General features: G+C 38.4%; 1 protein-coding gene across 2 annotated transcripts; it reads left to right on the top strand.

The window, feature by feature from the left end:
* The first annotated feature begins 31,472 nt into the window (after positions 1–31,472).
* Positions 31,473–141,054, top strand: LOC149300562 (BDNF/NT-3 growth factors receptor-like). 2 transcript variants are annotated; one of them, XM_089484962.1, is made up of 17 exons: positions 31,473–31,681; positions 39,059–39,133; positions 40,163–40,234; positions 41,362–41,430; positions 43,725–43,882; positions 49,876–50,012; positions 50,108–50,240; positions 51,111–51,416; positions 53,139–53,171; positions 60,034–60,137; positions 60,834–60,933; positions 110,413–110,601; positions 122,070–122,200; positions 124,073–124,245; positions 126,607–126,841; positions 140,520–140,678; positions 140,869–141,054. In XM_089484962.1, the coding sequence occupies exons 1-17, from the start codon at positions 31,473–31,475 to the stop codon at positions 141,052–141,054; spliced, it is 2,469 nt and encodes an 822-aa protein (XP_089341088.1). The 2 variants fall into 2 exon arrangements, with proteins under 2 accessions (XP_089341088.1, XP_089341089.1); XM_089484963.1 differs by lacking the exon at positions 53,139–53,171.
* Positions 141,055–143,354: the final 2,300 nt, after the last annotated feature.

The following is a 143,354-nucleotide window of genomic DNA, read 5'->3' as shown; positions in this document are numbered from 1 at the left end:
ATCCAAACCACGTTGAAGTCCGTTCCTAGTCCTACCTAGACTGAGTCTGCACAGAGACATTAAGCAGTCAGCAAACAGGCACACCATGTCCACTAGCAAGGCATCAACATACGGGACAAGGTCACGAGCAAGCCGCTCTAGCAAGTCATCAATAAAAGAAATGGCTGCTCTCGCCCGTGCAGAAGCTGAGGCTGCAAAAGTAAGGTCTTCCTTTGCTGCACAAGAGATGCAACTAAAGAAACAGACAGCGTGTCTGCAGGCGTCACTGGAAAAACTCGCAGCGGAGAAAGAAGCGGCAGCCGCAATAGCCAAAGCAGAGTTCCTAGAAGCCACGGAGTTCGCTGAATCTGAGAAACACAGCCAAGTACTCGGGCCAGACCTAGATCAACAAGATCCAGCACAGCGCGTCTCAGAATATGTCCATCAGCATCCCAAGACAGATGACAACTATGATCCAGTACATCAACCAGCTTTTACAGAGTGCCAAAGATCCTACCTTGAACCACAGTACCTCGAGCAGGACGATATGCGACAAAGCGATGCTGACCACAACTACCACCCTAAAGAACAAAAGCTACATCCTTCGCTTCGACTTCAAGGGACACCCTTCGCGTCAGAACGGTATTATACAGACTTCCCTAAGCCAGAAATCTCTAAAAGGTATGGTGATACACCACACACTCAGCATAACAACAGCACACCGGGTAGTATTGACGCTAACCGGGCTGCCATGGACTTCGCTAAGTTCTTTGCTAAACGGGAGCTGGTTACCAAGGGACTTGTAAAGTTCACAGATCGCCCCGAGAACTACAGGGCATGGCGAGCCTCCTTCCAGAACGCCATAAGGGACTTAGATCTTTCCTGTAGTGAGGAGTTAGATCTCTTGGTAAAATGGCTTGGAAATGAGTCTGCTGAACACGCCAGAAGAATCAGAGACATTAACATAAACTATCCAAGCAAAGGCCTAAAGATGGTGTGGGAAAGACTTGATGAGTGTTATGGGTCAATAGAAGCTATAGAAAATGCTTTATATAAGAGAGTCGATAATTTTCCCAGAATAGTGGGTAAGGGTTACCAAAAGCTCAGGGAACTCAGTGACTTACTAATAGAGGTACAGGTTGCTCAAGCAGAAGGAGATCTGCCAGGGCTAGCATTCCTGGACACCGCCCGAGGTGTTAATCCGATTGTTCTAAAACTCCCTTATAACCTACAGGAGAAATGGATCACGCATGGTTCTCATTATAAACAGGTTCATAATGTACCATTTCCCCCCTTCAGGGTGTTTGTAGACTTTGTTGCTCAACAAGCAAGGATCAGAAATGATCCCAGTTTTGACTTTACATTGTCATGTCCCACTACCCCTGGTGTCAAACCTCATAAAACACCAGTGGCAGTCCACAAAACTAATGTTGCCTCCACAGGTTCTCCTTACAGGTCATTTAAATCTTCTCAAGGGAACAAACTCGAAGATCTTACCAGACAATGCCCCCTGCACAAGAAACCACATTCTCTACTAAAATGCAGAGCCTTCAGAGAGAAGTCCTTAGAGGACCGCAAAGAATTCCTCAAAGAAAACAACATCTGCTTCAGATGCTGCAGTACAACATCGCACTACGCCAGGAACTGTAAGGTCAGTGTGACATGCACAGAATGCGGTAGCACAGAACACAACACGGCTTTACACCCTGGACCACCCTCTCAAACATCATCCCAAGGAGAGGGGCATGACAGAAAGCAGATAGACACTGACATAGACACCCCAGCAGTCACTTCTCAGTGTACAGAGATCTGTAAAGGACTTGCAGGAGGGAAGTCCTGCTCAAAAATCTGCCTTGTCAGAGTTTATCCGGTCGGTCACCGAGATACGGCGATCAAGGTATATGCAATCTTAGATGATCAAAGCAATAGGTCTTTAGCTAAATCCACCTTCTTCGACACCTTCAACATCGTTGGGCCCGGTTCTCCCTACTCCTTAAAGACATGTGCAGGTACCGTTGAGACGGCGGGGAGGAAAGCAACTGGGTACAGGGTAGAGTCCATAGATGGTCATACCTGCTTGTCCCTGCCAACCATACTGGAGTGCAATCACATTCCTGACAACCGGTCTGAGATACCTACACCAGAGGTGGCAGCATACCACCCCCACCTGAGGCGTATAGCTCACTTGATACCGGAACTGGACCCAGAAGCCCCAATAGTCTTACTCCTTGGAAGAGACATATTACGAGTTCACAAGGCTAGAGGACAGATTAACGGCCCCCAAAATGCTCCATATGCCCAGAGACTTGACCTAGGTTGGGTCATCATAGGAGACGTCTGTCTAGGAGGAGCGCACAAGCCGACCTCAGTCAACAGTATGCTCACCAACACACTTGAAAATGGACGTCCTTCTCTATTCCAGCCATGTCAGAGTAGGTTCCTGATAAAAGATTTGCCACACAGCGCTCCCGTGCCTTGTCCTTTCGTGGATCCCTCCTGTGAAGACCACGCCTGCGATGGTGAGCAAGATCACTTAGGGTGCACAGTCTTCCACAGGACAAGAGAAGACAACAGGGTCGCAATGTCCATAGAAGACAGGCTGTTCTTGGATATCATGGATCGAGGAATAGTAAAAGACAAGTCGAAAAGCTGGGTCGCACCTTTACCGTTTAAACCTGAGAGACGACGCTTACCTAACAACAAAGAACTTGTCTACAGTCGATTTATCTCCCTCAAACGCAAACTTCAGAGGACACCAGAGATGAAAGAACATTTCTTTACCTTCATGGAAAGAATATTCCAGAACAACCACGCAGAGATTGCACCCACGCTCCAAGACTCAGAAGAGTGTTGGTACTTACCCATATTCGGCGTGTATCATCCTAAGAAACCAGGACAGATAAGAGTAGTATTCGACTCAAGTGCCAAATGCGAAGGCGTCTCGCTAAACGACGTCTTACTGTCTGGTCCAGACCTCAATAACAGACTTCAGGAGGTACTTTTACGCTTCCGCAGAGATTCCGTAGCATTTATGGCCGACATACAACAGATGTTCCACTGCTTCCTTGTCAAGGAAGAACACAGAAACTGCTTGAGGTTCTTCTGGCACCGCGACAACGACCCCAATGAGGACATTGTAGAATATCGAATGAGAGTGCACATTTTCGGAAACAGTCCTTCCCCTGCAGTTGCTATCTACGGTCTCAGACATTCAGCTCGAGAGGGTGAAGCAAAGTATGGGACGGATGTCAGGTCCTTTGTGGAAAAAGATTTCTATGTCGACGACTGCTTGAAATCTACACCCACGAACGAGACCGCAATCAGTCTCCTGAAAAGAGCTCAAGAAATGCTCGCTCTATCTAATTTGAGGTTGCACAAAATCGCCTCCAACAGTCTAGAGTTAATGGAGGCCTTCTCACCCCAAGACCACTCAAGTGATCTAAAAGACTTGGATCTTAGCACAGACTCCCTTCCGATGCAGCGAAGCCTCGGTTTGCTCTGAGATTTAAAGGCAGACACGTTCACCTTCCAAATCAGCAAGGAAGAAAAAGCCTTCACACGCAGAGGAGTCCTGTCTACCATAAACAGCTTATATGATCCTCTGGGATTCGTAACGCCTGTTACCATTCAAGGTAAAATGTTGTTAAGAGACTTCACCACAGAGACGGCTGATTGGGATGATCCGATTCCCATGGAGAAAAAAGACCTGTGGACAGGATGGAGGAAGTCTCTAGAAGCTTTGTCCAGCCTTCGCGTGGCACGACCGTATGCTTCTGTGCCATCAACTGAAGTCAAGATGCAAAGACTTTATATCTTCTGCGACGCTTCAGTCAAGGCGATTGCAGCCGTAGCATACTTGAAGACCATAGATGTCAAAGAACAGTGCCATGTGGGTTTTGTTATGAGCCGGACTAAACTGGCGCCACTCCGCGAGCACACGATACCCAGACTGGAACTCTGTGCTGCTGTGCTTGCAGTGGAGTTGGCCGAACTTATAACAACAGGAATGAACCTGGAAATCGGGGAAGTCGAATTTTACACGGACAGTAAGGTAGTCCTAGGATATATTTGCAACGAAACGAGACGCTTTTATGTCTATGTCAGCAATCGGGTGCTAAGGATCAGGAGATCCACTTGTCCTAAACAGTGGCACTATGTGTCCACACACCATAATCCTGCGGACCATGCGACTAGATCTGTCGCAGCAAGTCACCTTAAAGACACAACATGGTTTATGGGTCCTGCATTCCTGTACCGTTCAACATCTTGCAACGTTGAACCTGACTCGTTTGGATTGGTAGACTCAGATGCTGATGAAGAAATCCGACCTGAAGTATCTGTTCTATGTACGGTGACTTCGGATGACCAACTCAAATCTCATCGTTTCGTCAGGTTCTCCACCTGGATGTCGCTTGTTCGTGCTATAGCCTGTCTAGTTCATATCGCTCAGTCTTACAAGTCGACATTACCTGAGAGCCAGAAGCCCTGCAAAGGTTGGCACCACTGCAAACATGCCTTTACCGCTCCTAATTTGGAAAAATCCAAGAACATAATAATTTGCACTATACAACGTGAATGTTATGCTAAAGAAATAGACTGCCTCGACAAAGGCCAAACAGTCATCAAGGATAGCGCTTTGAAGAAGCTTGATCCCTTCATTGACCAAGACGGGTTGCTAAGAATAGGAGGCCGTATTCAAGAAGCCAAAGTGGGATTTGTGGAGAAACATCCTGTAATAATTCCTGGACATCATCATGTCACAACTCTGCTCGTGCGGCACCACCACGTTCTAGTGAAACATCAAGGCCGATTGTTTACCGAAGGGAATCTACGAGCTGCCGGACTATGGATAATTGGAGCTAAGAGGTGTGTGAGCAAGCTCATCTTCAACTGCGTTACCTGTCGCAAACTTCGTGGCACGTTCCAGAACCCAAAGATGGCCAATCTTCCAACTGAGAGGCTCAGTACAGATCCTCCTTTCACCAACGTTGGTCTGGATGTATTTGGTCCTTGGTCAGTAGCTACACGGCACACTAGAGGTATTCACGCCAGCTCAAAACGCTGGGCGGTCATGTTTACTTGTATGTCCAGCAGAGCTGTCCATATAGAAGTGATTGAATCCTTGGACACTTCAAGTTTCATAAACGCACTTAGACGCTTTATTGCCATCAGAGGGCCCGTGAAGCATATTCGTTCAGACAGAGGCACGAATTTCGTCGGGGCAGTGAGAGAACTTCAAATTCCTTCCAACTTGGACACTACCAATGTGGAAAGATACTTGAATGAGCAAGGATGCACCTGGACCTTTAATCCACCTCATTCTTCTCACATGGGCGGCATCTGGGAAAGGATGATAGGGATAGCAAGAAAAATCTTGGATTCTATCTTCTTGCAAGTGGGGAGTACAAGACTCACACATGAAAGTTTGACCACCTTCTTGACAGAAGTTTCAGCTATCATGAATGCAAGACCGTTGACTACTCTTTCCAGCGACCCTGAAGATTTGACCATTCTCACTCCTGCCATGTTACTCACGCAGAAGACCAGCAGTCCGAGTGCTCCTCTTGGAGAATTCAAGGATAAAGACCTCTACAGACGACAATGGAGGCAGGTGCAGAGTCTTTCTAATGCCTTCTGGGACAGGTGGAGGAAGCAGTATATCTCTACCCTACAGTCGAGAAGGAAGTGGCAAACTAACAAGCCGAACATCAGACCTGGGGATGTGGTGCTCATGAAAGACAGCCAGTCGCACCGGAATGAGTGGCCACTGGGACTCATCACCAACACATTCCCAAGCAAGGATAGGAACGTACGCAAGGCTGAGGTCAAAGTATGTAGGCTTGGCGAGTGCAAGCTATTCCTCAGGCCAGTAGCGGAACTTGTTTTATTGTTTTCACCTGAGATACCTAGTAGTGGCGTCAGTTGACGCCAGACGGGGAGTGTTCTGCCCAGCAGGGTTTGAGAATCTTTACAGTTCACCTTTTTGCCACCTTAGACTTCTTTAGTAAATTATAGCTCCATCTAGCGGTGTTAAGTTGTATTACACCTTGTTTTCTAATTAAAGAATAATGCATTGTGGGTGATTGCAAGGCATTCTGGGAGGGAGGAGCCTCCATTTTACAGTCTTCAGTCATCAGGACTCATCATCAGAGCTGTCTCTGTATGTCTCCTTCCAAAACTCCACCATCTGTGTAATAGCATATCTGGTGAGACATTTACTTCTGTTTCAGGGACATTATAGTATTCAGAGCTGTTCAGTTATTTGTATTATTACTCAGGAAAGTTAACTGTTAGACTGTTAGCTAGTCATGTCATTCTATGTATAGGCAGCCATTTTGCCACGTACTTAACTGTTATGTAATGTCATTATACATGCATTTCATGTGCCTTGTACTTATACATGTTATTTGTATCCTTATAGTTTTACCACATCACATCACATGTACGTGCTCACGCTTATGCACTACAATCCTGTTTTGCCATATATACTTAACAACCTGTTCACCAATAAACAAGTTAAACTACAAAGAACAGTCCTCTTATTTGGAAGACAGGAATGGTTTATACTGAATGTCAGACTGCACACTGTGTGAACGTGTAAGAAGACTAACTAAGAACCACTGGCTTCTTTTCATTATTTAGTGACTTTTGTACACATTTTACCACATACCACTAGAATTATATATATATATATATAATATCAATATATCACATAGCCATTATGCATGCATGATATTAGTTACCTGTGCAATCAGAAATTCAATCCTCAAAGATGACCACTGAAAAGATATTACATTCAAAGAATAAGATGATTATATAACAATGTAGACCACTTAATGTAATAAATACCGTATTGGCTCGAATATAGGCCGCACTTTTTCCCCCCACTTTAAGTCTTTAAAGTGGGGGTGCGGCCTATATTCGGGGTCTAGCGCCTGATGCCCAGGACATGCAGTCCCGGGCGCCGGGCAGGCAGCGGGGTTAGGATACAGATCCCCCGCAGCGGTGCAGGGGACCTGCATCCTACTCTCCGATACGCTCAGACAGCCTCCCCTGAGTGCCGGCACCAGAAGTTGTATATGCGTATTGCGTAGATGTCCACCGCCGGCCCCGCAAGACACCGGGAAAGATTAAATAAAACATCACTTTTATTAAAGCTTGTTGAAACGAACAAGCTACAATGGCGCAATTGCTTTGATTGCTAACTGATATTATTTAGTGCTTTGTATTACCCCCTTAAAACATATTTTCATTTTTTTCTTTAGAACTCATATTTATTTTGTTAATTAAGTTTCCATATAATGAACACAGATGCATAAAGAGGTCAACCACAGGGCAGCCTAGAATATTTGAGTATTATAGCGTTGAACCTATTCACTGAAGCCCCCTACGTGTAAGGTGCAAAGTTAGATTAGTACTTAGCAATGGTAAGGTGGCTCTTATTTTTCATTAATTAGTTAAAGAATCCATTAAATCATTTAATAATTATTAGCCATTCTCAAAGTTACAGGAGGACACTCACGCATCTTGAAGTTCACCACAGCTGAAATATAAGTAGGTGTGGTGAAAATATATATTATTCTTCGCAATGCAAACTAACACCAAAATATCTTCAACCACCACCGAACGCGGTCTTCAAATTAACCACATCCCAGATAACTTGGAACCATGCAGGATGCTTACTGACGAAGGTCACCTATTTCAAAATGCTTTTAGGATTCCTTAAGATTCATCTCCAATCTTGCATCTTTTATCTAGCTGAGTTATTTCTGCTGCATGTCTCCTTGAAGCACTGTAATAAATTAATAATTTATGCTGAACCAAGTAATTCTCACAGGACAGAAGGAATGGTGATCAGATGGAGTCTGCTGTGCTTGCTAAATGCAGTCTTGACTCCAAAGCAGCAGGAAAAACCATCTTGTTTGTGTTTGTTCCAATCGTTAGGGACAAAAAAACAATATCTATGACAATAATACAAAACCAAATTCAGGAGAGCAGTATATGGTAGAATGCAATTTTTAGACACTAAATATTTAAGCCATTTATATCTGATGCTACCTATAATTTGGAGCAATGATTCCGTAACAGATCAATCGTCTATATTTTGCTTTAGAAATATATTTGTTCTACGGCAGACGCACACTTTCTTTGTGAATTATTAAAATGAATGCCATCTGTAATGATATCAAAGTGCTGCTTATCCTTATTGAGCAAACACAAAGTAACACAACATTATTTTTAAGAAATGTATTAATAAATACAAGACCAGCACCATATATTTGTCACATTATACAAAAACATGCACAATCCTCCTAGAAAGTACGAAACGAAATGTGAACATGCACAGATATAAAACAAAAATAGATGTTTTCACCAGCCCCAAATTCTCAATCTCAGAACATTTTTTGCTTGAGTTGGATATTTTCTGTAATCAAGATACTGTGAGCTTTTAGAAAACCGATAAACACAAAAAGGGAAGCACACCCTAAAAAGCAGATAAATTGAAATTGGGTACCAATATGTACATAAAACAAAGCAAGGAATCAGCAAACAAAACACAAATATTATTAAAGAGGACCTATCCAAAGCTTAGCCAGTCCTATCCAATCCTTACCTGGCTGTATTGCCTACCATAGGGCTGAATCGGAAAACCAATACCACTTCTACAGTCAGGGAATTGTCTCCAGCTGACACCGTCTTCTCTGCAATATTCTATAGATTCCTTATTTCAAAGGACAAGCCTGCTAAGGTCCCTAGGATATCACAAAACACAGTTTCCACTTGGGTATATTCATAACATAATTTCTGACCACGGGATAAACTGCGTCTCTTAAACTGCCTTTGCTACCAATGTCTGTTCAAAAATATATGAGTAAATTATACATTTCTACGTATGAACCTTCTTACTGCACGCATTCCTGTCTCACAAATATAATATTTACTGTATTGTCTTCCACAAAGAATGTCTATTCAATACTTTTTTAAGGCTTGCTTAAGGGGTTTTGAAGGACGCCTTGTAGTATATGTGTCTGCTGCCACTGGTCAGCACATTCAACCATGGGCACAAAACTGAAAAGAACATGTGGGAATTTATATATATACTTAAAACAGACAGTGCAGAAATCCAAGAAGGCATGTTATACTAGGACAAAACCCCACCTGTAATATGAGACAAAACAGTGAAAAAAAATATACATTTCTAAAAAAAATCATGAATTTCTTTTGGAAATATACAAAATTCTTGAAATTGTAGCTCCTGTTTGTCAGAATTTGATGCGCTGCTATATCAAACCTTTACAATATAAAATAATGTGGAAAAACATAAGAGACCATGACTTATTACATGGACTGACCTGTTTGTTGGCCAGAAATGTATAAAAATGGGAAAAAATGCATAAAGTTGAAATGAAATAAACCAATATGTAAGATAGATTACCAAAATATTATACGGTAATTGTTAAATCAACCTTGATGCCCCTGCTGCTAGGGCCTTGTTATATAAAAATTGCACTGTGCCTCCTTGTTTCCAGTTATCCATCCAAATTTAAGCCTACTTTATAGCATTGTACTAAATGTTTTAACTTGATTTTCACGTTCTGATCATCTTTCCAATTTCTAATTTCAGTTTCCACAGATACTTCCAGGTTTCAGTGTTCTAACAGATGTGCCTTATTATTATTCGACATCACACGGTTAGTGGATGGAATTCTACTTCTATATATGGTACACTGGACGTAGATCATTATTTATGGTTCAGCAACGTCTACAAAAGGGAAATTTTTTTAATTTCACTGTAGATTTACTTCTCAAACTACTCTCAAAGTACAGATGAAGTCAGAAATTCATTATTTGTGTGTATTATTGATGAACACATGGGTTACATTTTCATTTATTTAGTGCTGCTAAGCTATGGGAGTAGAACACGGCATGGAGCCAGAAAGGTAGGAAGTGATCTGAAGAGTTATCAGGGTGTCAGTGGATGGGAGAAATGGGAAGGTTTCTGTTACAAAGGAAACTACTGTCCATGTTCATTCCTTTATTATGATTAGTAGACAAAGCTCCTTGCATTTGACTCTCTAGCTACATCCCTTATCATTGATACAGTTACAGTATATGCTTAGTCTACCATGGTAAATAAAATTATCACTGGGCCACTGGGACTTCCCGTCACACGGGAGGCGTGTCAGGTAATCAACAGCCTTTATAAACCAGGGGTGTACCTCGGCTCCCTTGCTGGAACATTGTACTTCCTTGACCTGCAGGTCTGTGAGTGTGGTTTAGATCTGTGAATTCTGGTTTTGACCGCTGGCCTTGGACTCTGACTACGAATCAGTTTTTTTGCACTTTGTACGTTGTGTCAGGAACTGGGTCCATACAGACGACTGTAATGACCCAGGGCGCCCAAAGATGGAGTTCAGGATGCAGTAGCGGAGTCACAGGGCAGGGCCTGGTGCAGGGCAACTGCACTCACCCTGGTGGTGAGCATCTAGGGTTGTGTAGCCACATACCAGTGCCCTGATATAGCAGCAGATGTAGTCCAGAACGAAGCAAAGATATATCCTGCAGGCACCCTGAAGCAGGCATGAGACATAGCACTAGACTCATGTGTGGGATGCTGCAGGCTGGGAGTTTGGAAGCTAAGCAGAGTAACAGCTGAAACATAGCGAGCAAATGACAGGGAGTCCAGGCAAGAAACATAACCAGACAAGACATACATATTACCGGGCACAACAGGGAACAAGACAAGGAAAACTCAAGATCCGACATGAAAAGGACAGGTCACCCCTCTACCGGGGATACAAGAGAGGACACCCCTCTACCGTGGATACATCACAAAATGACACAAATACAGGAACTATCCTAGGACTATATGATAACTATCACATCTTATGGCCATAGTATGCTTAGCCCACCACTACACCAAAGTACTCCAATATATGGTGGGCCCTAACGCTAAACCCTGCCTACAGCGGTACTAAACAAACCAAACATGAAATCTAAACGCATATCAAAGAGACATACCTTTAGACTTCAGACTGAGACAAACATAACGGGTGGGGCACACCTTATGAAAGAAACAGAGCTGAAGCAAAGAGCAGAACTAGAAGCAAGGAATGGAAGATCAGAACAGAGCATAAGGAAATCCAGGAATGGATTGAAGCAAAACAGAGAAACTGTAGCAAGACAGACATATGCAGCTCCGCAGCCAGAGCTGGCCTTAAGTGTTCTGGTGCCCTGTGTGGACTTCTCCTCTGGTGCCCCCCATCCCCCCAAAAAAGAAAGGAAAAAAATCTTGTAACAAACAACTAGCTTTCATTAAAGATGGTTTATGTGCAAGTGCAAACAAGTACAGTTATATATAACATAATATAACATAATATATAATATAATAATATTCCATTGGAAACAATGGAAACAATAATATAGATTAAATACAAGGAAAAAACAGATAATCTGCTGTAACAAAAACATTTTTTTTTAAATATTGAAAGAATTGGACCCCAGAAAGCATTTCCTTGGGCCCTGCTCCACGCTCCCTAGCATGCAATCACTCCCTCCGCTATCACACAAAAAAAAAAATTGCCACACTGACTGCAGATTAGGGGAAGACTGTGAGAGTCAGTGCAGTCTTCCCCCCTTCTCACCCTGACCATGACTTTGAGAGGTCCTCTCTCCTGAAATCATTCCCATATTTGCACACCCCAAAGCCAGCCCTGGTGTCGACATTGCCCATATAGAACCTGATCAGCACCCAGATTACACACATATTACAGCCCAGCCTGAGCCAACTTTGCCCCCTAACAGCCCAGTGTAAGACATCTTTTTCGGCAAACAGCCCGCCCTTCGTGTGCCATCTGCAACCAGGTGCATCTACATCTGGTTGCCCCGCACAGCATCCTGATCCTGAACCTGTCCCCACACAGAGACTCCCACCAGACCCGGTCCTAACGCACAAAAATACAATTTCTTCCTATGCCACCTAGTAAGAGGGATAAAGAAACAAGGGCGTATGCAATAAAACTGCATTATGTTGCTATTAAGTTTCCTTTGCAACACACAATATGGTTTCAAGATGACCTTGGCAAAGAGCAGACTGGTAGGAATGTCTAATTACCCCAGTGTTATACTTGTGCTTTTCTCAAACGTATCACATAGCTAAGACTTCAGGCACATGACTTGACCCTGTAACCCAAATATTCAATAGATATAGGAGTATGATAATGATAAATTAAACATATGTTTAAACCAAGACCATTAAACAGAAACGGTTAAACATGGATGCTTCCCATTTGAAAGAACATCTGGGGCATGATGCATTATTCAGTATTCACAGTAGTCATTTTTTAAGCAAAGTCTTTGGCTTACTGCTCAATGGAAAATTGTTTTATGGGAATGATATGTCTGATCAAAGACAAAACATGGTAAGCATTTGGGATTTTCTTCATATTGTAAAAATGGTTAAAATCAGAGAAAAAAATTGTTAGAAATAAGTTAATAAAATACACAGAGATTATAGAAATAATACCGTATTTGCTCGATTATAAGACAAGGTTTTTTTCAGAGCAAATGCTCTGAAAAATACCCCTCGTCTTCTAATCGGGGTCGTCTTATAATCAGACCTCAAATAGAGGTCTGACTATGAGACTAAGATCCAGATCCCCAGCACCGCTGCAGGGGACCTGGATCCTTCTGTCTCCCTCCCATTTAACACTCCCCACCCCACACACACTTACCGGTGCTTCCAATTTCCTGCTGTATACCGGGGCAGCGGGTTGACGTCCACGCGATCCGCGTAGAGAACTTACGCTGCAGCCGGAAGGAGGTGTGGCTAGCAGCGGGGGTTGTCTGCGTCCATTGCGCAGACCTTCCCTGGCTGTCAGAGATCAGAGTTCCCCGCACCGGCACTATTGGTCAAAGAGTATGCCTTTAGTTTGAGTTAATACTTTTTATTGGACCACCATAAAAAAAGATGTAAGCTTTCGCCACCTCAGAAGTCTATTATTCGCCTGTAACCATAAGTGACTCTGCGTCCTTTCCTGCATTGACCCAATAAAAAGTTATTACCTTTTTCACAGTGAGATCCCATCTCTTATAGATGCTTAGGGTCCCTCTTGCTCTAATAAAGCTCTTATAGTATAAAGACAAGGTACATCCATAGGTGTGATGGATTCATCATAAATTTATATCACTGCAATGACCGCTTCTTTAAAACAAATTTGTGATCAAAAGTTTTGCTTTCTTGTATGCATAATTACTTAAGTACATAGTGAGACTGAAAAAAGACATAAGACCATCGAGTTCAACTTATTCAAGATATTGAGCATCTCTTTTAACTACTTTTGCATACAATAAAGGATGAGCTGGGCTGCCTATGCCGATCGGCACTGAATAACACGGAGAGGACAGGTGTTTCTCCAATTGGTCACCCTTTCCCCTAGGACAGGGGTAGGCAACCTTCGGCTCTCCAGATGTTGTGAACTACATTTACCTTGATCCTTTGCCAGCATTATGACTGCAAATTCATTATGGGAGATGTAGTCCACAACATCAGGAGAGCCGAAGATTGCCTACCCCTGCCCTAGGATAACATGGAGAAAGTAGGCGTTTCTCCTGCTGGTTGCCTTCCTCAATCAATCACCTGAAGCCAAGATGGCTCCTATAACCATGGATGCTCATATAAGATTTTTTTATAGGCCTAAATTGTAGAAGTCTACCTATATTACTTAAATCCTGAAGACTCTTCACAAGATATAGAGAGAATACAGAAATCTCTGGAGAGACCTGTACAAATTATTGAAATCCATTCATTTTATGTTTTAGTGTTTTTTTAGTATTTACATTATTAATTTTACAGATTAGTATCCTACAAGTGTACATTAAATAAAAGGTTTGCGTACTGCACTAAGCTGGCCTGATTTAGGACATCTTTCTTGTACCATTTATTAAATATTTAGTCGATGGCCTTTATTTGCTGCCAAATGATTTCATGGGCCTAGTAAGTACGATAACAATCTTGAGTTGGCGAGTTTAGAACCAGCTTTTATTGTCATTCTGGATTGCATTAATTAACCCTGCTTTTGCCAGAGCAGCTGTCAGTCGATCAGAATTCTTCATCATTCTTTCTTGAACTGTGCAGATAAATGTACCAAGAAAAAGTTGCAAGGGCAGCATTTTTATAAATTATATATGCAAAATATACACACATTTTAGATTTATGTAAAATATTCAGACACATGACTTAATAATGTCCTAATCTTTTGCAATTCAATTGCTTAATGCAACCTATTTGTTTCTGCTCCGACAAAATGTATATTTGCACCTGACAACTGATATTTCTGCTCTGAGATAATTTAAATCAATACACTGTTTCCTTTACTCCTTAATTCTGTGTAAGTGCTGAAATAAGAAGACATATTATCCAGACAGGGAAACAGAATGTACTGGAAGGTTTAACCATTTTATCTCTAAAGACCTGGGTGATGCCATGACAAGCTGTGTATGAGGTGGCCCTGTGGTTCTTCAAGGGTTACACAGATGTTTTTTTATTAGCACATTGGGAAACTGAGATTTCAGGTTTCACGATAAATTAAATAAGGCAGAGAAAGTACTCCTATCCTACTAAGTGACATGCTTGTGAAACTGTCCTGGGGTAGGTAGATTACAAAGTTTGTTCCAATGTAACTTTCTGCCATCATTTAAAATCACGGCTGTTATCTATAGAGGTATAAAATTAAACAGAATATGTGCAACAGAGCATTGGTAACTGCTGTTTATTGCAGCCATCATGGTTTTACATCTCTGTACCCCATTTAACCACGAAGGTCAATGCAGATTTTAGTAAAATAAAATGTTTAAATGGGCTGTGGGAAAGTATCCAGTAGAGAATGAAGAAAAGCAACTTAATATACTGTAAATGTAATATATACAGTAACTAGTGGGCCACTTCCTAAAAGTCACTATGTTGGTAAATATACAAAAGTTCCAGATCTGCTAAATTATCCATATACCCCCATCTTCTACCGTTCCAAATAAGCTCACAAACAGTTGTATAGAAAGAGAAGTGTGGTAAGACACATGTGGAATGATAAACCAATTGTCATTGCAGCATACAACAGTACACCTTCCACATTAAACAAAACAACAAGAACGGTAGCGATTTTGGAGAAAATTGAGATGCCATCAAGAGAACCCTAATATTGTTAAAGTTTATGTGACTCTACATCCAATAAAGTGTATCCCCTCCAAATAAAGACTCTTAAACTAAGTCTTCTCTTGGACCATACATTATGTCCATTTTCCTTGCGAGAGGTATACCAAAAAATCTAGATAACACTTCATCCTCTACTATTTTAAACAATTATTTCTCCAAGTATCATCAGATGAAAATAGAAGTAAAATAAAATAAGTAAAATAAAATAAAATAGAAGTAAAATAAAAGAAGTAAAATAAAAGTAAAATGTGTTAGAACAGCCCCCCGGAACTCTTACTGAGCAAGCTCTGGAGTTTATCAATGTTAGAGTTTATAGCAAGAACTGTGTTTGGCCGAACACATTTCTTGCAAGCCAATAGTGGGTTTTGAATTCTCCAGAGTATATTCTGACCAGTCCTTAAAAATAAAGTCCATAATTCATAATTAAATGGAGGATAGACTGAAGATTTTTTGAATTGATTTTGCTTGTTTGGAGATAGTACACTATATGTATCTTATTTACTGCTACAGTAAATGTTCGCATATATCCATACTGTTTTAATGGGAAAGTAGTCCCAACATATTCAATCACGATGTAAAGGTCACATATGGGAGTGCAAATTACACATTTAATAAAATTTGATGTCAAGCTTGTAAAAGTAGTTTGTGGCCAATATTATTCCTATGGGAGCATTATGGAAGTAATGCATGATTTGCAAATGTTAATACTCTAGGGAAAGTATGATGGCATTGGAGGAAATAAGTGGGCTTAATAAGCAGACTGGCTACAAGGGTCTAGGCAGATGAGATGTATGCAACCTTGAGTTTAAATATGACTGGGATGAAATGGTAAATATAATGTAACTGTGTCTCTCACATGGATATATGTGCCCTAATACTGAATGTCTGCTCTGAAGAAGAAGAAGGAACACTAGGATAGTAATCAATTTCTAGTCCTTAGGTCATCTCCTTTTTCTTTGTGCATTCCTTATAAGAAATCGGCTTCCACCAAAGATGGACAGTTACTTAAGAGAAGAAGAGGAAGTTAAAATGACTGCTCCTATGGTAGACACATAAGGATTGGAATACATATGCATGTCTTATTTTAATAATATCGCTATATTTACTTAACTGGACTGTAAAAGGTAAGATTTGGAAAAGTTACAGATCTACTTTAAGCAGTTTTGGCAGGTACTTGGCTGTAGTAGCAACAGATCACACTGTTTGTAATCTTGAAGCTTAATTTTATTTGAGAACACATTCTTATTGATTGCTGCATTAATGCTTTTACTGAAATTTAATATTGAACTGTGGACACTATAGTCACGTTGAAATTTAAAAATGCAATATGTAATAAATTCTGAAAATATATTGTCAAAAAAAATATAAGTCAAATATATACATATAACTAGTATTACTTGGTCTTCTAAATTCACAGCTTTGAATGGCACTGATGGCAGCAGAATTTACTTGAATTTACGATCTTAAACAGCTTAGATGTAAAATCAAATTAAATATCTCAAACAAATCACAAAATACTATATCCAGTTTTCCTTTAGAAAAACAACAATTCAATAAGTAAATTACGATGTAGAGCTTGCGACTTCTAAATACTTATTGTTGGCTAAGAAAGACAGATTAAATGGCATGGGGAGACTTATTTAAAATATTCTAACAACATTAACTATGCACTAGACGGGCCAGCTCAGCATTTAATTCGAGGGGAATCTATCATGAGCTGGCCCTTCATGATTCGTAGTCTACAAATTTCCCACTTCTGTTGGTTGGGTAACATAGTAACATAGTTTATAAGGTTGAAAAAAGACCATCAAGTTCAACCTATATACCTATTGTGTCCCTACTGTGTTGATCCAGAGGAAGGAAAAAACCCTTATGAAGCAGATGCCAATTGCCCCATACCAGGGGGGAAATTCCTTCCCGACTCCAAATATCCAGAATAAATCCCTGGATCAACGTTCTGTCCCTATTAATCTAATATATAGATAATAGTAGCACTTCACTGGGAGAATCCAGGTCAATCCCAGCTACATTCATAGTGAAGTGAGGGGATGAAAAAGTTTACTCAGCCTGAAAACTCTATGTTGAGTCAATATACTCAACAACTAATACGACTCAATACAGTGCCTTCATATTTTGGATGTAAAATTAAGAATTAAAGCTTGTGCTCTCTTAATAGGAATTGGGTAGACCTGATGGGCCATTTGATTGTTAAGTGCCAACAAAATCTATGTATATGTAGACACAACTTTCACTAAATAAAGTGTACGCAATATTAAACAATGATGTTACTATGACTTGAGTGCACTGCCTCAATAAGCTTTAAAAAGTAAAAGGACTCTAGTAACTTTTGAACAAGGTTTTTCTCAGCAATGGAATTAATTTCTTTTGTCCAACACTGGAAGATCTGCACACACGCATTTGTTTTCCTAATAAGTGCTGCTTCCTCCTAAATTCCATTAACTAAATGTTTACACAAAACTACAAAATGAAACATAGTATTTCTTTTCTGAAACATTTCTTTTGTTCTTCTGCATTTTTCATTTAATTAAATTATCCACAGAGGAGAGAAATTGAGAATACTAACCTCGGACTGTGTTTAAACTATTTCCTGTTTAATTCCTAAATTTCTCAGATGGCTTGGAACAGCAACTTAATCTAAAGCGCCTGCATTTTGGGGTGCTCCATGCCAAATGGGTGGCAGTATGGTAAACCCAGAATAAGTCATCATCGTTAGGTTTGTGTATGTGTACTAGGGCCAGTGCCAGATAATCCATCATGCATACTGGGCATGTGTCCGGGAACCCCTATGTTTTAATGGACAGTCCAACTCTACAGTGAGTTTCTCGACATTCTAATAAAGGCAATTACCACCATGTTTGTGTGCACGTACACTTAGGGGTGCACAATGAACTGACTGGGAAAAAATGTCCTGAATTTTATAGTCAATGCTAAATAATCTTGTGAACAATTTGGCAAATTAAGTTTAACAGTATCAGTCTATTGTCATGCCTATATTTATGACTTATTCTGCAGGGAGAGAGATGCACTTTGCTCCAGTTTCTTCTATATCATCATGTAAAGTAATCCACTTATTTTACCCTATTCCCACCTTTATGACTACAGGTCCAAAAATCCATAGCAAATATCCATACCTATAGGCAAAGAAGAGGAATGATTTATCTTATTTCCCAGGTTTGGTGACCAAAAATAAAAACTTTACTTTAGAAATGATACAACTGGGTTTTCTGGGTGAAATTTCAGAGAATAAAGATGGAAACAGAAATTGGGTTGTCAGACACATACTCTTATCAAATAAATCAAGAACAGTATGCAGCATATTCTGTTTTATTTGCTTTTCATTAATAGTACGCTGACCATATTTTTTAGATGAAATATAAGGAATATTGTTTAAATTCTTTATGTGATTCCAACACATTGAATGAGCATGAAGTATACACTTTTTTAGGTGAATTGAAACAAAACTATACATAATTAAAAAAACTATAATAGAATGTAAACTTATTTTGTCTGGGACAGGCCTCAGTCAGGTTTCTTTTCCCTAAAAACATTTGGTCACCATAGTGTCATGCAACTTTCATTTTTCAGTGGGCTAAAAAAAAGAAATCTTATCAACGATATGCTCTAAAGGAGCATATACTACAAATGATTACTATGAAACATTCAGTAAAAAAAATACACCAACAACATTTTAAAATTTCCCTAAATCATTAATACCCAATATAATATTGTAACTCAATACTTCACATATCTTTAATGCTTGCCATTGAAACATTAGTACTAACTGAATCATAAATATTAAAATACTTTATCCTCTATATCTTGGAAGTGCTAATTTAAGTGCTGAATCAGCAGATATTCATTAAAGTCAGAAAAAAAGGCAAGTTGCACAATCTCTGTTGCTTTCAAATACTGAACACCTCACTTTTCTATAAAATTACCCATATATATTACAATATTTTTTTTAAAAATGACTTATAACAATAAAGAAGAGGTCCACACAACAATGTATTTATCTGTGCCGATCACTCCTTTAGATAATGGTAATGCAGAGGGATTGTGGGGTTACACAAAGATAAATAAAGTGATATGCATCAATTATAGATGTACACAAGGATTCTATATTAGCAAATTCAAAAGTGCTATGTTATAATGGAGAACACTATTAATGTGCATCTTATAATGCAACCTCTATACATAACTCTGGGTAAGTGACGTGGGTAATGCTAGTGTGCCAGAGTCATACTGTGCATGGGATTGTTATTAACCAATAACCATAGAACAGCACTGATTCCCATAAAACCAACACATTAAAACAGAATGCATAACTTGCAAATAGAAATATGTAATGTTAGACATCCGTTACATGACTCTGAGAACTAATAGTCTAGACACAATCACTTTTTTATTTGTTTTTTTTTTCTTTCATGTTGGAAAGTAGTTTTGAAACCACAACGTTTAATTTAGACCTTGTGGTGCATATTGAAAACAGAATACATTTCCGTGGATGAATAAAACGGAGTCAAAGATCTGTTTAACTGCAGATACTCCATGCATTTCCTGTGGTTGGTGTTCTAAAACATAAAATCTTGGTAAGCTCTGCATCTATGGAAACTAAGACTTGGAATAGTTTGCACATATATAGTTATCTATCTTAAGCTCTAAAAATGAGTGAGTAAACTTCTTGGGTGTTTCTGCTACTGGGAGCACAAAGCAAATTAATCTTTAGCTACTGGATTTATAGAGTGAGAAGAAATATGCTTGGTCATGTAGAGGGCAACTGAAAAACCTCAAAGTGTGAGAAGGAAACTGTCTGAAACCAGTTGGGCTTGTTAATACTATGAGAAAATGTAATGCAGAGAATGGAAAAATAGACTACAACAAAAATAACTGCAGACGTGCTCTTTAATGTCCCCTCCACCTTTGTGAGTGGCATCAGAATGCTGGGGTTATACTGGGTATGTTAACACAGATGAAGCTTCATTTATTGGTAGCCTACAGGATTCATCATTCTTAGTCGTACCTGGGAAGTTCCCAGGGAAGGCTACCCAGTGCCTTCCCTCTTCTGGAGAAGTGGTTGGGTAGTAGCCCTTCACTTTTAGTTTTTTTTATCAAGGGGGGAGCTGTTAATGACTTGTATTAAGGAATTGGGAGACGTTGAATCTAGGTGGAATTTTCTATAGGTTCATGTCAAACCGGTAAGCATTGTAACCTACAGGTGTTATATGGCAGGGAGTGACCATGTGGTCTATGATAACATTTATAATGGTTGTCTGTGGCATGGTTAAGGCCTCTCAAGTTGTCTCTCTTATTGTACTTTATTTTAATTGTACACCTTAATGTTGAATTTTAGGTTCTTAACTGCTGGCACAGGCTGTCAACTTAGACCTCAAGACTACAAATATGGCTTGCAATACTGACTGCAAGCATGCATGGGTACACCATCCATAATCATCTCTGTTATGTCACAGTGTGCATACAAATAGCATTGTGTGACAGAACAGAGAGAACTGAGAGTGTATGGTCATGAGCACACTGTCGACCCGACATCTCATCAGCAGACTACCTGTCTGGAGTTCACAATGTGTATTTCACAAGTACAGCTTGTATATAAAGTGGACTCTATTGTCCACCCCATCCAACCATTCTAAGGTTGTTGTACCGTGTTATTTCTGCATATATTGTTTTATATTTAACAAATTTTACTAATTATTCTGCATGTCCTTTCTTGCTTGAGTATAATTCATGCTTAGGTAATAAACCTTACAGCCACTTCTCCAGCAGAGAGAGGGCTCCAGGTATCCAAAGGTAGGAAGTTCAAAGGTATGCATATAAAATACTTTCTTTCCCAGTCAAAGTATATTTGTACAAATCATCAGGTGCATTACCAAATTGCTTCCCTGAAACAAGCACATCTTAAATTAAAATGTCTGGAAAACTACAGCTAAAATGCACGACACATAGGACCAAGTATCATCTGCAACTACTAGGATAATACTCAATCTCATCATGAAACGTTACTGAATAACAATGCCCAAATAGATCCACATCAAGCTTTAATGGGGTCCTAATGAGCTTATAGGGGTCCTATAACTTTCTTTATCTCCTTCTTGTCTTGGTTGATTTTACAAATACATGGGTCTATTTCCTATTTCCTATAAGGTTGTCTTCGTTCTGATGTGACCTAGCAAGGCTGTTGATACGGCACTTGGTCATATTCTTACCAACATTAGAATGACTCACATTTCTCTACCATAAAACAAGATATTCCCTCAGCAAATATAAGTAAATTACTAAGCACATTTTCGTTCCCTGAAATCAATGCAGTATGTTCCTGCATAACTATGAAAGGTTTCTTGAAATAAGTGTACACGAGGCAACGTTAGAGGCGTAATGCAATGTGATTGGCTGTCCCAGCAGTACAAGTTTCATTATGGCTGCTAACTGAAATGATTGTATCACATAATGATAACGCTGACAACCTAAAAGCCTTTCTTAGTACCTCCCTTATCCTTTTTATAAAAAACCCATTCTTTTAGCACACAGACGCACATACCTACAATATACATATATAACACATAAAGTATACACATACAAGAAATCTGCTTATCTGTCAGGCATGAGGCATCTTTGTTGCATGGTGCATGGAGCCGCATAACTAGTAGTATCCTGAATGCACGCCTGCATGGATTTGCTGTAGAGCTGGAAAATCCATTAAAACTGTGGCCTCAGTGTGCCTAATGGATAATCCAGCACTGCATCTCTTCTTCTTGCCCAATCCAGTTATGACGTTGGGTTTACAGTTTTGGCAAAAGAGGAGGGCATGGGCAGCAACAGAAATTTAAGAAAATAAAGAGTAAAGTTTCCTTCTCTCGGTTCCCCTGCAGCACTGTGACATGACGCAACATCATAATACAGCATGCCATGGCTGTAATTAGGGTTTAGAACAAGTATAGCTGTATGGGACCCAGCCCATGGAGCAACACTATACCTCCATTGGTGTATTTAATACATACAAATATTTTATACATACACATTTCTTGGTTTAACCTGGTGTCTCTGGGTAAAGAGCTACTTCCCTGGGTCTTAGGGTCACCTCGCTTTCTCCGAGCAAGGGAAGTTTGGCCACACTCACTGCCTGCCCACTTCCCCTCCTACTCCAACCATTTAAGTCTGTCTGGAGACTAATCCATGCCCCATACAATCATCTCACCTGAAATCATCACAGTTCCGAGTTCTTGGGACATGAAGACATCAATATGGTTGCACAGTTTTATGTCTAATTTTGAAAAGTTTGTTAAATATGCTGTGCACCGCACGTGGCTTCAAGTTTGCTATACAGCATAGAAAATCTATGAAATCAATACAAAATCCAACTAAGTGCACAAACATAATGTAAGCATACTTCATATTCACTGGTCAATATTTCAACTAGGTCTTTTCTTGTGGGAGAATGTTTCTGGGAGGTTTGGAATAATTTAAAGGAAATCTAATAAAATAAAATAGTCTTCCATAAAATATGCCTAGTATTAAAAGTAGATCAATTATGTGTTGATCAATTATGTTACTTTTAATATGATTTATATGCATAAGCTTATGCTCCAAAGTTGTACAATTAGGAATTAAGAACGTATTTATAAATATAGAACAATGAACATTCATTGCCTGGTATAAGAGGAGCCTTCACGAGCTTTAATAATTACAATCTACTAATGAAATTTTAATTTGTCATATACTATGGCACAATTTCTTTTCTTTCACACTTAATAAATCCACTTGTGACACGAGCTCCTGCACGTTTATATAGCTTATCAAATTTGGTACAGACTATAACAAAATAGGAGTTTCCTGGTATACACGGATCTGCAAATGTCAGGTTTTCCATGTTTTTAGGTCCATGGATCACAGCAGTGAATAGATGTAGAGTAAAGATGACAAGCCATCATGAAGGTGGGCTTTCATAAGCAAATGGGGGTCAGGATAGAAATCACAGCTTGTGGAGTAGACTTTACATGTGCCTCTATTTGAAAAAGAGTGGGGGGGGGGGTCATAATCAATCAATTTAGGTAACAATATAATATGAGCAAGTTTGTAAATTAACTTGAAGACCTCTGTTGTTTGTATCGACGTATTGGCCCAGTTAAACAATTAGTTATTTAAGATACTATTATAAAAGCCGCTATTAAATGGCATTTTTACAGCTTTGTACCTTCTACATACAGATGATGTGGACGTTGTCCTGACAAACAGAGGAACACTAGTAATCTATATCAAGTGCAGTGTGTTATGGAGCATAAAACAACACATTGCAAACTTTTCGAAATCTATACAACATTGATGCCACTTTAAACTGGGTCCTTTATTATTGAGGCAGCACAATTTATTCTCCAATAAAGTGTAGAATGTGTTCCAATAACTATGAGTTTCAAGTAGATTTGAACCCTTTCCCACATTATATCATATTCAGATGGCTCAAACCATTGCCAGAAGTTACTTTTTTAATCCCCTAACATATCTTTTACACTACAGCTCATAAATACAAAGAACTGCAATGTTTAATCTCATTATCCCTTGTCTCTTAAATGTAATTTATGTCATTGTTCTGAAGTTTAATTCCACAGCTGTTAGATATGCAGTTTTAGTTTCTGTGCAACCACGTCTAAAAAACGTCAGTTATTAGAACAAAACAGTGGGTTGTTGGAAGGGAAAAAAGCACAACCTTTGGAAACAGCCAGAGACCTACAGTTTTAATGGGTGGGGTTAAACTTCTTATAAATCTGTTTGTAAAAAGATTGTCAATATAAGCAATCATTTTGAACTTTTGTAAATCTAATTGTCTGAAAAACATTGAGTGTTTGCAGCATAAGTTCAGGATCCCTTTTGGCCCAGCAAGCCAAAATAGAACATTGACGCAATCTGGTGTTATTGCCCTACTGTTCCCTATAAAGTTACAACTTTTCTGCATTCAAGCTGATGCAGTACAAACAATTACCACAATCACCTGTATTTTTAGTAGGTTTTTTCAAACAGTATTTGTGAATAACAAATTATACAAGTGTCCCTGTATATTTGTCCAGAATTCTCTGGCTCGGTCCTGGTAGAACAGCTGATTGCAGTTTGGTTTGTGGGACCCCACATCTTTTACTTTGCCCCCTCCTGGTTTAATACCTATCAACCTTTAATGCAGCTAATACAGGGTTCAGAGTAAGGTTAGAGGACAGTTGTGAGACAAGTGGTTTGCTAATGAAGTGGGAGGCAAGAGCTCCCGGCAAAGCAACGCAGAATCCAGCCAATGCCAATGATGACTCCACATGTACTGAGCTCACAGAGGGCTCCGCCAAAGCCAGTTGTCAAATTCTACGAATAGATAGCTGTTACAGAAGTAGAACTATTATATAAGGACATTGGGGAGCAGCTTTGGGCCCCAATTGGTGTACAGGGCCCCCTTTTCAGACCATGAGGTAGAGGGGGAAACACCACTGTAATGTATCATTTCTTTAATAACCTTGTTATCGTAAATAATATGTTCCTTAATGTATGTTTTATCACTTGTAATGGAGATGGGCTCCCATATATCTTTGTGCCTAGGGCTGCAGAAACCTAAAACTACCCATGCTCTATAAATAGGGAAGCAATAACTCAGGCGGAAAGGCATCTATACTTTATTACTAAAACAAGATCCGAAAGAGAGTGTAAACAGGTAAAAAGGAAGTCGGATTCATCCTGGATATTAATGCATTTTCTAACAGCAAGATGCTGGCAACTATGGATGCTTTAAAAGGGCCATTTCCTGTAATGTAATGGTCATTACACGGAAGACTAAGCTCATTTTAATATTGCTTTAAGAGAGCCAAATGCAATATATCTCTATACTTAAAACACTTTCTGTGGATGGAAATCCTATTCTGCTATGACCAGATTTACTTGTAGCTAGTCCTTCAAAGTGTACTCAGGGGATTTATGAAAACTGATAAACAAGAAGGCTCCAGATCTCAGGAACATCCAAATGTTCACGCTACAACGGGGAATAGGTTCTAATTTCACAGGCATTCATTGTATTTGTTTAATTAGTGTAAGTGCTAAGAGTCGACTAAAATCATTTTCTTTGTTCCATGATTGACTTATAGTTAGAGGAACAATATATTAAGAAACTAAGCACTTTTAGCCAAGGATATAACATTTAAACAGAACACCTGGGAAGCATAACAATATGGTCAATGATTTCCGGAATCTGGCAGCCAAGGCGTCCCATGATTTTATGCTGTTGAAATATAGGAAGATTGCTCCACATTTAGCATTTTGTCTCCAAACACAAGTTGTAGTGATATGTATTTTCGGGAGGGAGAACTAGAGCTAAAAGAAAGTAAAAAAGCTGTGTTGATCGAGGACGTAAATGATGCAGCCAAGCTAAGGGGGAATTAAAAAAGTTAATTATGTTTGCCTGCCTAATTCTGTCAACTTTTAAAGTGGTCAGAATTGAAACAAGAAAAAAAAGTCAATTTATACGTGATGATCTATGCTATCCATAGGTTTTAACTTTAAGGGCTATTTTATGATGGCATGGGACTTCATGAAGGAGTGAAGGGGTTAAAAATACATGAACATACACATCTTGATATTGTCCAACAATAACAGTTGACATTTATCTTGCGATCACACGTATGCAAACCACACAGGAATGCACATGATTTAGCATTAAACGCATAAACGCAGAGGTTTTATATATATATTATATATATATATATATATATATATATATTATTTGTTTCTATGGAATGAATTGTGTACATAATCCCTGTCCATGTGTTTTCAACATTTTCTAACCTATGGCAAGATTTCAATTTTTAATCCAGGGAAAGCCGCCAAAAATCCAGTTTCCCATAAATAATTTGTTCCTCATTAAATATATATAGCAGAACTCATCGTATTATTATTCTATTATTATTATGTCTTCATGCATTCTCCGGAACCCATCTCCTGTTTATTTAGACAACTTGTTGCAACTGATAGGAAGGATTTTTGGGCTAGTAACTAACAGTGCTTTTTGACCTTGTCTTTGGCAGAAGATTTCAATACTGGATGTTTCATGTTGTGTGATATTGTGTTATTAAACTTACATGATTTTAGTATAGCCTATTCTTGGACATAATTGGGGTACCTTGTCCCATAATAGCATTTTCTAAGTTTAAGTCCTATCTTCCTCAATGCCATTTTTTAATGGTTAATAATAAAAGCAGATGGGACTGCACAACCTAAAAAAACATAAATGGCCTATACATTCAGATTTCTGGATTGCTGTCTAATATTGACCAATACCCCCCCCCCCCGTGCTGCTGCTTAATGGGCCAGTTACAACTATTGATTTACACCAAGGCAGCACAGTCTCCATAGCATACTATACCCAGCGCTGCATGACCTTAAGGAGCACTGGTATATGACATGGCCCATGGAGAAGGCAATAGGCAGAACCCAACATGAATACTTTGCTGGATGAAACCACTTTTAAAGCTTTCCACCACTTTTAAAGCTGTTTAAACATAACCCCTACAATCATCATTACTTTAGGCAGCAAGTATTAGAAGCACAGCTGTGACAATAACATTCAGCCTCCACAATCCACCTAACGGATCATGTTCGCTGCCTTGGTGTCACGATTGGATCTCCTCTCTCCTTTATTCCTCGCATCCAGTTACTCACCAAAACCTGTTATCTTCACCTGAAAACCATCTCTCGAATTCCCTACTAACTGGTCTCTCCTCTCCCACCTTTTAGCATACAACCATCCCTCCCAATACACTCAACCAGCATGCCAAAGAAATAATCTGCCATGTCCACCTTCTAGATCAACACAGTTCTCCATATTGCCCATAGTGCAATCAACTCATCATCACCCAAGCAGTCCTCTACTATGGTCTGTCTTGCTCCTCAACCACCAAATAGATTGTAAGCTCACAAGAGCAGGGCCTTCTTCTCCTCCTGTAACTGTATGCTTATCGTCTGTTAATGGTGTTTCTATTGTCTTAATTATTTCCATTGTACCCTATTGTAACAGTGCTACCGAATCTGCTGGCGCTATATAAATCAATCCTAGAAAGCAATGAAACCCTGATTTTTCTAAGAATAACTGAACATGGAAAAATGCTACACCTCAACCTCCATTGTATTTAAACTGTGACAAGTATACTACAGTCACACTGAGAGTTGCTGCAGGTTGCTATAGAAACAGTAGAAGAATGCTACTTTGATAGACTAGTACATCAAGATAACCATCCAACATTACTGTGTGTTGACAACTTAAGTCTTCTCTAGCCTTAGGGCCCAACTTCCCACCTCATTCACAGCAGCAGAACTGATGTGTATCAGGCTACTTTCTAATGACTACCCAGTGTATGTTTTAGCCTTTACCACTTCTGCTGGGGGGCTGTTACACTTATCTATTGCCCTCTCAGCTATAGCTAGGGAAGTAATTATTTTCCCAGCTGATAAAGATACTTCATACATAGCATAGCAAACAGACCAGAATTTCCATATCCCCAGCCTTGACACTGAGGAGTTTGTTCCATCTACCTGTTCTCAAGCAGGAACATCCAAAAATCTTACCTTGTCTGTATGTCTCTGGAGCCAATATTCCTACTGCTTTAAAATGGTACTGTCCCACATACTTTTGTAACTAAATTCCCCATTACAAACATCATTCCCAGCTATGCGTAAGTCTTAAATGTTTTACTATGCTTCATTCATATTTTTTTTATTGACAGGAACACTTAATTGTCATATGACACAAAAGCAAGCACTGATAGGCTGTTCATCAGGGCCGGACTGGCCCACCGGGATACTGGGAGATTTCCCGGTGGGCCGGCTGATCCGTGAGCTGAGCAGCTGCAAGCGGGATTGAAAGCAGCCATCGTGCGGCAGCCGGGCCACCTCCTCCGGCTGACGGCGCCTAATGAAATTAAAGGGGCCAGTGTGCACGCACCACGCCACCCGATGTCCGTGCCTCAGCACCCCCTTTTAAGACATGGGACAAAGAGGAGGGAGTGTTATATGGGGGGCATAGGGCTTTTCTGGAGGCAGAGTGCCCCATGATATGCCTTTTAAGCCCCTTTATGCCACTCTGCCTCCAGAAATGCCTTTAACCCCCTATTTGCCACTCTGTCCCATGATATGCCTTTCAACCCCCAGAGTGGCATATAGGGGTGTAAGGTATTTCTGGAGGCAGAGTGGCATATAGGGGGTATAAGGCATTTCTTGAGGCAGAGTGGAATATAGGGGGTTAAAAGGCATATCATGGGGCAGAGTGGCATATAGGAGGGTATAAGGCATATCAGGGAGGCAGAGTGGCATATAGGGGGGTATAAGGCATTTCTGGGGGCAGAGTAGCAAGCCTGGGGGCAGATGTGCATAACTGGGGGGCAGGTTGGCAAATAAAACGAAATAAAAGCAAAAAAATATATTTTTCTCAATCATAGCTTTTATTAAATATAAAAAAATTGTTTACATGAATTAATAAAGAAATAAAAGTTTCTTACAAGAATATCGTGAAGAATAATGTGATCACTGTTTTGTTCCACTTTTTCATGTGAACATTTTTGCAGTAGCAAATGCTTTGATTCCATTATGTCTAATGTATTTCATTTATTAGGGCATTTTAACACTTTTGCTTTCTGGCATTTTAATACAAATAATGTGATAAAAAGAATGTTTTATAGTTATTTGTATGGCAAATAGTGTGACTCGGGTATGTATAAACATACCTGGGAACTCTCCGGGTTTGAGCGGGGTTTGCCCACCTACGTCAGCGGTTTTTATGTGATTAAAGAATAAAATCACAGATTATATATGTATATATATACATATAATATACATATACATATATAATTTATATATATATATATATATATTATATAAAATATATATAAACATCTATCTCACTCATCTGTCTAATCTATCTACATACAGTGTGTGGGTGTATATATATATATATTTGCGAAGTGTGTAAGTAATGTAACTGGAACAATAAAACATAGAGATGATCCTATCATTTACTTACTATGTAATCTACATGCTGGTTAGTTGCAATTCTGGAGTTAACAATATAAAATAAGGATAAACCTTATGTTAACTTGCATGTTACATTTAAAAGATAAATTATTAAGAATATAACTCTGCAACTCAAGCATTACCAGGCAAAAGGCTCCACATAATCTCCAAGGCATAGTTAAAACATAGATGAACATCTTAGTGAATTTTTTTTTGTATGGAACGAAGAGACACTAAAGGGAATTCAGTTCAGATAATGCCCTTGATAAACGTTCTCCTCACCGTTGCAGTGCAGATATCGGCCACTTGGGGTCAGCAGAGCTCTCCTAGGATCTTAGAGCATCCTTGGTTGTCAATGCGGTAGATTTCTTTGCTGCTTTTAAATGACTGCGGAAAAAAATCTCCAAAACCACAAATGAAAAGACATATTCCCAGGCACACCATTTTAATACCATTCATTTACGACCGATCGTCTTTTATCACTCTTTAATACCATTATATGCAGCGCTTTTTACTGCTTACACACCCTGCAGTACATATATATAGGTGATATATACATCGCCAAGATATAGGTTTTTATAGCCCTGCTATATATGCGTGTCTATCTACACAGTACTTGCTCCTTTCTTATCTCCCAGTGCTGATAATCGTATAGAAATACTTGAATGGCTGGTCAGAAATACAAACGTTGGGATGTAAAGTGCAGGTTTATTAATTCGGATTAAGGCAGTAAGGGTAAGTACCTTAAGAAATGTTAACGTGCATTCAGTATGCAGCTCCTGATTGCATCTTAATAGAAGCAGGTATATTGCTGCTATTGGCATTCCAGTCACGTCTTCATTGAATGCCTTGCAATGCCTGCATGATCTTGGGCTACACAGAACATATTGCATATCCGTTAACATTGTTACATCTTGAGAATGAAATATATAAGGTGGAAGGAGGCTGCAGTGCCTGTATGAGCAGGACTGCATGCCTAATTGTGTCTTGATGAAGGCACTTCCCCCATGATCCCCCCTTTTTGTTGCTTTGTCTTGATGCTTTGGGCTCAAGGAGAATTATCTTGAGTTTCTGCCCCTGTTCTGCGTCACTGCTCACGTCACTTCTTCTTCCACAGCTATTGGCATGGGGATGGGGAGGGAGACGCTTCTACTTATTATTAGCACTGGAGACAGTGTGTGTGTGTGTGTGTGTAAAAAAAAAACATATTGGAGACTGAATCCCTCCAGCAACCAGTGCAGAGCTATCTATCCATCTCTCTCTATCGGGCAGGAGCTGAGACCCACTGCAGCCCTCCCAGGTAGGAGAATTCCCACTGGCAGTCACAGCTATTCTTTGCACTCTTCACATGTCTTGGTGCAGGTTCTTATGCCTTGATTGTAATCATGCAGGATTTGGCTTCGTTGCTTTGGCTTGGATTGATGTGCCCAGGATTCTGCAGCGTTTTGCAGTCAGCATCCTTAGCAGATGAAGCAGCTGTTAATGCTTAAGCATCATCTTCCATACACAACAATTTGCCCCTCGAGTACCTTGCTTCTGTGGTCAATTGGGATCTATAGCACTGCTGGTCTCTGCTTGGATACCATATATTCAGCTGCATATATATTAAAACAAGCGGATTTACTAAAAGTATTTATCATTGAGTACCAGCAGCTGAATGATGCTATATTACTGCTGGGAATGATGTGAGTGTATCATTCTGGCACATATATCGCTATGAATAATGATCCACGTGAAATGATGACTCAGGGGATAGCTTTTAATGCCCGATGAATATGTATAGTGGATACTTAGCAATATATTGTGGCTGGGTAGAGGGAGCTGGTAGATTGTCAGCTCCTAATACACCCACACGAATGAATTGGTGAAACCAACGATCAGATGTCTCTCTCTCTCCCTTTTTTTCTTGTAGAAGAAGGATCTTACCATACCTGTTCCTTCACCATCGATCATTCAGCTTGAAGAAGACCACAGCTCAGTCATTGAGTGCATCTTCTACAGTTTATTCATCTCTCACCTGTGGCTGTTTTTTTTCCTCCATTAGACTATAAATATGATCTATGCCACCTAACACCCAGAAATCTGAATTTATTTGAGGATTATGAGTCCAATTAAGCTTCATTACTATTGACTCCCAGCAATCTGCAGGAGCTGCGAATTCTCTGGAGGTTCAACTTGTGTTGGGGTCTACACAAACGTTGCTTCATTGATTTGGGGATCCAACATGGGCCTTTGGAGAAGGTTACATGGACCTGATCTGTGCCAGGTGTTATGTTCCTGCTGGATTTTTCTTATTGTATTTTGGAGGGGACTGGCCTGCCCTACTTCATGCAAGTGTAACTCGTCGAGGATCTGGTGCACCATCCAGAACCCTGGGATTGTTGCATTTCCAGTTCTGAGGAACACTGCACTGGCAGAGAACATCACTGACATGTAGGTACTGCGCCACAAGTGCCACCTACCTCTACCTTACTTCTGGGGTGGGGGTAATCACTGGGCACGGTTATTCTAGTTCTCCAGGCAGGAGCAGGTGGCACTGTTATGGTTGGGATAAATTGGGAATTCTGTCTTGGGGTGATGGCACTGTCTACACAGTAAAGGTGCAGGCAGGCAGATGAGACAGCAGCAGGTGGCACTGCTCTGGTTGGGATGAATGGGGGAATTCGGTTTTGGGGTGATGGCACTGTTTACACAGTAAAGGTGCAGGCAGGTGAGGCAGGAGCAGGTGGCACTGTTCTGGTTGAGATGAATGAGGGAATTATCTGTCGGGGTGGTGGCACTGTTTACACAGTAAAGGTGCAGGCAGACATTTGAGGCAGGAGCAGGTGGCACTGTTCAGGCAGGGATTTCTGATACCATGCAGGGCTAGTTGGTTTTATTCAGACAGGTATATGGTTCATCATTCAGGTAGATCTAGTCGCCTTTACTTAGGAAGGGATAGAGAAATTCAAACATGGGTTGTTTGATTTATTCAGGCAGGGATTAGAGTTATTGTGTATACAGGGTTAGTTGGCTTTATTGAGGCAGGTGTTTTTGCCTTCAGGCAGGGAAAACCTGCTTAATTCGGGATACTTGGCTTTATTAGGGATATGGATATTTTGTCAGGAAGGGATATGATTAATTATTAAGGCAGGGATATTTGGCTTCAAGCAGAGAAATTCAGCTTCATTCAAAGATATTTGCCTTTATTCGGGTAAGCATATGGGTATTATTCAGGAAGGGATAGGGTTTTACTTAATGGAGCCAGGAATCCGTGATCGAAATTAAGCACAGGTAGGTGGCATTTTAAGAGAAGGTTTAAATACCTGTATGTCACGATATATCATGTGACTTTCATGTAACTCTAGCCACTAAGTGCAGAAAAGGAAAATTAGAGAACAAATCCTTTTGCTTTACATTCCAGAGGACTTTGCTGGAATCCGTCCTCAAAAGAGATCTAGAGATAGGCGAATGAAGCGGTGCTAGACAGGGATCGGGGTGTGAAGGGCTGCCCTGTAATGGGAGAATGAGGCACAAGCACCGCGCACACTGCCGGTGAGAAACCTAAAAGCACGGCTGTGATTACATTTCACTTCCCACTCATATGGTTTTAGGAGCATTTACATAATAAATCTTAATTACCCGATAGTGCAATCCCCTAGCCAGAGATCGCATGACAAATACTCTCATAGACACCGTGTATGAATAACTAACCTCGCACTGTGTAATAGGTGACAGATCTGGTGTATTTCCATGTATTTTAATGCTTTTTCATTATGGGTTAACCTTATAAGTGCCAGGCAAGAATGGACAACCTCTGATGCTGCAGTCAGGATCTTTCATCAGGCTTAGATTCATTGGAGTCGTAGTCATCAAGCAGCTGGAATGCCAGAGCTTTGCTATCTATCTATCTATCTATCTATCTATCTATCTATCTATCTATCTATCTATCTATCTATCTATACATCATTAACCGTTTCATGTCAAGAGGGTAAACCTTCAGTTTACCTGAACAAATTAGATATCAGTTTAGGCTAATGTAGACTAATTAAACCCAAACAATGTAACCAACGGTCATTAAATCCTTAGTGGGAGGGGGTCCCCATAGATTAATTTAATATATTTCCCACTGATAGATCAATTACTGGTGCTTTACAGTATATCCTCCTGATCTGTAATGCTGTTAATAGTATTATCATGCTGAAGGCCAGTGCTCCAGGAAATCAATAGGATGCAGACAGAATATGGGCAAATCCAGGCAAGCAGTGCAGGTCTGGAGAGCTGATCACTGTGCTTTCTATAATGCCCCAATACACCACTGTGCAATATGTACTATTATTCTTCAGGGTATATATATATATATATATATATATTTTACATTATATATATTTTCACATGTAGCTGTCTCTATAGAATAGAAACCCGTTATTGGCCAAATGTATCATATACCATCCCTGCAACATTATCAAGATACAAAATAACAATAGTATTTGTATTCATCACAACATGACCAGTCCTATTGGTGTTTTGTTCCTCGACAATTGTAATTACAATTAATTATGGATTGATATATCAACTATGCAGTGAATCCTTAAAACTGTACATATCAGGGAATTCCTTGTTGGTTCATCACCATGGTTTTTGTATAATTGTGTCTACATTTTGATATACCTTTTATACAGCATAAAATAATTTAAAGTTTTGTAATTGACCAGTAGGTTTGTATTTGTTATATTCTTGAAGTTAGATATTCAGTATAGCTGAGTTTATGGTTCTTATTGCTATAATAGTTCCTGAAAAAAATATCAGTTGAATAACACCTTTAGTTTGTGTTACAAACAGTGGAACAGGTCTAGAACTGCAGGTCTGGAATCACTATGGAAGCTCTAAACTATAAGGAATCACCTTATAAACCAATGCAAAATCCCTACTTATTGTTCAATATCTACTAGAATTGCAATACACATACTATCTGACAAGTGTTAAGTTTGCTGTAGTGTGTTGTAAAAAAATCCATTAATTAATTTATTAATTGAGCCAAGAACATCATTAGGAACCATCACTGCTTACTGTTTCCCCTGATGAAGATAATGAATTCTTGTGCTGTAGCCAGCTATATACAAATATCACAGAACCTTAAAATACGAGAAATAAGGAACCTTAAAATGTTGTTTGTTTTATCACTAAAAACGGGACAAGACATATGAAAAAAGAATTAACAATATTTCGTAAATTGTTCCAGCATTAGTTTGGACATAATATAGACTAAACAGATACTGCTGATTTTGAATTACATAGGCCTCTTTCTAATATGGAGTGATATATATAGCTTTATTAAATATATATATATATATATATATATATATTTTTTTTAAATATAGCTATTATGGAATATTCCATCTAGCTGAAGGTGGTGGGTGATGTTATCCAGAATAGCGACAGTTGGTGTCTATGATTTGTATGGAAAAACTAATCCTTTATGGCAGAACCAGTTAGTTGTATTTGGTGACAGCCTTTGTAGTAGACCAACCTAACATCTCTTAGATTAATCACACAACTCCAGGTTCCCCACCCTTTTTATTATCACAGGAACACTAGTAGAACGATCTATAATGTTATTTCAATTTACCAATGTTGCAAACACCATGTTGGATTTCTTTTTTCTTCCTGGTGTGCTGGGCATTTTAAATAGTGTGTGTGTATGTGTGAATATATATATATATATATATATATATATATATATATATATATGCATGTGTGTGTGTATGTTTGAATTTTTTCTTATAGAAATACAGTGTATAAACTTTCAGAAAAAAAATCTTAATGTATTTCCATGTGCATATTTCCATATGATTTTTACATTTTCAAAAAAATTGTAAAAATACAAAATTCCCTTTAGTGGAAATGATTAGCGCAACCATATAGAGCCATATAAGTCATGTATTACTCCTTCTGGTCTGTTAATGTGCTGTTCACCCCAGACTGATTGCACTTTATTGCCTTTAGGAATTAATTATAGTAAAGCCTAATAGGTATATAATACCTAGAACTAGTATGCAATAATTACATATTAGTAATATAAAAAATGAGATGTAGATTTATGAAATAGCTCAGTATGATAAGCTGGAGGGAAGTTTATTTCTGAGAAGAAGCTCTAGAACAAGAGGCCATAGTCTACAACTAGAGGATCAAAGGTTTAGTTGTAATGTAAGGAAGTTTTACTGAGGGTGATGGATACATGGAACAGCCTCCCATAGAAGGGGTAAAGACTAATACAGTAAGTGAATTTAAACATACATGGGGTAGGCACATAGCTATCCTGAATCTAAGACAAGACCGAGGACTGATTAAGGACTGAGTTTTTAGATCAAGAATAACGGGCAGACTTGATGGTCCAAATGGTTCTTATCTGCCATCATATTCTATGTTTTTCTAGATTTGATCAAAATGTAACTTGAGGAGTTAATGATGTACTCCTGGAGATCGATATCTATCTATATATCTATCTATCTATCTATCTATAAAAGTATATTTGAATTAGAGGTTTATCAATATAAAAGTATAGCTATATTAATTACAGTCAAAATTAGTGAATGTGACAAGATGTTCAATTTAAAAAGCTTAAAAGAGGCTCACATTTGCATTGTGCTCAACGCTGTACAATAAATGACAAAACCTATGTAATGTAAAATAAAAACTAAAACACTTAAATAAATATATAAATATATTAAATCTTTGACATGTTATGTATGTCTCACACCAAGGGCAAGACATGCAGGTAGATGCCTGGCAGTAGATGCTTAGCTATTGTTAGATGACCAGGTTTCTTAAATTATATCTGGGGACTATTTGATGTTTTAGATTTTTTTTTGTTTCTTTATTCCAGCAAGTTCAGTAAGTATACACTGTGTTTGGTGGGTTGAAAAAAAAAATAGAAATAAAGAAACAGAATTTGATGGCAGATAAGAATCATTCAGCCCATCTAGTCTACCCATTGTTACCTGCTTTAAAGACTCAAACAGTCTAGGCGAGTCTTCTTGCTATTAATGTATACAACTCAACTCAATGTATGGGTATCCACAATAAAGGAAGTGTAAGTAGAATAGCAACCTGTGGTTTAATAGGTCTGCCTCTAACAGAGTGCAAAGTTAATTCAAAATAACAGAAAAATAAGAAAAATATGGTACACCAAGTTTAAAGAATACAAAAACATTACGCCATATTGGTGATGCTGTTAACCTTTAAAATATCCGTGTTTAGCAGATAGCTCATTAGTATGGGATTTTTGCAAGAAGACAAAGTTGCTTTCTGATTTTTAGAATATCTGTTCTAAAAATGTCTGTCCCTTTAAGCATCTCAACTTGCATCCCACATTTAGAAGGGTATGGCTGTTCAACACTGATTTTTACAAGTGACCTAAAATGTCCTTATCAAAATAGTATTACATAATTAGAATACCAATTCATACAACTTTTCAAATAGCAAAAATGTTATATAATTGATGTATACTGCATTAGATACGTTTTTCCAATATAAATATATTATATTTTCTAATTTTAATATTTCCATTAAATGGCAAGTTTTTTTTTTAATATTTCCATTTAATGGCAAGTTTTCAATGATTTAGCTTATAAACAGCTTATAAGACCATTGGATCCTGTGATGACCAGTTGATTGGTGACTGAAACTTGCTGCATAAATAGAACCAAGCCAATGACTCAATAGGATTTATGGGAGTTGAATATCAAGAACAGAGCTTTGTAACAAAGAGCAATGTCCTAAAGTAGGGTTCATCAACCTTACTCCTCTACCATCAGCCCTCAGCTCCACAACCTCTGGAGTAATAAAAAAACAAACAAATAATACAATCTTAACTAGAATTGTGTATATCACACATGTCTTATTCCAACCTAGAGTTGCAATAAAATTGACTTAGATGTCATATGGTTTTGTCCATGTGGGCAATATTTACCCATGCTGTTAGTGTCCTAAAACAGGGAATATTAAGTGGGATTTTACAGTAAATTAAACCCTGTTTCATTACATGGCTTATAAATGTTTCATGCTTACTGGATATATCTGTATATATCTGAACAGTAATACAAATATTGACTACATTTTAACAGTGTAGTTAAGTAATTTAAACTTCATTAAAACAATAACCTTTTATTTGCTTAACATTAAAATTGATATCCACTGAAAAGAACGTTATACCCTTGAGACTTTTTATTCACCAAAAACAAAGGATGACCCTAAATGTGTCTATCAATGCCCCCTTTCCCCCATTATATTTTTACACTAAAATAATAAATAATACAATAAATGCACATCCTGACCCTGCAATGTTCATTTATTATAATGACAAAAATCAACAGTGCATGTATTCTTTTTTCTGTGTAAGACACATAATATGAGTAGTTCATTTTTGGTTTTCTTTTTGGAAAAGGGCAATAACTCTAGTAGAAATATACTGCCTTGGGATTTTCTGTGGCTGTCACACATGAAGATGTATCCATTAATGTTTTAACATTGCATTTATACTATTTGAAAGTACTTGCTGGAAAATAGTAGGACCTTTGCTTACCATATTAACCGCCTTCAATATGGTTGTAAACACACATTATTTCTGCAACAAGTTCTCATGGTATACCAAATCATTTTTAATATATCACCCAAATATCTCTAATAAATAATAGAACTGGTGACATGGACCATATTTATAGCAGAGAAGAACTCAACTATGACTCTGGTATGTGGTTAGGTAAATAAAACCACACATTATCATGTTCACAGAGAAAATTCACAAAGATTATCTTTAATAGGTTAATTGGCTTCACTAAATCATTTCTAATCATAGTTCTAATACATCTGGCTCCTTTCATTTTCATAAATTAAAGCACCAATCTAACCTTCTAATTAGTACATTATTAATTTAGCGAACTTCTGGGAACGGAACAGTCTACGTTATGTCTTTGTCTGTAGATGTTAGACTTCTGAGGCTCTCCATTTCATCTTATTTGAGAAGAACTGAAATTCCTTCTGTTTGAGATCCACTCCCACGTGCCTGTCACATATTCCGATTTCTTCATAGTTCAAAATGGCAGAAAATAGAATGTAACTGTTCTTAACGGCACATGTGGCAGATCTTTAGAATGCTGCGAATTCCCAAGAACAAAATGTAGCCAGCTGCTTCTGTACTCTACAACTTAATGCAATATAACGTAACATTGACCTATGTCTTCCTCATGCTATGCTGTTACAGCGCTGTAACTAGTTTACAGAAAAAGGTTCAAAAAAGGATGCAGGATTTCATCTCTTATAAAACCATACAATAAACAATAAATAAAACCTACAATATCTGTCGGTGCCATATGTCCTTAATAAAAGAATACCCTAATGATAAGTGCCATCTATGGGACGAAGTAGTTAAACCATTGGGCATCTCTACCTCATATGAAATAAGTCAATAATTTCTATTTTTAATTATTTCTATTTTCTTTATTATCTTTCATGTTTATTTGATGTGTGGTCACTTTGTATAATAATAGCAGCTTTTGTATAGTCCTCTTTAACAGTTTTATTGATGTTCGTATATTTTGCTAATCAATCATCGGGTTTTTTCTCAGGCACATTAAAATGTTTTACTAGCATTTACTCATATTAGGCCTCAGACAGTATACATGGTCTCAGACGGTATACTAGTTATAACGCAGTCATATACAACTTTAGGGCCTTAATATTTGAGGATAGGAATATGATGTGAGTGTATATTGTAATGCATTCATTTTTCCATAAAATTACATTTATAGGTATATTCTTTTATCTTTTTAGTTACATTGCAAACCAACAAAACCTTGCGTCTATAAATTATGATGATATCAAGATTTACACTGGACTGAGAAACCTGTGAGTACTTTTCATTTTGTTATCTTGAATTAGTTTTCAGGATTAGTTTGTGTTAGTTATTATTATTATTATTATTATTATTATTATTATTATACCTGTGGTGCCCTATGTGTGGTGTTACCAGCTATTAATACACATAGTCCTACTGGAGTTTTAAAAAAATCTTAATAATTTGCAGTAGAAATACCCAATGGAACACGTTACACAGGGATAAAAATGTGAAAAAAACCCATAAACTTTATTTAGACCTTATTAGGTAAACTTGCTTATAAAAATTCAGTAATTATTCTGTGTAGTTTTTTACATTATCAAGCAACTTGTGTGTTTCTACTGTGTTTTAAGGCTCCTAAGACCTGTCTGTGCCTTTAAGACTTCAGATATTTTAAAGATAGCTCTTCTGTATGTTACATCTGTACAATGCTACTTAAAATGTTGTTAATTATTAGCAGAATGACTAAATAATTCTGGTTTTCAGTTAAGATCGCCATATGTTTAATCACAGCAAGCCACATTTTGCTTTCATTCTGTCCACGTGTTTTTGGAATAAATTGAGGTTAAGATATGGTATATATTTTCATAAGTCATATTTGTCCAATGAAATATTCTGGAGAGATGTTTAACACATTAGTAATTTATTGTACCTGTTTAATGGACTTGCAGATTATGTAATTCAGCAAGGTATGACTTTTCCTGTGCCAGAAAAGGGCCTTGTGCCAGATTGGCTTAACCATATAAGTGCCAGTGACGTATAATAAGCCACATTAGTCACATTCTCTACCATAGGGAAACCCATTTTTTTAAAAGTTAATTCATTTTTTATATTTTTTATATTTGATATTGTATTTGTTTGTTAGCTCCTCAAAATATAATTTATTGACATTAATAACAGCCAAGTAAGGTAGTCAAATGACTACAGAGTTCTACAGAGTTGAAATATTATTGTCAGGAGATTTTTTTTTGTCAATCAGACCTTTACAGTGGGATGTGGTGTTTGTGTAGACATTGCTAATCAGTGTGTTTCCTTTTTAGGACTGTGGTTGACTCTGGACTAAAAGTTGTGTCTCGCCTGGCATTCCGGAACAACCTCAAACTAACTTATGTGTGAGTAATGATTGTGGTCATTTGTTATAATTCTCATTTGTCTTCCTGGCTGTCTGTCTCAGTGCACTTTTAAAATGGATGGCTTGTCCTATGCCGAAGATGTCTAAAACGCAGAGTAAGAGTTTCCAAATCATAAAGACAAAGTATTCTTTGATTTACACACATGGGCCAAACAATAAATGACACTAAAACTATTAATAAAAATGGTGGCAGGTGTTGAATATCTTTCCCTGTTATGTTTCCTGGCAAGGCTTCCAAAAGTGACAGACAATTAGCCTGTTGTGAGACCTTTTGTCTTGGCACCATGGAAGACATTATGTATTTACAGAATTGATCACGCCTTTTATCCCGTCCATGCAATCCTCCACATACAGTAAATTTCAAAGACAACTTTGAAGGTGTTGGGGAGCACTGGTGGACTATGGACAACCTCCATAAGGAGACTTTTTATTTAATGTTTCTTTCTGCCTGAGGACTGTCCAACAGCATCAGTAAAAAAACCAAAACATTCTGTTCTCCTCCCTGTAATAGTGTAATATCATGCAGTACATCTGTTTTCTACACAAGAATCAGATGCTGTTGGCAGGACAGACTTTACAAAGGCAGACAACTTGTGGACAGTTCAGACCAGAAGAGTCATGGCTACTAAAATGAACCACAATTCCCATAATCCTAATCCATAATTTGCCCAGGCATAAATAGACAGGGAATCATAGTATTTATCATTCAGCAATAGCGGGCAAGCGTGTTGGTTGTGTTGCTCTAGAAAATATTTTACATTGTTCATATTACCAAGGCTGAAGTATACTTATCAACACTTACAAAGCTCACGCATGTTGGGACCTTTACTATAGTAGCACAAGAGTATATGTATGGTATGTTATTTCATAGCCGTGTTACGTGATGAGATGTTACTTCCAAGTTCTATGTTTTTCCCTCTTGAATACAGCAGTTTAATTCATTTATCATAATGAAATATTTTGGCCATTAATAGACTCAACGCTGAGATCATTTCTATTACACAAATTAAACACAATTCAATATATTGTTGTTTTACTGCTTTTTGTTGCCAAATTCACGATGACTCCATAACCACAACATAGAATTGTTGGTTTTTTTTTTTGCAGAAACCTTTCTCGAAACACACTGCCAACTCTAACCAGGAAGAATTTCCGCCATCTTCCGCTGTCTGAACTGTAAGCTATGGTCATAATTTTTTATTTGCTATTTTTTAAACAAAGTCGATTATTTATTGTATATAAAGGTCATTAATATGGTACAGTGAGCTGCATGTACCTATTCTAGAGAAAAATAGGACAGGAAGCCTGTAGACAATGAACCATTTTGGAAAGGCTTTCTTATAGGAGCTTCTGACCGCAATATGCTAACAGTAAGCCTAGACGGCCAATGCCACCAGCGTAAACATGTGTAAAGCAACTCTAGATATATTTGTGTAGTTCCGGAATAGCAAAAACACTTGTTCTACAGGCTCTCTATGGGAGTGTAGTGAGTCTCTGGTAGGAGCAGCTGCATGCTGGCGTTCTAATATCTTAGGCAACATCTCCACTGTTTGATATTCTTGAGCAATAATGTATTGCTTTAACCTAGCACAATGAGTATTGGAGGTCCCACAGCAAAATAAACAGTACGATACGCCAATTTCCATGCTGTGTTTTATTCCCTGAACTCACTGAACTGAAAACATTGTTTCATGAAAAATTAGAACATATAGTTCCTGAATTTAGATTCCTTAAGGACAATATCAGTGGTGGAAAAGGCTAATTTAATACACTACGTTAAAGGGGTTAATACACAAATGGCGTTTTAATGTAGATAGAAACATAAAAAAACATACATTAAATCACTGCTGGAAAAGATCATTAATCTTCACGAAACAATCAATAAAATGTATGAATACAGATACACTGTATCAGCTGTTCTTAAAGTGAGACAGCACACCTCCCTCCGCTAACCCTTTTACATGTAATTGCTATGAAGCATTATGATTTAAAGGGCCCATGTCAATGTTGTTAGTTTTAGTAATTCATCATCACCACTCACATGTCTAGATTACTTTACATAAAGGAATGTTAATATAATTCACCAGGGAATGAGAAACGTTTTTTAAGGGGGTATTGTAAACCCATTTATCTAACACCCCACAGGATAACAATTAGCTAATCTCTAAAGCCGAGAGCTGTGGGAAAGGTGAAAAGAGATCGCCGGAGCATCAAGCATCGAAGGCATTTTGCTTGGACCCTTAACTCAGGCCTTGTACTGTAACGGATCAATTATATAATTTCATGTCCCCAAGATTGTAAGATTCGAATTGAGCTATTGCCGACCCATGCGTTATGCATAGTTTTACCATTAAAAAATGTTCAAGAATTATACTCTGCAGAATTAACCCTTTTGCTGTCTGCTCACTAAACTTTTAGTAACTTTTTCTATACTTTTTCTTTTACTGTCATCCTGCATGTTTCTAATGTCTTTGTTCAGTCTGTCATAGCCAGTTGTGGTGAAATGAACTTTTGTTATTCCCCTTGAATGTATTAGCCTGGTAAATAGACGTTTTGCCAAGAAAGATCCCCTTTGGTAGGCCATTTGATAAAACAGTTTTGTGAACTGTTCCAAAATGCAGATTCAAGTTGGTTATATTCTTTATTTCTAAAATAAAAATAAGATGCCTCTTCATAATTATATTTATGATCACGGCGAGGGAAGAACACTTACCACGTACTTTTGTTTGTCTTTCAATTCAATTATGCTCTAGTTTAGCGAGGCTATGTATGTATATATATATATATATTTATATATCTTCAACAATGGATTACTCTTTTCAGAGGGTATGGCAAAATTAGAATTGGCGGACTGAGACATACCGATATAATTAGGTTTACGTATGGAATTTTCACTAAGGTCAAAATGAATATCAGTGTTAAATATAATACAAAGAAATGTCAAAACGTACGAAACCTGATGAATTAAAGTAAAGAGCTAATACATTGGCGTTAAATAGAAAATGAAAAAACATAACATTGCCATTAAGGCTTGATTTTGATTAAATACTTAGGTGACAGTTGATTTACGACTAGGGTGACTACATCAGCCAGATCGCACATACATTTCACTGTTGTTAACAGTACCTGTAAAATAATGCCCTGTAGGATGTAGAACATATAAACTCATAGATGGAATCCCTTGCTGTACATCCTGAATTCCATAGAGCAGCAATTTAAATGTGTTGGTCAGCATCATGTGAAATGAATGTGTGTGTCCTATTTAAAAATTGCCCGCTTGTAAATATTTACAATAACTTTAGAATCTATGAACATTTTTATTAGATTAAAAGTATCTATACTAGAATATTTAAATTATTTTAAAAAAATCTAAATCTGGTATATTTGATACTATTGTATAAAAATATATATATTCTATTGCTATTTTATTTTTCTTCAAAAATTAAGCACATCTTTCTCCTTTTTTCTAGAATCATAAATGGCAATCCATTCAAGTGTTCGTGTGACTTAATGTGGATTAAGGTATTTCAGGAGGCTAAATCCCTTGGTTTGGAGAACCAAAATATATACTGCCTCACAGATAATGAGAAGAAAATTGACCTTTCCAGCATGCAGATCCCCAACTGTGGTAAGAAGTTTTGATTAGACATTTCCAGTGTAGAATGATAGTTAAAGTATTATTCATCCTAAATCTGCTTGTTTATAGATAACTCAATGTCCTTTTTGTTTTCTTGTTGGACTCACATCAGAAACATACAGAGTTCCCCATCAAATTAGATATCTGTTTCGTTCCAATTATATACTATAGGCCCTTGGCCGGAGCGTCACGTTTCAATATTCATACATTCATCTTGGTTTCTCTTTGTAGTGTTTTACCCTTTAATACTACATTGAGCAATTTTATGGTGTCCTATCTTATTAGAATCAAGTGCGTTGATATGTGACTCTTATATTTGAATAAACTATAATAAGAATTTTGTATTACTATATATCACAAGGGTGGGTACATTTCAACTTGCAAATGCAACCAATTATCACTTTACACAACAGTGGTATAAAGTCTGATGTTGGTGACGTTACAAGGGTATCTTGGTGGAGATGGGTCTAAGGACAACAACAAAATACCATTTGTAACTGTAAACACACAAATGGATCCAATCCAAAGCCCCGAGTTGGTAGGGGTAGCAGCCACCAGCTTCTCTGCTATGTATGCATGAATAACCAAAATACAGCTCACTGTACTGAGTTTTGAGAAACTTTGAGGCTAATTATATAATCTTTAATGATGGGGAAACAGCTTATTGATCCAAGGAGAACTCTGACTGCCATTTTGGGGTCAAGAAGGAATTTTTTCCCTGGTTAGTGCACAATTGGAAAGAGCCAAACTGGGGTTTTTTGCCTTCTTTTGGATCAACAGCAAAGATATAGATATAGGAAAGGCTGAACTTGATGGACGCATTTCTTTTTTCAGCCTATATAACTATGTAACTATGTAAGAATCTACATTGCAGTCTGCTTCCGAAACACCTTAACAGAAGGCATCAGATGTGTTACACTTGCCTAAATTCCTAGAAAACCACTAATATGCTGCAAACTAAACATTATGAAGGCAGAAAAAGTGTTTTGAATGTTGAATGGAAACTCTTGTATACTCGTATTACTTTCTATAATCTCATATCATTTCTTGACAATGACATATTATAGGAGTGGGCAGGAAAACACTACTGGTCAATGATAATTGTATCTAATTAAATATACATTAATAATGCATTAGGGCATACTTATGAAATAACACAATTGAAAGAGAATGGCCATCACTGTTAAGATGTCAGGTAGTAGGATTTCATGGTTACATCCGCTCCTGAGAATACGTCCTGTGGCCATGAAGTCACTAAGTGCTGAATAATCTCTTACCAGGTCTCAGCAAGAACACTCTGACAAATAATGCTTCTATTCCTATTAATTTACCTTTCTGCGGAATATTGCAATGGAATCATTGAAATCTCCCTACATTGAGTGATTTATTTACTTTAAGTAAAGTATCGTTAACATTTGAATTTTTTTTTAATTCCTTCACTGTTTGACCTCTATCACTCCTGCAGGAAGGCCATTTATACCATGGCTTTTTGTCTTATCATTTCTCCCTCCCCTAGGTTAGTCCCCCTAAAGTATTTATTATTAACACATTCCTCTCTTTCATACAAGTATATATAGAATTTTGATGGCTGATAAGATCCATTAGGCTATCTAGTCTGTCTGGTTTTTTTATATCTTAAGCAGTGCTTGATCTCAGATTCAGGATAGTTATATGCCTTCCCCACCATGTTGAAATGCCCTTACTATGAAATGCAGTCTGCAAAGGGAAGACAATATAAATACAGGACAACATTATAGTTGTAAATTAATTTTCCATTATATTATCAGTTAGAAAACGTATTCCATTTCTCTTTTGTGAGAGCTGTAAAACATTATTAAATCTGAATTCAACAGAGACATCTGCTCTTGCTTGCTGACCTCCAGCACACAACACTTAACCGAGGAGAGAAACTCTGAGGTACAAGAGAAACCTTTAAATGCTTTATGTCATGGAGAAAGACTTAGCCAACAGAGAGAATCCCATAAGATTTCAGTGCATTAGATTCGTAGAGCAACATAAGAGTTGGAGTGCCTACTATTGCACGATTAACGAGGATCTCCTTATTATACATTGCTTACTCTCTGGAGTGAGAGTAGAGGTTTTTTTTAATACAAAGATGATGCATTATTAGCTTGCTCTAGAGCCCTGGGATGAGCTGGAGGTTTTTATTGCTATCTGGTGTCCTAATCACAGTGAGAAGTATGTTAGTCCATGTGTGATAATAGCTAGCTTTATCTGAGATCCTCACAGAACGGTTTCCCCAGCCAAGAGCTCACATCCCAGATTGTTTGGAGTGGAAAGTCTGGCTGCAGTCCAGGCACCGGAAAAAAAGGACATGGTGATAGAAATTTATCTTGCAGGTGAACAAATAAAATAAGACACTATGTGGAAGTGTCTTCCTAAGGGGCAGTAAGGAATTTATGTGTCTCACATGTCGAACCGCAGGAAAATAAACCCCAAAGGAAGTGAATACGACCTGTATTGTGTTGTATTCTTTATGCATAGTTTATAATGAATTATTAATAATGACACTTAAGAGTGTTTAAGTAAAAGATTGGGGGCCACAATAGTTTTGTAATATTGGTTGGGTGACCTCAAGCTTTCTAAATTTTATATAAATGCAGTAACAAAACCAAGTATGGGGATATTGCTTTAATATACTAATACTTACAATAGATTGTATTATTATTATTTTTTAAATAGATGCTTTTTTCAAGATGCAGGACTTCTTAAGACTTAGAAATAACGATGAGACAAAAGCATTAACCTTATATTTAGAAGAAAGAGGTCTTTCATCTGGGCTTTTTCTGGACCCTGGCCTTGACATTGTCCACTCCTCTAGTGGTTTCTAATATGCTTTTAGGTTCTTCAGAAAGTGTAATACTTCAGGATCTAACCTCCACCAAGGCAAAGGGAACACACTCATATCAAATGCCTCGTGATAGAATTGGAAACACAGAGCACAGAAATGTGGAGCCAGTTATTTAAGCAGTTAAAACAGCTCTGCTAGATTAAAATATCTTAAAATAGCAGTCATGCCCACATTTATTTTTGAATTTTCAGAGATAGGACAAGTGCATTTGACCCCCGAGTCTGGGTTGACCAAAACCCAGTCCTGTCTTTGCCATCAGCGTTATAGCTAGGGAAACAGATTAGGCTGAAGGTATCAGCAAGGCAGAGGATTCCTAGTGTTTCACAAATAAATAAATAAAATTATATATATATATATATATATATATATATATACTGTTCAGTACTGAATTATTTATTATTTTATTTAAAACACTCCTCTCTATCCCTTTATGTTTAAATCCTGTGTTTGTACACTGATGTTTAAGATTACTTTATACTGATTTTTATCATTAATAATAATAATAATAAATTTACATTGTTACAAGAAAGCTTTTTTGTAATATAAATTAAATAACTTGTCAACATGCATTCATAAAAATGGAAACATTTGTTGAAATACAAAATCTGTCACATGAGTTTTCTGTAGTTCTGTGTCAGATATTAATTAGACAGTTCCTGGCTCTGCTGGCAGCTCATATGTTACCAAGAGTGACATAGCTGTCATTAACATGCAGGACATATGAATGAGGCAGATGGCTATACATTTTGAGATGTACATTTGGCGAATTCATTGAATGCAAAGGTCACAATGTTAGCCAAGGAACATGGTCCACTGAACAAAAAATACAAATAATAATAATAAAAAAATAGTAATCATAGTATCGACTCTATAAAGTAGTGCTGAAGAGCAGTTGTTCATAATGAATAAATGTTCAGCTGCCTCATACTACCAAACACCAACTGCTCAACACATAGTAACAGATAAAAGGAAGACCCTACCAGCAGAAGTGATAGAGATTTATACTGTAAGGCATACGCTATCCTGAATATAAGACGAGACCAAGGACTCATTAAGGTTTCAGTCTTTACATCAGGAAATACGGGTAGGCTAGAAGGGTCAATGTTCACCTAGAGAAGGCAGCACAGAAAAACATGGTGTACTTACAATGTTTCAATACACTGTATGATGAAATTTCTTTAAAAAAGGTAATGAAACATCCTAACATGGGATACATATTTGGGACTAAACGTTATACAATTATGGCTGAACGGACTCAGTTATGCATCAGACGAGGTGTCACCTTTTCACACATTCAATAGAATTTTTTTTTTGCATCTTGATAAATAGCCGCCCTTGTCTCTTCTTCTCTGAATACACAGCTCCCTGTTCTTTCTGTGATTTATTCCTCCATTTGAGGCCTTATTGCTCACTACTGATTCTCTCTGTATTCCCCCCACCCGTCACTGCGGAGATGAAGAGCCACTTTGCTAAGGAAAATGTAATTCTAGTTCTCACTTGTTTCCATGGCAACAGCATACAGAAATGAATAAACTAGTCATGTGGTAAAGTGTTCTCGATCATATCCTTGTTCTTTTCTGCAAATCTTAGAATTCCACCCCATACCCATCCATGCTCCTGTTTAATTACAATATGGTGCCTACTGACATCATGTTAAAAAATGTCATACTTAATTATACACTTTAAATCGTATTCTGATGAAATGCATTAAATTCCCACATAACTGGTATAGGAGCATAACACAGACTTTTGATAATTATTGGAATTTATCCTTTTAACCCCCTCCTTTTTTTCATCCATTTTATGCCAACGTCTTTTATTTTTTTTTTTACATAAAACTGAAATGGCTGCTCGGAAATTTGTGCATTTACATCAGTTTCTTGGTGTATTTTACAGATATCGCAATATCTCATAGCTCATAATGGTATGTTAAATTGGATTATTCAAATTATGTCTCAAAATTCTATAGGCCACAGTAATTCTAGGCAATCTAAAATATTTCAGAGCCATGAAGGAATATATATGGATAGACAAAAATACACGGGGTCATATTTGTTCTTATGTTTATTATTATTTTTTGTACATTCTCAAGGGAAGGATACCATTGGTGCGATAAATATAGTATAAAAATCTTTAGTAGCCACATATGCCTCAATATGGTTTCTGTGGGCACATGCCTTGGGCTCCACACCACTATATCCATTGACTCCAAGGGCCTACGTTATGCCATTCTTTACATGTTGACTGGAGAAATCGTAAAACTATGGCAGCGTTTGAACTGATTCCTGTACCGAAGCAGCCTCTCCCTAAGAATCAGTGGTTAACTCCATGTTTTGTGGGATTAAATACCAAAGATGTCCAAAAGATCACATCACACATTTACAAATATAATCTTTGCTATGTTATTAACCTCCTCTCATAATTAGTAATTGATTTTTAAATTAATCATTAAACATTATGCTTTCATATTGTTTATTATTTGTACTATTATAGTAGCAGTTGACTGTGGACTTTACCGTGTAATGTACTTAGATGTGTACAAGGTCAAGTGTTTACAGGGAAACTACCACATCAGTTATAACCGTAAATGTATCTGTCACTGAAAGCCCTTCTATCATGTCTGTTATTCTTTTTCTTTAGTGTTATTTGTCAGATCTGCCCCTATTTAATCCATAGCCAGGGTGTTTTATGATTTTTTTTCTTGCTTCCCAAGCACTGTGTGAGCGCAGGTGCATCTTGCAAGGCTAAATCATACCTTTTTGTTAGATAGTCTTACCAGGGTTGGCCCTACATAATGAATAGGTAGATTTGAAATGTGTTCTCAGAGTAAAGGAGCTCCTCCAGGGAAAAGGATCTCCCAAAGAACCGTACCACCAGTATGGAGCTGTTGTACCTCACATCCCTGAACCTCTGACTGCCACTGGGGAAGGGGTACTGACACCTTGCGTCCCTTTATTTTTGACTATTGTGGTTTAGAGGAACAGGGGACATTTTTAAACACATTTTCTGGTGGTTACTTAAGAAGTTTAAGTTTATAATAATATTTAATTTGAAAGCACTAATGAATTTAATGTTAAATGCTGGACTTGATTTTGTATTTGTCACTCCTCAGGCTTTCCGGTAATAAACGTGAGTTCAACAAACATTACGGTCCTAGAAGGGAATGATGTAACCCTTTATTGTGATGCCACTGGACTTCCGGTTCCAAATATCTCCTGGGACGTTTCTCAGATTAACACAACGCATACTGTAAGAAGCAACCCTGTTAAACTGTGGATTATGATTTGTGTGCAATGAGATGGGATATTTAAATAACACCACAATTATCTTATTGTAATCTTCAGGTAGAGACCAACAAGCGTCCAGCAATCCTTAAATTAAAGAATGTGACTTCGTTTGACAACAAGAAGATCATTTTCTGTGCAGCAGAAAACAGCGTGGGTGATGATAAGGTTTCCATGGAACTGAATGTACACTGTACGTATATATGAATTAAGTACTTTACAAGGTTCCCATTATAGCTTAGTAAACTGGCTGATCAAGAGTGGAAGAATGTGAGTCAGAGCTGAACTATCTCTAATGTTTCAAACTGTTTAGGACATTTTCCCATCATATTGTTTGGCAACAAGTCCACCTTGGCTTGCAGTCTGACTTGACTTGTGCTCAGGGATGGACTGGTGGTTAAAATCAGCCATGGCTTTTTAAAGCCAAGGGATGATAATGTACGCTCGGTTGCCAGCACCTCTGCATGTATTGAGCTAGTGGGGGTACACTAAATGCCAGGATTTGCTGCACAAGCAACAATAAAGGTGCATGGAAGGTGTCCGCTGGACATTTCCCTGTGGAAATCAATGAGATGCCTTTTTGATTGCTCCACATTTTGCACCTTTGCCCAGAATTCATCTATAACTATGGTTTACTAAGATTGCTTAGCAGCTGAAAGGAAATTGGCAGACTTCTTTTTTATAGAGTACTACGTCAAAATTGTGTTAGGTTACTGAGGAGGATATAATAGCAGCTGCTATACTCTGAGTTCATTGACAGGCTAATTTTTCACATAGTTTTTAGTGTTTAGCGGTACAGAGATTTAAATGGCACCACAATGATGAGTTGTGCATTTAACATTTAAATTGCGTGTGATACACAATCAAAAATTGTCTTGATACAATGCTGTGTCCCAAAGGGTAGTTTAAATTTAATTCAAGGAAATAATATTAGAATTAAATTATTTTTCTTAGTGGTTACTGAAATAAATTGCGTGGCTCATCAGTCCACAAGAACAAATGGGAACATGTTTTAATGAGACAGTATGCATATATCTTGAAACCTTTCCCTTTTTCATTTCAGTTCCACCGACAATCACATTTATGGACATTCCAACTTTGGATCATCACTGGTGCATCCCATTCAGTGTGAGGGGTAATCCAAGACCTAAACTGCAGTGGTTTCATGAGGGAGCCATCCTCAGTGAAACTGAGTTCATTTGGAGCAAGATCCATGAAACAACGGATAATCTGAGCGAGCATCATGGCTGTCTGCAGTTGGACAGCCCAACGCATTTCAACAATGGTTTATATACGTTACGGGCAGAAAATGAATATGGAAAACATGAACGCACAGTCATGGCTCAGTTCATGAAAACTCCAGATTATGGTAAGAGCATCTTTCATTTTCTATGTAAACACAATATATATATTTTTTATATTTGTGATATTTCTGTAAACAAAATGCTATGTCAGACAAAGAGCATCAAAGAAAAGGGGCATCGTGTACCAGGATATTTACAGAATAAAAATTTGGTGCATCTTCCTTTTACTTTTATATGTATATCAAAAAATGTCTCTTTTGTATTTTGTTGGTTGTCTTTTGGGCATTGCCAAACGGAAGGACATTAGAAAAATAAATTAAAAGGGCTTTATAAGGGAGGTATAGCGATAAAATGGTACAATTCTGGCTTGCTCAGCATCTGGACCTTCATAGTTTCTTTCTATCTATACTATTCGTTTTTTAATGGTGGTTTAATTTCTCTTGACTTTGTTATGTTTCCCAGTCTATATGACGAAAATGTATTTAGCTGTATTGGCCAAGAGAAAATGGAATCTTTAGTCAAAGTTAATAAATTTTATTGAGCCAACAGAGAAAAAGCTGTAGAGTCACTTACGTTTTCCGGACCTCGGAGGTCTCTTTAGATGTAGTCTTTCTTTGTGAAACTGACCTGTTTCAGTGATCTGCTTTCTTACTTGTGCTCCAGCATTTCTTGTCAACAGCAATTGCTTTTGTGCAGTTGTCCACAGCTTTCTTTTGTGCCATGTGTCCAGTTTTCATTGTCTGTACTTTTTATTTTTTTTATTGTCTTTTTATTGAAATTCTCAGTAACGGGAACTGTTAAATGATTATCCCTAATCCTAATTGTTACACATATATTATTATCTTTTATTTATATCACGCCAGCAATTTACGCAGCGCTTATTACAGTACATACATTCACAGGGTACGAAAGAACTAGAATTGACTAAGATAAATCAATACATTTGGTAAAGAAGGCCCTGCTCCCAAGCTTACAATCTAGAGGTCCAACATATCATTTGCTTTCCTTTTTCACTTAATATAATCAGCGGGGTGTTCCTAGGATAGGAGCCCATGTACCGCATTAACAGGTACCATGGTGTGCTGCTTACGCAGTGGGCTGGTTGGTGAGATCTTGCCATTGCCTCAGGAACGTCTTGTGTCTTCATCTGATTGGATTAGAATAGGCCAGTTTTATACATTAGAATATTGTGGTCAACCAATGGGAAAAAACAATGCAGCGATTGTATATCAAAGTGGCATTAATAGCAGCAAAGGAAAGAAAGAGGAGTATTCCAGTCAGTGGAGACAATTGTAAATTTCCTGGGAAAATCCAGAGAGCTCCCACGACTAAAAATTGTGTCTAAAAGTATTTTCGGTTTTGTGTCATAGTTTTTTGGTCACCCTACTCAAAGTATATTTTGCATAACATATTCATTTGCATGCATACCATGTTATGGAATAAATATAATACAGAACACATTATTATTCTACAAGCACATCTAGGTATCTATATTGTATACTCTATTTTCAAACTATCAATCTTCATTCTAATGTAAAAAAATAAATCTAAATTTAGCCTAAAATGTAAATAGAAAATCTGTGAAAGCAGTAAGCAAATGTTACACTTATTGCTTAAAAAATTACACTCTGTGGGTTTATTTGCAGGAGCTCTCTGGGTTATCACTATATTTTTCACTATTATTTTGTATATTTCTAAGCAGCAACATATAATACATATGACAAAAATACACAACATATGAATATACTTACATATTTTGTCTTTTTTTGTTTTTTGTTTTTTTTTAGGTAGTGATCCAATTACTGACCCTGGATTTTATGGTACATTTAAATTTTTTAAGGGGTTGAGTGGGGATGGGCACATAAAAAAAACAATGTAATTGAGCCATAATATATAATAACTTATTGGCTAGTTGTGAGCATAATACATGGGGTTTTACAGTAAACCATTAGTTAAAAATTATTAATTTGGTAATCTAAGTGTTTGAGAGTATGAGTGAGGAATTGACGGCATTTTATGCTTTAAGAAAAAATATGCATAATCCCAAGAAAGGGTTAATTTGATTCTGCAGCAAGACAAAGGGGAAATAAATCAAGGAGACTCCTAGAGTGCTTTGCAAATTCTGGTAAAGGCTTTATTTGTAAATCCTTACAGAGTGAAACATATGTACTTCAAAACAAGCAAAATCGCTTGACGCATTTTGCACTTTAGTCCCTAATCATAAAATTAATTTGATTCTGCAGCTTTACCTGTTGGTGACATTATTAGTTTACACCATATGTAAATGATATAAAGTCCTGGATATGCATTTGTATGTAAAGTTTTGTTAATCATATAGCGGTGAAAGGGCTATTAAGGGGTGACCAACTCCACTGAGTGGTTGGGTTGCCTGACTATACCTAATCTATATGTTGAATATGCACATGCTTTCACACACTGTAATCCAGTATGATCGAATAATTGCATGGTACATTTTATTTTTGAATTAGATTGGGAGCACAGGTAATTTGTAACATGCATACAGTGAGACATATAGAATTTAAATTTTCTCTCCCATGCCTCCTAGCACTTACTGAAACCTGGATCCCCTCCCATGATACTACCACCTCTGCTGCACTCTCCTTCGGAGGATTACACTTTAGCCACACTCCTAGGCCTGATGGCAAAAAGCATGGTTGTGTACAGGGGAGGGCTGGCAGCCTAAGGCCTGGGGGGCAAGTCTAGTCAAGTGGCCCATTGCGCCACCAAAGCGGCTGCGAGCGACATTGATAGCAGTCACTCCACCGGCGCCTAATGAAATTAAAGTGGCCGGCGTGTACGCACCGCGCCGCCCAATAGCCGTGCCTCAGCTCTTTATCCCACCCCTTTTAAGACGTGGGACGAAGAGCTGAGGCACAGCCATTGGGTCTGACTGCTGCAAGATGCAGGGGCGTACCGAGAGTATTTGGCACCTGTGACATATACTGTATGTGGCACCCCCCCCCCCACACACACACACACACTTGAAAACTGCATAGTTTCTATGGTTAGGCAAACATTGACAGGGGTACAGCAAAATTGTTATCATTATATACTGAGGCACACATTGACGGTGGTACAGCATAACTGTTATTATATACTTAGGAATTACGCTGTACCACTGTCAATGTGTGCCTATACATTGAGCCAGACACTGACAATACTGCAGTACAACCCCTATCACTATATACTAAGCCAAACATTGATGTGGTGTAGGCCTACCACTTCAGTGACTGGCTTGGTATATAGTAGGGATGCACCGAAATTAAAATTCTGGACCTAAACTGAAAATTCAGCATTAATTTGGCCAAAACCGAAAAAAAACGTTTAAAATACTTTATTAAAAGTAACACACCAAAATTAGACAAAAAAAAAATCAATAACAATATTAATATATATATATATATATACATATATACATATAATTAACAGCAATCACAATCCTATCATGCCCAGGTTCTAGCATGTACTGGCTGACTGGCTGATTGCTGTTTGCAACCATATATATCTATTAATACTGTTATTGAATTATAGGACGAAAAAAATTAAATAATTGATAACAGCAATAACACTCCTATCATGCTTAGACAGCATCGTTTTCGGAGGCGTGCCGGCACCCCACGGCGGCCAGTCCCGATGGCAGCCGCTTAGTTTTTAACTTTGCGGCTGCCAAGAATGGTCGTCTGCCGGCTGCCCTGCCAGCCTGCCGGCCCGGATTCAGGGCGGCCTGGGGGGCAATTGGCCCCCGGCCCAGCCCGCCCCTGGTTGTGTAGGCATCCTTCTCTCACCTCACTGCACCTTCCAGCATATACCAAGCCCTCTCTTCCTCTCATTCTGTTCCTTTGAGGTTCACACAGTGCATCTTTTCTGTCCATGCTCTCTTCAAATTGCAGTAATATATCGCCCTCCGGGTCCTACCTCACAGTTCTTTGACCAATTTTCTGCCTGGCTCCCTTTCTTCCTCTCTCCTAATATCCCCTGTCTTTTTATGGGTGATTTTAACATTCCTTTAGATATATCTAACAACTCTGTTAGCTCCAAACTCCTCTCCCTGACATCCTCTTCTGGTCTTTCTCAATGGACTAATTCCTCTACACACACTGAGGGACACTCACTTAATCTGGTTTTCTCCAGATCATGCTCCCTCTCTCCCATCTCTCCCATCCCTCTGTCTGACCACCATCTTCTATCTAACATTTTCTCCACTGCTAACCCCTAACGAAACAAAGTTACAGCGCTCACCTCATATTTGTAGGCCATTACCAGATAATACCATTACCCAACTGTCAGCCTCATTATAACCTCTCTTACCTTCCATTTTAACCCTTTCCTGCCCAGACGCAGCAGCCTCTTTTTATAACACACTTGCCTCATCTCTCAACAGCATAGCTCCAATTACTAAATATTACCCCCGACAATTGTAACGTCAACCGGGGCATACCAAAACCACACAGTTTCTTCAGAAGTGCTGCCTACAACTCTGCCCTCTCTGTCGCCAAACAGCTCTACTTCGCCAATCTCATATCCTCTCTTTCTTCCAACCCGCAATGTCTTTTATCTACCTTCAACTCTCTTCTCTGTCCCTCCATACCCACACCTCAAACCTCTCTCACTGTCCAAGATCTTGCTGCCCACTTCAAAGACAAGATCAATATTATTAGACAAGACATCTCTTCTTTACAACTCCCTCCTATACCACCCACCACCACTCTCTCCACTCATCCCATACTAACTGCCTTTTCCCCTACAACTGAAGAAGAGACAGCCAATCTTATTTCTTCCTCTCACCCAACAACCTGTCCGCTTGACCCCATCCCATCACACCTCACAAAGTCTCTATGTCCATCCCTTGGTCCAGCACTTACCTACCTATTTAATCTTTCTCTATCATCTGGAACTGTACCAACAGCCTTCAAGCATGCACTTATCACACCCATTCTAAAAAATCCTTCCTCAGATCCTATCTGTCTGACTAACTACCGCCCTATCTCTCTGCTTCCTTTTACCTCTAAGTTGCTTGAACGGATTGTGTACAATCGCCTTACTAACTTCCTCTCCTCTAATTCCCTCCTTGACCCTCTACAGTCTTGTTTCAAACCCTTTCACTCTACTGAAACGGCTCTAACAAAAGTCTCCAATGACTCTGCCAAAGCAAAAGGCCACTTCTCCATTCTAATACTATTGGATCTCTCTGCAGCTTTTGATACTGTTGATTACCACCTTCTTCTTGACTCACTTGCTTCTACAGGGATTTGAGATACAGCTCTCTCCTGGATCTCCAAATATCTGTCTAACCAATCCTTCTCTGTCAGCTTCTCTGGCAAGACATCATCACCCCTTCCACTTTCGGTTGGCATCCCCCAGGGTTCAGTCCTTGGCCCTCTACTGTTCTCTCGTTATACTTCATCTCTTGGCAAGCTAATCAACTTATTTGGCCTCCAGTATCATCTATATGCAGATGATACCCAACTCTACCTGTCTTCTCCCGATCCCTCTCCATCTCTCATGTCGCATATTACCATTTGCTTGTCTGCCATTTTTTCATGGATGTCACAACGCTATTATAAGATGACCCTGATTATAAAACGACCCCCCAAATCTGAATATTAATTTAGGAAAAAAAAGAAAAAGCCTGAATGTAAGACGACCCTATAGGAAAAAAGTTTTACAAGTAAATGTTAATTCATGTAAACTATTTTTTTAATAAAAGCTATGATTGAGAAAAATAAAATGGTTTTATTTCCTTCTATTTTCCAACCTTCCCCCCCCGTTATGCACATCTGCCCCAGAAATGCCTTATACCCCCTATATGCCACTGTGCCCCATGATATGCCTTTTAACCCTCTAAATGCCACTGTGCCCCATGATTTGCCTTTTAACCCTATATGCCACTGTGCCCCATGATATGCCTTTTGACCCCCTATGTGCCACTCTGCCTCCAGAAATGCCTTATACCCCGATATGCCACTCTGGCACTAAGGGGGTTAAAAGGCATATTATGGGGCAGAGTGGCATATAGGGAGGCTTAAGGCATTTCAGGAGGCAGAGTGGCGTATAGAGAGTTAAAAAGGCATTTCTGGAGGCAAAGTGGCATTAAGGGGGTTAAAAGGCATTTCGTAGAGCACTCTGCCTGCAGAAATCTGAATCTTAGTCGTCTCATAGTCAGACCCCGATTATAAGACGAGGGGTATTTTTCAGAGCGTTTGCTCTGAAAAAAACCTCGTCTTATAATCCACAAAAACTCTGGTTCATTCACTTATCATTTCCCATCTTGACTACTGCAACACTCTTCTGGTTGGCATTCCACTGTCCCGACTCTCTCCTCTGCAGTCGTGAATGCTGCTGCTAGGCTTATCTTCCTTGCACACCGCTCCTCTTCTGCTTTCCCACTCTGTGAAACCCTCCACTGGCTCCCTATTACCTTTAGAATTTAATTTAAAATCCTGGTACTAACATATAAGGCCCTCTATAACACTGCTCCTCCATACATTTCTGCCCTCATAAGCAAATACTCTCCTACTCGATCCTTACGTTCTTCTCATGGGCTAAGGCTCTCCTCTTCACTTATCACGTCTTCCTTTTCCCGTCTACAAGATTTCACTCGGGCTGCCCCATATCTCTGGAATCTACTTCCACCAAACCTTCAGCATTCACCCTCCCTCCCAACATTCAAAAAACATCTCAAAAGAAGCCGTACCATCTTAGCTGCTAGAACTTCCTTGCCACTGATACAACCACCACACTACCTCTTACCCTTTCTCTGTGCCTTATGTTTGTCTCCCCATTCCCTCAAGATTCTAAGCTTGTGAGCAGAGCTCTCTCCACCTAATGTATCGGTCTGTCAATTCTCATCTTGTCATACCCCTTGAATTTATGTATTGTATTAAGCTCTGCGTAAATTGTTGGCGCTATATAAATAAAAGATAATAATAATAGTAATAAATGAATCTGCTCTGCATGTGTTCACTAAAAGCACTTGTTGAATTAGTCACAATATACTTCATAATTAGTTGTCTTTTCATAAAGGTAGCTTATATGACTAGTCTGCAGCTTAATCATCAAAACAATTATTTCTGAGATCTATTATTACTTTATAGAGAACAAATGTCTTCACACACTAGTATTGCTACATTTCAAAAAGCATACAAACTCCCAACATTTCAGATGGCCAAAAAAAGGCACTTTTGTTTTGGAGAGTGAGGTTAGAGACATGCCTAGGGACAGGGCTTTATCAAGGCTTTTATGTGACCTATTGATAGCTATGTAGGAATATTGAAGAATAATTTCTTTTAATTAAACAACTGAATGTATAAAAACACGGTATATACACTCTAGTGTTCTTTTAAGGACTGTACAGTAATGTGATACACCCATGCCAAGCAAACATTCTGAGCTCCTAGAAAATGAGTGACGTTCACAGTGTCACATTAATCTTCAGTGCTGCCCTAGGCGTAAGTCAGACTGGTCCTGTCTGTTTTGCCCTTGGTTCAACCAGCCTCTGAATACTGTGCAGTCCATTATAAATCTGGCCACTTGGCAACCCTAGTAGGGTGACAGTAGTAAGAGAGAACTGTTGGTTTTTTGTATACAGGCCCTGTACAAATGGCCCCTGTACTGTATAATTTGACCACTCACTGAACTTTTTGATGGGGTTATGACATCATTTCTTATGCTTGTGAGAATTAATTTCTTATGGTCCAATTAGTATCCTTGTTGGATAATACCAAAGCAAGAATGCAGCAGTGTAAACAAGAAGCCACCTTAGCCATTTGTAAATAGGAAATCTGAAAATAAATGTACAAAATGTTCTGATTGGCCGATGCTATACTTATTGATTTTGAGGTCAGCTTCTATCAGCTGCAGTAGGAACCCTACAGCGCATGTGCCAGAAGTGCTTTCTGTTTTCAGTAGAGGCAGCCAAGAGGTGGAGGAAAATGAGACATAAGTATCACTTTCTAATTCTGATACTTTAACAATGCCTGTACCAATTTGTATGCAATAAAATACACTGAGGTCTAAGCAAAATGGACTTTAATATGTATAAAAAAAATAAATAAAAATTTTGAGGTCTAGACTGACATTTTAATTTTATTTATAAATTGAAAAAATTATTTTATTTAATTATAACTTCCAAGAAACAAAACAGACTTGCCTGTGCATTTTCTGGCATAAAAAGGTAATGAATACATAATGAAGGGAAAAATAAATTGATTTACGGGTTTCTGTGTTGTAAGATGTCAAACTGATTATTTGGTTTCAATTCCTCCCTTTTTATGTTTTGTTCAGACATGACCTAAAATTACATGAGAAACACGTAACCAGAACTTTACCTAATACTAGATCAGGTGTCACTATAAACATGCAATTAGTATTATAGTCTATTAAACCAGAGTAGCAAGCTTAATAATCTTGATGACAGAATGGATATTATAAAATGCAGGCATGTAAGGGTTAATTAGCTGGGTGAGCTAAAACGTAGTGACCAGCCAATTTGGTAGACTATGTGTAAATAATGGAGGGATCATTACATTTATTCACTGATGGCATGGACCATTGTCTTTGATATGTTGTTACAAAATGTCATTTAACTGTTTATTCAATTAGAACATCTGCACAGTTTCATATTTATTCACTCCAAAGCCCTCTTTTATTTATTTTTTTAAGATTACGAGACCACTTCAAATGATATCGGAGATACCAGTACAGATAATGGAAGTGGCGTCACATCTACGGATGTTTCCAATGAAGGGAATGAAGACAGCGTCACCGTAAGTGAATATACTATGTTTTCCTGGGTTTAAGTACTTACAGTAGAGTCGAATCACACCGACAATGATCACCCTATATAAGAGGAAGCTGAAATAGCTATGTGCAAACATGCTTAAGGGGGGATTAGCGTGGATAAAATAGTCCACACTTACTACAGTATATACACAATATGTCAAATAACACAAATAATCATGTGAAGCAGTCCCCAGACAGTGGGAGAAGTTATTCTTAATTGCATGAGAACAGGTGGATAAGGAACATGTTTTAGACCATTGAGAGATTGACGAAAATTATTATCAAGTTTAAAGGTCCTGTTCCACCAGATTTCCAGATTTCTTCAGTCAACCCCCTTTTTTCTCTAAATAGAGCATTAGAAACATGGATTCTTAATACTGTTGACCAACCAAACTCTTCTCAGTTGCATAAGATGATAGGGAGCACAATTAATGTTTTGTCATAGATTTAGCTATGGCCTTGGCGCCATGTATCTCCTGGATGTCATATTAGGAATGCGGCACTTATCAAAAATACCTAAATCGGTGCAACAAATGTCAGTAGTAAAATGTGACTTTTGCTTTTACATTGTTAATTATTGAGGGAGCCTTACATTTTAGCATGTGCTACCATCCACTCTAGCATTTCGTTATTCCTAATTATTTGTAACCAGTTATTTATTAATATGATGTTTGCTACAGGTATATGTCGTTGTGGGCATTGCAGCTTTAGCATGTACTGTTCTGGTGATAATGCTGGTCATCTTAAAGTTTGGAAGGCACTCAAAGTTTGGACTGAAAGGTAAGATATACCGTTCTTTAAATACTTCTACTTCTACAAGCTGGTTTCTTTTGCTCTTTTTCCTGACAACTTTAATGTTTTTTCTGTCTCTCTCTCTGCTGTTATCTTTTTTTTTTTTTTTTTTAAAGAAGCCATAATAAAATTCACAGTCCTACCTTCTCAAAATTCTATATGGTCTACCATGACTGATGGCATCTCTTGCACCTGGAACTCAAGTATGAAACTTGGTCTTTGAGGGCCTCATGTTGGCTGTAGATTTAGAATTTGCAAGGCAAATGTGTTTCTGGACTGTGAGGACCTGAGTTGGGGACCAAGTCCTGTGACTGGGTTCTTTCTTTATGAGGACAGTTGTCGACTCTTGGTTTTGAAGTTTTGGTTTTTTTTAGAGCATAATTGTCTCTTGTGTTCTATGTTTTGGATAAGTTATTTTCCAATTTTAGATTATTGCTTGTTTATAGCATATAAAGCAGTGCTTAAACTAACACAGACCCCTGAGCTGTTTATCAAACACTATTAACCTATTCATAGTGTATTAACTGCTTAGCATAGTATACTGCTGGGTTTTTTTGTTTCTATTTTAGAGATCTCGGAGATTATAAACATAGAGCTTGTTGTATATTAGCAACCTATGGAATGTTTTTGTGTTGAATATGGTTTACCAGTGTTTTTTAATTTCAGTGTTATCAATGTGCAGGGGTGTCTAGTAAGTGGTATACAACCACACAATCAGAAGGGTTGGAAGATCAGACAGAAACTGGTCCCCTGGGAACTTAACTTGGAGTAGATAAGGTAGTACTTGAAATTCATACACTTAATAATAGCTTAATAATGGAAGCCCTGAAGACGAATAGTTAAAAGGGCTGCATGACTGGGGCAGTACAGCCTGACCAAGGCAGGGTTAAACTTTAAGCAGCAGGTGATAATCAGGATGGCAGGGGGTGAATGAAAGGTCACTGGTTTTTTTTTGTGGTGTTGCTAAGGGTATAAATGGGCAAGACCTTAGTGGATCAGCCTCTTTCTCTCACTAAACTGCCGAATTTGTGTCAGACGCGGTCACGGGCTTTGCTGCACTGGATTGGAGTCCGTGGTATGGTGTGGTTTGGCGTTCTGTCTGAGGTGATGCGGAGGTCCCGCTGGGACGGTCATCCTGGCATTCTTTTGGTTCACGTGGGGGGTAACGACTTGGGTTTGGTTCCGATTCGGTGTTTAATCAAGGATATGAAGTCGGATTTGTTGCGGTTGTTGTCACGTTTTCCAGGTTTAATCATTATTTGGTCCGACATAGTTCAGCGTGCGTCTTGGCGGATGGCTAGGTACCCGGCGGCCTTGAACAAGGCTCGCGTGAAGGTGAATAAGGCAATGTCTCGGTTCATAGCCCGTAATGGGGGTGTGGTGGTTCGTCATCACTCCCTCGAGGGTGATACTTCGGGTTTGTTGAGGGAAGATGGGGTTCATCTTACTGATATCGGGTTGGATATTCTGTGCGCGGATTTTCAGGATGGTATTGAGAAGGCCTTACTGGTTTGGGGGAGTCGGTCAGTTTGAGGTTTCGCAACTGTCCTCCTTGGCGGTGAAGGGGTGGATAAATAAAGGGGGGGGGGACTCGGGCCTGGTTAATATTTGGTTGCGTTGGTAATGGGGTCACTTCAACGGCTATCCAGCAGGTGTTGGTACTTAAGTGGTTTGTACAGGGGGCCCTCTGAGCTGGTGATCGGCGGCTAGGGGGTTAAAGGAACATGTGTTTTAGGGCTGGTTTGGCCGTGAGTGATAGGTTTGCCAGAGTCTTTCCCTCCATTTATGGTGTACGGTTATTTATCCACTTATGTTAACTTATTTCATAATTCATGTTAATAAAAGCTGTGGCCTTCTCAATCCAAATTAAATTGTCCTGTGTCGTTCTTTACTGTTAATAATGATAAGGGAAGGATACTTGGACTTGCCTAAGTCATGGAAGCCCTGAAGACGAATAGTTAAAAGGGCTGCATGACTGGGGCAGTACAGCCTGACCAAGGCAGGGTTAAACTTTAAGCAGCAGGTGATAATCAGGATGGCAGGGGGTGAATGAAAGGTCACTGGTTTTTTTTTTTGGTGTTGCTAAGGGTATAAATGGGCAAGACCTTAGTGGATCAGCCTCTTTCTCTCACTAAACTGCCGAATTTGTGTCAGACGCGCCCGCCCGCCCTGTTACTTGGTGGGGTTTTTTGGGGGATCCTGTCACAGCTGTGTTCTGGCGGTGAAGGGGTGGATAAATAAAGGGGGGGGGACTCGGGCCTGGTTAATATTTGGTTGCGTTGGTAATGGGGTCACTTCAACGGCTATCCAGCAGGTGTTGGTACTTAAGTGGTTTGTACAGGGGGCCCTCTGAGCTGGTGATCGGCGGCTAGGGGGTTAAAGGAACATGTGTTTTAGGGCTGGTTTGGCCGTGAGTGATAGGTTTGCCAGAGTCTTTCCCTCCATTTATGGTGTACGGTTATTTATCCACTTATGTTAACTTATTTCATAATTCATGTTAATAAAAGCTGTGGCCTTCTCCAATCCAAATTAAATTGTCCTGTGTCGTTCTTTACTGTTAATAATGATAAGGGAAGGATACTTGGACTTGCCTAAGTCATGGCAGATTATGTATATATACTGCCAAGCAGCCCTTCTCAAAAACCAGCATACAATATGTGGAGTGCATGGGTGTTTAACTGGCCAATCGGGCGATCCTGTTCACCTGTGTTTGTCATCCATTCAGATGTGAAATTGATGTAATTAATTAATAAGATAAATAATAATATGATTTGTTCTACATCTCAACAGATGACAGCTAAATCTTTATTTTTCATGGAATTCAGTGACATTATAAGTGTATTGTTGCCCAATCTATTGTGCAATGGTTTTGTTTAATATATATTGTCCAGAATAACATCTGTGTTAATTGTCCCTTAATTTCTGGATTGGTACCAAATTTGTGTTGGGGCTGAAAGAAATTCTGAAGATGACATTTCATATATGTAACAGGAAGGGCAAATCAGAATTGTTTATGTTAAAATGTTTTTATTTGGCTGTTTTAATGGTTATTTAGGGGCATTTAGGTTCATGCTCTGGTTTAAAGCTCAATAGTTATTTTTGTAGCAATTAAAAACTATTTCTGCAACATATTGACTGCAATCCTTCCTGGTGCCACTGGCTATGCCGTACATGTCTGCAGGATGCTGCACCTTCATTATAATTATTGTTTCATATAGTGCCATCATATTCCGTAGCACTGTACAATGCAAACACAATGGGTGTGGGTTGTGCCAATAAAATCTCATCTAGGGTTGAGCATCAAAGCCACCGACAGCTGTCCATACCAAAGGCACTATGTTAAACATGTCAACATGCCACTATAGTAAAATAAAATATGGAAATACTCTGCAGAGCTGGAGGAACTTAATATATATTTTATTAAAAGAGTAGTTATGGAAAAAAATGCAATGAAAGTTCCTTTATTTCTTGAATATATTTATGTGCAATAGTTTTAGGACTGTAGAACAATGATGAGTTGCAGGAGAGTTGTGTTTGAACGCCTTGACGTCATCAACTATTATGGCAGGGGTGTCCAAGTTTTTTCTGCAGTGGGCCACTTAATCAGAATTGTATACGTGCGAGGGCCGCACTCATTTTTCACTGTGAGAAAATATGGCCTTTAATAAGATATGCAGATTAAAATAAAGTAAATGACACAAAGCCTTTACTTTTCCTCTCACTGATTTCTGGGCCTACAAAGTTTTGTGACTACAGATTCAGGATTCTGGATAAATAAAAATGAAATAGTTCTATTTATTTTAGGGATGCACTAAAATGAAAATTCTGGCCCAAAACTGAAAATTCAGGGTTCACTTAGCCGAAAATGACCCCCCCCCCCCCCACCTTTAAAAATAATAAAAAAAATCCCACACTTTTAATAAAAGTAAGTTACACACCAAAACTGTACAAAAAAATTATATATTATGATTGTTAACAGCAATACCCAGATTCCAGCATGTACTGGTTGGCTGGGCATGATAGGAGTGCTGTCAACAATCATATATAAATTAATAGTTATTGTATTTTTTGTCCAATTTTAGTGCGTTAACACACCACAATTGGAAAAAAAAAATCAACAATATGACTTGGCATGATAGGAGTGTGATTGCTAACAGCAAACACACTCTTTTTATACCCAGGCAACCAGTAAATGCTGGAACCTAGGCATGGTGGGACTGTGACTGCTGTTAGCAGATTGCTGTTAGCTGTTAGCAATCACACTCCTATCATCCCAAGTCAGCCAGTACATGCTGGTAAAGGGTGGCTGTAAGTGCTGGCAGCATCAATACACAAGGGGGGCAGCTAGCCAGGTTTCAGCATGTACTGGCTGACTTGGCATGATAGGAGTGTGATTGCTAACAGCAAACACACTCTTTTTATACCCAGACAACCAGTAAATGCTGGAACCTAGGCATGATGGGACTGTGATTGCTGTTAGCAATCACACTCCTATCATCCCAAGTCAGCCAGTACATGCTGGTACAGGGTGGCTGTAAGTGCAGACCCCATACTGCTGGCAGCATCAATACACAAGGGGGCAGCTAGCCAGGTTTCAGCATGTACTGGCTGACTTGGCATGATAGGACTGTGATTGCTAACAGCAATCAAAGTCCCATCATGCCTAGGTTCCAGCACTTACACATCCATGCTATCACACACACAAATTCATTTATTCACAGATTCATTCCCTCAATCACGCATACTCATTCAAACACCCTCCCCCACCCCCTGCACTACAGCTCTCGATGCCGCTCACAGACTTCAGCAGGGGGCGTGGCCTCCCGCTTCCTCTGTACAGGACAATAGACCCTCCCACAAGTAAGCAGCAGGGCTCTTGTGATCCTGGCTGCCGATCTCACGCGGGCCGCACCTCGAGGGCCGCATGTTGGACGGCCCTGTGTTATGGGCTTCTTCTGCAGGAAGAGAGTGACCTTCCCTGGATAATGTATAGTTTAATTGGTGAGATTTCTTTAAAATCTCCTCACACATTGAATCATGCATTATACAGAGCCATCATGGCCCTTCTATTTGTAGAGCCTTGTTATTGTTTTAAACCCACAACACCTTCTTAATTTTGAGGGTAAGGAAAGAGAGGCATGGGATTTTGATCCCAGTGGAGCAATCTACTACCCCTAGAGCTGCCACCACCTTTTCGCCTGGAAGAATACACCGCTGCCCTGTGTCCCCAACTGAGTTGAGTTCACACAGTTTGAATGTATATTTTAGCAGGTGAAGCACTGTATATTTTTGAAGGGTTTCAGAGCATACATAATTCTGCATTAGATCACTCTTTTGTTGTGTGAAGCATGTCAGCACTGGATATATTGTGTTTGTTCAGGGCGTTCGGCACTGAACATTGTTTCCAGTTGCTATTAACACATACAAAACTAAATTTTAGAACCTAAACCATACGCCAAGTTTGAAGTGAAGCAAATCACATTGGAACATAGCTATTTACCGGAATATTGAGATTAATGGCAGTGGGGTTATATTTTTTCCAAACAATTATTGAGTTTATAATATTTTAACCCACAGCTATGTTTTTCCAGTAAATTAATATAATTAGATGACGTATGTTCATCATTTAGAAGCATAGTGGGGGGTCAGGTCAAGGCTAAAAACATTGAGCAGTCTTTTTAATTTAGTTGGACTAACAGGATTCTCCGCTAACCCTGAACTTTATCAGCCTTGTCTTGTCTGTGTTTAAATTCTCTCACTGTATTGACCCTACCACATCTGCTGGGAAGTTGTTGCATTTATCTACCACCCTCTCAGTAAAGAAAAAATTCTTTACAGTGTATCTAAGTCTCTGGCCGTCTAGTTTTTTATTATGACCTCGTATTCTAACATTTCTTCTCATTTCAAATAAAATTCTCTCCTTTGTTAAATTAAAACCCTCTCTCACTTCTCCATGCTACGCATATTGAGATATTAAACTAACTGAAATGATAACTTAGAACAGACCACATCATCATTAACTATATTAACCCCTTTGTACAATATGTCTTCATGGTATGTTTTTTTAGCTGTAGCTGATAATCCTGCTTGAAATCAGATTCCTAGATACAATTCAAGTAAAAATATAAAACATGTTGATAGCCAAACCCTGAGTGATTGACATACATAAGACCTACCCAGTATTTTAAGGATACAGAACATGGAATTTAATTACGGTGCAGAGTAACTATGATACCAGCTGATGGGGGAAGAGGTATTTCTTCTGGCTAGTATCCAGATTTCAAAAGAGTATATCTAGATTACCGGTAATTTTCTGTTTGAGATTGGAGTTCAGGAAACATGCAGAATTTTAACAAGATAAAAGTCAGAATATTACCGTATTTACTCGATTATAAAACGACCCTGATTATAAGACGACCCCCCAAATCTGAATATTAATTTAGGAAAAAAAAGAAAAAGCCTGAATATAAGACGACCCTATAGGAAAAAAGTTTTACCAGTAAATGTTAATTCATCTAAACTATTTTTTTTTAATAAAAGCTATGGTTGAGAAAAATATTTTGGTTTTATTTCCTTCTATTTTCCAATCTACACCCCAGTTATGCATATCTGCCCCAGAAATGCCTTATACCCCCTATATGCCACTGTGCCCCATGATATGCCTTTTAACCCTCTAAATGCCACTGTGCCCCATGATATGCCTTTTGACCACCTATGTCCCACTGCCTCCAGAAATCCCTTATACCCCTATATGCCACTCTGGCATTTAGAGGGTTAAAAGGCATATTATGGGGAAGAGTGGCATATAGGGAGGTTTAAGGCATTCAGGAGGCAGAGTGGCGTATAGAGGTTTAAAAAGGCATTTCTGGAGGCAGAATGGCATTAAGGGGGTTAAAAGGCATTTCACACAGCACTCTGCCTCCAGAAATGCCTTATGCCCCCCATTTAACACTCCCCCGCCCCCCCCCAACTTACCGGTGCTTCTGACTTCCCACGTCATGTAGCCGGGGCAGCGTGTAGATCCCACGCACTTACGCTGCAGCCGGAAGGAGGTGTGGCTAGCAGCGGGGGTTGTCTGCGTCCACCGCGCAGACCTTCCCCGACTGGGGGTACCGGAAGTACCGGTAGGTGGGGCGGGGGGGGGGGGAAGACAGGAGGATCCAGGTCCCCTGCAGGTGCGGGGAATCTGGATCTTAGTCGCCTCATAGTCAGACCTATTTGAGGTCTGATTATAAGACGACCCGGATTATAAAACGAGGGATATTTTTCAGAGCATTTGCTCTGAAAAAAACCTCGTCTTATAATCGAGCAAATACAGTAACTTATTTTCAAGATATCTCCTTAAATCAGACTTTCAACACTTTTACAAGTGTGTATTTCTAGGGCAGAGAAAAAAAGGGCTTTTTTTGTTTAATTTTTTACCATCCGCTTTAATTATTAGGTCTGTTCTACAAACATTTGACTATAATACATTATTATTATTGCTATATAGTGTCAGCAGATATTGCAGTGAAAATCAGACTTTTAAACAGAGACACCAGGTGTGAAGGGCCCTGACCTTAAATTAGTCATCTATACAGGGCCGGCCCGACAATGGAGCCAAGTGGGGCAACCGCTCCAGGCGGCACTTTTGAAGCCCTTTTTTTTTTTTTTTTTTTTTAAAGCGAAAGAGAGAGAAAGGGGCGCCGAGCTTACCAAGCTGTCAGTACCCGCTCGGCGCCCCTCTCTCTCTCCTCTGCGGCGAGTCTTCCTGTTCGGTCTCGGTGCCGGCTTGTAATGCTGAGTGCCGGAAGATTTCCGGCGCTCAGCATTACAAGCCGGCACCGAGACCGAACAGGGAGACTCGCCGCAGGACTGCTGAAAGGTAAGTACAAGGGGGGGGGGGCGGCAGGGACGGAGGGAGAGGAAGGGTAGATAAGGGGGGGGCGGCATTTTAAAATTCGCCCCAGGCGGCATTTTGCCTTGGGCCGGCCCTGCATCTATATAAAATATATAAGGCATTACTTATCAACTGCATCTTTTTGGATATGTTGTTGACTACAGTACACTATTTATTTATTCTCAATTCTCAGTTTATTGCACGTATGGTAACAAATACATGGTACATAATACCGGGTACATAGGTAAACAGCAGAGCATATACACACACAGCATAAGAGGAGACAGCACACGTACCGGAGTGGCCGAGAAAACATGAGACATCGAGAGCATATACTGGAACAAATCGGGTACAGAAAATAGTAAAGCTACCCCTATAGAGGGGGCCAACACCAGGCTGGCAAGCAGTGGGGTACCCAATAGTACAGTGCGGTTAAACAAGAAATAAAACAAAAAGAAACAGAAAACAATGTAGAACATGTCTGTCCCAGGGTCCAATGGGTAGCTCCGACACAGAGCCATTACAACCTACAGTACATACTAAGTAAAAACAAACAAGAAGAGGCGCGAAAAGAAGGCGTACACCCAAAAGAAGAACAGCAGCGGTCCCCTAGAGGGAGCCAGGTAAGGGGCGATGTTCCAGAGACGTAATAAACGACCTCCAATGAAACCATTTAAGTTCAACTTTATGACCCGCACCCCTAGCTGACCACACCAGAACTTCCATCTGATAAATGAATTCGACCTGGTTAACCCAAGCCATGAAGGAGGGAGGAGTGGCTGACTTCCAGTGGCGGGGGAGGACTGCATTGGCTGCGTTAATCAAGTGAAACCTGATGTAGCAGAATGGCTTCAGGAGAAGCCTGGAAATCAGGGTCAGCAACATCACGGATCACCGTCACGACGGAATCCCAAAAGGGCCTAATATCAGGACAGGACCACCAAATATGCAACAGGGAACCAGGGTGGGTACCACACCTCCAGCAGGTCGGAAGTACCTGAGGGGCGAACCTATGAATGTCCAGGGGAACTCTGTACCATCTGGTTAGAATCTTGAAAGACGTCTCCTGCATTCGACTAGACACCGACCCCTTGTGGACGATAGAGAGGATCTTAGACCAATCCTCCGGTTCAAACGAGCACGCCAGGTCCCTCTCCCAGAGGCTAAAATAATATGGCTTGGCGACCGGCTCAGGGGAAAGCAACAGCGCATATAATTTAGACAAGAGATGGGGCGGCTCCTGCAGTTCAAGGCATAACATCTCCACTTGTGAAAGCGGTCGTTCCATATGCGGCAAGACCGCTAAAGAAGATGCAAAATGCCGAAGTTGATGGTAGAGGAACTGGAGGGAAAAGGGGCAGGTTCCCGGGCCAAACAAGGCCTCCAAGGGCTTCAGAGCTGTCCCAGAAACCACATGGCATAGGCGTAAGGTGCGTACTCCCGGCGGGAGGAAAGCCTGCAAGCCACTACCTGAGCGACCCGGAGGGAAGTCCGGGTTCCCCACCAAGGGAGTCAGTGGGCCGGGGACCCTTGCAACCGAACCTTCGCGCAACAATCTACGAAAGACCCGCAAGGTAGGGATAAGGAAAGGGTGGGCAGAGAGAGTGACACTCACGGGGTCACGAGTCCACGGTAGCGAGGAAACCGGGCACGTCAGGAAGGACCCCTCCACGGACACCCATTGCTTAGTCGAGTCCACGGACCATTCGATAACACGACGTAAGTGAGACGCCTGCCAATAAAGCTCCAAACTCGGGAGACCAACCCCCCCCTGCAATCGCGGCCGAATCAGATAGGAGAACGCTAAGCGCGATGGCCTGCCTCTCCAGACATATCGCAAAAAGGCCCTCCGACACCTCTGGAAAAAAGACCGCGGGAGAGCTATGGGCAGCGTCTGGAAGAGGTAGAGGAATCTGGGAAGAAGGTTCATCTTAATGACCCCCACCCTCCCAAACCAGGAAATATGAGGATACGCCCATTTACGTAGGTCTGATTCCAAAGTAGTTAACAAGGGCTCAAAGTTAAGAGAACGCAACATCGAGAGATCCGTGGGGATAAGTAAACCCAAATACTTGATATAGTCATCCCTCCATTTGAAAGGGAACCCAGACCGAATGTATTCACGAAGGTGCTCCGGGATGTGAAACCCCAGGATCTCCGATTTGGATAAGTTAATTTTATAATTGGACAACACCTGAAACCTGGCTAGCTCCGACAGGACGGTCGAGAGAGACCGAACAGGGTCAGTAAGAGTCAAAAGAATGTCGTCCGCGAACAACGAGAGGGCGTAAGAACGGGGACCAATCCGGACCCCCGCGATATCCGGGTGGGCCCGGAGTGCATTCGCAAAGGGTTCGAGAACCAAAAGAAACAAAAGGGGGGAAAGAGGGCAGCCCTGTCGCGTACCATTCGCCAGCGTGAAAGGATCCGACAAAAGACCATTAACAGCCACCCGCGCGGTCGGAGATTCGTACAAAGCCTTGACACAGGACATGAAGCGAAGGCCAACACCAATTCTCGAGAGCACCCCAAATAGGAAAGACCAGGACACGCGGTCAAACGCCTTCTCGGCGTCCATTGAGGCCACGATCAACGGAAGGCGACAAGACTGGGCATGTGCGATTATGTTGACTACCTTGATAGTGTTGTCCCTAGCCTCGCGCCCGGGGACGAACCCCACCTGATCCGAATGTATGAGATGGGGCAAAAAGGGCAACAAACGATTTGCTAAAATTTTTGAGAAAAGCTTCAAATCGACATTGATCAGAGAGATCGGACGAAAACTACTACATAAATCCAAGTTTTTATCTGGTTTAGGGATGACTGCGATGTGCGCAGACAGGGCCTGCGGGGAAAAGGGGGCACCTTGGGCGATGGCATTAAAAAACGTGACCATGTGAGGGCCAAGGACGGAGAGGAATTTCTTATAATAGGCGATGGTGAAGCCATCCGGGCCGGGACTCTTGCCGGCCGGGGAGGATTTCACGGCCTCAGCCACCTCAGCCAAGGAGATCGGCTGGTCGAGGAGAGCCCTGGCGTCGGGAGGCAAGGTTTTAGTGAGAAATTCCGAGAAATAAGCTGAAAGAGCCTCATCCGACTCAGAGGGGAGAGTACCCGGGCGCGGCAAATTGTACAAGGAAGTATAATACTTTCGGAAACATTCGGCAACCTCCTCTGAACGAAAGCAAAGCCGACCCGCCTGGTCCCGAATACGAGGAATATACGTTTGTGCTCTCTTCGCCCTCAACGCCCGTGCCAGGAGCCTGCCAGGTTTGTCCCCGAATTCGTAGAACTGACGCCGAACCAAAAGGTAGTTACGCTTAGTCCTCTCATCCAGGAGGGCCGCCAGCCGTGTACGTAGGGCCGAAAGCTCCACCTGGGTGGAGGGATGGAGGGTCAATTTATGGCGGGCCTCCAGACGTGCTATTTGCCGTGTAAGATCCAAGAGAGCGGCTGCGCGGTTCCGTTTAACGGAAGCGCCTAACTTTATCAGGTGTCCCCGCATGACCGCCTTGTGAGCTTCCCAAATCGTTGGACACGAGACATCAGGGGTGACATTATCCACAAAATAGTGGTTAACGTGAGAGGACAATTGGGAAACATGGTGGGGATCGCTCAGTAGATTCTCGTTGAGACGCCAATGCCAATTGGTCCTGGGGAGGCCCGAGAGAGCAAGCTTCAGGAAAACCGGGGCGTGATCGCTAATCGTAGCCACACCGATGCTAGCCGAACGCAGGAGCGACAAATGGAAGTGGGACATGAAAAAGGCGTCTATACGCGAATATTTACAGTGACTAGGGGAAAAATAGGTATAATCCCTCACAGTAGGGTGGAGGGCTCTCCAGACATCCACCATCTGGTTCAGACGCAAATGGTGGAGAACCTTACGAATCATGGAAAAGGGGATATGGGAGCTTCCCGAGGAAGTATCAATCTTAGGGTCCAACACCATATTAAAGTCTCCCCCCAAGATGGTAAGGCCCTCCTGGAAATCAGCCAATTTGGAGAGGATCGAGGTAACGAAACGGGCCTGGTTACAATTAGGGGCATAAATATTCGCCACAGTGACCCTATGGGAGCCCACAAAACCCTTAACAAAAATAGCTCGCCCCTCAGCATCCCTCCACGTCTCGGACGGCCTGAATCGAATACACTTATGGAGGAGGATAGCCACCCCCTTGGTTTTGGAGGAGGGGGAGCTGGACAGAAATGATTGAGTGAAGTGGCGATTTAAGAGAGGGAATTCCCTGGTAGCAGCATAATGCGTTTCTTGTACAAAAGCGATGTGTATCTTGAAGGAATGGAGAAACGCCAATAGTTTAGAACGCTGCTGCGGTTTATTAAGGCCACGTATATTCAACGAGACTAAGTTAAGGGACTGAGGAGCCATACAGAAGAATGAGAGAGCTCTGAGAAGAGCACAACTGGTACCTTGGACCCCTGGGACACGTAAACAAAACAATAAAACATAACATAAACCAAACCATATGTAGTGTATGTAACGTGAGGTGCGGTGCAAGGGACAACTTCCCTAGTAACATTGCTGTAGCAATAAGTTGGGTGAGCACGGGGACTGCAAGCAGGCCCAAGTCAACCGTCCACATAGGGACAGGAAGGCTCCGGGGGGGGGTAGCCGAGGAGGGCAAGGGAGAAGAGGACCAGAACGGCCCTAAAAATCAAGGGTGACAGGGAGAAAGCAAACGTCCCCGTCAGCGGGACATAAACAAAGAAAAATTACCGCCATGGGGAGGAGAACCAGGGAGCCGTATCAGCAGCCTCAGAGCGCTAGACGCCCCGGAGGCCGAAAACGAAGCATAGGAAAAAAGAAAAAAGAAACTGCCCAGACGCAGCAGGGCGCTGGCGAAAATGTAGTGTAGTGTAGTGCACGAACGACGACGCATGTATAACGGGAGACCGAGACGAACGAACGAGCGAGTAACAAAAAATACAAATAAAAATAAAGAGAAAAGTGCCGAAGTCCGATAAGTCAATAGACCGAAGTCCAGAGCGCCTCATGCATGAGGTGTTATGGAACACAGGCGCGGGTACAGAGGACGACACCGACTCACCACCCGGACCGGCATGTAGCCACAGATGAAGAAGGTCAGTCGGCCTGGAACCAGGAGCACCACGGCAGATGAAATTCCGGAAACACAATCAGGCCGTCAAGGGTCTCCATCGGTCGGCGCCGCTGTAGAGGTGACCCGTCGGGACCGCTTCCTACGGTGCACTGGAGTCGCCCAGGACCTCGACGGCTCGGTGAGCTGCTGCGGAACCTCAGAGGTAAGTTCCCAATCCGGAAGACGAACCACTGGGAGAACCAGGCGAGTGAAAAAAGACTCCAGGTCGCTGTGATGACGGAGGGCAATGACTTCCTTATCCTTGCGGGCAATTAGGGCGAAAGGAAAGCCCCACTGGTAAGGAATATCCGCCGCTCGAAGCGCTGCTGTGACAGGCTTAAGGGCTCTTCGTTTCTGCAGGGTGATCGGAGAGAGGTCTTGGAAGATCCTGATGTGGTCTCCCTCGAAGTCTAAGTCGCCCGAGAGGCGACAAGCCGCCAGCACGGCCTCCTTGACGGAGTAGTCATGCAAGCAGCACACCACATCCCTCGGTGGAGCTGAAGGGGGTCCCCGCGGACGGAGTGCCCGGTGGGCCCTGTTGAAAATTATCGGAGTGTCCTCAGGCTGCTGAAGGAGCCGATTGAATAAAATTTGCAGGGTCTTGCGGACGTCAGCAGCCAGGACCGATTCAGGCAGGCCTCGAACGCGAAGGTTGTTGCGCCGTCCCCGGTTGTCCAGGTCTTCAAGCTGCCTGCGTAGGGCCGCAAAGAGGTCCGAGTGGTCCCGGTGCACAGCAGACAAGGCATCAACCGCCTCGCAGGTCTTGATGTGGTCTTCCTCTAACACAGCAACACGGTCTCCGATATGCTGGACATCCTGCTTGATCGCGGTGAGATCCGCCCGAACGCCTTGTAAGGCCTGGTCCAAAGCGGTATCTATGACCGAGACCAGATCCGCCTTCGTGGGAAGCTACTTCAGGGCGTCCTGCCAGGTAAGCGACTCCGCCGGTGGGACTGGGAGCCCGGCATCCTGGTCTAGCGAGGCGTCGTCGGAGCAATCGCTCGCTCGGCTCGAGGGAGAGGGCGCCATCTTGGCCGCATGGCCCCGATGTTCGGAGTCTTGGGAACCCCGGAAAAAGTGCCTCATCGAAGGCGCAACCGGTCTCTCCCGAGCACTGGGGGCTTTAGGGGTGCCCGCCGAGCGGTTTGACTTCCCCATGATCGCGGCAGCGTAAAATAAATGCGGAAAGTCCCGAGACGGTGGACGGAGCTGCGATCTTATGCAGCCATCTTGGATCGGCGCTGGCCCCGCCCCCCGTACACTATTTATTTAATGGGGATTTTATCTAATGCATTTTCTTATATACCGCTAATAGAAAAGTGCTATGCAATATCTGCTTAGCACCTAAACTATCAAATTCAACGTCCACATACAACTAAAATCAACGCCGTGTCTTTGCTCAAACCAAAACCTGTAACCCTAGAATAACTTAGCACAAACTCAGCTTTTCTGTACGATGCAGAGCAGGTGACTACATTTAAGATCCAGTCTTTGATGAGAAGAGCTCTATCACTGTGAGATCAGTAGCAACTTAAGAAGAATATGTGGATACAAACAGGTGAGTCATTTTCAGAGAAACCCTTCTCTTCTTTTTGCTCGATCAGCTCATTGTACGCATCTGCAGACAATGTAATATATATAATAACAATTATGAAGTAATAGTATTACACTACAATTCATGTATAAAGTACTAGCCGATTCCATAACGCTATTACTCATGATTAACAATAACGTTAAAATTAACGATAACATGAAGACACATAAGACATACAGGTACAGAATGAAAAGATGGCCCTGATCTTGGGAGCTTACAACTTATTAGGAGGAATGAAACAGAAGGGACTGCTTGGATGAGGATGGCTTGATTGTGGTGAAATACACTTGCAAAAAGCAGTGGCCAGGATTTCTTAAAGGTGGCAGGAACAGCTATTTTTTTATTGGAGTGAAGTTGTGAGGAGAGAAAGGAGTAGCGAGATAACAAAAAAGAGAAGAGAAGGAGAAAAACCATTATAGAAAGGTAGAGCTTGTGAGAATAAATAAGTATCAAACAGAATACTTGATGCCAAATGGAGATGGTGTTGTAATTATCCTTTGGCTTAACTCCAGTGTAACTACATCTGTTCTTTTGTGATGAGTTCACTTTGGATGAGTGAATGAATGACATTAATCAAATAATAAAAATAACACAATGCTATACCCAAGTACACATATATTTTTAAAAAAACCAGTGACTTCATTTCATTACATACCCTAAGCCAGACTCAATTCTTCCTTATTCCACTCTAGAGTTATGTCAAGTTTTCAAGATGTAATTTTCCTTTGATATTTTTTCCATCCCAGTGACTTGGATAGCTTTGTAAATTACATTATAACAATCCTTTGGTATGCACCGGTTCTTTTTTGTGCGTGAAAATATCTTAACATTTTTTTCTGGATCAGGGTTCATTATATGTTTTCCTCTCATGTGTTATATTCTACAAGCCTTTAACTCCCCCATCCCAGGTTTGCACTTTACATCAGTTATGACACAACCCTGATTCCTTGGATTTATCTTTCCCTATAGATTGCAGGAGGAAGAAAAAAATGTGGCAGAATCCTCGTAACATTTATTTTATGTTTAAGAACTGCGATTTTTTTTTTACTACGCTGAAAAAAAACTAATCACAAAATTTTGAACATGATCATAGGAAGGGAAATTTAAGGCACACCCTTGAGAATTGCAGCCTGGACGCAGGTTCGTATTAAAATATCATATTCCCGACACCAGATGTGCATTGATACCTATAATACATGAGAAAATTAGATATCTACCCATGGATGAAAACAGTTAAAGAAAGAAGTGATTAAGGGAGAGAAGCAGAGTGGTAGTCCATAGCAGAAGCTGACCGAGAATCATTGAAGGCTACAGCAGCTGGAATGGTATAGGTTTCAACTGATATGACAGATTTTTGGGGGAATTGTAGACCCGATCCTTGAAATCATGGCCTAGATTAAAGGTTACTTCTTTTCAGCTGGCAAAGTACATCCAAGCTGGAAAGATCTCGAAGCCTTTATTTTCATTTGAACTTTTTATGAGGTTCACACAGAGCATTTTTAAATATTTAAGTACTCCCCAAAGGACTGCAGTAAATGTGGTCAGAGCTAGGTCGAGGTTTAATCTTCTCCACTGGAATTAAGAAACACTTTGCAAACGATCCCGATCAGGTTCTAAAGGAGGACAGTGATTTGCCACTGTTAATGTTTTCGCTGTATTCGGTGGATGTCATGGCACTTGGTATAAATTTGTCAGTATTTTTTTTTTTTAAAGCAGTATATTCTCTCCAGTTTGTTCAAGTATCAGTAGAGCGTTCAAAACGATTGTTTTTATATTTATTTTTGCGTGGAAATAACATAAATAAAAATCAAAAAAGTTAATTGATTCCTTAAGGACAATGGGCGGTCCCTAAACCCATTGAAAACAATGCATTTTGAGCCCGTATGGGCTTTGTCATTAAGGGTTTAAAATTGGTTTTCAATATTTTAATGCCTATAATAGCTGTTACTTTTAAATTAACACTTTTCTCTACATGCAAATGTTTTGAGGAACTTCATCAGAATCCCTACTATTCATTTTCAGTGCCCCCCCACCCCAGGTCCTTTGCCTTCAGGAGATGCACTCAGTCAACAAGTGCACATATATGTGATATACTCACCACCTTACCAAACATGGCCCAAATAGCAGAGCACCGTGGGGATGTTCTACTTAAGCTTTGAAGCTGAAGCTTTCAAACTGGAGCTTTAAAAAAGCTAACTGTGTTTTTGCCCCCCTTATGTGTAAAGAAGACAAGAAGTAGATTAAAGTATTTGAATAATCAAGTAGATCAAGTATGCGTTGTTCCCACTGCTAATTAAGCGTACTGGGTTATGTCATATCCCAGCATGCTGGAGGAATTGTTAGTGGAGTGTTCATTGCTGATAGCTGCACAAACCTCCACTCAAATACAGTTGAGTTTGAGTGGATCCCACTGGGGAATTTGCTTTGGACCTCCTTATGTTTAAAGACGCCCTGATATCAACGAGATGAAAGATTCAACTCTTCTTCAATGGTAGATCGACTTAGGAGAGCACATGTTGACAGATGTTTGCCTTCAGCTTAACTGATTAATCCTCCATAAATGTGGTCTGGATGTTTTGTTGTTGTTGTTGTTTTTTAAACACCGTTGAAATATTTGATGTGTTGTCAAATTTCTTTTATCTTGCTGTTTTTCATGATATAAATATAAATAAGAGAGGGACAAGCTAGGTATATATATATATATATTGGAACATAACACTAGGTTCATAAGCTGACACTTCACTTCGAGAGACTGACTGGTGGTCTGAGAAACAGTTACATTTTTAGATTTCTCTTAAGTAGCTCATATTTTAGCTATCTTTACATGTGTGGAATGGGGGTGACATGTTTTATTCAGCAGGCACGGAGCAGGAAATATAGTTGCTATGGCAACCTTCCTGACACAGACACATACGCTTTCGGAATACAAATAACTGTATAGAAACCTTTTTCAGAAATAAAAGGAGATTAGCATGATGTATCCAGGTGCCTTATGGGGGAGAATCACTGAGGCAGAATAGGAAGACATTTCACAGAAATATAGAACCCCATGCATTGTTGGAAATACATAATAACTTAATTGCCCAATCTGCGTTTTCATAGTCTTCTTGGTATACAAATCCACACTTTTAACAGAATCACCCTACAGCAATACACCCCTCATTGGTACACAAAGAGCTACAAACTGTGGTTAATTGAGCAAAGCCCCAAAAAAGTGATTCTGGTGCAAAGTTTGAAGAGTAGTCTTATCACCATAGCAACCACTGTTATCTTCTTGCTGACTGGCCAAATACAGTCTGTCAGGGGTCATGCAGATAGAGGTGCGCTAGGGGCCCAATTAGCACTAAGTAGGGCCCAGTTGAGAGCCAGTAAACCATTTAAATTGAGGCCCAGTAGCTGTGGGTTTTTCAGAAATATCAGATTTGACATAATATGATGAACCCATATGTGGCATATGAGCCGTTTCTCAAAACATAAGTATTATCCCGTTTAATCTCTTCTAAGAGTGAATAAAAAAGGCAAATTTTGCTATGAGAGTAAACATGGGATTACAGATACCTATCTGGGTATGAAAACTGCCTTTAACTGCAGTCTCAAGAGCAAAAGCAGTCATCGTGTTCAGGAAAAAGCTTAATTAAACATGAATAATTTCTTCTTATTAAAATATATTTCTTAGCTAGTGCTCTGCCAATAATGTAATGTAACATTTTAAGCTTTATAACCACTTAAACTGCACTAAGGCGGCCTAAATTAAATTTGCTATGTACCAGACTCAATTGATGGTTAATGTTTAATTAACAGTACATTTTGAAAATGAGATGTAGTTAGTTGAGGTTTAATGGCTTCCTTGTGATTGTTTGCATTACATTTCGGGCAAACAATCACAAGGATCCTAAAATAGCTGCGTCTAAAAAAACAATGAGATTTAAATTACTCCTCACAGAATACAATTGTAATGGAAGCGGCTCTTCTGTTTAAGGACCACAGATATGCGAACCTATGACATCACAGTTTCCCTAAACTATGACCTACATCGTTCTTAGGCAAGCTGCAACAGTCTGAGAAGAATGAGATTTATAGTTTACAATAATAATTTCCCCATTTATCAGGTAGTCTTGTATGGTTGTTAAATATAGTGGTATGTATACTTTTGACATTTAACCCTTTTAATGCCCCGCAACAGCTGTTGGTTGTCACTGGTTAAGAGACAATCAACCAGCTTTTAGTGAACATCATTATCATATAATGTTACAGGGGAGAGTCTGTTGGATGTATAATTTTGTGCAGATTACTCTCGGACTATGTGTTATGACGCACATACCTGAATTTCTGCTTGTATATACCGTATTTGCTCGATTATAAGACGACCCTGATTATAAGACGACCCCCCAAAATCTGAATATTAACTTAGGAAACAAAGGAAAAGCCTGAATATAAGACGACCCCAAAGGAAAAAAGTTTTACCAGTAAATGTTAATTCATGTAAACTATTTTTTTTAATAAAAGCTATGATTGAGAAAAAGATTTTTTTTGTTTTTATTTCTTGTATTTTCCAACCTGTCCCCCAGTTACGCACATCTGCCCCCAGGCTTGCCACTCCAATATGGCACTGTGGCCCATGATATGCCTTTTAACCCTCTATATGCCACTGTGCCCCATGGTATGCCTTTTGACCCCCTATGTGCCACTCTGCGTCCAGAAATGCCTTATACCCCTATATCCCATTCTGGCATTTAGGGGGTTAAAATGCATATTATGGGGCAGAGTGGCATATAGGGAGGTATAAGGCATTTCAGGAGGCAGAGTGGCATTAAGGGAGTTAAAAGGCATTGTACAGAGCACTCTGCCTCCAGAAATGCCTTATACCACTATATGCCACTCTGCCATTTAGGGAGTTAAAAGGCATATTATGGGGCAGAGTGGCATATAGGGAGGTATAAGGCATTTCAGGAGGCAGAGTGCTCTATTAAATGCCCCCTTAACGCCACTCCAGAAATGCCCTATGCCCCCATTTAACACACACACACACCCTATACCCCCATTTAACTAACTAACACACACACACACACACACACACTCTCTCCCCCCCCTTCCCCCGCTCTCCCCCATCTCTTACCGGTGCTTCCAGCCGGGGCAGCGGGTTGACGTCGCCTTCTGCTGCAGCCAGAAGGAGGTGTGGCTAGCAGCGGGGGGTTGTCTGCGTCCGTCGCGTATACTTTCCCCGGCTGTCAGAGATCAGAGTTCCCCGCACCGGTGCGGGGAACTCTGATCTCTGACAGTCGGGGAAGGTCTATGCGACGGACGCAGACAACCCCCGCTGCTAGCCACACCTCCTTCCGGCTGCAGCGGACGTTGTCTACGCGGATCGCGTAGACGTCAACCCGCTGCCCCGGCAACACAGCAGGAAGCACCGGTAAGTGTGTGTATGATGATGGGGGGGGGGGGGGAGTCGGGTGAGACAGGAGGATCCAGGTCCCCTGCAGCGGTGCGGGGGATCTGGATCTTAGTCTCCTAATCAGACCTCTATTTGAGGTCTGATTAGAAGACGACCCCGATTAGAAGACGAGGGGTATTTTTCAGAGTATTTGCTCTGAAAAAAACCTCGTCTTATAATCGAGCAAATACGGTAATCAATAGTTTGTCAATCATAACCACTAATATTAATCATATAAAATATAGTATGCAATATGTCAAATAAGAGTCATGCAATGGGAGGTGCCATAGTTATTAAAGATTTAAAAAGGTCTGGTGACCTTGCTTTCTTTTTGGCCAGCACATACAGTGATCAAGGTTGCTGCTAATGTTTGCTTTTTACTTAAAAAAAGAAAAAAAACTTGCTGTTCCTGTTCTGATTTAGAATCAGATGCTTAGAATAAATAAAATGTTTGGAAGGCAGTCTATAAATTATTCATTTATAAAAGAGTATGTGATTATTCTCATCAATTTTTTTACGTAATCCACCTACTTTTCGTCAAATCAATTGAGTTGAATTGATAAAGGTTCCTTAATTTGAAACCTGTTCTTTTTCCGCCTTCTAGCATTTTTTTACTGTCTAGTAACGGTACTACAACAACATAGACAAAAAATAACTTCCAGTTACACAACTGTAATTGAAACATTATAAGAAAATGTTGAATTTATTCTGGTAGGCCCATGTGAACGTAAAACAGGTTTATCCTTTGTATGGTTGTTGTTTAAATATTGTCTGGGCAACAGATCATAAAAAATGAGTAGTTACTACAAACAGTAAAAGGTGAACCAGTGTAACATCTGAAAAACATTCTTCAAAAAGGACTGTAATATTCCCATAGGCAAAACATAGACATCTATGTAACAGTTGCTTGATCAATTCTCTATATATTTAAAGGAATAAAGACCTAAATGTATCAGTGTATTTGGAGTAAAAATGCTTATTCTTAATGGAAAATTTTAAGAATTATGCAATGTTGTAATCCATGTTAACTTTAAATTAATCATCTGATGCAGATCTGATCTAAATCGGTCTGATGTCTTGATTCTAAGATCTGCTTCTATCAAATCCACAGCGAAGCTTTGAATGGTCTTAGATCAAGAAAGTGAAATCTCTTAATTTGGTTTTATTCAGAAAGTAAAAGATTTTTGTCTCATTTAAAGAAAAATCTATAGAAAAATGTTTTTTACCTTTTATTTATCAGCGTTTCATTTCTCCCCCATTCTTCCATTGTCCTGAAGTAATAAAAACTGTGAGCAGTATAGAAATGTTTTTCCAGAACATGGGGTAGACATTGAACTAGAACCAAAGGTCTCCCACAGTGTCATCATTTTAGATTTATCAAACATATTAATGGGTATTTTGACATTTCATTAACCTTGGGAGAACAGTGAGTTACTTTCTAAGGATTAAGTACACTAGGTTCTCAAACCAAATAAGAGTAGTATGGTATTTTTCAGTGGCTAAAAGAAGTCCTAGGGTGTAGGACTTGTTGAGTTTAACAAGTATTTGTATATGAGATGGAAATTATGTATGTTGTATATGATGTCACCATTATAAATATTCTACACCTGTTCAATCTGATCAGTCTGAGCAATTGTGTCATGTATAGGTGAATATATGTGCTTGTGGGTAATTGTATAGAAACATGAAATACTAAAACACACATGTTGTGTGCCTGGTTCCACTTCCTTGCTAGTTTGTTTTGCCCCTGAGTTCCTATCTTTAGTATACTGAGGTATTAAATTGGAATGGTGACAGGTGCCAAACCTTTTGGTACCCCCTGATTACTATATACTAAGTATACTAAGGCTGGTTAGTCGAGCCATTTACTTAAACCTTCTATTCTTGAGGACTAAGTAATTCTGGTATAAAGTTTGAAAAGTGGTCTTATAACCATAGTAACCAAGCTTTTACAGCTATCTTTATTACTTTTTATATATAAATCCTGCGTTCTTGTTTTTTGTAACTGTAGATTAACACATAAGTATCAGAAAGATATTTGAGCAAAATACTACGTGGCGAGGGAGGCCCTATATGAAGCATACGGTAGAGATTAACAAGGAGGACATAATTTATGCTGCTTTATGTATTTCATTTGAAGTTGATGGTTACAGCAGGTAACCAAGCTACAGATGTATGACTATTTGTGTAAATTCAAAGCAGGATCTTACAGAGACATTTGTTGCTTCTTAGATGGTGGCCAACATTTGAGGGTCTCTGGATTCACTCTGCTGTTGCCATATTTTGCAAATATTTTGTCATATCATGTAAGGGGCTTGTTAATTTTATAATATTTTACATTTAATAAATAAAATGACAAGAGCGTTTTAGAAAATTTGGTCATTTGTTTCAGTAATGATAAATTTATAAGTGGACTAAGTTACATGTTATATGTTTGCCTGTAACTATAACTACTAAAACAGAGTTGGATTACCATAGCTTTTCTTTTGAGAAAGATAGACAATGAATTGTAAAAATGTTTGGAACTCACAGGTATCCTTATAATTACTGACTTAGCTTAGACCATCCTATAGTAAAACATGGAAAATTAATATTGCTTATGTCCTAATTTTCTAACACTTGTCACATGGCTTTACTATCCCTCAATCACTACTGAACATTTAATGCAAACAAACAAAGGAGTTATAGCCTCTAATTCTTTATACCTACTAGACCTGTGCATTCAGATTTGTACGAATTTTAACAAAACTTGCCAAGTTTGCTAATTCATACCATTGTCTGAAAATGAGGAGGGGCCCCAACGAAATAAATGAAAACAGAGCAGAGAGCTCGGAAATGTTGCTCTCTGGAGACAGGGTCACAGAAGCAGTCGGTGGAGAAGTAGGGAGACATTTAGAGTGAGTGAATGAGAGTGTGAAAGAGTGTGAATGAGGGTGAGTTAACCACTTACAATCTTCATTTGTGAATTAATTATATATTTCATCATGTTTATAAGTGTTGTGCATCATTTAGTAAATTGTTTATCTTTTCCCACAAGAAATTAACTAAATTGCGAGAAGAGACTCTGAGACCATAATTTAGATGCAATTAACCTGATACTTTTTTTTTTGGTTGGCATTCACTGTAGAACAATACAACACGCACTCCCAGTACATAGCTGACAGCACATAACTGTTTGCAGACTCTTAAAGATAATATAATTTAATTTTATTTTGTTTAGAGCTTTAAGTTAATGGGTCATCACCTCAGAGTTTTGAGGAACCATATTGTTTACAATGACTGAATTGATTTTCACATATGTTATTTTGGCAAATGTACTGTTACAAATATATTTTTGGTGTGGGTCATAGCTACCTCTTCAGATTTTCTGATAATATTGTAATGTGTGGGCTGCTAAGTTGTCCTAAATTGGCTTAACCCGCATTTACCAAAAGCTAAACTTGAACTTCTTCAAACTAACAAAACACGAGAGATCAATGAACTCTCCAGCTGCAAAAAAACTCCTGACTTTTGTGATTCGCCACAAGTTCATTCAGCATTGAGCTCAGTGGGGAATGAACTTAAGAGTTGTGTTTCCCGAAAGTCCAGCAACATTGCATTTCCATCAACTTGCCAGGGTCTAAGGTAACAAGGAGATCCAGGTCAGCTTCCTTTCCTTTGGTGAATGGATATCTCGGGCATATTTATGACATGAATGCATGTTGGTAAATCATAAATAATAGCAATAACTGCAATATATGGTCCCCATTCAATAACAAAAGAGTTATGGATATTCTTCTTCATGATTGCTTATATAGTGAATTAGCAGTAGAAGATATAATGCAATATACCGAGACTAAGTCAAGCAAGAGCCCCCTGTTGTTGCTAAAAGGAAACAAACCATGTGTTTAAAATGAAATCTTATTTTAATATGTTAACAATTGATTTTCTTAAGTATTGTCTGATTTGACTTAATGCTTATATAGATTATGCATCAAGATTATTCTGTCAAAATGGCATAATGTGATGTGCAAATCCTTTAAAAGATACTGATTCAACCAAAAAATGCAGTTATGGTTTTGATCACTATAATTATAATTTAATCCTTTGTGGATTAGAGTATTTAAAGTTCAACAAATGCCCGCAAAACTGTACAATATAAATTGGGTATGGCCATAAAATCAAACTCTTTTCTATACTGTTGCTTCATGTTGTAGTGCTTGGGTATTCAATGTTTTAAACGGTTTACTCTTTTATCTGGAGACAAATAAGCAGAACACCCCTGTGTGACATCAACAATGCAGACATAGTACATTTTCAGAAATAATATTAATAATATATTACAAAGTTTCTGGATAACAGCCATGTTCAGAGTAACATGCCATTAAAATATTAGTTCCTTGTAGATGACTTAACTTTTTAAAGTGCCCATAAGTCAATGGAGGATTAGCCATAGATACTCAAGGACTCGGAAGATGAATGAAGAGGTGACTCACATAGTAATATTTGTATTGTCTATTTTATTTTTTATTTCTAACAGCAGCAAAGTATTGAAGATACATGGTCTACGTATCTTTACACACCTAAAAGGAGAAATATAGAAATATACCTATTCCTACCCATCTGCCATATTTATTGCCACTTATTCCCTAGTGTTGTCATGATATTGAGAACCCTGACCCTGCTGAGTTCTGAGGCCACCAAGTCATGCGCTAGTAACTGTAGAATGAGAAATAAAAGGATTTCTAAAAATCAGAATGGATGCCTACAAATCAGATCAATAAAACCTGTTTAAAAAATCCATGGCCCTTATACCCTGTACAACAATGAACTACATGACCCTGCCACATGTACATTCTGCATATAAATGTAACTGATAGCTTCTTGTTAACTTATTTGTGTATGGCTGATACGATAATCAGTTTGTTCAATGATTTACGGATTATTCCAGCCTAATAAGCAATATAGCATTAACACTAACATCAAATGTCATAGAAAAGTCATGAAAACAAAAAATAATGTTAAAAAACCCCACAATTCGTATTTTCCATGTGTTAAGAAAAATATAATAAAAATCAATAGTTGTTACTGGAACTTTTTCTTTTTTCATCCAGAAACAGTGGTTACAAATACGTTTATTGCACAACACATAAAAGATGAGTACGTTATTACACCATAACTACATCATATACATCAATAAGGACAATAAGGGTATCTTATAGTCCAGCATTGGCCATTTGGAGACCTGTGGTCATATATATCCCTTAACATCTCTAAGAACTCTAAAGACTTTATTTTATAACATTACTAGGTAAGACCACGTGAGCACATTTAACAGATTCGTCCTGAAGCATATTTGAACATATTGATGCTCGCACCAGGAGTTAAATGTGTTTTTTAAAGTTAAGGTAGTTTGATGTTTCATGGGTCCCTTTGTGAACTTCATGTCACGCACGGAGACCCATGAACGGAGACAAAGCAATGGACATGGGTTCCGATTTTAAGGAAGTAAGGACCAAGGACGCAATTTGGTTGAAGACCAAGGCCAGTCCTTAACGAAATTGCGACCATTGGCAAGAGGCCTCCTTATGTCTTTTTGTATACTTGATTAAGAATAGACATTGGTATCTATATGCTTTGTTGTTTGCGGATTCTGAGTGCCGCTTACCTTTATGGATTGTGTGCTTTCTGGGGAAGGGGTTCGAATCCCACCTGGTGGTTTGCTCAGCACTTGCCTCTTTTTCGGTGGAGTTGTACTTTTTATCTGGATCGAAGAAGCCTGGTGATTGCAAGTGTTTCATTACTGCTACTTGGAACATGTTGTCTGTTTGTACTTTTGCTGTTTAAAAAACCTATTAATATCTTTACTGATATAAAATAGAATTAAAAGAATAGCATTTCTATATTACATTTTTAATGCATATTTATTTTGGGGGGCAAAGTAATGATTCCTAGATATTCTTCAGGGCAGAGCCGGCCTTAGGCGTTGTGGCGCCCTGTGCGGACTACTCCTCTGGCGCCCCCCCTCACTACCCCCCCCTCTCTGAACCGTCAAACTACCCCCCTCTGCCCCTTCAGACTACCCCCCTCAAACTACCTCTGCCCCTTCAAACTACCCCCCCTCAAACTACCCCCTCTGCCCCTTCAAACTACCCCCACTCTGCCCCTTCAAACTACACCCCCCCAAACTACCCCCCTCTGCCCCTTCAAACAACCCCCCACTGCCCCTTCAAACTACACCCCCCCAAACTACCCCCCTCTGCTCCTTCAAACTACCCCCCCTCTGCCCCTTCAAACTACACCCCCCCAAACTACCCCCCTTTGCCCCTTGAAACTACACCCCCCCTCTGCCCCTTGAAACTACACCCCCCCTGCCCCTTTAAACTACACCCCCCCTCACTTACCTTGTTGCCGGAGTCCTGCGGTGAGAGCGGGAGGCATCCGTCTTCTCGCTCTGCCGTGCTGCCGGCATTTCATGTTGAGCGTCGGAATAGTCCGGCGCTCAACGTGAGAGGCCGGCACTGCGATGGAGTCACGGAGAGTAAGGGGCGCCGAGCAGTTGCTGAGAACTTCACGAGCAACCGCTTGGCGCCCCTGCCAGGGACTTAGATTAAAGCATCGGGTTTTTTTTGTTTTTTTTTTAAACTTTATTTAACATGAATGATGTTAAATAGAGTTTAAAAAAAAACAAAAAAAACCCAAAAACCCGATGCTTTAATATAAGTCCCGGGCAGGCGCCCCTGCTACCATGGCGCCCTGTGCGGCCGCACAGGTCGCACACCCCTAAGGCCGGCCCTGCATCAGAGTTTTAGCATTCTTCTCATTAGCATCTATTTAATTAGCTAACATGTCTGCATGTACCTTTAAATTGAAATTGGAACGTGCTAAATAAGGCTTCCAGAAATGTAGGGTACTGCAGCAATTACACTGGATCAGCACATTCTTCTATACTATGCCACCTATTTCCTATGCATTATGACTTGTGCTAAACAGGCCCGCAGCTCCGACTCCTCAGAGAAGGTCTCTGCTTCAGCTTTTTTTAAATGTCCTTGATATGTACTGATCAATAGAGAAGAGTACAAGTGCCGCAGCTCAAGCAGCTGTAGAAAAAAGGGCCCTGTAAAATCTAATGGCCATCACGCACTGAGACAGAGGACCCGATAGTAACTCTCATTCACAAATCTGTTTTATACGCTATAAAAACAATATATGCTACGCTTTCATACCATGTATATGTAAGGTGAGATCTGCTTTGTGTCGAGTAGAAAGAAATGAAATGCTCATGCTGTGGTAGGGGTTTAGAGCGTGGATACTCCAGCACAGGCCCAGCTAAGGTCATTAGAGTCTCATATGACAGCTCTGTTTAACTTAAATGCAATTCTTTCATCTTCAAAAATGCTGACGTGACAGGCTAGGCTGTAAAATATGATTAATTATACGTCAAGATAACTTTACGGGGTGTTTGGAACAAAAGATAAGTCATTTTTCCTGACCTCTTCCAAGTTTTATGAACTGGGTTAATTAGTGGTCCAAACGGCTAAATAACTGAATCCTCAATGAGACAGCGCGTATAAATGTTAAAATGTCACTTTAAGTGGAGTTGTTATCTCCATATATACATTCTACATTGATAACTGTACTGTCTAGTCTCTATTGTATGTTTTTTGCAGGCTTGTAATCTGTTTAGTAGGAATATACTAGAAATACACTAAAATAAACTTTTATTAATATATATACCGATATATATATATATACACACTAGGGACGTATCTATATTATCTTTATAAATAAATTTGCTGTCAATACATTTACTGTAAGAACGATATTTTTAAAGTTATATTAAATCAAGGATTGCCTACTTTTCATTATTTTTTAAATTTTTTTTTTTTTTTTTACTTTCATTCCTAAAACAGATGTGAAAATCACCCCATTTTAGTGTTCCCATGCTGGATGATACTGTTTCAAAAATAAACCTAAGATAGTTTTGTATAATTCTCTTTCCATTTTTGTCAATTATCTTAGCAAGCATTGCACGTACAGAAGGCGAATTATGCAGGGGTTAATAAGTCTTTAGGGCAGAGCAAAAAAACATTCTTTCGGTCCCGGTGTTATACGTAGTGTTACAAACCTTTACAATCAAAATCAAAGTAAGGGCAATTGCCTGCCAGAAACAGGATTAAGTTTTTTTTTCCTGGAAATGTCTGAGAATGACCTGCATCATTTAAATACAAATTGCAGACAGATTTCGTTGCATTGATTTTAAATACGGTAGAACCACGGCAGCCTTATCAGGCAGATATAGGACAGTATAAATGTGAGAATATAGCGTATCCGCTTTTGAAATAAATCCTTTAAAAAATATAAAGGCTTCTTTCTTTGTCTTATTAATCTCAGTAGTGCACTGAGTATGGGTGTTGCCTTTTAACTATACAAATCGTAATATCTTAAAAATATCACATTGAATGAATAAAAGCATCCTCGCTCTGGAAAACTGTGAAGGTTGTAAAACAACTAAAAGAAAATGTACAAGACATTGTTAGCATACATGGGAGCTGGTCCTGAGACTCTTTAAATATTAACCCTATAATAGCCCCTAGCCAGAATTGTATGTAGTGTCTCGACAAATTTGTAAACATATAGTGGTCCTCATTTTTTTTCCGCCTGCGTTGAAGGATGGATTTGATCTATGACATGCTGGTAGAAAAAACACTAGTTGGGAGGCTCGGGTATCATCCTTGTAGAATATGGAGTCATCTCTAGACTGCGACCCTGAGACTCTGGTCCCTCACCCTGATCTTAGAGTTCCCAGGCATGATAAAGATGGCGTTAAAGGAGAGTTGCAGGAGGAAGGATTGAAGGATTAATCCCAGTGAGCTTCTCTCCAATGCAGAGTTAGTTTGGGGAGTTGAAACTACAACTCTCCTTCAGTCCTCACTATTATACAAGTTGTTAAGAAGGAAATTCAATAGGGAAACTCACATACTACAAGTATGCCGCTAGTGTAACTATAACAGATAATAGCCAGTTTTATCTTGGTTGTTATCACCAGCAGGGTGTTATTCACAGCCAGTAAATATTGTTTTTTCAAAGGCACTGTATATACTTTCTAGTACAGAAATAATGTGAAATATTGTGTGCTCTTTTATTGTATCTCTAAGTCTTTAGGTACTGTTTTTATGTTGAATTCAATCAGATTAAAACGGCATGGGGTATTTAGCGATTGCCTATATTTCAATCTCCAAGTCCTTTTGATGCAAAAATTATTATACATCAAAAATATTAAGGCAGACAGAACAAGGGTGAACCTGGACGGTGCAAATGTTCTACTGGATGAATGGGGACAAAATTCCCACAGAAACACTCCAAAATCCTGTGGAAAGTCTTCCCAGAAGAGTGGAAACTGTTATAGCTGCAAAGGAGAGGGTTTTTTTTATATCAATTCGTATATCTTACAGAAAGATAACGTTTGTTAAATAATCAATACATTGAGATTTTTGTCTGGGATCAGGTACACGATGGCACTATTTCATAATTAGCAAACAAAACTCAGCAAAAAAGGTTATATCTTTATTGGCTCAAACCATAAAGATAAAAAGTTCTTCTCCACTTGTGTTTACTGTTTATCAGTAGCTAAATTCTCTTTCCTATGTAATTGTGCAGGCCTGCTACATAAAGGGGCAGTGAAAGCAATTGAACACTGAACATGTAATTAGACATCCATAGAAAAAATAGGTGCACTCGCAGGACTTCATATTAAAGTGCAAAAATATTTATTAGTTTAGGTCATATATCTACTATTTGTTCTATATATATATATATATATATATATATATATATATATATATATATATACACAGTATATGTATTTTAAGTGTATTGGTATGCCATTTGAACACACATATGCACCGGTGTTTTTCTTTCGTTTAAGGCGACTATTCAGCCATCCTATACTCTTTAATGCGTACGATAGATGAGTGTCACTGAGATTCTTTACTTCCTCTATAAGTGCGCATGGAGGGATTCCTCAGAATGCTTTCCCAACCCTCAGCTCCTTGGCTTGAAGGAGATGTATTCCGCCAACCACATCACCAGCCAGCTCAAGTGGTTCCAGGGGGTCTAACAAGAAGCCCTCTTGGATGTGCACAAAGCACTCCCTTTGATTTCTCCTAAAGCTACTCAGTTAAAGAATGTGTATTAAAGTACTTACAATGTACTTTATAATGCACTGTTCTTTGCTGGGGGTGTATAGGACACTAGGCTGTCTCTACAAAGTTGAGTTCTGCGTTGATGTCTTTAATTGCTATGTCTATGAGAGTTTAATGATACCTCTAATTTATTTCAAGTATGGCATACCTAAGTATACCTTAAATCTTTTGCCCCCTCTGAGACTGTTTGGCAATTCTGAACTTGCAACATAAACAGTTGATGTGGAATGCAATTTCTATCCACTTTGATTAGTTAAGACAACTTTGTTTTTCTTGGCTTATCATTATAAGCTACAATGATTGTTTAAGAGTAAAGGAATTTTGTATCCACCCTCTTGAGATCTTTCACGTACGACATGCATTTGGTTGAGATTCATAGGTGCAACAGTGCCTTAGGTAGTAAGAGAAATGTCAATTATATAAAAAACATTGAACATTCTGTAAAATCTTATGGGTTAGGCACAGAGATTACATTAGGCTTATTTAAATCCTTTCTGCCAAATGGTAATACGTCAGATCCAGTGTGGTCATACAGCTTTCCTTATTGTTCATTGCATTAACATCAACATTTGATGTTAATGAGAATTTGAAGTACTCAAAGTATTGTTTGCCCAATATGACTGCTGTCTTTGATTATTGTTTTTCTATGTGCTATAAAGGGTATGATCTTGATTCTGCGGAAAATTTGCATATGGAGGGTTTAGTCTTTACTGATATAATCGATGAAGGATAAGCCCTTTGCCTTAAAGCTACCCTGTAAGTAAATAAAGAAATAAAAAATAAAAACTTTAAAAAACCGACAGTGATTATGTGAAATTAACCTTTTCCCTATTTGAAGGGCCTGGAATGCAGCAGGCATATTGATAGTAACAAGTAACTAAGGGATTTAGTTAACGACGTACTGACAGCAGAAAAACAGTCTCTTAGTCAATGCAGGTGGGGTTCCCTGGAAAATCCCCCATGGGGTTATGTCGGAAGATCGGTAAACTTATTCCAAGGAATTCATTATCAGCAAATGCCAGTATTCTATAAGTATACTGTTTTACTTATTAAAGTTGAGTTCTGTGTGTTTTGTATAAATAGGCACATTTTTTAATATGATCCAAAATCATATTCATAACCCCCCCCCCAAAAAAAAATCTTCTTCTTTAAAACCTGTCTTTCATTGAACTACTTAAGGACTAGTTTATGCCGTTCAAATACCCAATGGCAATATGGCACTTTGGGGTTTACGCGTACAGGGTGCTTCTGCTTCAAAGTTGGAGAATCTGCAAAAACATTCGGGTGATTGCATTGCTTTTTTCACTTGGCACAAAAACAGTCTTTATACATAGCCTGCTTTTTTATTTGCAGGGTAACATTTGTGATGCTAAATAAACAAGAAGTTCTGTAGTAGGATGGTCTTCAAGGGGCAGATAGGTATTACAACATAGACAATCAATGGTCACCAAAGACTCATTGGCTGTAGGTAATACAAAATCACTCTTATTTCATGGAACAATACATCTGTTTTATTTACATTTTAGTGTTGTTCACTTTCAATGTAAGACAGCCGTGTAGAACATATCATTGGGTTCCGAGCTTGTTGCATATATATATCCTTTCTTACCAGTTTGGCTCCAGGAAGGAGGCAATCTAGAAGCATTTACATGGCAGTAAGGTATAAGGAAGCATGAAGAATACCATAATATATTTGGTGAGAGATGAATAACAGGCTTTCCACTGCTATTGAAGGCCATAAATTCATAGTGACTTTTTCCCAGGAATAATACAGTCCATTTAGTTTTGACATACAGAAATATTTGTATGTAGCACATGTTCATTCTTTATCAATGCATTCATTCTCAATGAGTGACTGCAACATTCCTTGTTTTGTTTATGGTTCTCTCCTTATTATTATATGAAATGTTTTTTTTTTCCTCGTTTTCTGTTCCGCTTCCTTATCTGCTTTGTTTTTACATATTCATTTTGTTTGCTTTGTTTTACTCATGTTTTTTCAACTGTTATTTTGTGTTTCTTTTAGGTTTTGTTTTGTTTCATTCAGTGCCCCTGGATGGGTAGGTGGCATGTGCAGGAGAGGGACTTTTGCTTGGAGCAGTTGCTTAATGACTAGTGCATCCCCGAAGTGGATCACAATATTTTCTATTATTTGTGAACAATAAAGCCTCTGCCTCTGATACCTCTCATGGCCCGAGGTAGTATTTGGTACAGTAAATGTACATAAGTTACATACATTGTGACTAACCCCTAGTTGTGCTTTGAATGAATACTAAACTGACCAAATAACCATAATGTAGTCTAACATACTACATAATAATGACACAATTAATTATTGGGTTTTTGTGGATGGGGGTGATTCTCATTCCATTGTGTTTTCAGGGTTATTATTTATTACTATGATGTATTTTAATAAAATATACATTGTACTTACAAAATCTCATCTTGTGTAATTAGTATATTTGAGGTTCATTAGAGGAAAACTATCATTTCCCCCCAATGCTTTTGGTAGTGTTGTGTGAATTAGTACAATGCTGTTTACTCTCTTTAAGAAATGCTACCAGCTCCACAACAGAAAATGGGTGTAGTTTATAAAGAGCAGGTCTAATGCAAAACTGCATAGAGATCAATGGAATGGTCTAATCAAGAGTGAAGACACAGATTACTATGGTGAAAAGACCAGTTTAAAACTTTGCATCAGAATTGCCCTTTATAAATAGCCCTCTATACATATATCCACCTCTAATTAAGGTCAATGGCATGCTGTTCTGCAGAATTGGTAGTATGTTGTTAAAAATGAAGAAATAATTATGTATAAAAGATAAAGTAAAAATCTGGGCGTTTAATCCACTGAAAACCGTAAAATGTTGTGGGACTTCGCATTGGTTAAAATAAAATCTACACAACGCTATTTTTACTGCCTTCAGGGATACAGAGGGTTAGAGGGTTTCAGTTATGTTCAATGATAGTTTCCCTCTGACTAACAACCCAATTCCATCCATACACACACACATAATACAAGGTTTGTATCGCATATTTTACCCTTATTTTTCATAACATGATTTTAGGAGACTGTTGCCATTCACCTGTGGATTGTGATTTTGATCTGTCTATGACGTGTGATCTTTATTATTATTTCTGTAAACTTACAGTAAAAACATTTTTCATACAAACTCAGATCCTTGTTTCGTCAAAGTATAGAGATTATCTTCCAAAGTCTAAAGAGACAGATAACAATATTATATTATAGTTATTAACCTAGTAATTAGAAGCTATACACATACATTTGGACATTTGTTAATGTGCCAACGATCAAGTTGGTTGGTTCAATCACCTTGCCTTCACTAATCTAACTTGTCTAATGGCATATTTGCTATAACTTTATTATAAATAAAATAAACAATTTGTATGTTTTGGTATAAGTCTCTGGCTATCCTTTCCAATATTTAAAGTGCAGTTTTTCCTGTGCAAGAATAAATTGTTCACATAAAAAAAACCACATTTCTTAAGTTTTCTTGGATGTAAATGCCTGTAGTAAGTATGCTTTCCCTTACAAAACAATTAATGATCTCAAATTGGTGTTTTTCTCAGTTTTAATTGAGCTGTGTCAGAAAGATTCCCAAGTATGATACACATTTTAATCAAACAATAACTCTTTATAATTCCCTTGGATGGTGCGTTTAAGACACAGACCCGCAGTAAAGAGGTTACTACTGATGTATTTGTCTGGCATTGACAGATAAACATATTGGTTAAATGGGAGCAAAGAGCTAAGAACAACTGTCAAGGAAGTGTTTTTTAAGCTATAAGGAATCCTTAGGGCTGAAAACTTGGGTTTTGTTTTTGTTCTTGTGTATTTACATTTCAAGCTCAACAAATATTGTGATGGTTTCAGAAGGGTCATAAACCACAGTGAACATCCCTCAATTGGAATACAAAATTATCAGGATGGAAAAGTTTTTTCAATATGCTATTACTATCCCCCATTCAAAATAGTTATAATTAGCAAGACCAACCAACAATGATATTTAAAAGAAAATAAAGTTACAATGTAGTTTTGTTGCCCACATTTCAAATTTATTCACTACAGCTTTTTTTATTATTTTGGAGGTAAACGCTGGGCAAAAACCTAATCTCCTAGAACGCAAAATGTCTCTTCCCGCCAACACAAGTTTATAGCAAAAGACGCTAGAGATTAGATCTTTCAAAAGGGTGGTTATGTCCATCTGTTTGTCAGGAACAAGTGTAAAGGAACGCAATGTTCTAGAGTCTCCTGAAAACAGCACATTTTGTCCCAAATAAATTATCTTTTGTCACATAGTTGCATAGTTAATTAGAGTGAAAAAAGTAACACAAATCTATTGAATTACATTGTTCCAGGTTTGGTAACATGGCAAGAGCCCAAATGAAAACAAAAAATATTGATAGCATGTCTTTTGCAGTTTTGCCTTAGAATAGAAGAAGTCTTTCTTGGCCATAGAGACATTTTTGTTCTGGAAGAACATGCCACCTTGTTTTAATTTCATCATTAGAATTGTTCATACTTTTGTTGGGAAAACTAACAATTTTGGAAGTTCATGAATATGTCAGCTAGTTTAATTTAGTACTTCTTAAGTACCCTTACTGTTGTAAAAACATATACCACATTAAGCATGTAAACAAGTTACCTCTTTTTTAAAGGATATGATTAATTATAGACTTTGATGGCAGATAAGAATCATTTAGACCATCTCATCTGCCCACTTTTACCTACTGTAAAAACGTAAAACCTTATTTGAACCCGGACCTTTTCCTATATTCAAGATAGCCTATTCCAGACATGTTTAAATTCCCCCACTGTACTAAGTTTTATTAATTCTGCTGGAAGGTTACTCAATTTATCTACTAGCCTCTAGTTTTAGGCTATGACCTCTTGTCATACCAATTCCCCTTTTAAATTACACTTTGTTGGACCCTTTTATTTACCTAAATGTTTCTATCACATCTCTCTCCCTTCTCTCCACCAAGATTATTTTTTGCATATGCTTCCCATGAAAAACCTGAATTTCATGTGTGTGATTTGACTTTCCAAATGCATAACCTTAGTTTTATGTATCTAACGTTGTGTACTTCTTGTCTACCAGTTGTGATCATATATGTCATAGTAGTGCCTCCTCCTCACTCCCCATCCCATACAAGGTGGGATGGGGATACAATAATTAATAAACCCCTGTCCATTAGGGGAGAAGAAATTACGATGCTCAGTAACAGGCAGGTGCTGCTAATCAAATGCCCTTGATTAATTAATCATCAGCAAGTGTGACCACCTCAGAGTTTTAGCTGTTTGCTGATCTGGAGCATTCAGGTGTGTGTTAACACACCACCAAAGTTAGTGGTGTGGCCTTATAACCCATCTAAGAAAACACATCTCAGATGGGTTATAAGGCCACTTCCAAAAAAATAAAAGTCCAACATCCTACAGTGAGAAAGATTATTCAAGTGCCTTTATACAAAATTGCCCGAATCTGGGCTGTCCACATTCAGACCTTAAGGGCAGAAGAGATACTAGTATTTCAGAGTAATAATTACACCATTGCTTGGTGATACACAAAGTTAATTACATATAGAATAAAGCTAAAACTGTGGTAGGATTACAACCCTCAAGGAATGGTTTGGAGATCACTGACCTAAGTCAAGTGATTACTGTGTAGAATCTCAAAGAAACTATATCTGTGAAATTATTAAGATACGTAGCAAATATCGCCCCTTACTACCTCCTCCATTTACTCAGTCGGTAGATACTCTGATCCCTGATGTAAATAGAGCTAATACAAATCTCAAGAGTTCTTGTTGAACTAGAACTGCCTTATTCACAGGTGGAATTTGGCTCAGCAAAGTGAGCATCATTGCAACAGCAGGAGAAAAAAAAAGTCACATTCCGCAGTAAAATCTGTGTTTTATGTAAATAATGACAAAATCTTTGCAAAACAATATATTATTATGATTTAAAAACCCTAAATTAGTTGGCCCCAACTTGCAACGTCCCTAGCACGTACACTACCGTTCAAAAGTTTGGGTTCAAAACAAGGAAATCTCTTGCTGTGTTAACATAGTTGTAAAAGGATTTTCTAATGATCAATTAGTCTTTTGGATTTAAGCTTGGATTAGCGACACAACGTGCCATTGGAGCACAAAAGTGACGTTGCTGATAAAGGGCCTCTGTGAAGATATTCCATAAAAAATCTGCCATTTCCAACTACAATAGTCATTTACAATATTAACAATATATACGCTGTGTTTCATGTTATTTTAATAGATGAAATTTGCTTTTCTTTCAAAAACAAAGGCATTCCTAAATGACCACAAACTTTTGGACAGTTGTGTATATTGAAGTGACCTTTTTCTTACCTTACTCTCACTTGGGTGTGAGTTCATCATAAGTTTGTATAAAAAAAACCTTTAATATTTAATTTACAATCATTTCTAATCACTGTGTTGACATTGGTGTATTCCTTAATTGCATCATCCTTTTTTCATACTTCAAATTGATTTAAAGAAAAAAAAAACACATTGCTATTTACTTTTAAAACATATCATGAGTTTAAGAAGTTTGTTTTTTTCCAGTTTTGAAGGTAAGTTGTGCCTAGGCTGTAATGCCACTAAATGGCTTTTAGGAGTTGAAAACCACAGTCTCCAAAATGATCCGTCTTGCATCTTATGGTTGTGTATAATTGTCTTAGTGTGCAATTTGTGTCTCTTGTATGATGTCATAAAAGAAGCGGGTTTCACACTTACAGGGCTGACACATTACTGAGAATAAGACAATACTCTTTGTCCTTAACATAAAGAGGCCAATGTAACCTATTCACCTTTAGCCCAGGGGTCACCTTTCACTCACCAAACCATGTTTCAACAGGGATCAGTTTCTTTCTTGTGTCCATTATGTGCATTCTCCATTAGGCAAGGATTATAAAATGACAGACAGTCCTCTAATTAGTTGACCTAAAATCTGGACTTACATGTAGTGGATATCCTTAAATAAATGACTGAAGTTTATGTCTTTAAGAGCGTTTCGCTGAGTTAACCTACACAAAAAAGAGGTTTTAACATAATTCATCACTAATCTTTAAACACAGACTATGCACTTAGTGAGCCACCGCAAGTGCCGTAACAACGTATCCAGAAGGAGGCAGAGATCCAAAAGATTTGCAATTAATAAAGTGTAGAAGCTACATTGTCAGTGTGTGAGGTAGACAGTAATTACTTTTTTGGCAAGGCATGATATAGCACATTTGTGAAGAGTGACTGTAATTTCTTTACCTACAAAGCAAGGCTTTGTAATATTCATGCCATGTCTCTAACATGCTTTGGACGCATGGACGTTATAGCTTTTAATCTAGCGTTTATTTAATTGTTTGCAGAATCCATTGACTTCAAATGTTACTTTTATAACCACCAGAAAAGATGGTTAGTATTAACTTTAAAACATTTATTCAAATGTTACTTTGTTTTACTAAGAATTTAATTGATGGAAAGATGAAAGCACCCTTATGCAAATTCAGAATTTGCAGAAAGATATTTTCATTGGCAAGGATATTAATTATCGGCACATACCATATATAAAGATCCATAGACAATTATTTTGAACATAATATGCCACAACATATGTCATCTAATGCAATACATTTCGATAAATATTAATATGGACTATAGGTTATATTGTTCCAAATAAAAATCAAGTTCAACCAATTGGAGAGAAACAGCCCTTGGATTCTATACTTAGTTCTAATTAGCTTCTACAATCCTGTTTTGGGATGTGAACATACAGTGGTATCTTTACACATTAGCACTTTGCACAGAGTGAATATGAATGAATTAAAGTCAGAAGAGATATAGCATTTTGCTAAATACAATAAATAGTACTGTTTTGCTTGTACAAATTAAAGAATAAGAAGAACATGGACACTGGGAAAATTCTCATTCTAGGTGCCGTCTGCAACCATGTGTGAAAATGCAATTGTACAAAATAAAATTGCCAGAGGTAGATTTGATTCCACAAATTAGAAAAGCTCAGAAGGTAACTTTTGTTTTTTTCCCCCCTCCTGGTAACAGTACTTGTGTTTTCATGGAATCAAACTGTGCTCATGATGTGAAGGCACTGAGAATACTGTTATAGTGTCGTAATAACACGTTGTGTGTATGGTGTTCTGCTTACTTTCTGACATTACAAAAGTGAAATTTTATACCTTTTGAGTCCTGCGCAGACTAGTATTCAAGAGTGATCTTTTATACATGGATGTATAAAAGTAATGGTAATTCTCCCCAATCTTAAACACATGACTCTCATGTGGTAAATAGATCACATGTGAGCTCCAGAACGCGTGAAGAGACATCAAACAACTAATAGGAAGCTGTCAAACAATGTGGGTATGCCTTAAATTCACACCACTGCAGGATCTGTGAGGGGATATTACACTTTCATCAAATATGAAGTCAGGTTTCTGTTGGACTGCTTTGCATGAGTAAGGTTGTTTTCCATGAGACAGTAGTATGTGAGATCAGGTTGTGTTTTTTGAAGTCATATATTAAAAAGGAGTAGGGGTTGGCATGCTGGCCATTGTTGGGTACAAGCCACACCAGACCCAGTGAGACCCCAATGCCTGGCTCAGTGAGCTGTGAACAAGCAAGTATGGACACAAATGATACAGAAGGAAACAAGAGGAAAGTTGAAAGCCATGCAGATGTTGGCAAGGATCAAAACCCTAACAAGAAGAAGGGGTTAAGCCCAGGCTTATATTTCTCTCTTCACAAGCCAGAAAATATGTTCGGCTCAAGCCAGCATTGGCTCGCCAAACTATGGTATAGTGATGTTTCTTATTTAAAATGGATAAAATCTGATTTTTTTGGGTTTCATGCTTGTCTAGGTGGATATAAACACTAGTTGTATTAAGATAAAATTGTTTCCACACAGTGTTTCCAAGAAGTCCCATTTGTTATAGGGTATGTAGCAAACAAACCTTTTTGTAGACATTTTTATATACAGACTATATAGTCAGATAAACAATGCTTTACAATATCCACCCACATTAGAGAATAAGCCTTGGGTAAGGAGGATTCCATAGCTCACAATGGAACACACATGCTGACTAAAAGCTGGTGTATATGCTCTTTTATTACCCCATAAATTGTAACCAGTTAACAAGTGATACAGGGATTTGAAAGCACACTTCCAGTTGCCCTGTTATTAAACTTTCACCGCCACCTAATGACCAGAATAAAGAAATGTTTGATGAATTCCAAGTATGCAGTACCAATTGTTCTGATTTCATTAATGAACAAACAAATCTAATTATATATCACACATGTATACATGCATTTTATCAAGCAGAAATATATATATATATATATATATATATATATGTTCTTCCAATAATTGTGCACTCAACCTCCAAACAGTTCTCAATATATGTTCACAATTTATTTGTAATTCATGTACAGATAGATGTTTCAGTCCACTTGATAAAAGTGGAGTGACACTTCAATTTGTACATGAACTGAAAATAATCTGTGCCTCTTTTTGTGAAGTATAAATGATATAGGCAATATACGGTATAGATATATATATATGTATATATATATGTCCTGATGAAAGTCTGTAATAAACAAGACTGAAACGTTGACTTGAAAACCGAAGTTGTGCCGGTAACTATTTTTGGACTTTATATTATTTACTGCTACAGCTATTTGGCACTGGGCATAAACTTGGCATTTGGAGTGCAATTGTTAATTTTGGACTTCATATATATATATATATATATATATATATATATATATATATGAAGTCATTGTTCGGTAGATTGACAGGCAAAGAAATGCACATATAAAAATATAAAGGGAAATGTAGACGTGAAGGAGTTAGGCTTCAATAGTCAATTAAATGGTTTTATCAACAAAAGGGTGTAACAGTAAACACAGCTGTGTTTGGGAATGAAGGCCTGAGAAATAAATTTGAGGGTAAATTTAAAAGGTGTGATAGGTTGTAAAACACAAGACATTTCTTAAAACTCTTTGCAAAAGGACCTTGTTGCATCATCTGAAGGTGTGACAATAATGGATGGCCACAAAATTAGGTAAACCTGTTCAATTGCTCGTTAACACAAATAGCTAATCAAGACAAGTTGCTGAAGTTCAAACCGAGCATCAGAATGGGGAACAAAGGGGATTTAAGTGACTTTTAACATGGCATGGTTGTTGGTTCCGAGACTGGGTGGTGTGAGAATTTTTAGAAACTGCTGACCTACTGGGATTTTCACGCACAACCATTTCTAGGGTTTACAGAGAATGGTCCAAAAAAAAGAAAATATCCAGTGAGCGGCAGTTATGTGGACAAAAATACCTTGTTGGTGTCAGAGGTCAGAGGAAAATGGGCAGACTGGTTCGAGATGACAGAAAGGCAACAGTAACTCAAATAACCACTAATTACAACCAAGGTATGCAGAATACCATCTCTGAACACACAACACGTCAAACCTTGAAGCAGATGGGCTACAGCAGCAGAAGACCACAGAAACTGAGGCTACAATTCGCACAGGCTCACCAAAATTGGACAATGGAAGACTGGAAGAAGTCTCGGTTCCAGCTGTGACATTCAGATGGCAGGGTCAGACTTTGGCGTAAACAACGTAAAACCATGGATCCATCCTGCGTTGTATCAACGGTTCAGGCTGGTGGTGGTGGTGTAATGGTGTGGGGGAAATTTTCTTGGCACACTTTGGGCCCCTTAGTACCAATTAAACATTGTTTAAAAGCAACAGCCTACCTGAGTATTGTTGTTGACCATGCCCATCTCTTAATGACCACATCTTCTGATGCCTACTTCCACCAGGATAATGCACCATGTCATAAAGCACACGTCATCTCAAACTGGTTTCATGAACATAACAATGAGCTCACTGTACTCCAATGGCCTCCAAAATCACGAGATCTCAATCTAATAGAGCACCTTCGGGATGTGGCGGAACGGGAGATTTGCGTCATGAATGTGCAGCCGAAAATGTTTCCAGTGCCACAAAGAATGACGGCAGTTCTGAAGGCAAAAGAGGGTCAAAGTAAGGTGTACCTAATAAAGTGGCCAGTGAGTGTATATATATATATATATTTATATATACATATATATATATACATATATATATATATATATATATATATATATATATATATATATATATATATAGTGGATACAACTGATTTTGCAGTGTGATCTCCCAGAACAGACTGAATAAAGTATGAAGAGATTAATAATATTGATTAGACAGGCAGTTAGTGTCTGAAGGTGCTATAAGAAATAGATTGGTACATGAAGAAACATGTAAAAGCTGCATATTTTGGTTATAAATTTGGTATATAAATGGCCATACAAGATGAAGATTATGTAATTGAGAAGGGGAATGAAATGAAGGCAAACATGCAAAGTAATGGAAATATAGGGTATAATGTAAAGGTCAAAAAGAACTAGGTTAAATTAAGCAACCTACATAAAGGTCAATGACACTGTTACTTTCTAGGGTTACTTTTGTTAGAGTAACAATAGAAAGACATGATTCTCATTAAACAAGCATTGTTCCTAAGTGTACATACATCATCAGTGATGTCATACATACAACATGATAGAACAGGGCACAAAGGAACAGAATCCTCTGCAGCATTGATAATTCAGGCCCAAGACATCATCTTATGCGAACCGCGTCTCTTGGTCAGGTATATTTTTTATTGCAGGAACACAAACAATTGTAGATGTTATTAATGTTAATGAGCAACACAAGCATTCTTATTTTTACATCGGTACAATCATTACTCAGAATTTATTCAATTTCTACTCACAGTCCTGTTTTTTTTCTTAATCCAACCTTTCCTAAATACTTCATCTTCCATTCATAGCTGCCTTAGTTTGATTTAAGATTAAAATCAGAAACATATATATCAGATATCTGGTTTGGCAGAAACTGTTTAATGTATCTTATCTTTCATTTACCTGTGAGTGCTTCTACTTACTTAGTGTTGACAGAGTTAACTTAACTAGGATGCAAATTCCATTCTGGGATTGATCTGAGACAATCCCATGTTGTGAGTACACAAAACACAAGATGGATGTGCTTACACAATGTATATACAGCTATTTCCTGAGAATACTTTAAACACATATGCCAGCACAGCGTTATTTTTTTATTTTTGAAAAATAGGTTAGCTGTGCTCTGTCACCCAGCTGTTGGACTACAAGTGACATCATCCATCAACAGTACCTTCAATCTTCAATCATACTAAACATCAGTGTTTGAGGGCTGTTCCGTGAAAGAAAAACTTTCTGGACCTTGTCACTTGTTCACAATTTGTCACATTTTCGATTAACTTACTTTACAGAAAAGTCACATACATCATAATTATGACCTTTCGACAATCCTGGGAGACTCCGATTAGGAACGTGTTACCAAAAACGTCTTCAGAATAAAATATGCCAGTTATGCACTTAAAGAAATGTTCACATCTTTTTGAACATACCAGTATCTCCAAATAGACTCTATAAATGGTGATCTAGCAGCCTTTTAGTTTTGATATGTACTTCCTGATGCTATGTCAATCATGTATTATACTGACTTCTTACCAAATTATTTATTAAAGTATCTCACAAATTTTACAACCACAGTACCGTCAATACACAAGTACCTAAATCATGCAAGGAATTCCCTTTGGTTAACATTTGTTTTCAACATTTGTTTGTTTTTTCGGAATTTTAAGCATAATTCCAGAAACGTATTTTTTGTAGATGCTTTAAACATTCTCCTATGTCTATGTGTTAGTGTATATGATGAAATGTTTTGGAAGGTTGCATATCATTTTTGAAACATGTAAACATGTAAATTTAAATATATATTATTTATATAAATATAAATTACACATACATATGTATAAATATATAGGAGGTACCATATCAGTGGTGCATTTAGGCTGTGGTTTGTCCTGGACCTGAATTAGCTTACCAGACACCCTGTAACTTATTTCTGCACCACCATCTTCTCTGCTGTGTGCTCGTATATGATGTCACGTACTGGTTCTCTACTACTTAAGGACCTGTCACTCAGATACCTCATGCTATGGAGGCTGCATTGGCTATACATAGGCCTATTTAGTGTAAATTGCCCTGTAACAAGAGAATTTCTGATCTCCCCAACATGCCCATTAGGGCAATCAGTCCCCAATCTTGTGCCAGAGGGGCTACTGCCCCCAGATCTACTACCCTAGTCCAGAAAATGCCACTAGGCGCATTTTCACAGGTATGAGTGATGAAAAAGGTAAACATCTAAACTAAGTCACCTAACACTTATTTACTAACCTTTTTAGGTGCAGCTGAAGGTTTAATCTGCGTACATGGTAGCACCATCATGAGAAATAGTCCATATGACATATGATTTGGTAGCAGATTTAATTAGAATTCTCTTTTAGTCATGCATTTACTGTTATACAAATGGCGAGCAAATCAATGTGTTATATTGTAGTAGACCACACAGTGCAAGCACCCCTGGCATTAGACATCATGGTGGATCCCTTGTGGCAGCACTTGAATGGTGTCAAACAATAGTTACTCAGATCATCGTAACAAGTGATTAGGTGACCCATTTAATCAGGATAAAAGAGAGCTAAATCTCTATTTGCAACATTTAGCAGTGATTCAGATTCTGCCTACATGACTCATGAGGGCATGTTGTGGCATCTTTTTTTTCAGTTCAGGTTATTGTTTTCGCATTTGTGATTCCTGCATGTTGTGCTCCACAACAAGTTTGTGGCTGTAATATGATTTAGTCATTAAGAGAATGGGATTTAGATTTCATGTAAACCAGCTCATTTGTCAAATAAACAAGCATTTAGCTGTGTGTCATGATTTGTCACATTTATCTATAGGTTTGTTGAAAGCTGATGTGTTTACTGGCTGCATAGTATGTAGGTAGGCGGCAATGTGTTTCCATAGTAACTCAAAGTGTTTTTCTAACTACTAAAATATAGGGGACATCTTTTTACTTCTGGAAGAAGAGACCTCTGAGCAGAGCCGGCCTTAGGTGTTCTGGCGCCCTGTGCGGACTACTCCTCTGGCCCCCCCCATCCCAAAAAAAGAAAGGAATAAAAACTTGTAACAAAACTTGTAACAAAACCCCAATCACTATATACTACGCCAAACATTGATGTGGTCTAGGCCTACCACTTAATTGTCTGGCTTAGTAGTAGGGATGCACCGAAACGAATTCTGGACTGAAACCGAAAGTGCAGCATTTACCTGGCCAAATATATTATATATATATAAAGTCCAAAAATAGTTACCGGCACTCCAGGGACTTTCCAAATAACCACACAAACAACTTCGGTTTTCAAGTCTATATATATCATATATATATATGATTAACAGCAATCACATTCCTATCATGCCCAGGCATACCCAGATTCCAGGATTTACTCGCAGACTTGGCATGATAGAAGTATGATTGCCCTATCTACCCCTTCTCACTCTCTTCTGCTGTATCTACCCCTTCTCACTCCCTTCTCCCTATCTACCCCCTTTCCCCTGTCTCACTCCCTTCTCCCTATATACGCCCTCCTAACTATCTACCCTTTCCCTCTTTGAAGTTCACTTACCTTTCAGGAGTCCTGCGGTGGGGGTGCAAGGCCTCTGCCTCCCAGCTCTGCCACTGTATGGAACAGTATAGAATGATGTTAGTTATGATGTACTTTTAGAGCATAATTAGATCATGAAAAAAGACATTGGAAATGGTACAGCATAACACCCATCACTCTCACACATTTACCAATCCACACGCATACCAATCTACACGTATACCAATCCACACGTATACCAATCCACACGTATACCAATCTACACGTATACCAATCCACACGTATACCAATCCACACGTATACCAATCCACACGTATATACCAATCCACACATATACACTAATCCACACATATATACCAATCCACACGTATACACTAATCCACACATATATACCAATCCACATTTACCAATCCACACACATACTAATCCACACATATATACCAATCCACACACATACCAACCCACACACATACCAATCCACACGTATACCAATCCACACGTATACCAATCCACACGTATACCAATCCACACGTATACCAATCCACACATATACCAATCCACACATATATACCAATCCACACATATACCAATCCACACATATATACCAATCCACACATATATACCAATCCACACATATACACTAATCCACACATATATACCAATCCACACACATACCAATCCACACATATACCAATCCACTCTCACTGAATGCTTTCCTACCTTTCCTCTTTTCTCCTTACAGCTCCTTTTCCTCCTCTTCGTTCTTCTTCTTCAGTTCTTCTGTCTTCTTCTTGGTCAGAGGGCACGGACAGCGGTGGGCGCGGCTTCAGTGTTGTGCGCCGGGATCTGACAACAAACCCCGGCGCACAGCAGCTGTTGCCGCGCGGGTCACAAAGCAGCGGTATCGGAGGTCTTTAACAGACCTCCGGCTCCCTTGAGTGATGTTAAGCCGGGTTCAAGGGAGATCCTTGAACCGGCTTAAAATCACTCAAGGGAGCCGGAGGTCTGTTAAAGACCTCCGATACCGCTTCCTTGCGAGCCTGCTCCTCCAGCGGCGGACATAGCTGTCCGTCTCTGGAGGGGTGCCGCTCGCCCCCCCCGCTAGGTACGCTGCTGGCGGCAGCGGTACGCTACGGTGGCGGCGGCGCCCCCTGGAGTGTGGCGCCCTGTGCGGTTGCACAAGTCGCACACCCCAAAGGCCGGCCCTGCCTCTGAGGGCCTAAAAGCTTATGAAACTCTCTCCAATGCAGTCTGTCCTAAATACTGCTGCTAGGCTTATCTTCCTTGCACAACACTCTTCTTCTGCTTCCCCACTCTGTTAAATCCTCCACTGGCTCCCTATTACCTTAAGTTACATTAAGAATTACATTTAAAATCCTTGTACTAACAAACAAGGCCCTCAAAAACACTGCTCCTCCATACTTTTTTTTTTCCACTACAAGATTTCACTCAGGCCCCATATCTCTGGAACCTACTTCCACCGAAACTTCAGCTTTCACCCTCCCTCCCAGCATTTAAGAGGTCAGAGCTCTGTGCAGGCCGGTCAAGTTCTTCCACACCAAGCTCATCCAACCATGTCTTTATGGAATTTGCTATTATAGCAGCAAAGAGGAGACCAACTACATATTAACGTCTATGTATTTAGAATGTGATGTCATCAATGTCTCTGTTGGTATAATGGTCAGGTGTCCCAATACGTTTGTCTGTATAGTGTATATTGGTGTATATGTAAATATGTAGTGATACATACATTGTATACCTAAAAGTTAAATATAAGTCTGTAAAATATATCTCCCCTGACTGGTAAAGGCTGCACTTCAATATATACAGGCGCTGCAGTCCTTATAGTAAAATACCTCCAGACACTATTTAGGGAGTTAATTTTACAGCAAAACAAACTACCCTTAACGGTCATGTCAAGAAAATAATAATTACTTTAGAGAGGTAATGTCTAAAAGAGAAATGTATCTCTGAGTATAATACTTGACATTGTTTATTTAGATACAACCCATTAAACAGAAATAGAACCTTTGAGAGCACTTACAATTCGTAAGAGAAATGCCTTTAAATACATTTTATAACGTCAGGAAGTGATTTTTACTCTTAGGGATGTATGACCCACAAGTGCTGGGCCTCACCAAACATATTTCCAATAATTACAAATGCAAAAATGGCTGGCAAACATTCAGACCCGAAAAAGAACTGTTTGCCGCTAATGTATTATAATATATAGATACATTTTAGGGTATAACATTGCACATACAAAAGATAATAGTGTTGTGATCAATATTTGACAGCTGCCAACGTAGACTAAAAGTAGATGTGAACAACAAAATGCCAAGTTTGTCCTGTCCTTGTTGCCGTAAGCCATGTACCCACTCACATACCTAATTTTTATCTAAAAGCAAATTAAAATTATATATATATATATATATATATATATATACACTATTTGACCAAAAGCATGAGGACAGCCTACTATCACACCTATCAGTTTGCTTGATGTCCCATTCCAAAACCATGGGCATTAATATGGAGTTGTCCCACACTTTGAGGCAATAACAGCCTCCACTATTCTAGGAATTCTTTACATAAGATTTTGGAGTGTGTCTCCGTTCAGCCAAGAGAGCATTTTTTAAGGCCAGGCACTTATATTGTAAAAGGTCTGGCTCACAATCAGCATTTTTTTAATTAATCTTAAAGGTGTTCAATGAGTGACAGAGGTCTCCCGCTCCCACTGCAGGACTTCTACAAGGTAAGTGAACTACAAAGGGGGGAGATGCTAGATAGTGAGAAGGGGGTAAAAGGGGGTAGATAGTGAGAAGGGGGAGAGGGGGTAGATAGTGAGAAAATGGGGGAAAGGGGGGAGATAGTGAGAAAAGGGGAGAGAGGTGGTAGATAGTATGAAAAGGGGGGGAAGGGGTAGATAGTGAGAAAAGGGGGGTACAAAGTGAGAAGACGGGGAGAGGGGATAGATAGTGAGAAAAGAGGGTAATAAAAATATTGAAATAAAGAGTCCGAATGAGTGAGAGAATTAATGAATTAATGTGTGGATGCATTGTGTTAATAAGTGGGAGAATAAATTACTTAATGTGTGGATGAATCGTGTGAATGAGTGAGAGTATGAATTCATATGTAGATGTGGCAGATGCAGGGTTTTATGGGACAAAGATGGCACATGTAGCGTGTTTACGGGACAAAGATGGGCAGGCTGTTTGGGGACAAAGATGTCGTGCGCTGGGCTGTTTGGGGACAAAGATGGCACGTCCTACATTTGTAATTTGGGTGGTGGTCAGGTTTTATGTGGGCAGTGTAAATGCCAGAACTGGCCTTTGAGGTGTGCAGCCTGTGATCTATGCCTGTGATTTAGGGGGTTTATATACCGTTAATGCTGAGTTTTTATGTGAATTCCAATTGATCTATACCTCAAAAGCTGGGTTTTTGTGTTATTCTGTTGGTCTATATCTGCTATGCTGTTTCCATACATTAATTATGTATACCTGCAAATACAGAGTTTTTATGTCTTATTCAGTTGATCTATATCTGCATTGCTGTTTAAATGTGTTGTTTATTTGATCTACACCCAAACTACAGGAAGTAAGTAAAAGAGAGATATGGCTTAGTGAATGAGGGGTCAAGGGGACTCTGGGGATGATATAATTACGGGTGAGAAGACCTCTCAATGTCACGATAGGGTCAGAAGGAGGGAAGACTGTAAGAGTCAGCACAGTCTACAGTCAGTGTGGCAAATATTTTGTTTTTATGGTGTGGTAGTGGTAGGAGTGATTGCATGCTAGGAGGCTTGGAGCGGGGCCCAAGGAAATGCTTTCCTGGGGTCCAATTTTTTTTCAATATAATATATATTGGCAGCAGGGTCTTATATTTATATATATTGGCAGCATGGGGCAAATATTAAAATATATTTGCAGCAGCATCTGATATTAATATATATTGGCAGCAGGGGCTGATATTAATATATATATTGGCAGCGGGGGCTAATATTAATATATATTGGCAGCAGGGGCTAATATTTATACATATTGGCAGCAGGGGCTAATAATATATATATCGTCAGCAGGGGCTAATATTAAAGAATGAAAACTAACTGCCAGTTCAGCTGTTATTTTGAAATCATATTTCAATCACAGTCTTTACTTCAAAGAGATAAGTACATATTATGTAGTTAAAAAAAAATAAAAATAAAAAAAAATAAAACATATATATTGTATATGTAGTGTTTTATAATTACACCCCCCCCCCTATTTTGGTATATGTTAATAGCTGTAATCATGGATTCACTTTTGAGACACGCAAAAAAATCAAGTATTTGGAAATACGAATAATCCTAAATGTTCCTTATGTAAAAGCATTCTAAAGCATTACATGTGTTTTACTTTTTTAAGGGATCTGTATAAAAAACCTAATTCTGGACTTTGGTTTTAATTGAGTGCACTGATCCTTTCTCTTACCCATTGATGTAATATGTACAATAAGGATATGGACTGTGTTTAGAGACTGTGTCTGAAGACCTCATTGAGGCATCACCTGTTATAATTCAAGGGAAAAAAGTGTCAAAGATGAGGGCAAATTTAATGTTCTTCAAATGTTTTTCTAATTTCCAGGACCTTCTTCAGTGATTAGCAATGATGATGACTCAGCCAGCCCTCTCCATCATATATCTAATGGAAGTAACACACCGTCTTCTTCAGAAGGTGGACCTGATGCAGTAATTATTGGCATGACAAAAATCCCTGTTATTGAAAACCCTCAGTATTTTGGAATAACCAACAGCCACCTTAAACCAGATACCTGTAAGTATTTGGCAGTATTTGCCTTGCTTCGTTCCTTAATAATTAATAAAAAAATATTAATTTGTATATATAATCATTTGTATATATAATCATTTCACCATTTTATGCCCTGCAAGATAAATTGTATGTTTATCACAGATTTACTCAAAGGTGGTACATAATTTTTTTAGAACATGATCATTGAATGCTAATAGAAAATTGTTGATGATAGGAAAATGTAATGGGTTTACATTAGACAGAGTCGCTCGTACAGACTTTTTAAAACCCCAATGCTGCAACTTACCCTGCAGATCCCACTGGTCTCCCTGTTCTATCAGTTAAATGTCCGTACGAGCGACTTTCTTGGTCGTTCGTATGGACATTTAACTGATAGAACAGGGAGACCAGTGGGATCTGCAGGGTAAGTTACAGCACCAGGAGCCTAAAAGTCTGTACGGGCGACCCTATTGGTCGCCAGCAGGGGGCTCGTCTGCCATCAACCATTGGCAGACGAGCCCCCTGCTGACGACCAATAGAGTTGCTCATACGGACATTTAAACTCCTGGCGCCAGAGCTGCTGCGGTACGCGTTAACCCTGTATTAACCCCTTAACCGGAAAAAACAAAGAAAAACCGAACACGAAGAATGTCCACGAATATTCCCCCGAAGAGAAGACAGGAACAGGCGAATATTCGCGGAATACGAAGATTTTTTTTCCCCCCAAAGACGACCACGAAGACAAACACGAAGAGCCCCCTGGTGCCCAGGTCTAGTTTAAATACTTAAAATTTGGCACCACAACTGCTTTTTATAAACACGTTTTTGTTAAGTATAAGTTTTTGTCAACGGTTAAACTAATTTAGATTTTCATTGTATTTATTTATATATAAAATTGTACCCTGGTGTGATTTGTGAGTGTTGCTTTTATGCGGTTATATTTTGACTCATGACTTATTAGTAATATTTCAGTAGCAAAAATGGCACATAGATCATTTTATATGCTTTGATCTTGGTGATACCCGTAAACCGGAAACACATTAGTCAGGTGTAAGATTGATTTTGTTAATAAAGCTATAGAGACAGGGTTAATGGGTTTTGGCAACATAAGGCTAAATTATTATTAAAGTTTTCTTCCATAGTATAAAACCTTTTAAGGTGTCCCAATACATGCCCAAAGTAAATTTATTTGTGCATAAAGTACAGCGAGGACAGATTTACTGCTCCAGGGACCTCCAACTATTAGGAGACAGATGCAGTGACAATGTAATATATTTCAATAGTTTAATGATTGGACCATTTGTACATTTTAGATGACAGACCTCTATTTGTAACAGTCAATCAATGGTTTCCATTAGAGAGAGATATCCAAGACCTGGTTACAACTAATAAGTATTATTTATTAGACATTTGCATTGGGTATTTTGCTTACGTGCCATAGAAAATGATATATATAATGTATTGCACCTGAACAAAAGACCCTAATATTAAAGTAGAACCATGAATGGAACCATAAAATATATTAAACAACAAATATAGTGTTAAATTACCAATTGAAACCATGTTTTAATAATTAGAATAACCTAACGCTACAAGGCATTTCTAATTCTTACAAAGGACACATAAAATTAGATGTGTTAAAAATTATTCTGTAACTTTAATACAACTGCCATCACAAAGTGATTTGAGTTAACTAATTATGTATTTTATATAATTGCACGGAATGTACCTGTTCTGTATCTAATAATGGCCAAAGAAGGGTACTTGTTAGATGTGGGCTAGGGATAGGGCTTAACTGAAACTTCTTATGTTAAGTGTAACCTATAGATTACAATGTATGTAATAAATTAATTAATCCATTCATTCATTAAAGAAGGAACCTCTGGAGCTTACTTACACATTATTGTGACTTTTAAGGCTGTAGAACACTAATATTCATGCTTTGAATCCAACTGTGCCCTAAAATTAGGGGAAGCATTTTGCATTCCTACTTTGAAGTTTATTTAATAATCCCTCAGTGGCTCAGAAATACTACTATTTATGGGTGATTGTTTTTTTTATTATAGCCTTCCTAAGTATGTATTGCCTTTAGTATAAAGAACTGTCTCCACAATTGTCCATTGTCCATTTGTAATACATGGAAAGCATTGTGTTCCAGAAACCCCATCAACCCATTTTCGTTTAAATGTGGATGTTCCTGTGCCTTTTTGGATGAATGATGTAACCTTTTCAATTTACTGTGATTACTTTGTACAGCAATTTAAAGTTGACCAGTTGGCATAAATCATGCTATTAGTATCTGAACCAATAAAATACACATTTCAGGAATAATTTACCATCATTGTAAGCAAAGCTAGGTAAATTAAGCAATTCAACCAGACATCAGTTTTATTGATCATCAGCCAAACTTAAATGCTTTCATGGCTAGAACTTTTTAAAAGAATAATGACCCTGAAACTCTTGAAATATTAACTCTTTGATAGCCCTCTTGAAAATTATATGTAGTGACTTGCCAGATGTGTTAATCTAATGGCTGGGATGCTGGTCTTCTTGGAAACTTAACCTGTCATTATTTAAATATGCACTTAATTAAGTCACCTGCATTTAAGCAAGGATATTAACCATAACATACTTGAAGCAGAAGTGCCAATTGGCAACCTCATTGATGATTACAGCAGTGTTGTATAGTAAGGCGTCAGCTCCAGACTATGTGACCATGAGAATCTGCTCCTTCACCCAGATACCCTGAGATGGGGCAATACCCCTGGGACTCAGAGGCAAACTCTGGTATGGTAGTGAGATATGAGAAAAACATAAAGAGGTACAGAATATTGAGGGGCTTTTTTAGAACCAGAGACTTTGGAAAAGAAAACAAGGAGTAGACTGTGAAATATAATACATATAATAATGTAACTAGTAACATACCACCCTCCTCAAAAATAATCTTTAGATAATTATTCTTGTTCTACTGTGGACCTCTTATGGTTATTACAATTACTGGCAGACATATTATCATTGTACAAGAGGACTGCACAGAATAAATGAGTACAAAAGTACAGATTATATTCAGAAACATCTTTGCTTTTTGGATGACATTGCTGCAGCAGCTAAAACATAAGCATTATGGACGTGAAATACATCCCTATTACTGAACGAGAAAGGTCTGGCCAATGGCTGTAATCCCAGTTCTTGAGGTATCCATAACAATCTAGGATGAGTTCAAGGCATATTAAAACACATGCATAACCTTTGCTTCAATATGGAAATATCTATTAAAAAAATAGATGTCTGCTGCATTTAAATCTTGGCATTCACATCTTTCACTGAATTGTCAATGCAATTCATTTTCAGAATATATTTGTTGATTATAATTGCACATGATGGCTAGATATTCAGCTAATTTCATTTTCCGATGTCACGAGCATCTTTAGGATTATGAAAAAGTCTCAACATGTGCTCATAAATTACCGGAAGAAAGCCTAGCTCTCTACAGAGTGACATCATGTACGTGTCATCACCCCGGATCAAAATACAAGAACTACTAGTGAGATATCAGGTGTGATGCCATAAGCTACCATGCTAAAACATGCCATCTGCTTCCAATGGTGACAATATTATTACTGACATGCATCCAGCTGGAGTGTCAGAAACTGAAAAGAGAGCAAAAGGAAACCGAAAAACTACACATGATTTTCGTGGGGCTTCATCATGGTGGAGGAACTAGCTACTTGTTATCAATGTTATTTACATTGACTAAAGCAACTTAAAAATTCTACATTTTCAAGCATTCTAACTGACCCACAGATAGATTTTAAAATGACAGTGGAATACTGGAGCATTCAAGATGAGATTTTAAACATAGTACAAAAAGAAATGGAGAGTAACAGATGGCTTATATGACCAGAAAAGTATAAGCCTTCTGGCACATAAAGATTAAAGTCTGTTAAAACAAATCATATTAAGAAAACTTACTGAGGCTATATTTGTAATTAAGTAATCAACTTTATAACAGTTAATTATCTGATATAATAAATGTAAAATTGTATTTTTGTATTTTTTTCTTTTGGGAAGCTATTAATTTTAAGGCATATTACTGAGCACTTTGGCATCATCATCTTTCTTTTTACAGCAAAAGCATATGATTAAAGATGTTTCAAATTGCTTTTTGCTAAGACAATTTGCTCATCATAACCTTCCCTTTCGCTTCTACTGGATTTAATCCTGACAGCCACATAATCGAATGTGCTTTGCTGGATTTGAAGGGGATTCTAACCGCAATTTGACTAAGAAAGATCTCTGGACAGAATTAAGGGAATTGCAGGTCAGAATTGCGGGATACTGAGTGTGGCTGGCAACTTTTGTCATCTTCTTAAAACACTTGTTTAGCTTTTAAAATATATTTATTGTTTCCATAAAAGTTAACATGGGAAGTCCTATTGAACTGTGATGGGATCCAATTACAGATTCCAAAAACAAAAGGGCTTAATCACCCTGGGCCAATATCTGTTTATTAAAACTACTAAAAGACTCCCATTAGTAAGTAGACCCAGTGATAGTCTCACAGCCACAAGTGGTATAAAGCTATCAGTGGGATAAATGCTTATTCCAGGTCTTCTGAGTTGACTAAAGGACAAAATTGCAACTATGGCACACACTGTGCTCACCCAGTGCTAAAAACCATGTTCTGGTGGCCATGTTACCTTAATAAATTGACTCTTTACTTGAAAGAGTAAGATTTTAAATGTATTCCACTCTAGTGCTTTTCATGCCCATGCACTCATGTGGATACACTACTCCAAAGTGTATATCCTCCAACGACCACAGCTCGTAGTGAGGAAAACCTTTCCTCCCATTCCTGTATCTCTTAAAACATTTGGCCAGACCATCCCCATTCCATTAAGTCCACATCTATCATCCAGAGATGGTTGGTCTTTTCAAAGTGTACACTGTGCTATCCAGAATCGCTACTGAATGTATAGAGCAAAAGCATACTTTGAGCTAATGTACTTTAGTGATTAGCATGGAGACTAGTACACATGTAGCCAAAATTCACCTCATCCTTTGTCTTCTGTAGCATAATGTACAGCGAGCGAGTGAGCATTATTCACTAAAGCAGGAGATCTGCATTTTTAATCACCTGACTTCATTATGTATTATAAAGGGCCAATTCAGTTAAAGTTCTACCACTAGAAGGACTGAGCGGGCCATACAGAATACATAATGCAAATGGCGAGGTGCCTTACAATAAATCAGTTATCTAAAATTTTAAATAGCCAAGGTATTTTAATGTAACATGTTGAAGGTTTTTCACACAAATTACCATAAATGTATAAAATCACAACTACAAAACAACAGTGATACATTGGAAAATATTATGACCTATTTTAAACATTTGAAGAATGTTACAATAAGCTTGGCTTAGTCATAACACATTTTAAATAAGTCTAAGTAGTGCTGTACTGCAATAATGAGCTTTGGTGCTTCACTGGCACAGCTAACTTTGATTTTAATTGTTTTAACATCTATAATACAAAACTCTTATATCACATTTTGTTTAGAAAACAGAATGGTTTATCACCTTAAATAAAATAAAAAAGACTTAAGCAACATAAACCATTTTGTTGACATTTCCTTACCTCTTTCTAAATCAATTTGTTATGATAAAAAAACAATTTGTGCCCCCGTTAAAAAATGTTTAGCTAGAAGCCATGCACATACTTGATTGTTAGGAAAGGGAGTAAGTTCGTACCCTGTAAGTATCATGTCTATGGAGACCCTCGAGGGACATTTCTGTTGAGTTGCAAGTTCAGCATAGATTCAAGTTCAACATTGTTCTACAGCCAAAAGTATGTAGGAAAGTATGGTTAACATGATTTACTGTGACATCTATTAAGCTTTTATAGAACATAATAGGTATGTTTCCACCATCACCATAAAATTAATAGTTAATAATTAGTCAGCTCTGCCAGCTTCCCAACTTCTCTTCTTATGAAAATCTATTGGCCAGACTGCATTTATCTGAACACTAACAGGGATTTAGTTGTTTTAATAGTTGAGTTAATTGTACTGGCACTTAGGCTGCAACAGTCGTAGAACTTGATTGTGCTTCATAAATCCTAATGCACGGTCACAGCAGAAGTATGCTGTAGATGTATTTGAGAACTACATGAGAATGTGGATTTATGATTTAATATTAAATTTAACTAGGGACAGTTGAAATTTTACGCAAAATCATACACTTGCACTGAGCTTTCTGATAAAACGACAGAATTTTGTTGTTTGGCAATTTTTTTAATGGACGTTAAAAGTCCTTGTAAAAACAACCAAATGTAAATTTGCTTATGAACATTTCTGTGGGAATTTGCATCCAAAAAAGGAAACATATATATATAAATATATATGCAGAAATTATTTAAGTAAAAACAAGAAATCTCACTATGCTTCTATCTCTTTCCAGTGATTGGCATTCTAGTGATCATGCTAGGAAAGTACAGTATGATGCACAGTCAACATTAATTTGGCACCCTGTGCAATGTATAGCAGAGACTTTTTAGCATTCGAGTGGAAACTCTCAAGTTCAAAGGCTAAAGGCATTATCCGATCCACAGGAAGCTTGGACAGGAAGTTTAATAAGACAGATATATCACTTAAGGCAAAAGGCTGTATATAAATGTGTGGCCTTGCTAGTTTTGAAATGTAAGCTCTTGTATTCTTACTTCCATTAATGTGACCTCACACTAGTGAATACCTATGGTACAATAACCATTAAAGCATACTACTTTTTAAAATACATTATTTTATATTATAATGATGCTAGCCTAGGCTGTGGTAGAACCTAGAACCATGTGGCAGAACACTCAGTAGGTGTGACCCACATGTTTTAAATACAGATCAAGCTTCCCTCCTCTCATAATCTAATATACCTGTCTGTGAGCAATCAAGTAGATCTGACTTGCATATGACACTACATTTCAAATGGCCAATCTTATCCCTGACACGTTAACACTATATGCTGACACACTAACACACACACATCAATATGCTCACATCAAATACTAAAACACACTGTTTACGGTACACAGTACACATGCTAGCAGAATACCCTCACAGATGCCACACATGCTACCACAGTACACTTACACACAAAAGCTAACAGCTCATATACCACTGCAACTAACACATTCATTCTAAAACCACTACACATACATACATACATACATACATACACCCACCCACAATACACATACATACACACACTATCACCATACACATACAATACTGTGCAAACATTTTAGGCATAGTTTATTTTTATTATTTAACAAAATGCAAAGTGGGTGACAAAAGAAAAACCTAAATCAAATCAATATTTGGTCTGACCACCAAATACGTTACATCCATACACACATAGTCACTCTATCCCTCCATCTGCTATAATCCATGCAGCTGACACATTCCCTGTTACTGCCCTTTACTCCTACCTTGTGCAGACCCCGACTTAAAGAACAAAAGTATCTACCTACGCACTCTCCTGGCACCGACCACCAACCCAACCAATACAAAAAGGAACATTACGTGGACAGACGGCACAAAGCCGTCAAGGATCACTGCTCCAACTGACGGACTAAGTGTTCGCTGAATTCCAATGCCCCCTTTTTTCTGTATTTCTTCTTCGACACCATATGAAAAGGTTTTGGCTGTATCCATCCCCCTCGATGTGAAATTATGTGAACTGAGGTTGGCTATGGGTAATGGTACAAATACACATTAATACTGCCAGCCAGTGTTAATAGGCACCTTCAACATTTAGGCCCCACATGTATTAATCTTTATTCCACGCTACGGTATTAAGCTATTATTGAAGAAAAAACTGAATTATACTATGTCTTTATTTTACATTGTTAAAGTAATCACTTTCCTTTTGCAATTAGTGTGATTATTTTAGAATGTTTCTAAATTAAAAATATTAATTTCAAATTGTGATAACAAAGAATGTATTCATATGGTTTTCACCAACATATTGGACTTGTAGCAGTAACATTGTTCAAAGGAATGACGTTTGCTTTTGTGTATTTGTGTGTATGATTTTTTTTACTATTGATTTAAAGCATGCTTGTAAATCAAAATGCCACATTCATGGTTATCAGAGCAAAGGAAGCAAATGCTAATTAATTTTAACATCCAGACATGCAATCATTGGTCTTAAAGCAAACTGCATTGAATAAAACAAATTTATGATCGCTTTCACTCAAGGAAGCTTTAAGAAAACAAGGTTTACAGCCCAGCTATGGCCACTGAGTATGGAAATTCTGCTATGGCTTTTTTTTTGTTTTAAATAGTATTTATAGTGATACAGGTAAGAAGTGAAAGGAGAATGGTCAGAAATGCATACAATAACCAAATATGGAAGGGACTTGGTCATGAATTGGGATCTACTGTTAAGCCGTCCACACTTGCCCCCTGTGTCACCTTAGATAAATGCCTAGGGATATATTCAATAAGGTTCAGAAGTTCATGGAATCAGGTCTTGCTCCGGAAACTAACCAAGCCCCTCAGACTCCAATGAGTTGCATGTGTGATTTCAGAAGAAGTGGTACTCAGTGAATGCTAATTTTTTCAATTACTCCTTTTGGCACCCACACGGTACTGAACATTTAACATGAGTTACCCAGAGTTTAGCACACACTAAACTTGAGGGTTCCAGAACTCATTGTCTAGTTTTATGGAGATTTTGCCCAGAATGAGGAAAAACAGAGTAAAGAATGAGAAATTAATGAATAAAACAGTGACATTTGCCTGCAGGAAACCTATGCATTGTAAACATTTAAAAGATAAAAGTTCACTTAACAATGGTCAGCCACATCACAACATATCATAGAGCCTGTAGAACAGATTTAGAAATGCAGAGACACATTATAAATTATTACGTCATAGCTGCCAGCAATGGAAAAAAGGTAGAAATTCCACCTAGGGAGTTCATCTACCTACCACAGAACATCCTGAAGCATCAATGTTGCATGAGGACCACATCCTGTTTGAGACAGTTTAACCCCTTCATTCCCCTATAGACGTACCGGGACGTCCGAAAAACGCCCACAAAGAAACCCCTATGGACGTCCCGGTACGTCCAGCCCTTCGTGCAGCGTCAGGGACACATCCCTGCCGCTGCACGGGAGACCAGGCTGTCAAACGACAGGACTCCCCCCTGGCAGCAGAAGCCGGCATCGCCGGCTTTCTGCTTCCCGATCTCCCGTAACAGCTTCCGGCATGAAAGCCGGTAAGCTGTTACAGTTGAAAGTGCCCGATCGCGCAGTTGCAAACGCGCGATCGGGCATTCCCTGCGGGGATATCCTGCCCTCCGATGAGGCACAGAGACGCTGCGATCTCTATGCAGGTCTGTGAGGACCTGCATAGAGATCACAGTGTGATCGGTGCAGGGGGATCGCGGGGAGGGGAGTGAGAAACCATCTCTCTCACTCCCCCTCCCGTCCTGAAACAGAAAAGCAGAAAGAAAAAAAAAAGTTAATTCATTTAAAAAATAATATTAAATAAATCATTAAAATAATAATATATATAATACAAAAAAAAATTATAATGTGAGCTGTGATGTCATTGTATATATAAAAAAAGATAATAAAAAAATTATTAAAACACCTTACTTCCCATTGCCCTAGCATAACATCTAGCCAGTATAACCCTTCTGCCCCCGTTCACAACCCCCAAACCCGTTAAGCCATAGGCATAAAAATTATACAAAATTGTACACCTTATAGTATGCTCCCTGGTGCTGGGAAAGTCTGGAAAATCGATATAAATTAGGTATTTCTGAAATCAGTACACCTGAATTAATAAACTTGGAGGGGACTTTCCATCACTTTACCTAATTTTGTGAGGATTCAGAGGGAAAATGTAAAAAAAAAATTAGTTTATTTTTCTAATTCGCTAGTTTTTACTACATTTCTCATTCTAAATTTATAGCTAATCATCCAACTATGGTATCAAACGAAAGCTCTATCTCTCCTTGAAAAAACAATATATAGTTTATATGGGTACACTATTCACAGTAAAAAGAGAATCATCGCTAAACCGACATACCCCAAAAATGGCAAAAGTGCTCTGGGCTTTAAGGTACCAAAAACCCCTGGGATTGAAGGGGTTAAGCCATAAATGACAGTTCTACTTTATTTCTTTAGTTATACATGTTTCAGGCAAATGTCAGTATCCAAACTATTACTTTTTTCTTAAGTAGTATTTATCTTTTGTGTTGTTATTCCATGCCTGCCAGAATCTCTGTCATATGTTATCCAAACCAAATAAACAATCTCACATTATGATATAGTGTATGCTTTTTAGATTTGATATTCGATAAAGAATGGTACTGATTGGGACTTCAGATGGCTGGGCTATTTTTAGAAGCAATTAATAATGATTGATGAGAACATTTGTTGTCACAGATGTTATGAAACTTTTTTTAAAATAATACTTTACAATGATCCTTAAAATACATTTAGTTTAATTCATCAACATATTTCTAAATCTGGTTCTTTGATAGCTAAGCAGGAATTTGCAACTTTTCCCTGAGCTTAGATTAACTTTCTATATTTATATTGCAATCTGGCTGATTTTAGAACTGAATGTCAGTCTCTTTCAAGATTGGTGCAGATGCTTGGCTTTACTTCCGAATCACAGCAGAACTTGTTCAGTTAGCAACATACTACATAAATGAACAAGTGGATATTTATTTAATTTGTAATTGTGAGCAATATGAGAATAATAATGTGTTCATTGAAACACCCTATTCTTCCACTCCATAACAATCACTTGTCCTCTGCTAAAGCCTTGCTATTAACATCCCCTGCCATTAACTGATCTTTTTGTCTGTGCTCATGCATAAAAAATATTAACAAAATATTTTTTTGTAATTAATCTTTTACCATGGACAAGATCTTTCTATAGATGACTATTTCTGTAATAGAAAATGTAACTTGTGTTTTACAATCTGATTAACTCAAATTAACTAAAATAAGGTGACAAGAACTGGAACCTCTTATTTTTATTAGGTTATTTTTTACTAAGGTTGAAAGATAAAAGTGAGTGTAATTTTGTGTGTGAACGTTATCTAGATTTTTTTTATTCTACCAGACCTAAAACAAAAGGACCCTGCAACCATATCTGAGTCAGACCTGCAGAGTTTCTTTTATGTTAGTTGCCAATTTAATAATGACGACTTCTAGTGAATTAAGAAACTTTTCTCCAAGGATCACTCAAATAGGATCTTTTTTCTAGATGCATTTACTTGAATGTTAGCAAATATTTAAGACTGTTAATTAGTTTTAAATGTTAATATGATGCCTGTGCAAATGTTATTCCAAAAAACCTACATTTGGAGGGTTATGATGACTGATTTGGAAGGACATTTTGTTTCCAGGGAGTAGCTGATTTCTTATTGTATCGGTAATTTATTGAACGTTAATTTGTATTTACATTTTTTATAGTTGTTCAGCATATAAAGAGGCACAACATTGTTCTGAAGAGAGAACTTGGGGAAGGGGCATTTGGAAAAGTGTTTCTGGCAGAGTGCTACAACCTTAGCCCTGAACAAGATAAAATCCTAGTTGCAGTAAAGGTAAGGTTTATTCTTTTTTTCTGTCAATAGAATTCTAAAGGCAACAAACAATATAATTTGATGGCACATTAAAACACATTCAGACCCATCTAGTCTGCCTATTCTTCCTGCTGGAAAATAACCCACATTTTTCTAGTCCTTGGGTTTTTGTCAACATCGTTTAGCCAACCTATATTTGCAAAATGCAAAACATTATTGTTGTCTTAAAATGGGTACCCTATATTCTTTGCTGAAAAAAGTTTTTCAACATCATAAAGTTTATCATCCATTCTTCGTATTTTACCTTTAGTTCCCCTTACTTGCTTTATCTAGCCCAATTTTCTTATTTTACTTTTTACCATGTGTATGCCATTCACTTATTCTCACTTCATGTAACCGTTCCCTGCCATTGTCTGTCAATCTGCTTTTTATGCCACTCAGTGGTAAGACGGGGCGACAATACATGTAGTTGTCACTAGAGACTTGTTAGCACTGCACCCTATATGTGCTATCACCTAATACATTCATTGGAGAAGGCTGATCAGCAACTCCACTAGGGATTACATAAGCACTCCCCCAAACTACAAATTGTAGCAAGAAAAGTAGCGCCTCTAAAATACACTATCTGCACATCTGAGATGATTTGTTTCTTTAATGTTTTTGTTTTCATAATAATTTGTGGCCAGATTTTATTTGGAATAAAATCCATAATGGAATTTGGTATTAAAAGTGAGGGACATGGCAGTCCACAGGTTTGGTGGAGGATTTGGGGAAGAAGGGCAGTAAGGATACAAACTAATAGAAGTGGAGCATGGATTTAGTTCTAGGACTAAAGAACTGGAATAATAAAGAAATATGAACAACTATTTTGCTGAATAAATATAAAATGTAGATGACTGTATCCACTTAGTGAACTAAGTGGAAAATGCGTCAGTTGGGCCCAGCTGATGCAGAAGGTGCATCATATAACTTTAATATTTCATTTGCATTGTATGAGAAATTAACTTAGTAATCACTTAACCACACAATTAGTTAATGAGCCCTGCTCCACAGCTACAACTTGTGCTTTTGTTCTGCGTACATACACTACCCAAAACAGCCTACAGTAGCGCAGTTAGGTACTCATACCCTGTATTAGCCACCCAAGTAGCTGGATAAGTGAATATGCTTTCAGCGCAGGTTACATTGGATTACAAACCATTACATGGATTAAGGTTTTGGGTTTAAGGAAGGCTTGAGTATTAATGGGCAGAAAGGAGAAATGGGCAAACTAGATGGACCAAATAGTTCTTATCTGCTATCATGTTCTATGTGTCTATGTTACAGCAGGCCTTACTTGTTGATATTGCGCTATAGGTGCTCTTTTATTGTTTTTACCATAAATCTTTAACTCTTTCATCAAATAGCACACAGTTATTTGCTGATAAAGCAGCATAATTATTCTGTTCAGACATTTTCTCTCTGGATAGGTATATATATATATATATATATATATAAAAATATATACTCTTATACTATTAATATATACTATTATACAATGTTCCATGTGAAATTATCAGCACAGGCATCATGCTCTTCTTTGGCCTCTGTTACTTGCCATTTACCGGTTGCTTAGCAACACTAACCGCTTTGATGTGCGCTTACAAACTAGGATGCATAGTTGCTTTTGTAATGCTTTTTTTTTCTAATGACTAAGTGGAATATATTACCGTTTCAAAACACAGAAATCTCCACTCCATCACCATTGCGCCTAAATAAATAAAAATATATATATAATTTTCTATAGCTCTGCAGTAATTGTGTATCATATATATAATACTATATAATGATCAGGAAATATTTTACTTTTTACTTACAAAGTTACATGTGGGTACCCTAAATTATGTTTTACAGACGCTAAAAGATGCCAGTGACAATGCGCGAAAAGACTTTCATCGGGAGGCTGAGTTGCTAACAAACTTACAGCATGAGCATATTGTGACTTTTTATGGTGTTTGTGTGGAAGGAGATCCACTCATCATGGTCTTTGAGTATATGAAGCATGGCGATCTGAACAAGTTCCTGAGGTGAGTTACCAACAAAAGAAAAATAAATAAATGTATTACATTTTGTGGAACCTACGATAAGCCATGTTGTTCTGCTGCCCTTGTGCTGATTCACAAACTTGCCAGTGTTGGTCCTTCAAATGACTAGTGAAGTGGGGTTCCAATATTGTCCACTGTGTTTTGGCCTGCAAGTGACCTTACCACCTGCTACAATCACGGATTAGCATTAATCAGTGATGTAATTTTGTTATGAATACTAAACTCAATCCTTCATGAGAGATTTAGTTGCAAAAAGTACTTGTGTGCAAAACACTGTATGTCCTGCCCCTTATACTCCAACACAATGGACACAATAATGTTTTTCCTATAATTTTGCTTGTTTTGGGGGGAATCTTGACAGCAGCTGGGTCTCGTGTTCTGAATTATTATTCCGTTTGCATTTACAACTTATGATGAAACTCACCAGTGGTTAAAAAAAGAGAAATAGTAGAATTCATGTATTTTTTTTGACATTTGCCAATGTTTTTAGTATCTCTTTTCAATGACTGAATCAGCCTTGTATGTATACATTTATAAATACACATGTATGTTTGTGCCATTATTTAGGTTGTTTCCTAATTTTTATTTAGCTCTGTATATACTTCACACACCAAAAGCATTAAAATTACAAATGCAATTATGTTATTGTATGTAATTGTATCTGAAATTATGCAGATTATTTTGCCACATTAACAATGTAATAGTAAAATAAACACATTATGTTTTTCAATTCCATGTTGAGTTACAAGGTTCAATAATGTAATATCACTGTCAATTGACAATTAAGGATACAAAAACAGTAGAGCAGAAACAGATGTGTAACAGATGTGTAAGAATCAAAATGGGAATGATACATTGTATTGCTCTAGCTAAGCCATAGCAAGTATTAATACCTTCTATGGCCTACTCTTGGAGCCACAATACCTAATGCCAAACAAATGACTGGGTGGAGTCATGTCTACTTTTGGTTCACCATCATTTTTGTCTATGTCATCTTATGCTAAAACACCCACATATGCCATGTGAGGTCTATGATCAAACATTTGAATATCAAGCTCCTGAAGAGTGCACTAGGAGAGCTGGTGGCTCTGAAATTCTAAATAATTGAATGAGCTAGAAATGTATATGATTAACACTATAGCAAACCTGGCACCATGACTACTTACAAATATTAACAAAGCTTTACAAAGAGATTTTCCAGATTGTATATCCATTGTTTCATAATTTATGTACAAGACAAACTACAAAAAGAACAGATCAGGACAATAAAGAATGGGTTAAACTTAAGTCTGTCATTTCTACTTTTCTCATAGCTTTTGACATACATATGTACTGTAAGAAACGCTGCGTAAATTGAGAGGTGTACAGTATATGTATCAAATAGTGATTAACTTGACTATATATTTGGTGCCTCCAAGTTTAACAGTACTATATTCTCAAATTAATTATATTGAACTCAGTCAGTGTAGTTTTCACAAGTCTCCCTACTTTCAAATCATTCATGCTCTGTAATACAATAAAGCAAATTGTTTAGGCAGACATCCTATTCCTTACCCTGCAGCACCACCAAAGGCTATCAAGGGGAAAGCATTGGAGACCTTACTAAATCTAGAGATGAGATAGATGCAGAGGTTTCCTGCTGCATAGATTCATGTTTCAAAAACCAGACCACATGTTGAAGGTCAAAAGCAATGTCTGTGCATAGAGTTCATGGTAGGGAGAATTATTCGGGGGAGTGCAGGAAGCAAAGTGAAAATTGTTGTGGCTTTCTCCAGCTGCACACTGTGGGAGACTAGGATTACAGGACTCCAAAGGAAAAATGCAAAGATAAGGAATTTAGGTTGAACATTGCAAATATGTGAAATTAAAAGCTCAGTTATCAGGCAACACTATCCCCTGGAATACAGAAAAAGAAGCCGTCTGCATAATTTTATTTTAAGAGTCAAGTATACATTTTTTTTTCTGCAATACCCTTTTTCGTGTACTATGTGTACATATTTTTTAGTTAACTAAATATGGTGATGAGTGTAGCTCATTTACAACTGGTCGGACAGATTTTGGGGTACCTCTAATTTAATTTTATTCCATTTAAATGCGTTTTTAAGAAAAGAGAATCCGCTGAATGGAAAAAAATAACAAAGCCATTGAAAATAACATTGCATATAAGCTTTTAATTTCTAGTCCAAAAAAAGAAGAAAGATGGAGCATTTGCCTGTGTTGAACATATGCTAGTGATCACTGACCATTACATAATAAGTACATAGTCACTGTATGCATTTGTTCTTTGACATTTAATATCTTTTTAAATCTATTTAAATTGATTGATTTGTGTGTTGTATTCAGAGCCCATGGACCAGATGCAGTCCTCATGGCAGAAGGAAACCGTCCAGCAGAACTCACTCAATCCCAGATGCTTTACATAGCTCAGCAGATTGCAGCAGGTATGGTCTACCTGGCTTCCCAGCACTTTGTTCACCGAGATCTCGCCACAAGGAACTGTCTGGTTGGAGAAAATCTTCTGGTGAAGATTGGAGACTTTGGCATGTCAAGAGATGTGTACAGCACTGACTATTACAGAGTAAGTAGATCATCACTCTAATTATAATGGCGATGAGGCAATGTCTTTTATGTCCACATTAATTGCTTCATGAAGATGCATTTAATGAGATACATATAGTAAAAGGAACAGCGCTGAGATCAAGATGTATTTTGTCTTGAAATTATTTTTCCCTGAAGAAACAGTTGCGCTTTATATAACATTAACTGCTTTGTAATGTAGATATTCCTTAGATGACCATATATTTTTTATTTTTATTTTCAAGCAACTGGTGTTGCTGTAAAAAGTGCATGTTTTACTGAACAGTATGTGGAGTACTATACCTTTGAACTATTTAGTACCCTTCTCCAATGTTGAAAGTGACACGACACATAGCCGGCTTCACTGGTCATCTAGGATGAATTAACATTGTATGTGCTTCTAGGTATTGAATCCCTTGTGTTTCTTTGTTCTACCCAAAGCTGATATATTTGTATAGGTCTGTAGAGCCCAATTATCTAACAAAAATTGTATGAGGCCATGAAAGCTTTGTGGCGTGCCTCCTTCTCCATGTGCATATCCAGTTTTGGATCTAAACAACTGAAAATCTCTTAGCATTTTGGAGGATGTGCGAAAATGCTACTTAATTATGTCCATTTGTATTATGGGGCAGCTAAATGCAAGGTGGCAGGTTTGCATAATGATAAGCCATTGGTATAACAATAAACACCTTGTGAATGCCCAGTAATTAGAGAAGTAGTTACTAACAAATGATAATAGTACCAGCTTCAGAGAAGCTTTGTGTTTCACCAAAAAGTAGGACATTAGGCATAAATCAGCTATGTGCATTAACCTAGAAGCAGATTCAGATATTGAACAGATGTTGTACCTTTTTTAAACAAAGCTGAAATCTATTACTTTTTTTATTATTATCTGTACAAGTGAATTACAATTTAGGCACGATCATGTTTAGAGAAGGACCGGCACTGCTACGACTGTGTGTTACTAAGCACCCTGCAGAGGAAAATACATGGGTGCCACCTCCACTTCACTACAGCTGTGATAATAATACCCTCACAATAAGATAACATTTGCATTGAAGGCAGCAGGAAATGGCAGGTCACTGCAGCTTGTATCTATTCAGTTGGGGTTCTAGTTCTTAGAAGAACAGATTATTATTAGATAACATGGAGCATTATCAGAAGGAAGCATTTAAAATGGATGGCAAAGACACAAAGTCTGTCACAAAAAAAAAGAATAAATACTTAAATATTGCTTTCAAGATAAAGGAGTACTCTTAATAATTAACTGTATATCATATTCTATTTTTTCCAAAGTTTTCCTTTTGGAAACATTATTTCTAATAATATCAAAGGCTCTGAAGACATGACAATACACATATACTTTGTTTTTGCAGGGATACATATTTTTTGTACCTTTACATGGAGAAACTGTGTATTCGTAAAGGTTACTAGTACGTTTTTTATTGTTTATTAGAATAATAATATTTGTTTGTTGGGTAAGCAGGATTACAAAAAGTTTTCTTATTGTATATACCCTAAAAACACTCCATTGAAAAGAATTGGATGAATGGAAAATGCACATGTTTGGGTGTATATCTATCTATCTATATCTATATCTATGTTAAAGGTAGTTAACTTTAAAAAATGCATGACAATGGAGGAAAATGAGCTACAGATCCAATGACTATTAGTGTCTGGAAAATGGCAAATCTAATCCACAACATAATTTTAAATATGAACTTTTAGCTAAAAAAAAAAAGTAAAGTTAAAGTTATAATTAAGAATATCATTATTACATTATTTTATGTTTATTAGTTTTGACCTTATATATTTTATTTTCTCATAAAACAAAATGAAAGTAATGAAATGCATCAGCTGTATAGCACACCCAGTTTGTCTAGCTATCCAGAATGATATGCATTTGTGTTTAGTAATTCCAATATATATAAATTTAAGCCATAGATGACCCAAAAAATCCATATGCAAAAAAAATTGCCTTTTAAATGTTCTTTATATAAATTGCACTTTTGTACTTTATTCAGGGTTTATTACCGGCTCATCAGTACCTTTCAGAAAAATCATACTATTGTTTTCCGAAGGTTTTAAAATCCATCATACTAAAAACGAACAAATGCTTAGCCAAATCTAAATTACTAAAATATAAAAATCATGATCTTCAATAATATTAATTAGATTTTTTTTTAAATAACCTCACTATACTACTGATCAAAGTTCCCTAAAATGTGTTGAAGGATTTATGGGTCATCATAGAGTTGACGTCATCGCAAGCGCCACCATATTGCCCTCAGTTAGTATTTTCTGTGAAGTCCTCTTCCCCAATTGGAGAATCGGGAGGAGGGGGGGATCATTGCCATTTTGGCGGAAGTTGCCGGGGTATGTTGTGGACATGCGGACAAAGAAAGATGATACCAGATTAAAGATTCAAGATTCAAGATCGAATTAAGAGAAATAGGGTAGAACAAAGAAGATGCAGAAAAAGAAGATGCAAAAGAAGATGCAGAATAAGACGCGGAAGAGGTTTGTAGAAGCTCTCATTCAAAGAGCATAAAAGACAGAGATTAATAAGAATGCGAGCTTGAGACCGTGAGTGAATGTGGACCCACAAATTTCAGATGCAAATTCTGAGATTGTTGCCTCATTTTCGTCTGATTCCTGGGGGGGGGGGGGGGTTGGCCTCATTTTCGTGGGCTTTGTACAAATTGACAAATTTACCAAAATTCGAGTTTCAATCAAACTAGTTTTTAAAAGAACAAGCATGTTTGTAAAACATGTATGAATGCTGCCAATGCAATGTTATTTTATCAGCATGATAAAATAAAACTAGTTTTTAAGCAAAATATATAAATAGCATATTTAGTTGTTGAGTATGTAGTGCATGTGCTAGGAGACGAAAGTAAAGCATTTACAAGTAGCAAATTATACCAAGCATTCATTCTGAGTTCCTAGTGGGAAAGTGGGGCATAGGGAACCCAATGAGACACTGTCTCATGAGGGACACTTGGGAGATATGCTAAAAATTGTTCTTGACCGATAACAAACAAAAGCAGAGACATCAATTCTAATGATAAATGAAACGTACAATCTTTGCAAAGGGATCTTTTTCTGCTAGTTATCTTTTGTAGAGTGTTAGTGTTATGTTCTATATCAGCTATAAGACAGAATTGTAAGCTTTCTGTTTTTGACCATTTATTTCCTGCATATTATGGAATGCGTATTAGGGCTAGGTTGCCTGGTAGCTGCTGAATTCATACCTTGAGCATCTCTAAATCACTCCACACAAGAGAGACACAATTTAGTGGTTGCTAGGAAACCATGTTCCATCACAGCAAAACATAAATGTGAGCCTCAGAGGGTTAATCACACTAAAATAAGACAATAGGGATTGTGTGTTTTTCTAACAAAACAAAGATTCTTAAAAAGCTTAAATGGGCGGTTCTTGTAGTACTAAAATAAATTAATCACAGAGGTTTTCCCTTTGAGCATCTATTTAATGTAATTATGTTGCCATTATTAGCTAGGGAGAAAAAAAATCAAACCATAATTCCCATATAAGCTTACAATTAACATAGCAGAGGTATATTATGAAAACCATTGCTTGAAAACATGAGGGGCCAAACAAAGGTACTAACACATTTTATCAACATTTTCAATAACATTGTTTTATGAATTAGCAGAAATATACCTATTTTCTTCAAGAATTATAATAATTATTATGGTAGCATTATTATATTTAATAAGCAGCTGCTCAGGGCCCCAGTGAGTCTAATATTCCTCATAAATTAACCTTATAATGCATTGTGTAACAAACTTGTGTTTTTAGATTGTCTAATTATTGATTTCACCATATGAATTAGTGATGCCCCCCCCCCTAAATCCTACATGTTTGTAGTCAGAACAGGTATTATCAAAGGCATTACACACTGATGCATCTTCTAATCCAACAGCCACCCAGACAAGGCCTGCAGCTGAGCAAGAAGGTAATAAAGCATCAACAGCCAAGGATTGGTGCAGGGTGGAAAAAAGAGAAGCTGGACTTCCGATCAGTAGCTTCAGTAACAAAAATGATAAAAAATAAAAATACAATCCCTTCCATTAGGCAGAGATTGGTCCCTGGAGCAAGCAGTTTAATATGGCTGCTTGCTGCCATGCAAAGTACTGTAATAAAAGTAAAGGTGCTAGTATGTGCCACACCTAATCTTCTGACATTGCCACAGTTTATACAGAATAAAGTTACTTTCACTTTTTCATGGCTATCTTGGCAATCTCAGTATATAGATTTAAAGTTCCATAAAATAAATGACTGTATTTCTAGGTCTTCAAATTAATGTAATAGTGTGTCTAGGTTTATTCATTTTTGCTTTCATCAGTAATGTTAACACGGATAAGAAAGTGGGGAATTTTTCAGAAATTACACAGGACAGTTGTGATCACAGGGTTCTGTGCAATGAAACAATTATCTGAAGAAGATAAGACAAGGTGAGTTTACCTGCAGGACGACTTGGGCACGGAGGAGTGGAGGCTGAAGATGTTAGGGGAGAGTGTATTTGTAACTATAAGGTTCTGCTTGTGGTGAAAAAAGTATGTGTGATATGGAGACAGACAGTCATGTATTCATTATATGTGGTGTCCTAGACCTTGCCCACAGCAGCATCCCAGCCGCCCTGGACATACCGGTTCCCTTGCACTGTGTGTCCTCTTTGGACAGAGTTCCAAGATATGATGTCAGAATCTTGCGCACCACCTCAGAAGGTAGAGCAACACTAGCTAAGCAAAGGCTTCCACAATATACATCTACAGTATGAATTCATGATGAATTCTGCAGTATGAAAGGTGACATGGAAGTTTCCCAAAATAAAAAGAAAACATAAAGGGGGAAAATCATACTTCACATCTAATAATCATGTACAGAACATCTAATGTCTGCTCAGGCTGGTACTGCTGCTTAGGGTCCAAAAGGAGACACACAACTTTCTTGAACACTGGATGTACTGCATATACACCACACTAGGATAAACAGGAACTAAGGAACACTCATGCAAATCTTTAAAGTTTTTTTCAGCTCATCTACCATCCTCTCCCACATATACCTTACAAATGTCATGACATATAAGCTCTGTGACTACTAATGATGTAATAACAAATGTGATGTCAGTGGGTGGAAACTGATGTGTTTGGTATTTGTATGTACTTTTTTCTAGGTATCATAAATACTGGACACGGAATCCAGGGTTTCTATTATTTAATTGTGTTTTATAAAAAGCAGTATTTTTTAATAGTCGCAGACTTGCAGTGTACCATGCTTGCATTGTTATTGCAATTATTATTTGACCATCATAATTGTACAAGGGGATTGATAACTAATTGATATAACTGACATAAAGCAAAAACAAACGCATCCTTGAAAACCTTAATTTGGATGATTCAATGATTCAAGACTCAATGATTTTCTGTAAATCATGACTTGGAGTCAGTCTGATTGATTTTAACATTACCAATCCAGTATTCATCACTAACACAGTAAGTGCTGTACTACATAGATTAAATTTAGCTCTCCTGGCGGTCCCAGCGACCAGGGATCTGTAGGAGGCTCCCTCTCCGAACCACCCCCATACCTTACCCCCCGTGGGTTAACTCCATGAAACTCTGGTGGGGTTGAGGGTGTCCAGGCTATACAGGGTTAAAGTCTGTGGCAGGGCATGTGGAATATGGACAGGGCAGTACATGAGGGGAACAAAAAGCACAATATACTGAGACATACAAAAATCACACAATAACAACTACAGATGGCACTTATTAACCCTGGGTCATCACACTTTCTCGTTCTCTCTCTCTCCTTTCTCTTTATCTATCCTCCTCATTTTCTCTCTCATTTCTCTTTGACTTCCCCCTTTCTCCCCATCTCTCACTGGTCTCCATTTTCTTTTTTTTCTTGTTTAAGTCCTGTGGTGGGTTTGGGAGGTTTGTTTCTTCACGGTGTGTGTGGCTTTTGTTCTTCAGTGGCATTAATTGTAGACACATGTTTGAGAGAGCACTTAGGCAGAGGAATGAACATACCTTATGCTTCCTTAATTTTGGGCCTGTTAGAGTCAGGTTCATGATCTCCCCAACTGGCCCTGCACCTAACACCCAAAACTGCTGATTTCCCAGAAACCCGGAACCGCCACTGGAAAAATTGGAAAGTTGGCAACCATGCATCCTGCAGTTTCTCTGCCTCTAATCACACTCACCTACAGGAGTCTGCCAGAACATTGAAAGCCAAATATTGGGGAAGGGGGCAACTGTGAATAAACCTCCAAGGCCCTGGATAGCTTCCCCTTTTCCCTGCTAATATACAGTACATGCTCCTTGGTTCCCTGTCTGCCATGTCGATGTAACAAGATCTTTATAAATATCATGAATATATTCGTACAATACTAAAGGAGGGCAAATTTATTTGGTTTGGCTTTCTGATGTCAGAGATTAATTTTATTTAACAGACACATAGAAGTGTTGCAATCTGAAGAGTCAAGGGGTCTTTTCCTATCCTGTAACAGCAACAAAGTGAACATAATACAGAAGGTTGCCTGCCTTTTGAGATTCAGATCATCCTTGCAGCAAACTGCTTTGAAAAAAATCATATTTTTATTATTTGCCAAGTAATTTGTGTTAAAATGTTTGTATACGTATATAACAGGACAGCAAGACATGTCTGACTGGCTGTCTATTGCAATTCAGCATAGGCATGCCAAACGTGGGTAGGACTACAGCATGATGGGAGTGCGACATGATATGATTTCAAGAAGAAGCAGTGTAATGCCAACTAACATTACAATGTTGCATTCCTACTATATCACTGCATTTTCAATCATGTGCAAAAGAAAAATATTAAGCAGACCACTAGAGGAATTTCACAAATGAACCAAAAAAATCTAAACATGTTTAATAGTTATTTCATCACCATAGTGTTCAACATATTTAATGCAGCAGATTTACTTTTTATATGCAGTGTAACTTCGGTTATGAAAATTCCTCTCTCTTACTTAAAGAGCATACGATATATTGATGGATGCATTGTCAATATGCTCATTAAATTACATATATTAAAATAAAGGTGCAGACATAAAGGCGTGATGACACTGTGACAATTTATTGTAAGGCAAACAAGCTGTAATAAAATATATGAATCAACTAATTAAACTTGTTTGCTTAAACGTGCTGATAACATAGGCATAGCCACCAGCGTAACATCCGCTGCATGATGGACACACTGCATGCCACTCACCAGAGACGCAACCCATTATGCATTCTGCACTTAGCTACTTGATTTAGTGCCACCCAAATTAGCCATACCTTAGACAAAATCGACACTGATGCCAACCCTGAGGGACCCTCCCTGCCAACACTGAAACAAACAGGAGGAAGGGAAACAAATCAATGTGACAGATTTATCAAAAGAGGTCTGAAGTCACTGAAATTCTACATTTTATACATGATTCCTGCTCACAAGCCCATCCCATTCCTAGGTCTAGTTTCTGTTGCCCAATCCACACTGGCCTGAACCCAGGGCACTGTGTATGTTAATGATATTTCATGCCCAATCAAGCAGCCCCTTATTAATGCTGAATCATGACATGCTTTCTGGCATGCTAACTCTAGAGCCCAAACACCCCTATCCTGAACCTATGACTCTTTAGCTATATGGATTCCCATGCATTTAACCAGACCTATTAATGACTCCTGGGCTGTTAAACACAATACCCAGCAAACTCTACAAGAGCTGGACTGGGAATTAAAACGAGCCCTGGAAATAATTAAAAGCCTCATATTTTATGGTGCCATTTTTGAGCACATTGCACATGTCGGATTCTGGCCCTAATATTATTTGTTCGGAATAGGGACAAACCCTGAATTTTAAAGTGTATTTGAAGAACACATTAGTCATAAGTAAGATACACATGAATACACATAGTTCCTAATACCACTGTGGCCAATGACATCATGTAATGGGCTGGGACCAAATGATGAGAGAACACCAGTATATTTCATAATGTTTTTAAATATGGAAAAGAAAAAATGTCGGTGCGCTAAGCTAGTCACAGGCTCAAATAATACAAATGTATAATACAAGGCCTACCAAACAGGTGTAAGCATGCTGCAAAAACAGTGTATTGGCTGTACAATGTATACAAAAAACAAAAACTGTCTGCGCTTCTTACCCTAATAAAGTTGGCAACAAATATATAAACATAATATAAATGAGAGGTTTTGGTTATATGAATTGGCCAAAGCATAATTAAGCTCACCCGCCACGTCAAGGCACACTCTCAATAGGGTGAGAACCTACTCTCACCTCCTACATAGTGGGCACACAATGCAGTTTATACTGCTACCAAAACCTTATTAATGTGTTGGGGGAGGTGCAATTAAACCTCCTCCCTATTAACCCCTGGACAGCAAGCTGCAACCAGACTGATGAGGAGCCAACAACCTCAAATATGTGCAAACAGGGAAAAGAAAAAATGGCGGTGCGCTAAGCTAGTCACAGGCTCAAATAATACAAATGTATAATACGAGGCCTACCAAACATAGTTGTTTGGTAGCAGTATAAACTGCTTTGTGTGCCCACTATGTAGGAGGTGAGAGTAGGTTCTCACCCTATTGAGAGTGTGCCTTGACGTGGCGGGTGAGCTTAATTATGCTTTGGCCAATTCATATAACCAAAACCTCTCATTTATATTATGTTTATATATTTGCTGCCAACTTTATTAGGGTAAGAAGCGCAGACAGTTTTTGTTTTTTGTATACAATGTTTTAAAATATGTTTAAATAACTGAAATTACTTTCACGGTAGATAAATTGGAGCTAAACATGTAAGAGGCTAAGGGAGGGGGATGTTTGTCAGCTGCATGCACCATCAGAGAGAGTGAATGTGTGCATGTATATATGTGTAAGTGTATATTGTTAGAATGGCTGTGCGTGTATGTAAGTGTATAGTATTAGATTATGTGTGCATGTACTTTAGGTGTATGGTGTTAGAGTGTGGGTGCATGCATGGCTGTATGCATACATGTTTATATGTGTAAGAGTATGGTGAGTGGCTTTGTTTTAGTGGATGAAGTTGGAGGGGCTGTGTGTATGGATGTATAAGTGTTTGATGTTAGAGTGGTGTGTGTATATGTAAGTGTGTGGGTGCTATGATGTCATATGCGGTGTGGCGCTCACAGGGATACGCACAGTGGGAGTGTGCTTCTGGTAGGAGTTCTAGTATTAAAATACATCTGGCCATCTCAACAAAAAATGTTCATCAAACTACGATTCCAATAATTTATCGGTTATTTACGTTGGTCGGGGTTATTTACCATTAACACCAATGCATTATTAAACTAGTAATTTAATCCATTTTTGCTTGTACGTTCACCTGTCTGCAAGTTACTTTGCAAAACAGAACTAGATTAAGGGAAAGGATGGGACCCTTGCTCAGTTTGTTAACCCTCTGAAGCTTAGATTAAACCAAACCTTTCTCGCTGCTTGTTGTATCACCCGTTTACTGCACTAAAGATTCCAGCAAAGGGGTTAATGTCTGCTCGCAATCACTCTGCAGTTGTCGATTCCATGGGTCCTGAGCTATCTGGGCCCCAGTTTCCATGGCAGCCAACCTGCTCTACTTATAATAGTGCGGCATCAGGGAGGTGGAGATGGGAAAAAGTCATTAGATTTGCAATTAATATGCAGTGCCACTATTACAGTGTCCCTATGTATTCAATATTTATTGTTGTAGGCATGCTGGAACAGGTTGTTTATATAAGCTGCATGTGTATCGGCAAGGTTCTAGTGACTATTCAGATAGGTTGTGTTGCGGTAATAAATATCAGTGTGACAAACCTGCATAAATGTCATATAGCACAAAATCAACTGGATTTATCTACATGCAGAGTTAGGGGGCACAATTTTAACTTTTCACCACACACACTCACAGTGGGAATTTAACGTACAGGAAAGCAGGGAGAGGCAATTATAAACGGGAAGTTGAATACTTTGGGTTCGCTTTAAAACAGGAAGGACTGAGGGTAAAATTAAATAAGAGATGACGTTAATGTGGAGCAATGAAACATCTCAACACTTTCATCTGGGCTTTGCCATGCTCAATGCTGGCTAGACAGCTACCACTAATGAGGCTTGTACTATGGCTTGCGTCAGCCCAAAGCTCAGTGGCCTGTATTCTTATACCATTGAGCTTTGAAAGCCTGGGCAAAAATAATTTTTTTTGGTTTCTCTCTTTTTTAGTCTGTGTGTGTGTGTGCATTATAACTGTTATGATAACTGATCAGATCAAGGTCAGGTGGGGTTTGTACATATTAGTTTGATGAGTGTGCTATCTCCTTGAGGGAGAGCACTCTGGATGACTGAATACCAAGTTAGCTAATGATAAATTGGTACAGGGTCACAAAATTTATATTAATATTGCATAGATGAACATATAGAGTCCGAAAGTTGCAAATCGACCAGACAATAACAGAGGTTTAAGATTTATTGCAGTAAAACACACAGCCATTACCCACAATAAGTTGAATCGTTTTATTGAAATTCCTACATCAATTTCTTCTCAGTTTACTGTGCTGTAGTTGGTTACACATGCATCTTAGATATGCCTACATACATCTCTGATTGTAAACTCAAACTTTTAAAATAATTTAACTATGGCTCCCCCTAGTGGCTTTACCATCATAGTCTACATTTTTTTTACCAATTCACTACTGCAAATACCTTGAAATTGTTAAAACTTTTTAGAAACATTTTATCAGGCTTCTTACTAAGGGCCTTGTGACCCTAGATAATAAAATGAAAGTTGCTAAAATGTTTACAATGTGTCATTATGAACAGCAAAAAATTATTTACACAATTACCGTTATACAATTGTGAATCTAGCCCAGAAACAAGGAATCAGACCCATATTTTGCATAGATGTGAACAAGCATGTCCATAGAGTGACTCTTTTTAAGGGATACTGCAAGAGAGAATAAGGGTCAGCAATGCCCTAGTCCATTCCAACATGTTCCACATTGCATGTTCTTCATTGTATGGCTCCAATTCCACCAATAGTATATGTTTAACTGTTCTTTTTAGACTGTGGGCAGGGTTCACATAGTTTGTCTAGATACAACTGTTATTTATGTATAGCAAGCTTGTGGGTAAAATGTCATGGGACTCCTTACTATATCTTTGTTATGTTAGCTATAGTTTAATAGAAGATTTTGCGTCTCATGGATAGTGAGGCTGTAGCTAAATCCTATAGACTAAACAGTGAGAACACCCATACGTGATAATCCATTTGGCCAAAAAAAAAAAAGACTATTATTACCTACTAAAAACCAGAGAGCTAACAAAAAAAGTAAGTGGAGGCAGTCCATCCAAATAGGCAAGCACTCTGATTGTATTGTTATTTATTCATTAGTATTGTGGTCATACAATTGCCCCATTGTTGCTTTGGATTTTGAGGTTAGTTCCAGATGCTCTTATGAGATTATTCTAATAACTCCCCTAACCACAAACCGAAGCCCATGATAAAAATGTGAGTGTTGGCTCAAGAGAGGCTGTTATTGTTTAAAAGTGCCCCTTATTCATTTTCCAGACTCTTAAAGATGTGGTTATATCAGTAACATGGTCTGTGCGGTTTTCTGTAAATTTCCTTGTCATAATATGCACTAAAGTGAGTTAATCTTTATTGAACAGATTAAGTGGACATAGCAGGAAGCAGCATTAATAAAAAAAAAAAAAAAGCTTGTGATAGATGAGCAACATTGTTTATATTGAGTGTGTCACGTGTTTAGGGGCTTTACACAACTTTGATTGATTTTACATTAAAATGTTTTTACATACATAATAGGAATATTTGATATTCATTGTTTGCAATTTATCCTCTGTTTGTAGTAAAACAGTGCAATTCCTGTTGTTGGAAAGCCATCATTATGCAGTCTGTGAGCACCAAGGCCTTAGTGCCAGGTGAGTCAAGCAGCTGCCTGGGGTGACTGGACAGGTCAGGGGCAACGGAAGCTTACCAGGCTGCCTGGAGCTCTCCTCTGAGGGAGTGGCTTTGTGAGGAGGCAGGGCTTTGCAGACTAAAGAGTCATGATGGGGTTTGGTTAGCCACATGGGGCAGAGCGAGCTGCAGTAGCGCTTTACATCAGTTGGGAGTGGTTGGGGAGCGTGAGTGTGTGTGGCTCGAGGATCCGAGGAAACAGCATTTCACCTGGAGACTTTGCGTCATATGCAGAAAATCTCCAGGTCTGGCCACCAGTAGTTATGGTGTGGTGCAGAAGTGTAGCAGAAGCCTCCACAATGTTTGAGATACTTGCACAAGTGATCTTACATGGCACAAATGGTATAAATACATGGCATGTTTGTGTAGGGGTGCCTGGATTGTTATTTGGTTCATAGCCAGTCCAGCTGAGCACAATCTTGAAATGTTTTTTTCCTATTGTCACAGTCAATGCTTCTTCCCAATATGTTACATATTCAAAGCCATTAGGAAAATATGTTTACTTGTCTGTGGGGAAATTTTAATTTCATTACCATGCATTCCCTATCTTTCAAACGCAACTTTTTGAACAGTATTTTAGTTCAGGGTTTTATTTAGAAGTTATTAATGTTTATTGATTGGTTATGCTTGCACATTTCAATTTGAATATTTGCATATGACAAAAAAAGTTTATGAAAGTACTGCCTGTGTACAATAAATAATATAATTTTATCATAATTTTCCATGGCTTACTTTATGTGTGCGTTCTTGTTTTGACTTCGAGAACTTTTTTCCTGTAGAGTATCTCATGTATCAGGGTGTTGACAGCTTCATGATCTTAAAAATAAATGTGCCTAATTCTGAGGGATTGACTAGTGAAGTCAGAGGAATATTAGTTTTCAATTTATACAAAATTTGACAGCCTTTGAAAGGTTCCTAACATGCAATAGTATCAAATAGCCAGTCTCTATTTGCTTGTACTATCCAAACCATTACATCACTGTTACAAAAACATCAAGCACTGAGATAATGCATTAAGTCAGATTTTTCTAAGGACGCACTTCTATTTTCAAAGCAGCTACCAGTTCAAAGCGTTCATTAAATTTTAAAGAAGGCAATTTACAAATAAAACAAGCATAGACAAGTTTCAGATGAATAAGGATAAAATCTCTTATTAATATTTTATGAATAATAAAACTTAAGATAATTAATCATCGCTTAATGGCTTTTGCTCTTTGGTTCTGTTTGTGAATGAAAATTCCTGGCTGTTCCGAAATATTGGCACTCAGTATGTAGACACCTCAAGTTACCTGGCTATTAAAAGAACCTAAAATGTTCTCAAGAAATATGACTTGCTTTGTAAATTAAATGACATTAGATTTATTTATATTGCGACAGCATATTTGGTAGAGCTGTTACAATAGAGTACAGTGAAAATAATTAAGACTATTTATATATCATTAACATACATTAAACATACTTTTACAGAAGGAGAAGAGGGCCCTGCTCTTGTGAGTTTACAATCTGTTTGGACGCACATTGTTGATTTTTTTGCAGTCAATGTCTTTAAATTACAGTAAAAAAACCAACTAATATTTGTATATAAAGTATTTACAACTTCACTTTTATAGCAGATTGCTCTGCTGTACAGTAATACATTTTTTCTCATTATTTCTTTTAGGTTGGAGGGCATACGATGTTACCCATTCGCTGGATGCCCCCTGAGAGTATCATGTACAGGAAGTTCACCACAGAAAGCGATGTTTGGAGTTTAGGGGTGGTTTTATGGGAAATTTTTACTTATGGAAAACAACCCTGGTATCAGCTATCAAACAACGAGGTTTGTATATTCATATATTAAAAAAGGATAGTTAAGATGCAGATTGATAACATGTAATTTAACGTATTAAAATACTATCAAATGAATAGCTATTAATTAAAATGCTATCTAATGTTTACAAATCTTAATTTATGATGTAGGGATGTTGTTTGGCTCTATTCTTAAATAAACATGACTCTCTAAATTTTAGGTAATCGAATGTATTACTCAAGGACGAGTCTTACAGAGACCCCGAACTTGCCCAAAGGAAATCTATGACTTAATGCTTGGTTGTTGGCAGAGGGAGCCTCATATGAGGCTAAACATCAAGGAAATACACATCCTCCTTCAGAACTTGTCCAAGGCATCTCCAGTATACCTTGATATTCTTGGCTAAAAACTCAAGACGTTACCCATATGAGCTTAGTGTAAGAACGTGGTGAACGCCTGCTGAACTCCATAAGATGTGTTATAAACTCTTAACAGTATTACCGACGAAGATGCTGAGAAACTTTCAAAGGGCAAGCAACACTAATTTCTCCATCTGTACAATACACAGTACTGAATATTTGCCATTACTAAATTCTATCTGATTCTTTTCATTTTTTCTGCTGAGCTAATATCTTTTTACCTTCTTGCTTTTCTTCTTCAGTTTCTCCTCTCCCACTTTCTTTATGCTTCTGCCTTAAAACCTTCTGTATTAATCAGCAGACATACAAGTCTGCCTACAGCATCTAACAATGCCTTCTTGTATTCCTGCCTTTAATGTGGATGAAAAAAGGGAAAAAATAAAAAAAGTGACACAAACGTTGGGCTCCTGCTGTACATACCTATAGTGTTTGTACTGACTCTGCGCACTAAAGATGACCAATTTCTGGACTATGATGATGTATGGGACTTCTGGAAAAAGTGGACCAGAAAGAGAAGTACTGTGTTGAGGAGACAAGTCAATGGAGCTGTCTGCCTAAATATAAATCAACACAAACACAAGAAATCATTTCAGTTCATAATACTCAGAAACAAACAAATCATCCTAATGTAGGTTGTTCTTTATTGTTATGGTAACATAAGGTAGAAAGGTCTGCTATAATTTATGTTCACCTTCCTACTAAATGTAGTAAATACAGTATTATAATTATGTCATAAGCGACTCATCTTATGAGACCACATCACATAGTGTTGAGAATTGTACCTAGAGGACAATCTAATATTCACCAGTTTAAGCCTAATTTAAAGTTCAGTTTTGACAAGTGTGCACGTGAGCCATTGTGTGTATTGATGGGCTACAACATCTACGAAGATGGACAGGTGAATGTGACATAAAACATATGTATTTTAACTGTTGTAACAAATATAGCAACAGGCCTAGATTGAATCCTGTTCTGGAAAAAGGGCCTCCAAAGCATGACCAAATGTCTCAAATTTACATTCCTAAGGTTGGTTTGTTAGCCTTTTTTTTTTTTTTTTTTTTTTTTTTTTTCCCTCCGTGGACTATGAATTGAAGTTCATATTTCTCTGTATTAGATTGTAAAAAGTGGCAACCTTTCTAAAATGTTTGTGATGTTAACCTTGGAGACAGCGCATGCTTATATATGTTACCGGCATGATGTGTCATATTCAAAGCTATAGAAAGTACACATATGGAACTTGTATCACAATTGCATTTAATATAGCTTAGGAAGCTCTCCTTTTATTCTGTTAGAAAACCAGTGAGGAAGGTTTATGTATTACAGTTCTCTCAACCACTATAAAACTCAATTATATATGAACATGTAGCACAGTAAAGAAAAATGCATCGTGTGTAGATAAATGTATATAAATGAAGTATATTGAAATAAAAGGGAAACTGTAAAATATGTTTGATTTGAGGACGAATTATAAATATGGAAAATAGCCTCTGGAGCAGAGGTTTTAGCACAGAAAATAGTCTCATTTTGGGTCTGGTAATGATTGTACAAAATTTTTAGCAATGTTTTAAAAACACAGTATAAACGTGATACAGTTATATATGTGCGAATATTAGTGTGCTGTTTCTTAGTCCTATCCGGAAAACCATTTTATCTTTCTTTTTTATGAACCTTTTGCAACATTATTCACTAAGTTAAAAAAAAAAAATCTGTGCCTACTCAAACCGGACAGCTTATTGCAAATGGATGAAGGTGTGAAAGATGTGAAATGTATAATTCTGTGAAACGTACTAGAATGTCTACATTCAGAAACATTTGATTTTTACTTGCACCCACATTGTTTCACTTAGACATTAGCGCTCAAATTGATAAGCTGTGTAAAGTGTTGTTTTGTGCTACTATTCTTCACACTATATGAGAACAAGAGTAGCTTTTGAAAAAACATGGATGAATTCCTCTTATTGCCTGCCATGTGAAACGTATATTCTCAGAACACATAAATATATATATATATACATTTATTGTTAAAAGCAAATCTGTTTGGATTTGATGTACAGCTTCAACAAATATGTGCAACATAAGAAATGATTAGACGTACATATTGGGTTACAAATGTAGGCTGGGTGATGACGTTTATATAACGCAAGCAGGATAAAATGAGCCTCATGCTGTAACATTCTATATCTGTGGTTTAAAATTTACTTTGTGCTAAGTGTCTGTCAATAAAACATTAACCCTTTAGTATCATAGAGGAAATCAATAGACTGCAGTAAGAGGATTGAGTCAGTGA

The sequence above is a fragment of the Sceloporus occidentalis genome, unplaced genomic scaffold, assembly GCF_023333645.1.
Source record: "Sceloporus occidentalis isolate IW3139 unplaced genomic scaffold, rSceOcc1.0.p SCAF_24, whole genome shotgun sequence".
Lineage (NCBI taxonomy): Eukaryota > Metazoa > Chordata > Lepidosauria > Squamata > Phrynosomatidae > Sceloporus > Sceloporus occidentalis.
The sequence above is the reverse complement of the archived record's forward strand: the minus strand, read 5'-3'. Positions and strand labels throughout refer to the sequence as shown.

Excerpts from the sequence above, each read along its gene's own strand:
- LOC149300562 (XM_089484962.1), top strand. The coding sequence starts at position 31,473 with ATGGGCCTTTGGAGAAGGTTACATGGACCTGATCTGTGCCAGGTGTTA. Across the intron at positions 41,431-43,724 it reads CATCTTCCGCTGTCTGAACT|AATCATAAATGGCAATCCAT; the intron begins GTAAGCTATGGT and ends CCTTTTTTCTAG. Across the intron at positions 126,842-140,519 it reads ACAGCACTGACTATTACAGA|GTTGGAGGGCATACGATGTT; the intron begins GTAAGTAGATCA and ends TATTTCTTTTAG.